At 43.7% G+C, this 144,179-nt stretch overlaps 2 protein-coding genes across 5 annotated transcripts; one reads left to right on the top strand and one right to left on the bottom strand.

Annotated features, from left to right (window-relative positions):
- Positions 1-17,279: 17,279 nt before the first annotated feature.
- Positions 17,280-22,739, top strand: MAL (mal, T cell differentiation protein). 4 transcript variants are annotated; one of them, XM_068410660.1, is made up of 4 exons: positions 17,280-17,366; positions 20,857-21,024; positions 22,302-22,439; positions 22,665-22,739. In XM_068410660.1, the coding sequence occupies exons 1-4, from the start codon at positions 17,280-17,282 to the stop codon at positions 22,737-22,739; spliced, it is 468 nt and encodes a 155-aa protein (XP_068266761.1). The 4 variants fall into 4 exon arrangements, with proteins under 4 accessions (XP_068266761.1, XP_068266768.1, XP_068266773.1 ...); XM_068410667.1 differs by lacking the exon at positions 20,857-21,024; XM_068410672.1 differs by lacking the exon at positions 22,302-22,439.
- A 6,483-nt stretch (positions 22,740-29,222) lies between these two features.
- On the bottom strand, positions 29,223-97,983 carry MRPS5 (mitochondrial ribosomal protein S5). The gene is made up of 11 exons (XM_068402432.1): positions 97,923-97,983; positions 89,371-89,508; positions 77,175-77,300; positions 76,637-76,870; positions 71,142-71,176; positions 51,143-51,233; positions 46,588-46,634; positions 45,864-45,921; positions 44,238-44,300; positions 31,161-31,297; positions 29,223-29,811 (listed from the first exon to the last, which is right to left on the bottom strand). Exons 1-11 carry the CDS (start codon positions 97,963-97,965, stop codon positions 29,587-29,589), a joined length of 1,197 nt encoding a protein of 398 aa, XP_068258533.1. The 5' UTR covers positions 97,966-97,983; the 3' UTR covers positions 29,223-29,586.
- Positions 97,984-144,179: the final 46,196 nt, after the last annotated feature.

Genomic DNA, 144,179 nt, shown 5'->3' with positions numbered 1-144,179 from the left:
AGCCAACAACTGTACAACATTCTGTCAATCTCCTACAGGCAGTCGTTCCTAGCAAGTCTGTCAAAGTCCTTGAATGCATCCCAATTCATCATCTCCTAGGGGTTCCTGTGTAATTCCTCAGTTCTCCCTTGTCTTCCTGTGCCAGAGAACCACACTGCACATTCCCACAACGGAAACGCTGCCTGCGCGTAGCTGCACAACACCTCATGAGGACACAAATGCTGCACCTCTTCCCAGACCCCTGCTATTGCACAGGGATTACTCAACTCTGCAGCCAGCTGCTCCTAAGGCTTCCTAGAGAGCTTTCATCCTTCATAGGTGGCACCTGTGCAGGGGCACAACCCACTCCTCTGCCTTTGAAGAAACCTGCAACTCACAGAAGGCCCTTTCTGGCCAAGGTACCAGGTGGCCCCCAAAACATTCCCCTCAGCCCCTTCAAACAACTACCTGGAGAGCTCCTGTTTCACCCGGGAGCCACTTCTCTGCTCCTCCGGTCACTCTCAGCTCACCCTCGCTATTCGCCTGCTACCCAAGAGATACACAAGGAGCACAAAGTCCACATCTGTGTCAATGCAGAAGACTCAGCCATGCTCCCCAGGCTGAAGCTAGAAGATATTCAGACAGAAAAGACTCAGCGGACGGACAAAAGCGTTTGCACTATGACCTTGCTTTCCATCTAGAGGTTCACTAGAACTCCATGGTATGTTTACTGCCTACACTCGGAAGAGTCTGGCTGAGCTTTCTGCATCTGTGAACAGGGCATAAACAAGAGACTGTGTATTCTACATGGAAACAAAAAAGCCTCACCTTGCTTAGCTGAAGCTTTCTCCGTTTCATTTACATGATCTGTGGGTTGTATATATTCTACATACAGAACAAGTCCTGCATTGCCCGAGTGAGGCAATTTCTGTCCAGACATAAAATATACACAGCTAGGACACCATCTAGATACCTTTATACGCATAGGATATATACAGAAGACATGCAGCAAGTACAAACAGAATATATACGGATAGACATACAAAGATACATGTCAATGTATGTCTTTTGCAAACACAGATACACACACCCCCATGCACGGTCTATACAGAACATCCACAGACACTATATACTCTATCGCCAGGAGAAGCCTTGGCCGATCTCATCTCGCTGAGGCTTGTTTCCACTCTCTAGTCAGAACATACATTACCCACACATAAAAAAGTTCACAGACACAGGAAGCACAACCATGTTTTTCTCTCCGTACATGCACTCTCTACACAGAACACATACAGAGAACATACAGAACAGACAGACCATTTGTCAGTTGCGTACATACTACACAAAACAGACAGACAGGTGAGAGGAAGCTATGCTTTATATCTTTATGTTGAATATGAACGTTGATGTCATGATGTTGACAACATACTATCTCTACTTGGAGCACAGACATTTTCAAGGCCAAGGGAGGAAGGGCATTTCTCTCTGTGTGTGGAGTGTATGCTGTCCTCGCTTGGAACACATGCACAGGTATACACATACCTTACACACAGAGGCAAGGCATGGTTTTCTGTCTGTAGAGAGCTCATGTATTGCCGGTACATAGAATATGTACTATCTGTATGTAGAGTAGATACAAGGAGATGAGGCAGGTCTTCTGCCTAGGGGGTCCTAGTGGACAGCAGGATGACCATGAGCCAGCAGTGTGCCCTGTGGCCAAGAAGGCCAATGGCATCCTGGGGTGTATTAGAAGGGGTGTGGTTAGCAGGTCAAGAGAGGTTCTCCTCCCCCTCTACTCTGCCCTGGTGAGGCCCCATCTGGAATATTGTGTCCAGTTCTGGGCCCCTCAGTTCAAGAAGGACAGGGAACTGCTAGAGAGAGTCCAGCGCAGAGCCACGAAGATGATTAAGGGAGTGGAACATCTCCCTTATGAGGAGAGGCTGAGGGAGCTGGGTCTCTCATAGAGGAGAGACTCTCCTCTCTTAGAGGAGACTGAGGGGTGACCTCATTAATGTTTATAAATATGTAAAGGGCAAGTGTCATGAGGATGGAGCCAGGCTCTTCTCAGTGACATCCCTTGACAGGACAAGGGGCAATGGGTGCAAGCTGGAACACAGGAGGTTCCACATAAATATGAGGAAAAACTTCTTTACGGTGAGGGTGACCGAACACTGGAACAGGCTGCCCAGAGAGGTTGTGGAGTCTCCTTCTCTGGATACATTCAAAACCCGCCTGGCCGCGTTCCTGTGTGATATGGCCTAGGTAATCCTGCTCCGGCAGGGGGATTGGACTAGATGATCTTTCGAGGTCCCTTCCAATCCCTAACATTCTGTGGTTCTGTGGTTCTCTGCTTACAGAAGACAGCCTCTTTCCACAGAAGACTATACAAGACCCATACAGTCATGTTTTTCTGTCTATACACACAAGAGATCCTGAAGAGAGGATTTGGTTTATCTCTATAGAATATATTCAATAGGAGAGGAAGGCTTTTCAGTCTTCTCTTTAGAATACAGCCTATGTATATGTGGAATACACACAGGCAAGGTGATGAGAGGCTTTTCTGTCTGCACAGAGAATACAGGGGCTAAATCTAAAACACGTACACAGAAAAGCAGTGCCTCACCTACCTCTACATCTAATAGCCACCATCTGTGTACACACGACACGCCAACAACAAGGGGAGGCTTTTCTGTTGCTAGACAGACGGCATCCTGTCTTCCTCAAGCCTACCCACGGAGAGGCAAAGCCGGGCTTGCTTTCTCAGTATGTAGCATATATCAGGATATACTCTGCTGATCAGAAAAGAGGCGGTGAGGCTTTCCTCTCCGGATAGAGACTACATTTTGTCTGTAGGTAGACTGTACGCATGCAAAGCACATCTCTTCTGTCTAGTCATAGACTAGGTACCACCAAGGCAGGGCTTTTAGGTCTGCTTATACAGTGTACACTGACAACAGAGGCTGAGGCAGGGCAATACCTTTCTGTCGCCATACAGACTATAAAATGGCTGTACAGAGATTATGTACGGAGAGCACCGCACACCACTCTCCTGTCGGGACACGGCACATATTCTGATTACAGAGCAGAGACGGGCCAGGTGAGGCAGGGCTTTTCCACCCACCCACACGTGAAATCTAGGGATGCTGGGGGGGAGGGGGGGTTGTGTCTCTCTGTACATCAGGCACACTCTGCCTATGGAAGCACAGAGAGAGGGGAGGGGAGGCTTTTCTCTTTGCAGAGCAAAGACTTGGTGCACACTGGCAGTAAGTATGGGGCTCTTCTGCCTCTATGTGGAATATAGGCTGTCTGTAGAGCAGAGATGTCTCTGTGCTTAGAACATACATGGTTCATCTGCACAACAGACCCAGAGAGGCAGGGGAAGGTGGGTGCTCCTGCCTGTACACAGGCGACACTGTCTCTGTAGAGCACAGGCGGAAGGGGGAGGCAAGGCAAGGCTGCCAGGAGGCTGGCAGGTATCAGAGCCCCACTCTTGCAGCTAGGTTGAGGCACCCTTCTGCCAGCCTGACCTGAAGTCTCAAGTGGCTTGTGGCTCACTGGGTGCTCAGGTCTATGACACTCCAGGGAGACATCAAGCACCCTCCGGGGGTAAGAGCCTGGGGCCCTGGCAGAATTCTCCTCCTCATGAAGGCTCAGATAGGAGCAAACACATCCTGCTGCTGAACACCATCGGGCTGGTGGCACAGTCAGGGCTTCGGCTTCTAGGACCCTTCCCTGAAGAACAAAAGGTACAAGGACCACTGGCCCAGGGACAGGGCCTCCTTGACTGATTGGGCAAGAGAGCCTCTGCTAGCAGGCTGGCTAACTGTCTCCATTTAGCCCACACCCAGGGCTAAACAATAACCAGTTGTTCTATCACCTATTCTCTCCTCCCCAACTGAGAAAGGGAAGGAAAAGTAGGGAGATTCACAGGTTGAAATTTAAACAGATGTAATAAAATAAGAAAACCAATATTGATATTAATACAAAAGACACAAAATCATACTTTGCCCATAGAGTGGTGGCAAGTCCCTCCAGGGATAGTAACTATGGGAGGGAGGAAAGGGCAGAGAGCCCCCAGCCCCACCCCAGCAAGCTTTCCAATTTATAGTGAACCTGATGTTAATGCTATAGAATACACCTGTGGGCCAGATGGGGTCAGCTGCCCTGGCTTACTGCTAATGGCCTTGATCACCACACCATGGCTGGCTACAAACTAAACCAAAATGTAACAGAAAATTGATTCTGTAATTCTATCCCCACAAAGCAGGACACTAACCCAGTGAGGAAATCCTGCAACCACATACACCAGCGCAGGCTTCTCAGGCTCTGCAGGCAGGGTGCGGGGGCAGTGAGGAGGTGTCCAGGGGACAGCAGACTTGGAGCAACACCATCTCACAGCCCATGGGTGAAAGCAGAACAACTGGGCACCCTCCTCTACCCTCTGCTGGACTCCCTGTCCACAGACAAGGAAAAACTGATCAAGGATGCAAAGGTCAAGGGCACGCTTGGCTGCAGCCACCATTTGGTTGTAGAATTTAAAAACCTGAGGGAAGTGAGCAAACCAGCAGAATCACTACACTGGGCTTCAGCAGAGCACACTGCTGCTTCCTCAAGAGCTTCCAGGCAGAAGCCAACAGGAGACTGGCCTGGAGGGAAAAGGGGCCCAGGGCAACTGGCTGAACTTCAAGGAGAACAGCCCCCTCTCCCCAGACACCACAAGGGTCCATGCCAAAACACAGAGCTGGTCACAAACAGCAGAAGGCCAGCACTGATGGACAGGAAAGTCCTGGCGCAGCCCAAATGCAAAAAAGGAAGAACACACAAGGCGCAGGCAGAAATGGGACACCCAGGAGGAACAGAGAGACATTGCACAAGCATGCAGGGATGGATTTTGGAAAGCCACGGCTTAGTTGGAGGCAAACTAGGAAGAGACAAAGGACAACAGGAAGGGCTTCTGGAAGGCGAGGCAGCAGAAGGAAGGCTAAGGGAAATGCAAGCCAGTGCTCAACAGGAAGGGAAACTACTAGCAAAGGACAGGAAAAAAGCTAAAGAAGATGCTACGTGGGGTGGGGTGTGTGGGTGGAGGGGCACATGAGTGTGTGTTTTGGGGGGGTGGGTAGTTGCCTCCCTTCTCACTCCTACTTCTCTCCCTCACTGGAGGAAACAAAGCCAGACTTTTCTTGAGGGGCACACTGGATGGACGAGGGGCAACAGACAAGTTGCAGATTCTGACTCAAGACAAAGAAAGTTGCTCACCATGAGGGTGCCCAAGCACTGGAACAGGTTGCTCAGAGATGATGCTGATTCTCCATCCTTGGAGATACCCCAAATGGGACTGGACACAGCCCACAGCAACATGATCTGACTGGACCTGCTCTCAGCAGGACACCAGACCACATGGCACTGGGAGGACCCGCCCGACCTGCCCCATTCTACCAATCCCCGGAGATTTCCCATTTCACTCCCCTATTCTCCCAATTCATCACTGCTCACGTTAAGAGCTCTACAAAAGCGTTTGAGGAGCACTACACGTGCACCTAGGACATGAGGGGAGTTGCTGGAGGCCACAACCCTTACCTTCCATCACTTCTACAGAGCTGAAGCATGGCAAGCCTAGGGCACACTAAAGCCATTTCAGACAGGTAACAGAAATGAAGGCAGAGTTTTAAGGCTAGGTCTTCCCATCTGAGGCCAGATGGGGGCAAGTAAAACAGTTCCAGAAAGCACAGGGCTGGCAGGCATGTAAGAATACACAGGACAGCTCCTCCTGGGGAAGGCTGGTCATGTGCAGCTCAAGTTCCTCCCCCTGCCTTTCTCTCCACCAGGTTGCTGAGGGCACCCAGGAACTCAACGAACAGGTCAGACTCTTGGGCAGTACCTGATACACAGACATCCCCCTTTTGGGCTCAATAGAAAAGTCTTTATGTATGTTTTATAGAATTCTACATACAGATATCAATATTTACAGACTTATAAAATATCAGTACTTTAATAGAAACATAATTCGTAAAAACATGCCCATTTAAACATGACTGTGGGCAGGACTAGGCTTCAAGCACAGAGCACCACATACAGCAAAGGGAAAGCATATTTACCCAGGACAGCTATCTGAGGATGACTCGGGCACGATATTGCTCTGCGAGGGTCCACAACAACTGCAAACCTTGCTACTGGCCTCCCCACAGGGAACGTGTTCCTCGCTTGCTTTTCCCGAAGGCAAGATGCTACCACAAGCACCACATATGACACTGTGTGTACCAAGCAGAAAAGGGAATCCCTCCGCCCTACCAAGTGAATTCACCTTGGGAAGGCAGAGAGAAAGGAACCAAGGAGACTGCCCTTCAGGAATGCAATAAGCCTCGGTCAGAATAGGCTGATCCAAGAACAGAAAGGAATTTGTATGAAATGCGTCAAGTGGATGGTATTTTGGCCTTGGCTGTTTCCCACTTTCTAGCAAGAAGAAATGCATTTCAAAGCAAAGACTATTCTAGAATAATCTCAGGTGCTGCTGCTAAATGTCCCCATTTCGTGTGGCTGGGTACAAACAGACCTGTCAGACAGGCGGACAGACAGACAGGTGTCAGGTACCGGTACTTGGAGGGTACGCATATAGGAAAAGCTGGGAGAAGGGAGAACAGGCTACACTCAGCTTTCAGTCGGGTCAAAGCATCCCGCACCATCACTGAGCGTGAGCATGAACACAAGCTACCACTACACTAGCTTGTGAAATCTGGACTAGGTGTCAGCTAAGCGAGGCATTTGTTTCTACCAACTTTTGCTTCGGTTCAACTTTTCACCTTCAGAATACACTTTCTTTGCAACTTGACTCTCTTACCATCAAGCCTGAAAGTCATCTAACAACGGGTCCCTGCTCTGTATCGCAGAGAAATCAGACTCGGTGATCAGTCTGCTCTAGTCTCCTCATATCTTACTTTCAAGCTTGTCAGAGGATGCTGCAAGAGACAAGCAGCATTACTACACTGCGATACAGAAGAAAAAATAAAGGAGAGGGACTCAATTCCGGGCTGCCAAACACCAGAATGCAGCAAATTCCGCAAACGAGCACTCAGCAGGGAAAGCAACATGCAAGCCAGCACACTTTAGACTAGACCCTACAAGAGTTTCACAAGCATGAGAGCAGGGGGGCTTCTCCGAAAGCGAGTCCTCTCCTCCCCCACCATGAGCAGCAGGGATGGAAGATCAACACCACGAGCAAAGGCACATTTGTGACACTGCTCTGACAAGATGACTCCACACCACCTTTTCAGTCAAGCACCGCAAAGCTGGACAGTGCCACAATTAAGCCTGCTCAGGCAGCTCCTGCTTGGCTCGGGGGTGATGCACATGGGCACGGGTATTTCCCAAGCCAGGACCGTTTCCCCCACGCCCAGCACAGGAGGACTGGAGCTCCCTCAGCACAAAGCCCTTGGCTGGGTTCTGCCCCCCCCACTACCCAGCTGTAGCTCTGTGCCTGGGTCAGGCTTCATTTATTTCACACCAATAATGCTGTCTGACAAACAGGGTTTGAACATGCTTGCCTTTATGAACCTTCCCACCTGCCCTTTGTGCCAATACTACAAACATAACCACCTCTTAGTTTCCCAGGGCCCGGGGCGGGGGGGAGGGCTGTAACGATCCCTGTTGAGGTGGAAACAGGCAACACCTAAGGTCCTCAGCCTCTCACTCCAGTGCTCAGCCTCTCAACTGCGGGACCTCAGCCTTCACACACCCACTGGGATACCTGTGTTACACAGCCCGGAGCACACTCGGTGCCCGGGACAGCGACGGGTCCTGACGGCAGGGCCGGGCACAGGCTCCACACCTCTAGGCAGGCTGCCCACCGCCTGCTCCCCGCAGCAAAGCAGCTTTCGCCCCTCGCCAATACCTCGGCACACGGTGTCCGATCCCCCGGCCGCCCTCCCCGAAAACGCCTTCCTCCTCCTCAGGACAGCGCTGCTCTGGCTGCTCCGACCTGCGGGCAGCTCTGCCCGCAGCGCCTAGTGGCGGCAGCCATTGCCCTCAACGCCCGCCTATGCCTCGCGCCGGCCGTTACCACCCGAACCTGATGAAGCCCGCCCGAAGTTTGCCGATGCCGCCTGAAGCCGCACGTGAACCCACTGCCGAGAGAGGGGAGTGGAGGGAGACCCGGGGGAAGCAGGGGGGCGCCAACAGCCCCGGCCAGAGGCGGGAGCCACCCAGCAGAGCTTCCCGCCAGGCAGCGCCCACCCGCAGCTCTGGCAGGAGCAGGGAGAGGGGAGAGAAAGCGGCACCCAAGGCAGAGCCCGCCCCAGGGACTGGCCCCAGGGGCAAAGCCTGACAGGGCAGGACAGGGAAGGCCAGGCCAGCGCAGGCAAGACTTGCCCAGCTTTGCCCAGCCCTGCCCGGCCCCGACGGCCCCTTGCCTCAGCCCCGACCCTGGCCAAACCCCCCCTGCAGCCAAGCCCCAGGCCCGTGCTACAGACCTGCTCCAGCCCCTCCTGGGGAGGGCTCGCTGAGGCGCCTCTGCCCTCTCACAGCCCAGCTCCAGCCAGGCCCTGGGAACGGCCTCCAGGCCGACTCTCCAGGGAGACAACGGACGGGGCCAAGGTTGGCCAAGCCCTGCCTCGCCACTACAAGGGCAGCTTCCCGTGAGGGGACTCCGCCACAGCAGCAGCCCCAGCTGCCCACAGGAAGGCCCTGGCCTCCCCCCAGCGGGGCAGGGCCCTTGGGCAGGGCAGGCAGAGGCACCCTGGTGGCCACCCCAGCCTCTCTCTCCTGCAGCACAGTGCCGCCCCATTGGCCGGCGGCCTCGACACCTCTGGGCACGGCCAATGGTGAGCATCCTGGCGCCCGTTGCTAGGCGACAGGGCCGGCAGCCCCAGCTGGGCCCTGGGCCTCCTGCCCAGCCCTGCCCATCCCAGCCCTTCAGCAGCCCCAGGCCAGGCCGGGCCAGGCCAGACCGGGCTGCCGGCGCTGCCTGTCCCGACACAACCCTGACATAGGGGGAGCGGGAGGGCTCAGTGCAGGAGTGGCAAGGCCTAGTCTGCGCTGGGTTTGGTTCTCCCTCGGCTTTTCCCCCACCAAGAAGAGCTCTTCTACGTCAGCATCAATAATGTTCATGTTGGCTCCCTGGAGCAAAGCCATCAAGGAATAAACTGGGAATAAACTCGGTAAAACTCCATAGCTGAGCATGCGCAAATCCCTTCTTCCCTTGTTGTCCACACACAACTTTGGTTCAGCACAGGCAAAATACATGTTGTGAGATCCACAAAGACAGTGTCTCATGGATGCCTTATTTAAGAGACACATTAAGAACCAGTTAATGTGTGAGAGGAAAACATACATGTCCAGAAGCCTTCTGTTAATCTCTGAAACACCCCACATATACACATAACGAACTTTGTCGAGCACTTTGAGATCTGCCCATTGCAAGCGCAATGCAACAGTTCAGCATTTCACCATTTCAGCAACTAATCTGAGTCATAGGATCATAGAATCATAGAATCGTTTTGGTTGGAAAGGACCTTTAAGATCATCAAGTCCAACCATTAACCTAGCACTGCCAAGTCCACCACTAAATCATGTCCCTAAGCGCCATGTGTATGTGTCTTTTAAATGCCCCCAGGGACGGTGACACTACCACTTCCCTGGGCAGCCTGTTCCAATGTTTGACAACCCTTTCGGTGAAGAAATTTTTCCTCATATCCGATCTATCACTGACACGGAGAAAATACTACTCAAAACTCCCACTGACGTGCAGGGTTCGCTTCAGCTTCTTGCAGAACTGGATCTTCAGTTCTTCCAGAAACAGCTCTGGAAAGCTCACGCATTCTGGTGTTTCCCAGTTTTTATCCTTCACACCACAGACAAGTGCTTTGGCAGTGCCCAGTGTAGAACAGCCCTGAGGAAAATCCAGGAGCAAACCCCGGCTGTCCAAGGGGTTGCCACAAAGAGCACACCCTTTGTCGGGGCTGAACTTAACAGGGTGACTTTATGGCAGTTTGGCCAGTAGTTACTACAGGCACGGGTTGGTAGGCAAGTGTGGCCAGAAGGGCTTCTGCCAGACTGGGAAAGGACATACAAGAGAGTGGAAATCATGGGTATTCTCTTCTTTTGAAGGCCCAACCACAACTTGTGCTGAATCTTGCTAAAATCGAGGCTATCGTACCTGGCAGAGCTGGGTGGGATGGGTTAAAACTTCTGGCCTCCTGAGAGAGAGACGTGGGTACAGACGTGGCGGAGGGGTTTAGAGCATCAGCATCCCAGTGGGAAGACACGAAACGCACCACCCACCTCTCTCCCCTCCCCGCGACTGCTGGAGGTGCCTCATGAGGACAGCAGTGAGGCCAGGCACTCAGCTGTGAGGTCACCTGATGTACAAATGTCTGTCTTTGATGTCAGGCATTGGTTTCTTGCCTGACCACCACAACGCAAGAAGGACCCCAGTTTGCTAACTCTGGCCCTCACTGAACACAGATGAGAACAGGCACAACAATAGCTGCAGGAATCATGAAAACAACTGCTCGTGCTGAACGCAGTCAGGCTGGTTTCCAAAAAAGGAAAGTGTGTCTGTGGTCCAAGAATATGCACCAGCCCCACCGGCCCCGCACGGTTCAACCGTGTCCCCAGAGCAACATGGTTTGTCACGGCAGGATGGTGAAGAATTGATAAGAAGAGGGAGGAGGAGCAAAGCAAAATTCCATCAAATTGAAAATTCATTAATTTAGTTTAGAAATTAAATCACGCTATTTTAAGTAATGAATTAAATTTCCATTCCCACCCACAACAATACTCACAGAAAGCAATTATCCAATAGTTCACCTGTATTCAGGCAACCACAACAAAAAAAAGACAACAAAGAGGGGACTGTGCGAAAGGAGCAAGAAAGCAGTTTCCTTCTCTGACAGCATAACAGCTTGTCAAGGGCACGTACCTGAATGTGGACTCCAGGAAGCCTCCATACCCTCTCACCTGATGTTCCCGTAAGCAGCCTAACCAAGGTTAGTCTCGATCAAATTACTGATGGCGGATGGAAAACCACTCCCAGACTCGTGCCTGGGCTGGGGTCTCCGGTTATCTGCCAGCTGACAGTGTCCATTTCTGAGGATCACCATTCATGACAGACACATGCCAATTAGAGGCGTCTGAAGAACACGACTAAGAAGGATCAGGGTTTTGGGGAACATGGTCTCTGAAGAAGGATTAATCATAGGGTGAATGGAGTTGTTTAAGGTCAGGAAGAGAAGGCAGAAGAGAGCTGTGTAAGGGCCTTTAAATATCTAAAAGGATGCTGCAAGGAAAAGGGCATTGACTTCTCCCCGTGCACCATGTTGAGGACAAGAAGGAATGGGCTGTAAATGAAGCAAAGGAAATGCAGTTGAGGTGTTATGGAAGGAGAATTCAGAGGCAGCTTGAAAGAGATCTGTGGTAGTGAAGAGAAGGAGAGAAGGCGGCATTACGGTTTGCACTTCATAATGCAAGGAACAGAGATCTTTAACTGAAATTCTCAGTTGGCAGATAGAAAGCAAACAAAGGGCTCGTGGTTCTTCACACCTCATGCAGTCTGGCTGTGGAACGGACTGCAGATGTTGTAGGTGCCAAGGGCAAGTAGACATTCTGTGCATTTAAAAGACTGGATTGAATCCCACCTATTATGCATTACAGAATCACTTAAGTCATGAGTTTCTGAGCTCTCGACTTTCCACAGTCATGAAATCTGGCCTGCCAGCCTGGCAGACATAAAAGCCTCTCTGAAAGTCTCCCAGAAATGGTCTCGTGACACAAGAGGTTCTTTGTGGGCAGCACCCTGAGGCTGGGCTTACCCTGAACTGGCCCCTGTTGCTTTCCTGGGGGACCCCACGTGATTCCCAACATTTTCAGACAAATTCAGAAGCACAAGCAACTCTAAAATAATGTCTCCAGAGCTGCCTGAACTGTTTCATATTAGATTTTCAGAAGAACCCTTCCCAAATGGGAGAGGATGCCATTTGGAGCAAATACACCAGTGTGCGCTGTGACTCTACTCTAATGGCAGCTGGCAGAAGACAGAAAGGAGGTGGTACTGAACTCAGTATTGCATGCAGGAGCGAGCACATATTGAATTATGACAAATTGCATACCAAGCCACCTCTGACACATGCTGACACACAACTGTGGCAGCAGCCCAACACATCTTAGCCCTATCTTATGAAAATCGATGGGGACCCTTTAAGGACACAGCTGAAGAAAAGCACTTCTTATTCACTGCTTTTGAAGTACAGTGTTTCAAAATACTTATGTGGAGGGGATAAAGAATGCACCGGTCTATTTTTCAGAGCTAATAAGCATAGATTAGGGGGTAATTTGATGCAGAGACTACATGGTGAAATGTTATTTTTATGTTACTTTCCACTGTTAGCAAGCAGGTTTACAAGCCACAGGTGAGGCTGACGGGTAAAACAGGGCTTTACTCTTGGGCTTTGTAAATGCCTAATTTGAAGGGATTTTAGCCAAGGACGTAGACTCGGGAGTGTGAACTACAGAGCAGTTAAAAGGGGTCTGTTATGATAAGTTGGGTGAAACAGATGGGCAAAGCACCCTGCCCTTTTTTTAACAGGAATGAAGTGAAGCCTTCTGCTGGAGAGAGGAAAGAGCAGAAGCCCTCGGCCAAGGCGCTGGGGGTCTCTCTGGGAACCAAAATGCAAGAGGCTGCTTTCAGGGGGCTGTGGGTAGCTGTCTGGGTAAATTAGCAACAGAGGAAAGAAAAGATGGAAACTGAAATACCAAGAAGACTGAGTACCTAAACCCCAAGGGATACTGACAGCACGGCTCACAGACCCATGCGAAGGAGAAAGAAAAGGAAAAATCAAAAGCTGGAGGAGCAGAAACCCTACAGACTTTTGGCTCTACCTGTTTGCTGACTGGTTTATATGTCTGCCACTTAGGTAAGTTTTTATACATATGTGTACCTATGTAATTTTCTGGCACATGTAATCTCACTGAAGAAGTCGGAAATTAGGTAGATACAGCAAAACTACTCTTCAACGTTTGAAGAAGTAGACATGAGCCACCTGCATGGTACTTGTGGCAGGAGGTGGTCAGCATGAACTCTGCATTGAAGTGAGCAAACAAAAACCATAGAATTATCCACTCCAATTGTCTTGCTTCCATGAACTACTTGGGGGGGGAGGGGGGCGGGGCAGGGGAGGACAGCTCAAGGTCTCAACAAGGGGTACCCATCACACCCCTTCACAGCCCAACGAACAAGGGACTCTCTGCTTGCTCTACCACCTAACCCTCACCCACTCCCTCACACTAGAGAGAGTCCAGGTCCAAAAACGGACATCTGCCACCTAGGGAGTCTCCCACAGAGAAGTAGCTGGGACTGAAAGCGCTGCCCTCACCTTCCCTCAGCAGCCCCATCACAGCCTCACCAACACTGGGGCTCTGTGCTTGCTCTATGACCTAACCCTCACCTTCACCTACCCCTTCACCCTAGTCAGAGCCCAGGTCCAAAACAGACATCACCTAGGGCTCCCACACAGAAGTGGTCAGGAATGAAAACTGTTGGTGGCCCTCACCTTGGCAGCCCCTTCACAGCCCCATTAATACTGGGGCTCTGCGCTTGCTCTACCACCTAAACCTCACCCTCATGTACATCTTTGAGCACCCCTGGAGCCTGTCCAGCATGTCCTGCCCAGACTGCCCAGGGACTTTGCAGCTGCTCATTGTCCCTGCAATGCTTATAGCAAGTCCTAGCGATGATTAGTTTTCAGACAGGTTTGGTACTCCAAACCACCTGAGCTCAGGCACATGCAAGAGGATCCTTCTCTTTCTGGTCATGTTCTTGCACACATTGTATAAAATAAAGTGGGGAGGTCCCCGAAGTGGGGACCATCTCCCTCACTCAATGTGCTTATTAAAAGCATTTGTCCCATTTTTCTGATTTTGCAGCCTCTTCCAGCCATCTGCCTCACTGCTTCCTCTGTCAGGAGGAGTTTCTTTCTTCCTTTCTTGCACTTGATGCCCCCAGTCTTTGTGTCCCTTGGATTCAGGGCAGGTGTTTATTCCTTTCCTCCCTGCAAAGCTCTCCCCATTTCCACCTGCCTGCCAGCCTGCTGCAAAATGAACCCATCATGTTCCCAGCCAGAAGGATCTTCACCAACAGTGCAGATATTATGAAAAACAGTAACCAAGAAAACTCTCCAAACCAAATGATAGTTTAGAAAGCTGATATTGGTTTATTGCAGCACTGGGTGCATGGAGAATCTCTCCTCCTAGCATGCACACCAAGGGACAAAAGCACACTCATTATATACATTATAAAAAAATGAATATTCATACAATTTCCAAGAAAAGCCTGCCTATTCTAAGAAACCTTATTCATATGCTAATATATTGCAAAACTGTCTTTGCACATGTGTACTACATTGAGGAAGGGGTCTCTGGTGGTCTCTAGTGGTCGTGATACCCTATAATTGTGCTCTCCGCTGTATGACCCCGCTTCTGCGCAAGCATGGTTGATGCCTTTATGTTGCAAAGATGTTGCACATGCAGGTGGCCCCAAGGAAAATATACTGTTCTGTCTCTACAGGATTTATCTCTTCCTCCAGCACCAGAGTTGTAGGCCAGAGTTGTGAATCAAGTGGTTTAAGACACAACAAGGGTGTTGTTCGCAGGCTTGCTTATCTTTAGACCTTCTACAGCTCTTCACTTGTAATTAGTGAGGAATTTAGCAGAGACATTGGATTCTCTAGGAATAAGCACAAGCAAGAGCCTTTCTGCATACCATTCCCAGCAGCACCTCAGTGATAACTGTAACTTTGAGTGTTATCAGTCCTAGAAGCAGACACTGTCTGCAAAACATGCAGTTAGCTTCAGAAAGTGCAGTTACTTAGCTGAAAGTAAAAATCACTGAAAGGAAAATTGGTTCTGTTTAAAGGTTTGTCTCTGTTTAGCCCACAACCAGAGCTAAACAATAACCAGTTGGTCTATCACCAAATCTCCCCTCCCTGACTGAGAAAGGGAATTAGGAAAAGGAGGGAGAGTCATGGGTTGAAATTTAAACAGATTTAATAAAATAAGAAGACCAATATCAATACTAATACAAAAGACACAAAATTATATTGAGCCCATAGATTGGTGGCAAGTCCCTCCAGGGATAGTAACCATTGAGAAGAAAGGGAAAGAGAGCAAAGGGGCCCCTCCCCACCGATCTTTCCAATTTATAGTGAATCTGATGTTAATGCTATAGAATACACCTGTGGGCCAGCCTGGGCCAGCTGCCCTGGCTTTCTGCTAATGGCCTTGATCACCATACTATGGCTGGCCACAAACTAAACCAAAATGTAACAGAAAATTGATTCTGTCATTTTATCCCCAGGAAACCAGGAGAAGGTTACACAAATGGGGCCTGCTTTTACTAAATCGTCTTTGGTATCACAGATGCCACCATTATTCCAATGTACCTGGCTCACGTAGCCTTGCTACCACACTCAGTGCTGCCCAGGGCACTCTATTCCTGTCCTAGGGGTGGGAGACCAGCTGCTGCAGACACGGAAAGCAAAGCAACAATGACTGAATGTGCCTTCCACCGCAGCCATGAGGAGGCTGGCTGGAAGCTCTGGGCTAGAGCTGACGGTGGCAGTTATCGGAGCCGCATGTGCCAGGCATGTGGGGCTGGGAACAAGGCAGTCATGCCTCCTGCTCCAGACCCTGCACCAAAGCCTTGTACATGGGAGCAGCTGCGGAAGGGCAAGCACCATATTCTGGGGGCGTTGATTGACAGCCAGCTGAATACGAGCCATCAGTGTGCCCAGGTGGCCAAGAAGGCCAACAGCATCCTGGCTTGTATCAGAAATAATGTGGCCAACAGGACTAGGGAAGTGATCGTCCCCCTGTACTCGGCACTGGTGAGGCTGACTTTTCTACTGTGTCCAGTTTTGGGCCCCCCACTACAAGAAAGACATTGAGGTGCTGGAGTCAGTCCAAAGAAGGGCAACGAAGCTGGTGAAGGGTCTAGAGAACAAGTCTTTTGAGGAGCAGCTGAGGGAACTGGCGTTGTTTAGCCTGGAGAAAAGGAAGCTCAGGGGAGACATTATCCCTGTCTACAACTACCTGAAAGGAGGTTGTAGTGAGGCGGGTGTTGGTCTCCCAGGTAACAAGTGATAGGACGAGAGGCAACAGCCTCAAGTTGTGCCAGGAGAGGGTTAGATTGGATATCAGGAAAAATTTCTTCACCGAAAGGGTTGTCAAACATTGGAACAGGCTGCCCAGGGAAGTGGTTGAGTCACCATCCCTGGAGGCATTTAAAAGACGTGTAGATGTGGTGCTTAGGGACATGGTTTAGTGGTGGACTTGGTAGTGTTAGGTTAACTGTTGGACTCAATGATCCTAAAGGTCCTTTCCAACCAAAATGATTCTATGATTCTATATATAGGGCCTGACAGAAATGGGCACTTCTTCCATGGGTCACTGGTCCACAGCAATGTGCATTGCCACATTGCTCCTTTTATTTTCCTGATGTTTCATATCTTAGCTTCCAGAATTGTGTGGTTTTACTGGTTATCCAAGTGAGCGCGTTAAAAAAGAAGGAAACACTCCATATTATGGAGAGGGGAATGACTCACTCCAACGGACTCCAGACTAAAAAAAAAAAAGCCAAAAAAAAGGAAGCCAAATAGCTTGGCAAATTGCATTCTTTTAGCTAATTTTTGTTACCTTGGCATATGCCATCTCCTTCTGAGATGATGGAAGTGGTTCACCCTGCAATGTGGCTGCCCTTGTCTTGGGATGCATCTCCATCTGAGACATTTCCCAGCCCTGCTGTTTGCCAGTAGCTGGCATGTCCTGGGATGTCCTGGCTGCCAGCTGCCCTTGTGCCCACTGCTGTGGCCAGCTCATGTGGGTGGGGGACAAGCTGATTTACTGTGCAAATAAAGGGGATGAGAGGTTGCCCAGCTGGATGGGTGTAGGTCTTCTCTACTGCCTTCAGGTGTAAGCCAGTGCCACCCACCACCACCCAAGGCCTTGCCCTGTGTGTTCAGCTTGTGTGGAGACAGGTCTGCTCAAAATGCCTCAGGGCTGCCCACATCTCCTGAAAAGCTCCCATGTGGTTCCCATCAGACACCAAGTAACCCCTGGTCACAGGGTTTGGCCACACCTGTGCTGTTCACGGGTGTCTTCACCTGCCAGCAGGAAGGAGGGAGGGAAGACGGAAGAGCAGGAAGAAAGGGAGGGAAGGAGGAAGAGAGAGAGGGAGGGAGGGAAGGAGACTGCATTTAGCAGCTACGCCCAGCAGCTAGAGCCAGAGCAGCTAACAGTCACCGTGGGAGAGGCTTGCAATGTCCTCGGCAACTTCCACCGCTTCTTTGCCCAGCGGCCTGGCTGTTCTGACGACTTTCCCGGATGTGCTCTTCATTCCTGAATTCGTGAGTGGGGGCCTTTCCCTGGGGAGGGCAGATGCTGCTTGTGGGGGCGCCCAGCACACTTCATGCTGCAGGTGTCTGAGGGATGAGACCTGACACAAAAACGTGTGGTTCAGGAGCCACGCCAGGTCCCTGAGCCACAAGAGTCTGGGGGCAGCCCCTGATGCCTAGCTCACTAGCTCTGAGCTGGGGCCTCTGGAGCTCTCCTTTAGTCTGCAGGGGATTTCTGTGGAGCCTCTGAAAACCATTCATAATTTCCTGCCTAACAAAGTTGAAGGGGTTGCTGGCGAGTTCAAACTAGGTTGCTAAATTGAGCCGATTAATTAATTGGAAGATGATTTTAGCAGCTGATACAGGCAAGGATAAACTCCTTGCTTAAAGCAGGAGGTAAAGGCTTAGCTGAGGTAATTGTTTGCAGCAGCAAGGAGCCTAGGCTTCTGAAGCTGCTCAAGCTTCTCAGCTGCAATGTTCCTGAGCTGGAGGTGCAGAGTGCTGGACCTGGGTGTGTGGGCAACAGTGGGTGAGTTAAGGGTGAACAAAGACCTTGTAACTTCTTCCTATATTGTAATTTCATTGAGCAGAAGATCATAACCTTAATGGATTTGGCACAGGTGATTAAAAGCAGTTGCTGTGGGCACTGACTAAAAGATGGAAAGTTTCAACTAGAACCATTTTCCTGTGTCCTCTGCCCCCACCCATGAAACCTGCTCTTCTCACAACAGTTTGAGCGGCTTTTTGCAAAGCCTGACCACTTTCATCTGGCATTGAGGGTTTTGGCTGAGTGTTGTAGGATGGCACTCAGATTATTTCATGATAAAAACTTCAACTTTGCCATTTGGGACCAAATCCTTCCCTGTCACCCAACTCAGTCCACACTCCTGGGGTTTATAGCATTTACTTCATTCTCCTAGTGACAGCAGTCAAGCAAAGAGGAAGTGGGTTAAAGCAGCCGTTACCAGTGTGTGGAGAAAGGCTTTGCTTCAGCTCCTCTAAATATGCTCTGGGGACTTGGTCTCTGTGCCCAGGCCCTGAGAGCAAGGTCCAGGTTTCCTGCAGCTGCATGAAGGAGGGTGCTAAGTCCCTGTGGAGGTTCTGGCTGGGCAGACACTTGGCCAGCCACCCCTGCCACTGGGTTGTGTTAGTCCTGGTGCTGAGCGTGCCGTTGGCCTCCACATGCTTACGGGTACCGGCTGTGCCGCAAACTGTTTGTTTGTAATTCCTGTCTCCAGGGGATTTGGCAAGGCAGCTTGCTTAATAAGACAAAAATAAGCACCTTATCCTTGGTTTGGGTAAGATCTGGAAATGTGCATCCTAAAGGCTCAGGAACCACCCCGGTAGGAGGAATGCTGCATAACCGGATTTCTCCCTCTCTGGAGGTGTATGACTCTAGGTTGTGCAGCTGTATTGTCTCTGCTGTGTACAAAGGAGGCGGCTGCCTTGAATCACAGCATTCAGAAGGATAAAGAGTTTCTCAGTCCTTAGTGGAACCTGAGGTTGCCTGCAGTGGGTTAATATGATAACTACAAAATAAATTCGGCATTTCAAATGCTAAGAGGGTTGCAAAAATACCAGAAGGTCCTGCCTGCAGTTCAGGTGATTGCCACATCTGGATGTGCTAATTAAGAACTACCATTTTTATTCTGTGAAGCTGAGTTTGATTCTTATAATCTATTTTATTTTAAGACCTTTCTGCATATATGGATAGCCAGGCCTATGTGGAAAAGCTGAAGCAAGCTGAAAACAGATATGTTTGCTTTGTAAAAGGCTATTTAAAAGATAAGTTTTTCTTAGACTGCTGTCCCCAACCTGCTGTGGGTTGTTATTGGAAGCTTCTTGACCCTTCCCTCATTTTTATGAGTCTGCTGAATGGCAGCACCATAAAACCAAAGTTAGTAATCCAACTGTGTCAAACATACTTGCCTGAGTGAGAAATCACATCCTGCAGAAAGGAGAGATGGGGAATGGTAAGAAATGAGGAAGTTATACTTCTTCCTCCAACCTCATATCTCACCCAGTTGTGTTGGATTTTAATGGAGCAACTGTAAGGTTTTTTCCAGGATCGTCAGCTGCAACGCACTCATGGTGTCACCACATGAGTTATTACAGGAACTGGATTAGTGTTCAAGTGTCAGTCTTTGGTTGTTACAAGAGGCACCAGAACAGCAGCACTTTGGATGACCTATTTTCATTCAGATATTTGCAAGGCCTCAATGACATAATTGATTCAATATATTAATTTGCATAATGTAACCAATGAAATTTCCTACAAATATGGGGTGACACAAATGATGTGACATTTTCTGCGTATCATAAATGAGAAAATTTTTTTTCCACTTGCAAAATGCCTCCAAGGAAATGGAAATGCCATGATTTGTATGAGATGGCACTTGGATGCTGGCAAAGACCGGCCTGGGATACACTGATGATCAGAATGATCTTAGAGTCAGAGGCTCTTTTAGCTCTGGAGATTTGCCTACAAATCCAAGACCAGCTGGTGATGAGGGACAGGTCCCCACAGCAGCACCAGTCTCCACACAGTGTGGGTTCAGCTGAGGAGCTCCTCATCGTAGGATGCTGCATCGACTAAACTTTGCACAGGTTCAGGAAACAACTGAGCTGATTTGTAGCAGAGAAAAGCTGCTGAGTGCATTTTAGTGCAAACACACCACTTGCAGCCCAGACACTCCGCTACATTGGACATCATGCTCTAATCCTCTTGTGTAGGAATCTGCTGGTGGAGAAAGGATGGAGCCTAGGTATAGCTGTCCTTGTGTTCCTCACCCCACCAGAAAACCCATAGCAGATTCCCAAGGCTGCCTGAGAAGAATGTGGTCCCACTGCTATCTATCCAGCAGCTGGTACCTTGCACAGCTCTGATGTAGCCAATGAAGGATGACCCAAATAGCTAGAGCAACAATACAAGCCCCTCTTCCCAGGAGGAGCTGGAAGCCTCAACCTTATTTTCCCTACCTCAGAGAGTAAAACTGCCCACATTACCTCTCTTCAACCTGTTCTCTCTCCTTTCAGGGTGACATTTGCATGTGGCCTTCATTAAGGCCACGTCTGTGGCCTTCATGAGGCCACATGTCTATGCTGTTTGTGCAGGTGAGCTGGGTCTGACACCACTCCTTTCAGGGATCTGCCACACCGGGTGTGAAGCAAACATGCCCTTCCAAAATAAGCCGCCCTGTTTATCGAAAACAGCCTTCAAAAATGTCTGAACCAGCCTCCTGAGCACACTGACATGGGGAGGGCGTGAAGAGCAGTGACACCAGGAGGCAGGGCTACAGTGAGTCTTTTTTTTGGGTCAAGATCAGAGGCAGATGCTCCCAGCTAAATACTAAGTTTCAAGTGGAGGCTGGGAAGAACTCAAAGGCATCCCTGGGCTATCACCATGTGCAGTGCTAATGCCAGAGGCATGCATGGCTTTTGGCTCTGCTCTGGATAAGCCAATTTATCCCATGCTCACCTTCTCTCCCACTTTCACTCGCAGATCTTCGGGGGCCTTGTCTGGATCCTGGTGGCATCCTCGAAGGTCCCGTCACCCATCCTGCAAGGCTGGGTGATGTTTGTCTCTGTGTTCTGCTTCGTCATGTCCACCACCCTCATGTGCCTCTACATCTGCGGGGCGCATGGGGGCAGCAGCTCCTGGGTCACCTTGGTAAGTGGATGTGACAAACCTCAAGGCCTCTTCTCTCTCTGGTATCACTGGTAGACAATTGTCTCCTTTGCTGCTACTGCACTCCAAATCGCAGGCTGGGGCTGGCTTGTGTGGGTTCCTTTTTTTTCCTCTTCACAGTGTACTCACTCCTTGGAAATGAGCCACAGCACCCTCCTAGACAAACTGGCTGCCCAGGGCTTGGATGGGTGGACTCTTCGATGGATTAAAAACTGGATGGCCGAGCCCAGAGGGTGGTGCTGAATGGGGCAAAGTGCAACTGGCGGCCAGTCACTAGCGGTGTTCCCCAGGGCTCAGTTCTGGGGACGGTGCTGTTCAATATCTTTATAGATGACCTAGACGTAGGGATTGAATGCACCCTCAGCAAATTTGCAGATGACACCAAGCTGGAGGGTAGGAAGGCCCTACAGAGGGATCTGGACAGGTTAGATAGATGGGCTGAGACCAACAGCATGAGGTTCAACAAGAACAAGTGCCGGGTCTTACACTTTGGCCACAACAACCCCATGCAGCGCTACAGGCTGGGGGAAGAGTGGTTAGCAAGCGGCCCGGTGGAAAGAGACCTGGGGTTGCTGATCGACAGCCAGCTAAACATGAGCCAGCAGTGTGCCCAGGTGGCCAAGGCGGCCAATGGCATCCTGGCCTCTATTAGGAATAGTAGCCAGCCGGTCTAGGGAAGTGATCGTCCCTCTCTACTCAGCACTGGTGAGGCCGCACCTTGAATACTGTGTCCAGTTCTGGGCCCTGCACTTCAAGAAAGATGTTGAGGTGTTGGAGCAAGTCCAGAGGAGGGCGACCAAGCTGGTGAAGGGTCTGGAGGGTCTGACCTATGAGGAACGGCTGAGGGAGCTGGGGCTGTTTAGCCTGGAGAAGAGGAGGCTCAGAGGTGACCTTATTGCAGTCTACAACTACCTGAAGGGAGTTTGTAGTGGAGTGGGAGTCAGCCTCTTCTCCCAGGCAACTAGCGATAGGACAAGAGGACATAGCCTCAAGCTTCGCCAGGGGAGGTTGAGGTTGGACATTAGGAAGCATTTCTTCTCAGAAAGGGTCATTAGACATTGGAATGGGCTGCCCAGGGAGGTGGTGGAGTCACCATCTCTGGATGTGTTTAAGAAAAGACTGGACATGGCACTTAGTGCCATGGTCTAGTTGACATGGTGGTGTCAGGGCAATGGTTGGACTCGATGATCCCAGAGGTCTCTTCCAACCTGATTGATTCTGTGATTCTGTGAAATGACTGTGTGATCCTTGTTTCTTAGGATGTGTTCTGCCAGGAGACAGCAGCTCTGTTCTACCTCAGTGCTGCTGTATTAGAAGCCTACTTCACCTACAGCGTCAGCTTTTTGTCTAGCAGCTCTCTGATAATGACCATCTACCAGGAGAACATTGCTGCTGTGGTAAGTGCCTGGCAAGCAGGGGAAGGAAGGTGAGGAAGTGACTGTGGAGTGGCCTCAAGGGCAGTGGGAGTGGGGGGAGAAACTAGTCCCAGTCCTATTACGCATGAATGTCTCCAAACATGCAAGAGTCAATAGAAATATAATGCATCACGACATGTTTGCTCAGTGCAGGAACTCATAACCTACAATAAAAAGTTAACTGGCTGATGTGTTTTTCCATTGTAGGTATTTGCATTCTTAGCTACCCTGGTGTACGTCATCCATAAGGTGGGCTCGCTCCTGCGATGGAAATCATCCTAAGAGCCTCCCCTCGCAAGTGTGTGTTGGGATGACCCCATGAACATGAAAATTGTTCAACAACTGCAGTTTCCAGGCTGGGTTTGGGTTTTGTTTTTTAATGTATATACTATAAACAAGCAGCTTTATACATGGGACCATGGCAATGAAGACAAAAGAGCCTGACAGAGAAAGTTATATCCTGGCACAATCTGTTTCCCTTCGTTCTCTTCTGGGTTGGGTACAGTTTGATGCCGGTAATTAGGGCCCAAATAGGAAAAAAAATCCAGCTTTAAAAAGAATAATGTAGTTGCGTCCGAAGTGCTAAAATCTCCATGAACCACACCTTTATGACTCCAGGGTTGTTAATGCTATCAGGGGAAGCCTGAACAACCAGCACTAAGGAGCATGAGTATGAAACCAAGTCATTTTAATTGCCGCTCATCCACGTAAGGCTGTTTCCCCCTCTAAACCTGCTCTGCTGAAAGAACATTTTCATGCAGTTTCTGGAAATGCCATCTCTGACTTGTGATGAAAAATGGGGACAATATTTAACTTGCCTCAGGGGCAATATGAGTTATTGCAGCCCCTGAAGGGTTCATCTTGAATGCTTAAATTACTCCGGAGTGTTAACTTGAGTGAATGTGCTGGTTGTGGCTGGGGTAGAGTTATTTTTTTTTATAGTAGCTAATATGGGGCTATGTTTTGGATTTGCACTGGAAGCAGTGTTGCTAACACAGGGATGTTTTCATTATCACTGAGCAGTGCTTGCACAGCTCCAAGGCCTTTTCTGCTCCTCACACCACCCCACTAGCGAGCAGGCTGGGGGGTGCACAAGAAGTTGGGAGGGGACACAGCTGGGACAGCTGACTCCAACTGACCAAAGGGATATTCCGTACCATATGATGTCATGTCAATAAAAGCTGGGGGAAAAAGGAAGAGGGGACATTCGGAGTTGTGGCATTTGTCTTCCCGAGTCACCTTACACGTGATGGAGCCCTGCTTTCCAGGAGATGGCTGAACACCTGCCTGCTGATGGGCAGTAGTGAATGAATTCCTTATTTTGCTTTGCTTGCATGCATGGCTTTTGCTTTACATATTAAAGTGTCTTTGTCTCAACCCATGAGTTTTCTCACTTTTACACTTCTGATTCTCTCTCTCATCCCACAGGGAGCGGGGAGTGAGCAGCTGTGTGGTGCTTAGATGCTGTCTGGGGTTAAACCATGACAGTGACTTAATTTAAATGGGGTTTAGACCCAAGAAGGGGTGTTTGCACATGTTAGCGGTGCCTAATAAACCATGGTAACAAATGAGCCCTTCCAGTGTGTTGGGCAAAAAATGCTTCCATGTTGAGTCTGAAATTCCTAGGTAGTAACAAGGACTGGAGAATGGAAGGGAAATGAAAGTTGACTTGAAGGCACCTCTGTTACTTCAGATCCAGGAGGCACTTTTGAGCTGTGACCACGGGTTTGCATTGAAGCTTTTTAATTGCAATGTGAGGAAAACATTTGTTGTTTTTCTTGGTTTTTTTCCTTGCTGAAAACCAGCCTGACCTGTTTCACTGTGTTAGTGTGACAAAAGCAAGCTGATTGCAACAGAGGTGGAAAAAGAAACCCCTTTTCAAAGCAGGGAGGGAACTCACGGCCACTTTGGACAATGTCACTTGGTTCTGAAGGTTTAACACGCACCTGTTGAAACTGGTTTCAACATCATGTCATCGTGGGGGGGGTGTTGGTGCCCAGATTTGCCCTGTTTCTATTAACGCCTCTGAATTTAGCATTAAAACACAGATGCCTTTCTGTTTGGGTCTGCTTACAAAGGCAGACATTTGCAGTCATACCCTGCACCTTGGAATACGATATCTCTGTCCACCTTCTACACTCAGGTGTGGCCAGCAGCTCTGCACCAAGCAGTTTTGCCTGTCCCCTCACATCCATGTCCCTATGCCTTGTAGCCATCACATTTGCAGCCTATGTCTTGGCAGGTCTCCCATCTCTCCTCACTAATTCTTTCTGCCTTGCTTTGCCCTTTGCCTCTCCCTTCTCTGCCACACACCAGTTTACACCACTCTGCACTAGTTCACCTTTCCTTCTGGCCACACCTGGTTTGCTGAGATACCTCCCTCCCAGCATTAGCGTAACCTTGCTGTAAACCAGCACTGGAAAAAAACCAGCTGGGTGCTGCTGGCATGGGAGTGCTCATCAGCCCCAGTGCAGCTGGGGAGCGGCCTGACACAAGGTTGTGGGCATGGTATTGGGAGGGAGGCCCTGTGGCCCCAGTGTAACCTGGGCCAAGTCTTTGCCTGGGGAGGGCTGCGCAGAGAGAAAGGCCACCACAGGGTAAAAAGCATCCAAATGAACTGATACAATGCAGTGCTACAACTTTGAAACTCTCCCAGTGTGACTCCAACTTCAATACCATGCAGCTGCAGGTATTGTGTCCCTGTTTGGTACAGGGCTGCTGGGCCCCAGGAGAGGACAGGGACACAGTGAGGTGTTGCATTGTTGCTCCAGGCTGCTGAATTGCACATCAGGTGCCAAGTGAGTTGCAGCAATATGCATGTTCCCTGCGTGGTGGAAAGAAGAGAAAAAAAGAGAAAAAGAAAATGAAAAAAGCACCCTGAGGTCTCCATTGTCCATCATGCCCAGCCCTCTTATCATCTGAATACAGCCATGAAGATCCACATGCCCTGGAAGCTGGGCAGCCCAAAACGACACACCTCAATGCTTCTGAAGGGCAAGATGCTGTCCGGAGCTCAGAGAATCTCCCAGGACCTACAAACCATCTGCTATATGTACACCAGGTCTCTTCCCCACAGAGAGCCTTGAGGATAGAATTGACCTGAGAATTTGCTGTCACCCCACTGGAAATGTTGGGCATGATGAACACTGCAGGCTTGATCCTTCTCCCATGGAGATACTTGTCTGGGGTTAATTGCATATTAGAATGGCTCCCCAGAATGTGAGACGGCTGGCTCTGCTGAGCGCTGCTTGCACACAGTTGGCCCTTGCAGTTTGTTGACCATAAGGCACCTGCAGTCCTTGCCTGCAGGGCTGCTCCCAGCCTTGCCCAATATATGGGGCTGCTCCATCCCAGGCTCTGCATTCACTCTGACATTTCCAGATCCCCCCAGACTGGAACATCATCTCCAACAGCATCCTCCTCATGCCATTTCATTCATCCTTCCCATCCCTGGGATTCCCTTGCAGATGTAGCAGCCCATTTAAAAATCCACAAATCAGCCCTTTTTTCAGAGCACTTACAAGTCCCATCACACTGTTAAAAACAGTGGGCCTATTGCATCCCCGCAGCCACCACCAGATTTCAACTCATAGCATAACTGGAGTTTCCATCTCTGCTCTTCTCCTCCAGCTTCCTCAGCAAAACAAGGTCTGCAGGCATCTACTCTAGAGAGCAGGCAATTAGACTTTAGTTAAAACAAACTACCCATTTGAAGGCAGGCAAAAACCTCAGGTCCTGTGATAAAACCAAGATTACCGACATATCATTCATTAACTATGTCCAGATTGTAATCTTGGTTGCTCATACTTAATTAGCTTCTTAAATGCAATGTTAGCTGTTCCCCAAATATTTGTATATTCAATACCTTGCCTCCAGCAATGCAATGAGTTAGAAGCACTTCCATCTTCTCCTGGATTGCAGAAGAATTTGCTTTGAAAGCAAAGAAACTTCATAGAAAATTATGGCCATCTCCATGAAAAACACAGGAGTTTCTGATGTTTCTCATTTTACAGTCAGCTTCATCTGTGAGTGATGGGCAAACTGTATGCTGGGTAAAACATCTCTACAAGCATCTATATTAATATGAACAAACTTGAGAAAACAGGAAACCCACAAAAGATTACTTCTATGGAGGGATCAAAGCTCCATGTGGGTCTGTGGCAGAGCCTGATTCATGGCTGGCTTGGTCTGCCTCCCCCCTCTCCTGACCCAGCTATGGTCCATTCCCCACCTCTGATCTCCACACTGAGACCACAGTCCCCCCCTGCTCCTTGGTCTCCCTTATGCTAACAGATTCAAGCATTGAAATCCAATTTGCTTTGAGGACAGGGATGGAAATGCCTGATTCCTGATTCATGGAAGTGCTCAAACATGAGTTACTGTCCTATGGGTCTGAGAAGAGCCCTAAACCTCAGAGAGCACAAGCAAGGCAGAGGATTCCTGAAGACCCTCATGGGAGCAGATACAAGTGTAGGCAGCGTGCAGACCTTGGGGAAAGAGGAAGATTGGTGGTTACTACATCACTTTAAGTTCTGAAAAGGTAAGTGACATTCACCCTACCTCTTCCTTACCTTGCAGCTCATTTCTACTAGCACACAAGGTGCACCTGCAAGGCTTGCATGGATTCTCTTGGAGGCACCAGCCAGAAATCAGTCAAGACACTTCCCAGTGCTTTGGCTGGTGGAGGAAAGATCCACTGAAAACAATGTGTTGTTTCACTAGCAGTGAGAACAGAAATTACTGAGTGACCAGGAAGGGTTCAAGGGAGATGTCTGTTTGCAGACCTCTATTCACAAATAGAGGCTGGGACCCTTGTGCTGAGTGATGGCCTACGCACCTCACGAGCTGGGAAAAGTGGTGTGAGATCTGTTTGGGTTGCACAAAGAACAGTGTTCAGGTCCAGGTCAGCTGGGGAGAACTGGACTTGACAACTTGCTCTGCATTAGGCGCTGATAGCTAAGGACCCATCCCTACAGCTTGTCTTTCTTCAGCCCTTCCCAAGATCACAGAGAGCCTGCCCAGTTCTGCCATATCATCCCACTATGCAGATGGGGCATTGCTGGAGACCTTGACATCACCCTCATCCCCAGTTTTTGTGCAGCAGTGGCCTTGTATGATCTCCTGTGGCACCATTACCATTCTTAGGCCAGAATATGGGGGGCTTTTCTATATGTGTTGGGTGAGGAAATGCAAGAACAGAGTGGAAGCAGCAGGACATCTCCAAGTGTGGATGCAATCACCTGCTACCGACACACACCTTATTCATGATTGCGGGAAGAGAGAAAGTGCTGGCATGAGCCATCTGCTCACTGCAACACAGGGAAACAAATGACAAACAGCTGATCCAAATAATCACTTCTGATCCAGATAGGGTCTCTCTACTACCCATGTTGAGGCTGTTTTGGGTCAGTGGCAGAGTCAACTCACTTCATCTAACTGTTTCTGCAAGGACAGAGACAAACTGCAGGTCATCTAAATGCAGCAAGATTTGATTCCTTTAGCCCAGGTTTATTCATTCTTGATTTTCCTCAACAGTAAGATGCAAGCTAAACATGAGCACACATTCTTGAACAGTAGTTTGATACGCTGTTTACAAGGAAGTTTGCAAACTGAACACTGCATCCTATGGAAGGTGGATTTAGATCTAGCTGGCAAACAGGAATAAAGCCTTCAGCCAACTGCTCAGCAGGCATGGCCTTTACATTAGAATTTTCATTACCAGAGTGAGATAAAACTCAATTAAATTCATCGTGCCTGTTTGTATATACGCAACTGCTGTCTTTAGAAACCCACACTGAAGTCAGTGCAAGATATTGCTCCTAAATGTCTTTAACATCAGAACTTAAAATGTAAATTCCCAGGATGGTCTTGAAGTAAAGCAGGTGGTACAAGCATCTTGTGGCATACAGAAAAATGCCATGACAAGCACTCACAGACTGGAAAGCACAGAAGTTAACTCCTGAATTGTTTTATAGCCTGCATTGCTCTAACACTTTGTGATAAAACATTGTCTGGGTTCGGTTCCACTGTCTCTTTTGCCGTGCCCAAGATGAAAACATGGAGTTGTCAGGTAGAGCATTGTGTCCTAGCATGTGGATGCAGAGTCTGTTTATTTTCTGGTGGGACCTGGTTGATAGATCCTCTAACCAGTGAGCTAATCTAGCATCTGGCACGTACCTGGGTGTGCTTCAGTTGGAGATCCACTACATAAAGAGGTTTATTCCATCTCTGGTCAGAGGCTGGTGTATATTATGGACTTTCTCTCTTTCCTTTAACCCTCTCACAGCTGTAGCACTTTGAGTTCTAGGTAGGGTCCAAGACTCTATTGTGCTCAGTACCAAATTGGCAGAAAATGAAGTTAGGTCTTATCCCAGCACATGTGCAGAGGAGAGTACCGTAAGAAAGGCTGTACTGCAGGTTTTGGACTGGACTTCCAATGCCAGTCAAAACACTGCAATATCCCGCAGGAGGCTGTGGGGTGGCTGTCCTCAGATATTTGGGCTCTGCCTCATTTGGGGAACTCCCCCACTTGCATGAATAGCATTTGCACAACACCAGCTGTTGCTCACCATCACCTTGCCCTCCTTCCCCCTCACCAGCAGACACACAACAACGACTTTCTGATTTCACAGTTCCCCCACCATGAGTGAGCCTAGGGAGGGAGATGGGAGAGTGCACACGTCAACTCCCACTACTGCTGCTTGCTTCAAGATCTCCCAGACATTGGCATTTTGCAAAAAAGACCCCAACAAACCCACACTGAACTCATTCTGAGGATTCTTTATTGCTTTCACAATCTCATCTTTTCAGTAGTTTCCCAAGAGCTTGTGAAAGAAACATGGGATCTGTTGATTAAACACCATCTTCAGGAATCAAATACATGCATGCTTGAAGTCAAAGTCATGTTCACTGACTGTTTCCATCTGAACATCCCTAGTCGAACAGCGGTCAGAAGAATTGTGGGGAAGCAAACAGTGTTACTGAATGGTAGCAATGGGAGCAGCAATACGAATGGCATGAGAGAGCTACTGGTGCCCTGCACTGAAATGTAAGCTTAGACAACCTGTCCATTTGGGCTGGGCTTTCCCAGTTGCATATCTGAGCAGAAGAGACAGAGGGACTGAAGCTTTCACCATGCCGCCCGTCTGACATTCGCCCAGGGAGATTTGTTCATCCCCTGAGCTTCTTTCACCTCACTCCACTCCAGCTTTGTGTCTGGAACCTCATCTTCAGGCTCAGGATCCTCACGGACAGTCCCCTCAGGCAGTGCCACGACGATGGGCAGAGGGCCCTGCTCCTCCCGGAACTCCACTACATAGAGACTCTTCTGGTTCGCTAACTGTTGGTGAGTCTCCTGGGAGTAGGAAAGAGAAAAGACAATCAAAGCAATGATGCACATTGTTGGTTTACTTCAGGTCAAGTTACATGGTATATGGGCTAGGGAAAAAAAAAGTAATTTACTAACGAACAGTTTAAATACTGCGTAAATTAAATGACTCATCAGACTCATCCTCATGGGTTTCAAATGAGCTAATTGTATAAGCAGCAGGAATTCAGGTAACTAGACTGCAAATATATGAGCATTACAATGTCATACCTAGAGGAACTTGCTTCTGGAAAGGATCTGGCCAGAAAAGACACATCCTGATAATAAGGATGCATTGGCATGTCAGTAATGTGCAGTAACGTTTTTATGTCTTTATATGGACACAAATTTTGCTTTGACAACAGTAAAGTGCTTATTACTGCCCTGACAGGTAATATTAGCTAATATAATCATATGAATTTAACATTATTTTCAACTATACCTCTTCCTTGCATAGAAGTTGCTTGTTAACACTCAATTTACAGAATAAATGTCTACTGGGAACAAGAAATTCTTCCCATTCAGGGCAGTCAAGAAAACATACAAAATGAACATCTCAAAGCAATAATCTATACATCGGGTCCTTCTATTCTTCTACTCATTCTTCTCAGAGACAATGCATCGAAAATATATGACAGACTTCCTCCAGTCTGATTAACCTGAGATACTGATAAGCATCTGTAACTATCTCATTAGGCAAAGAGGATCAGAACCCCCTCCCGAGGCTAAACTAAAAATGTTGGCTAGGACAGGGTGACAGATTTGACAACTATAGGTTTGCAGGGCTATATTGGGAATGTAAGCAGCGAAATCCTGGCAGCTACCAAGACTCTACGACCAAATGAGATAACCAGGAACTTCCAAGTGACTGGACTGACTCATTCTAAGGCTGATGTTCAAAGGATATGATGCCACCTCCCTGATTTATTTCAGAGATCTTAATTATACTAGCGATAGAAGCAGCTGTGATGTTCAGCCCTTAGGCAATGAAAACTTAGAATGCAGACAAACAAGGAGCAGCAACCAAAGATGGGTCACAACTTCCTCTGCCCATGATTTTTCAAATGTCACCAAAAATACTACAAATGAAAGCCCAGAAATTCATATGTCCCCTGGAGGCACTTGGTTGTGGAACAGGCAGAGTTACATACAGCTGTTTCTGACTGGACAACTTCATACAGCTGCTGAGGAATTATTCACACGCCGATTTTGTTACTCTTTGGAAAATTACTTAATTTTAAGCCTAGAATATAAACTGTTTGACCACAAACTATTATAATATCAATCCCATTCTGTCCCTTGACTCAATGTATAGAACCACTGAGAGTGCAACCTACCTGTTGCGTCAAGCCTTTAAATAGAGCTCTGGTAATGTTAATCAAGTTTTTGGATCCAGAAACCTTGGCATACATATCTTTAATGCCAATTAGTTTGCAGATGGTGATGATAGCTCGGTGGCAACGAAGACCATACCCTGGTGAGAAAAAATATAAATTAGCATTATGTGGTTATTTGTAAGCATAAAACTTAGATAAGGAAAAAAAGAGAACTAAGACCCCCTCTTAGTTTTTTTTGTAACCTAGCATGTTAGAACACATTACATCTTAAAAATTGCGAAACCATTCTGGGAAGACCATTCTTCCCAGTCTTTGCAGCCATGCTAACATAAAGATCATGGGGTTTTTATACTAAACATACCTTACTTAACATATTGCAAAGCCAAATAAAAATGTCACCACCTATAAACTCAAAACATAAAACAATAAAAAAATGCAACCCGAAGAATTGTTTAGTACCACAGATTTGGGTAGTATTCCTTAGAAGTGCCATTGGCAGCTTTAGAAGAGTCTTCCACAAACATATTCCACCACCCCTGGGAACATTCACCAAACGGAAGGCAATTTCTTCCTCCTACTCAGCAGAAAAATGAAACTCTAGTACTTCCCAAAACAACTACTACAAATTAGCAGAGAAGCAAGGCAATAAGCTTACTTAAGAGTATTAAAAAGAAGCCATTACAAGGGGAGATGATCTAAATGTAACTGGATCCTGATCAAGACTGCGTCTTCTATAAAGCAATACCTACATAGCTTCAAAACTGCTTCCTTTGTAATTTCAGGTGACGAACTGCTGAATGACAGCTTCAGTAACTCCTAATGATGGTAAATCTGACTTTAAAGTCCTGGTTCACATACCATGATGGAGAGACTTAAACTGGTCTCCTATGGTGAAGCTGCTGCTCAAAACAACTGGTGTGCTCAAGCACTGCTGTCCTTTGGGCTTTCTTCCAGAAGGACCCTGAAGTAGAAGTCAATGTCAGCGCGTCTCATCGCCAGGGAGATTGCTGCTGGATGAGAGGCCTAGAGTGCCTTCCTAAAGCCTGAGACTGTGCTCAAGACCTCTACCAGACACAGAGCAGGCAGAGAAATTGGAGAGGGAAGGAAAAGGGAAGTTCATCTGTGGGCAATAATGCTCCAACAGAAAAGTCTGGTCTAAACACAGAGCTGCTGGGAAACAGAGTGAAGGCGCACTGGTGTCTCTTGCTGCTCACAGGCATTTGGGTAGTCAAATAAAACCTACCACATTTTTATTTTATTCAGCTCTTGGTAAGCAAAGCTTTGAGCAGTGTAAGTGGGGCTGAAGCTGTTTGCAAATTGAGGAAGGCATCATTGCATCAACTTACACCAAATTCACACATTGCAGTTGATCTCCAAAATGTAAACCTGTTACTTGTCTCCTGACAGCAACAGCAATTCCCCAGCTTCACAGTCTATGCAAAATATAATAGCCACTAGCTACCAGCCATGAAAAAGTCATGCTTGTCCTCTTCAGGTTACAAAAGCTAGCAGAATGCTATGCACTATCAAGAGAGTAAGACAGCAGAGAATATCAAGGTACTGTGCAGAGACATCATTTCCTTTCTCCTGGCCCAGCAACTGGCATGAGTTACACTTTCTTATTACATTAGTGGCACAACATGAAGGGCAGGGAATGGAAATAAAGCAGGTAACAGACTCCTCTGAGCTAAAACTACATGGGAAAGACAGCAACATACTCTCTATATTTCTAGAAAAAATTGAATCAAGCTTAAAGAACAAATAAGTGTTGCGACACTCATTTACTTTCAACTTACTGTTCAAAGCATTAAGATCCTCAAAAAAAGTTTGTGTCTGTGGAAACCACAGGCCAAATTACAAAAGCTCCTAACTGTAACAACTTGAAATTTGTAGGTGAGTGGGGAGGAGACACAAACATATTTCAAAACCCACAAACACAACAGCGTTTTGCATGTCATTTGCATCCATCTCCATCACAGAGTGTTATATTAGCTCCGATGCGTAATTATAGTACATTAGCATTAATTGCAAATGGTTTCTTAGAGTTGCCAGATTTTAACGAAGGAGTTATTTTTTGAGGAGTCTAGTTTTGCTCTCTTGCTCCCCAGAGAGACTTGTTTCATGTGGCTTAGCTCTATTACTCTTTAAAAATTCATTTCTGATAGCTCTAATGTATCTTACCTAAAAGCTGAAAAGCCAGGTTATTGATTAGTCCACTCTGTGGGACAGTCTTGCTGCTGAGTAAATGAGGGAAAAAAAATATCTATTCCAGTGCTGCATGTTTTATTGTGCCAATATGTCCCTTTTTCTTTTAGCCTATAATTGGAAAAGAAACTATAACCATCCGAAGACATTTGTTCTGCCATTTGAGAAAATACAAGACAAAGCCAAGTTTTAGACACGATTACATGTGAATGACCTCTGAAAGGCTGTTTGCCAAAGTTTCATTTTCAGTGACTCAAAGCATGTATATTCTGGTGGTTTTATTGTTGCTTTTCTCCCATCTCATCTCAATCAGGCTTCTACAGACTGTTAATACACGAAACTCAGAAGCCAGCAAACTAATCCATTAGTCACTGAACAAAATTTATTCCAAACACAAAAGGGAAGGATTCCAACTGCAAACTCCAGCCGTGGAGACAAACTCATGCTCAGACATTTTTAACTTGTCTCTGGCACTCACGCTGCCTTACTGCGGTTTAATTCAAAGAGGCTTATACAAAAGAACAGCATGATTTAAATGTAACATCTCACACTGCAAAAGATACAAAAACAACAAAAAGTAGTATTTAAAAAATATCCACCCGATAAACTAACACAACCCGTTATGGGCAATCTACATTAGATTTTCTGGATAGCCACTAACAAGAGATTGGAAATAGAACATCCACTTTAAATCCACACTGAGGGACTACTCTGAGTTAAGTTCATATTCCTATGTTCATGTTACATTACTTTTTTTAACTTGGATTTTCACTTGTCTAATATGTTATCCTGACTATATGATGGGGGTTTTCTCCACTTTGCAGGGATTACGAATAAATTCAAGAAAGGAGCATTTAAGTCTAACAGTGTCTTTACCTCTTCTACTAAAACATTAGGCTTTGTCGCGATCGTTTGTTTAGATAGCTGCCTGAGTCCTATATACAGGAACTGGAAATAAACTGCCAGCTGTCATCATGCAAAGCGAGAGGCTTCAGCATATGTAACTACAGAGCTGTAATGCCATCAGCAAACAGAAGGAATCTTTTATACTTTAAGTGAAGAGAGCCTACATATGCCATGGTCTAATGTGAAAACTATGAATAACTGTAATTTCTTACACCTATTAATTATAGCCACGGGGTATCAGTGCTGGGCTTCACAGCCACGTTAAGTGTATTTGACAAACTGCTTTGCATTTCCCCTTATTAATTCACACAGGAACAAATTTACACTACTTAGAGATGTATCAATGGGGCTAGCACAGTAGTCTCACAACTAATTGTAAAATCAAGTCAGAGATGAAGATTAAAAGCTGCCCACACTCCAAAAGGTAACATATTCTGCAGCACAGGCAAACAATACCCCCAGTAGTTTCTATCCAGCTGGCACGTGCAAGAAACAGGAGCGATCTGGCATGGCAGCAGACACGAAGTCCAGAGCCTGCCTCAAGTTAACTCTTGTTCTATAGTATGTCCACAAGTCATCTAATTGTTCTAAAATTACAGCCAGCTCCCACTGCTGCTATGAATCCTTCCCTTAGCTAACACAAAAGCTTGTCAGGGACTAAGGTAAAATCAGCAAGAGCTTTATCTGTATCATGCCTAAAAATTCAATTTTGCATAGACATATGATGTTACAGCTTGTTTTCAGGTCACGTGCACATAATGAAGTCTCTCTCTCACACACACACACACACAATCTACAAAATTTTACACACTAATCTATCATTACACTTCTTAATAAGGCCAATGATGCCTGCTGTCCAGAGCACATTGGATATAAGTTCAATTTTTTCTCAAACGTCAAACCTGTTTCAGGAAACGCACAATGTAGTTCCATCAGTTATAAAACAGTGAAAATATTCATTAAGTGGAAGAGTGTTTCCTGGTTTTTGGAGGATACTTGCATATATGTGAACATGTTGCATAACTGAAAAGGCTAGCAAGATACTCAGACAAGGCAAAGCACCAGACAAAACTGGCAGCAACAAGCTACCAAGGCTAAGGTGCTAATGTGACAGAACTAGACTTGTATTCTGACACAGTTTGGCATGATACTCTCGCAAAAAAAAAAATAGGGAAATAAGAACCAGGCAAAATCATCACTGAAGTATGTGTCCTCATTACCAGCAGCATGCTGTCAGGTCAAGAGCATTTTCCAGACATGATCCTGCTGTGGATTTGTTATGGCTTTAATGCCTGCAAGTATCTTCATTAACAACTTGGGACAGGGGAACAGAGACTGAAAAAAATGGATTCATGGTATCATCTTGGAAAAGGCTGCAAGTGTACTGGAGGTCAGAAGAAGTCAATGCAGGTCAGACAAACTGGAGACCCAGTTTGAAACCGAAACACTGAAATTCAACAGAGACAGATGCACTCTGCTTTGCTAAGAAATCAAAAGCACAAGTACAACATAGAGGAGACTGACTAAACAGCGACAGAAAAAGGATCTGGGGATTATAATGGACCACAAAAATACCCCCAGAGATCAACAGAATTATCCTGCTGCAGCACATTTGAAGCCTAGAACAAAATGCACACTTCATATGTTTTTTCGTATGGTGTTCACATAGAATCATACAATGGTTTGGGTTGGAAGGGACCTTAAAGATCATCTAGCTCCAACCCCCCTGCCACAGGCAGGGATACCTTCCACTAGAGCAGGTTGCTCAAAGCTCCATCCAACCTGGCCTTAAACACTGCCAGGGAGGGGGCATCCACAACTTCTCTGGGCAACCTGTTCCATCGTCTCACTACCCTCACAGTAAAGAATTTCTTCCTAATATCCAATCTAAATCTACCCTCTTTCAGTTTAGAACTGTTACTCCCCGTCCTATCACTACATGCCCTTGTAAAAAGCCCCTCTCTAGCTTTCCTGTAGGCCCCCCTCAGGTACTGGAAGGCTGCTATAAGGTCTCTGCTCCAGCCTTCTCTTCCCCAGGCTGAACAGCCCCAACTCTCCCAGGCTGTCTTGTGTTAAATGTTGCCCAATGGTGTTAACAGCTTTAAGAGGCCTAGACCCCAAATGCAGTGTGGACACAGGCAGAGTCCAGTAGAATGGCAAGTGCAGCTTCTGGGGAAGGTGAACAATGGAAGCTAGTGACTTCTGGCACCAAGAGGAGGCCTCCAGCTCCACCTAAAGGCTTGCCACTATGAAATAGGTTCACCACCCTCCAGGCTGAGGAGCAGCCAAATGTGTTTTCCAGCAAAGCATCTGGGCCAACTGACCCTGAACAACGAACGACCACTGAGAGGAAGCAATGATTGATAGCAGTGGGCAACTCCCTGCTGTGGGGAAGGGACACCCATCTGCTGACCTGACCTGTCATCTGGAGAAGTTTGCTGCTTGCCAGGGACCTGGATCTCAGATGTTGTGGAGAGACTGCTAAAGCTTGCCTGACCCTCTATTATCCCTTTCTCTTGTTTCACGAGGGCACCAATGATACTGCCAGAAGCAAGCTGGAGAGTATCAAAAGCAACTACAGAGTTCTGGGGGTTATAGTCAGGGGCATGGGGGCCCAGGTAGTGTTCTCCTCAACCCTATCAAGAAAGGGAAAGGGTGTAAGGAGAAGGACACTGATAATGCGGGTCAACAATTGTTTGCAGACATGGTGTCAGCAACAGGGTTTTGGTTTCTATGACAATGGGACCTTGTTTGAGGATAAATGGGTGCTTGGGAAAGATGGGATCCACCTTGCTAAGCAGTGCAAAGGTATCTTTAGTAGGATGGCTGACCTGGTGAGGATGGCTTTAAACTAGGAACAACAGGGGAGGGAGAGAGTTATTAGCAGCCCTCTAAGGAGTGACAGACGGGGTCGACGAACAAAGGGTCTGGAGTGATGTGAACAAAAGGGAAAGCAAGAATCATCAAAACAGGGCTTGAGTGGGGTCCCCTCCAGCATTTGCATGTAAGCAAGGAAGTGTCTGCAAGGTACTGTTAATGAAAAAATTCTTTCTGGGAGATCAGCATGCTAAGGTGCCTCTCTGAAGTGCCTGTACACTAGTGCATGCAACATGGAGAACAAACACGAGGAATTAAGAGATGTGTGCAGTTGCAGGTCTGTGGTCTTACTGAAATCATGGAGATGAATGGAGTGCTACAGTGGAGGAATGCAGGCTTTTTAGAAAGGACAGGTTGGAAAGACAAGGAGGTGGAGTTGCCCTTTATGTGAGAAAATAGCTGGAATGTGTGGAGATCTGCTCTGCTCTGGGGGTGGATGATGAGCCAACTGACAGCTTATGGGTAAGGATTAAAAAGCAGATCACTAAGGGTGACACTGTAGGGCATGTCTGTCTGATAAAGGATACCTGATTAGGAAGAACAAGTGGATGAGGCCTTCTACAGACAGCTAGGAGGAGCTTCACGTTCACAGGCCCTGGTCTTCATGGGGGATTTCAACCGCCCCGATAGATGCTGGAGAAACAATACAGAAGCTCTTAACCAATCCAAGAGACACCTGGAGTGCACTGACGACAGCTTCCTGGCTCAAGTGACAGAAGCCAAAAAGGAAAGGTGCTCTGCTGGACCTCATACTCACAAACAAGGAAGGGCTTCTTAGGGATGTGAAGGTTGAAGGCATCCTTGGCTGCAGTGACTATGAGATGGTGGCATTCGGGATCCTGTGAGGAGGGAGCAGGGCAAAAACCAAGACCACAATGCTAAACTTCATCCTCTTCAAGGATCTGTTTGCAAGAGTTCTGTGGAATAAGGCCCTGGAAGGAAGACGAGCCCAAGAAAGCTGGTCATATTCAAGGATCACCTCTTCTAAGCTCAGGAGTGGTCCATTCCAACAAGCAGGAAGTCAGGCAAAAATGCCAGGAGGCCTGCATGGATGGACAAGATGCTCTTGGCAAAACTCAAACATAAAAATAGGATGGAAGCAATGACAGGTAATCTGAGAAGAATACAGCTGCCATCTGAGCACACAGAGATGCAGTTAGGAAAGCCAAAGCCCAGCTGAATCTGGCAAGGGATGTCAAAGGCAAAAAGAAGGGTTTCTATAAGTATCTAAGTGGCAAAATGAACACTAGGAAAAATGTAGGCTCACTGCTGCATGGGGCAGGGGACCTGGTGACACAAGCCATGGAAAACCCAGGGAACTACTGGCTAGTCAGCCTCACCTAGATCCCCGGGAAGTTGATGCAACAGCTAATCCTAGAAACCATTCCCAGGCACATGACGTACAAGATGATGATCAGGAGTAGTCAGCATGGATTCAACAGGGAATAGTCACACTTGGCCAACCTTATAACCTTCTACGATGAAATGGAGAGCTATGGATAATATCTGTCTTGACTTCAGTAAGGCTTTTGTCACTATCTCCCATAAGATCCTCACAGAGAAGCTGATGAAGTATGGGCTGAATGAGCAGACAGTGAGGTGGATAGAAAACTGGCTGAACAGCCAGGCCCATGGGGTGGTAATCAATGGCATGAACTGATTGTGGCCAGTAACTAGTGGTGTACCCCAGGGGTCAATACTGGGTTCAATCGTGTTCAGCATCTTCATTAATGATCTGGATGGTGGGGCAGAGTGTACCCTCAGCAAGTTTGCTCATGATACAAAACTGGCAGGAGTGGCTGATACACCAGAGGGTCATGCTGCCATCCAGAAGGACCTTGACAGGCTGGAGAAATAGGATGACAGGAACCTCATGAAGTTCAACAAGGGCAAGTGCAAAGTCCCGCACCCAGGGAGGAACCGCATACACCAATACATCCTGTGTGCTGAATGGCTGGACAGCAGCCTGGCAGAAAAGGGCCTGGAAGGTCCTGGTGGCCACCAAGTTGACCATGAGCCAGCAACATGGTCAACAGCACCCTGGGCTGCGTTAGGAAGCCTGTTGCTAGTGGGTTGAGGGAGGTGACCCTTCCCCTCTACTCAACACAAGTGAGACACACCTGGAGCACTGTGTCCAGTTCTGGGCTGCCCAGTACAAGAAAAATGTATACATACTGGAGAGGGCCAAGGGCCATGAAGACGATTAAGGGATTAGAGCATTTCTCATATCAGGAAAGGCTGAGAGAGCTGGGACTGTTTAGCCTGAAGAAGAGAAGGCTCAGGGACTCTCATCAATATATATGAATATCTGAAGGGAGGATGCAAAGAGGATGGAGCCAGGCTCTTTTCAGCAGTGCCCAGTGACAGGACAAGAGGCAATCAGCACAAACTGAAACACAGGAGGTACCACTTGAACATCAGGAAACACTTTTTCACAGTGAGGGTGACTGAGCACTGGTGTAGGTTGCCCTTAGAGGCAGCAGAGTCTCTATTCTTGCAGATATTCAAAAGCTGTCTGGATATGGTCCTGGGCAGCTTGCTCTGTGTGACCCTGCTTGAGCAGAAGGTTGAATAAGACAATCCCCAGAGGTCCCTTTTAACGTCAACCCATTCTGTGATAGCAATTTTTTACTACGCAAGTTGAATGGAAAAGCCTCACTGGGCAGGGCAACAGTAGTATGTCAGCTACAAAAGGATCCTTCCTGGGAAAACGAAAAGGTAGTGGAGAGGCAGTTTGTTTCTCCAATGTAATTAAAAAAAGGAAATAAATTAGAACAACAGTCTGGTGAGTTAATATTAATCATAAGGTGACCCTGATTGTTCCTGCTTCTGAGGTTCATGAATGTAACGTGTCAGATGAGGTGGGAAGGTATGTCTTATTCTATATTCCACTACAAGAAAATAACATCTAATGAGAACCTTCCTTTACCATTTAGGAGTAATAGCACTATTTGTACATGCACGGTCAAATGCGTAGTTCAGTTGTGCTGCTGCTGCTCTGTGCATGTTTTTGCTTCATTATATCGAAGACTAAACTGAAGTTTCTTTTAAATGGTTATCTTAACAATTATATCTCAAATTACCTGATCTACCAGCTTGAGAGCTACTTAAAAGCAGAAAAACTGCAGAAACCTAAATGATAAGACAGTCTGACTCCATACCTCTTAACTTGTTGAAGTACTGAGGCCTGAGCAATAGGCCCCAAACCAAAGTTGACCTCTAGATGAACCTCCAACCACACGTTATGTAATATTAGTGTCTGATCATTAGTGAAATATGGATGATTATTAACAAAGATGTGGCTCAAGTAAAATAGAATTATTAGTGAAAATGAAAAGTCATGAGAATGTATCCATGTCATGAGAACGTATCTGTCTTTCCTTGCTTAGAGGCAGGCTGTCAAGGCTGCGAAACTAGGTGTCCAGCCTTGTCTGGGAACATGTAGTCAGAGCCAAATAGATAAAGACACTCCTTGAGCCCTGGACAGGCTTTGGGTGGCATCTAATGGAGTGAAACCAGACATTTCCGCATTTGAAGTTATGTAAGCTTGTTTATTCAATAGTATAAAAGCTGGACCCTCTTACAGCGACTTTGGAGACCTCACCTACAAGTGGATGCACTGCATAGGATCTTTCAATTGCCAGGAAAGGCTCTCCAAATCCTTGCTGCAACCAGGGCACCCCAGCAACTGCGGATCTGGATGATGGTAAAGTATTAAGGCAATTGGTGATGTATCTTTCTTAATCACTATGCTTAATTCTATGTAGTAATGATTAGGTGCATTACCTCACTGTGTTTTGCTCTTGCCGTATTATTTCCCTTATTACTTTATTGCTTTCTTTCTTTCTCTTTTGATGCTTTAAACTAAAGTAAAAGTAAGCTTATCTTTTGAACCTGGTGTCTGTGTCCTTTGTGCTGACCCTTTCTATCGGCAAAACACTTGTAAAGATTTTTCTAAGCCTGTGCTATCACTTTATGTTACACTGATTTAAAAATACCCTCACCCCAGAATCAAAAGGTCATCCAATAAAAATGGTGTTGAAGGTTCATAGCAATTTTAGATGCTTTCAAAATACATTAGTAACTCTGAACATTAATAATTATATTCTCATACTACTAATGTGACAGTGCAGGACAAGAATACCAGATACACAAAATCAAACAGTACGTCCAAAGTGTCAATGCTTCAGCTTACTCAAAGGTTGTAGAAATTGATGAATTAAGTAGTTAAACATGACAGCATTCTGACTGGAAAATTATCCCACGTTTCTGACTTACTGTAAGCTAATCATTAAATGCTCTTGCAGTTTAGGTCTTACCATAATGAAACCGAAGTGATTCACAAAGAACTAGCCATGTAAATGAATTAGTTTCCTATTTGTATATTAAAATTAGAGGACCAATTAGGGTGCTCAGCAGCAAACTAAATCTGTTTTCTATAGAACAGTAGCTACCTTTATCTGTCCTGAAAACTAAGTTAGGCTAAACAAGTCAAATCAAACCTTTGTACATAGAGGTCGAACTCAAAAGATTCTTTCAAAGAAATAAACTCATATCATCATTGCAGGTCTTCAAATCAGAAAGACCCTAGAAGGTAAAATGGCTCACACTGAAAACTGCAATGTGTTAGAAATAACCTTTAGCCCCTCAAACTACCTGATGCGTTAAAACTTTATGTTGCAATCCTGAAGAACATGACAGCAGTCACAAGGTTGCTCTGGATGTATCCCTGTCATTGTAAATGACTGGCAAAGCACATATCGCAACAGCTCTGAAGGTGAGGAAAGAGGTTGTCTTTCTGAGGTGCAGAAAGACAGCAACGTGTCTTCAAAAGGTCAGCATTCATGTAGAAGCTATTAGAGACAGCACACTGAGCTGCCATACTTCACAGCTATTGGCAGTGATTTAGTACCACTGTGGACTGAAAGGATTTTTAATTGCAAGTACTTCCAATGGACTTGTAACTGTAAGGGTATACTGAAGGAGAGTGACAAGAACATCCAGGGACACAAACATGACCGACAAATGATAAGGGAGGCAGTGATAAGAACCAAACCTGGTCAGTCACACTAATTGATAAGACCATGTGAGAGTGTGAGAATGTTTATTCCAGTGAGGTTATGACTGGGGACCTTGTCAATTGGGAAACTGAGGGAAAAGCAGGAAACAGAAACAAAATATATGGAGACACACACCTGACAAAACAAACATACAGACAATGACAAGAAACAAACATTGACACTAATTGATGGGCTATCAAGAAACTACAGGTGCCACTTCCAGGAAGATCAACCTGGACTTTGCAACTGCTAAGACTGTAAACCAGGGGAGACACAGACTGGGAGGGGTGTGAGAATCAATACTGCTATACACACCCACCAGTGGCTGGAGCAGGACGATGAGTCACAGCCTGTCTGCCTGGTGGTGGCTCCTGGGGGCGCCGAGCATCTATACCTTCCCCAATCCTGGTGTGTGTGAGGTGTGCACGTGTTTTCACCAGCAAACTTTAAGCTGGACTAGCCAGTGAGTACAGGGGCCTCGCGTCTGGGCCAGGGCATCAGGTGGGCAGGGTGTCTGTGCTTATATACCCAAGGGGACTTGTGAATGTGGAGTGCATGAGGGACAAGTGTGTGAGTGCATGTGTGTTGGCTAGTGAGCATTAAGCTGGACCAGCTGGCAAGTCGGGGACCTGTGAAGTGGGTAAGAGGGCCCAGAATCCGGGTAGGGGTGCTGGGTGGACAGAGGGCCACGCTGGTACTCAAGGGATCCGTGAATGTGTGTGTGCTTGTGAACCTGGAGAGTGCTGTGTGTGCCTGCACCAGTGATCTTCAGTCTCTGACAGCTGAAAAGGAGGAGGGGACTTGGCTGTGTTTGTTTATGAGTCCCGTATGTAGGTGCTGTTGAAGGCAGTGCCTTGTCTGTGGCCAGCTGTTGTCAGTGTCCTGTGTGCCTGTGTGTGTCTGTGTGTCTCTGGGATGCATACTCAGCTTTGCTACTGGTTGAACCTGCAAACAGGAAAGCAACAGTCGCATCCCTCAGAGTGGGCAGAGGCCCTGGGTTCCTGGGCACTGGGCTGGGCTCTAGTGGCTGGCCAGGAGGGTCCTGAGCTGGAGCAGCTGGAGGAGGCAGCTGCACATCAAACTTCACTTAACAGTAGCTTTGTGGAAGAATGAACCTGTGAGCTGAAAGCTACCAGGCATGGACTCACTACTACTCACATCTAACCTACAGGAATCTAAAGAAGCATTTGCCTGTACTACAACTGGGATCAAAGGGAAGAACAGCTTGCAAAGATGGAGAAATGAAAAACTGCTACTGTGTAACAATGAGATGGTTTTTGCGCTAGTATGGTGTAGGACAACAAGCCATGGTAGATAATCCCTCTATTTTCCACACTGGGAGCTCTTGATTTTAGGGAAAATAAAGCAGTAATGGTCTCAAGGAAGCAGCAGGCTGAAAGCTGCCCCGGCTCCAGCTCAGGACCACAGACAGTCAGAGGCAGTTGAGGGAGAAGGGAGGACATCTGCCCAGGCTTCCCAGTATGGGCTTAGGAGGGACAGGCACACAGCTGTGGCTTGCATTCCGATTCCCATTTGAAGCACTTCCACTATTGCACACTAAACTACCTCTGAATCTTGTCTTGAAAACAGCAATCAGAAAAAAATCACTGAAAAATAATGAAATGAGCCTATCAGTTCTCCAAAGCACACGTGAGGCATATGGTGGGAAAGAAAATCTGCTGGGTTCTTCTAAAGGCCTCCAACATCTATGCTATTAGATTAGACTTTTCCACATCCATGTAATTCAAAGCAGAAGGAACTACACTTAGGATGTGTGAAAGAAAACCAGGAATAGAGCTCCCACCAGTGTAAGAGGGACAAACCCCGATTTCCAGTAACAAAGCCACGTTATCAACAGTAGGTATTTCTAATGAAAAATAATTGATCATCTTCAACATTTAAGACATGGTAGACTAGCACCAAATGATCTGTCTCTGAAGTAAACAGACATTGCACAAATTTAACTTCTTCAAATAAATACCAGTCAGTAATTAATAAAACTTCAACATTTCCAGGCAGCTTTACTTACCTTTGTTTTGCTTCTTCATGCGGATACTGGTGCTTTTAAATTTCACTGTAATGTCATGGTAAACTGGAGGGGAGAAAAAAAGGCATTACAGCTAAATTCTCCTTTCTAGAAAAGCTTTAGCTCAGCACATTTAAGGAGTACCTTTCTTTTTCAGAACTGAATGGGAAGTTGGTTTTACTCTCCTCCGAGTTCTTTAAAGAGATGGGTTAATCTAGGTAAATTTCTAGAATAGATTAGGAATGTCTACACATCTGTGAATACTACGTTACTATTGTATACAAAACCAAGCTTCACTTGAAAAATATGAAGTGTCTGTATGCCTCCAATGGTCCTCATTTAGCTCTGAAGTGAGCTCATGTGGTACAATTTAACCTTCTTCCTCATACTCAGATTTTTCAAATAATTAAGCTTTTAACCTAAGATTTAACCTAAGCCTAACCATAGGCTTCAGTGTTCTTGGATCTTCCGTACAGAATATTTACCATTCCAGTCTTCCTGCTTCTTTCTGCTTCAAAAGGAACCCAAAACTGGTTCTATCCTCTGGTGGGTGGCTGTTATAGACATCTGATTTAGTGGCTCAGTCTCTGCATAGCAGATTCTAGCACTGAAGTCAAGATGGATCAGAGAGGATCTCTATGTTAAGTAGAATGGAAAGCATGGTGGAAATACCACCAGTTTTCAATCAAATCCCCAGTCTGTTTTTGTGAAATAATAATGCTCAAGGAATAGACTCGTGAGGATAACTGCAGTTTTGTATTTGTAAACTGAAGCTTTATTATACTGAATATTTATCTACACAATGACTTGGTTAAATATTCATATACTCTGTAAGGTACTATCTCTCAAAATTTTTCTGAAAGATAAGTGAATATTTGGTATACTGGTACCACGTCTGACATCTGAGAGGACTTTTATGGTATTAAATTGAATTAACAAAAAGCTACGATGAAACATCAGACTGACTTCTCCATCCCACATTCTCTCCAGATGCTGGGCTTTGTCAGCATACATGGATTGAGTCAACAGTCTCTGACATACAAAGGGGAAAAGCACAGAGGAGTTCACTGTAGAGAAAAGATGCCCAGATAGTACCTGATTTCTTAACTCAAATTGTGCCAGTAGACACCTAATCCTGCTAGTACTCACTCCCCCCGCCCCAATTTTTAAAGAGCCTGAAATACCATGCATTAAATATCCAAATTTTAAACATGGCAAAGGCAGGAGACTAGACGGGAGATAAATCTCTCAATATTTTAACAACATCTCGTATTATGTAATCTTAACTTTTCTTCATGGACCTTCCTACAAGTGTTGATACAAACCGGCATGAAAGTAAAGAGTAAACCACATATTCTTTCCAGGTAACGGTGATTTATTTCACAGAGGGATTGACAGACTATGTAGTCTGACATTACCACTGTCTAGCTAAAACAGTCTGGGGCTAACATTTAATACAGCATGCTGGAGAAACAAAATAATGCATGAAGAATAATACAATGCATTAGATCAGAAAAGTTTTAGTTAACATCTTTTTATGCTTTGTAACTAGTTGCAACCAGTTCTTATTGGTATATTAAGTACTTACTGAAAGTTAAAAAGAGTGTCTAAAAAAATCATAATACTTACTTGTGTGGTTCTGATACAGCTCTATAAAATGTAAGCAGCGTATTGCTTTATTCTTTGCCTAGGGAATAAAAGCAGAAAACACTTTTTCTTGAATTTTTCTGCAAAGTATTTGAAATTTACCATTGTTCAGTTAACTAGACGGAAAAAAAAAGCAAGAAAGAAAACTTAGGAAAACAGGTTTGCCACATGTAAACAATTTACTTTATGGAAATGAAAATGTTCTCTTTAAAGAACTGATTTCTCCTAACAGATTTAACATTTAAAAAGATTTCTCCATATAGTAACGACTTTATCAAACTTCATGTATTTTAGCATTGCTACTTTGACAGCTGAGTTGAGCATTACAACACAAATGAGACTAATGTAGATGGACAAGTAACACTTTGAAGTCTAAAGGAGGCTTAATAAGGTCTTTATGCATGTGTAAGAGTAAAATTCCTACACGCTAACTGTATAAGCAGATTGTATGCTATATAGATATTGGAAACAACTGAACAAGGCGGGATAGGTATAGGCCACAGAAAAGGGAGTAGAAAGAAAATGAAGTGTGCATTAACAGAATCTCATGGCAGGGCAACTTCATCATTTGTATGAAGATGGACAAATCATGTACATGGACTTGCTTCTTTGCATACATTACAGAATATACTGATTATTAAAAAAAAAAAGTGTAGGTATGAATTATTTGCTTGTCATCAAGCAACAAATAATTCAATCAACATACTTTCCGTAAAGCATTCATCCTGTCACCTGCTTTCCCCATTGCAAAACCTACAAGACAGAAGAAAGTCATTTTATTACTGAGAAATACATGAGGCAGGACCTTCAGAAAGCAAAGGGGAAAAAACAGAGAACTTCACAACCAAGTTTAGTACCTGTTATTTCAACTCCATTGCACAGATCATACTCTGAAAATGGTCCAGAGAAAACCACAGAAACCATAGAAAGTAACAGTTTAGGAGTTACGAATATCTAACAATTGGATGCCAATTGCTTGTTGTCAAATGAAAACAAATAAGGCTTAAGTTATTTCTTTTGTGTATTTGTCCAAACTTGTTCCAAACAATTGAATAGTGGTGACTGCTTCAGCCAAAAAAAAGTCCAGTCTTCTGCTTAAAATGAAAGAAGGGAATGAAGAAAAAAAAGGAAGCTGATGCAGATATATCAACTATGTCTGTACAAAGAGTAGCTCCAAGACCCCATAAGCAAAGACGACGACTGGGTTTCTATTAATGAAATAGAGAATATGAAAAACAGGTTTAACAGAATAGTGCACTTGCAAAAAATGCATGCCTGTAGGACAGAGAAAAAACAGACTGCCAGTTTACAAACTGCTACCCAATTCTCTCTGAACCCTCAGAGCTACTCCTATTTACTAGATGAACTGTGGTAGTGATGAAGAGATTTCATAGTCTCGAAGCATTTGCAGTCAGCTCAGAGTGGGGCATGAACTGACTGTATTGAATGAATATGAGGATGTGACAACCATTTTTATAAACTCTGTAGCCCAACAATGTCAAGGTAGATTGAATTAAAATCATTTAACTTCAAATCATCAGCTCTAGCTTTTTTGGTCTTTTGATGTCTCTGTTGTGTCAGCTGGGGCTGTGGGTTACCTGTATCCAAAAGCCTAATCCAAAAATCAATGGGATTGGACCCACTGGCCAACACTCACTCACTAATTTCATATAGACATTACAAGAGAAATGGGCTAGAAGAGATCTAGGAAAGAAATACAAGCAAAGAGGATATGACCACAAGCCTGGAGGCTGCTGTGGAAGAATCAGTCAGTGAAGCGTAGCATTTGCTATCAGCTGCCTCCTGAGACTGCTTTCCCTGTGTATGTATCATGCACCCAGAGGTCTCTGTCACCTTCTAACTTCTGCACAAGAAAATGCAAGGAAACTGTGTTATTCTTTTAAACACACACAGAGCACAATAGCAGTGTATTAATGCTGTGAAGTCACGCAATAGATTAGAAAATGCCAAAAATGAGGTCACCTGGGCAACCTCAATTTAATCATTCAGCACATACGGATCAAAGTGATAACATGTTTCATGAAAAAGCTTTTCCAAAAAGAGGTAGGAAGAGTTTTTTCAGAGTAGCATATCTTTCTGCTGGAGAACCACGCCTTCCTCTTTATATAAATTTTCCTCCCATCCAAACTGCAATTAAAATTGAGGAACACATCTGGACTTGAATCTTTCACATAATGAAGTTCTGCAAAACCATAGCTGACTGGAAATACAGTTGTCTTATTAAAGCTCCCACATACATCCCATCATCAGAGATATCTATTCAGCTCATAATAAAAGGAGACACTTTATACCCAAAAGGTGGATGCTCTGCATATATATTGAAAGAAGGATTTTCTTTACTAGAGTTATATAGCAATGCAAATGCAATTTCCTGTACTTTATCACCAATACAATACATGCTATATTCCTGCCTCCTGATAGAGAGAGGAATTCTCTATTATTTGGATTATTTACTTTACAGCTATCATCTTCTATTTTTTTAGCTGATTCTTCTTTTAATTCTGCACAGCTGTCTTATCTCCAAGTCCATTTGAGGTCTGATGGGAATTTTAATGTACATCAGTTTGTGAGAAAGGAGGAAAACTATCTCCTTATGCAGAAAAACTTAGCACATTCAAGGGTGTTTCTTAAATAAAACTTGTCCTGCAACAAAAAGAGTCTTTAACTCCTATTTGAAAACTGAGTGAAAGATAAACGCTATTTCATCAATAACAGAACTGGAAACATGCACGAAACTCATTGCTGTACAGGGTAACTGCATAGCTCCTTTATGCTGGGATCCAGGGCTAGTTAATCCAAGTTAAATGCTGCACTGAGATGGTTTGATTGCTTCTAGAGATAGCTTGGTCATCACTACCCCGCATACGTAATTGTGCTTAGAGTTCTGTTACAAGGAAATCACAACTAAACTGAACGCCTCTGACCAGTATTCTTTCTCCAGTCTTCGCTGAGAAAGAAAAGGAAAAAGGTCTCTTTTCACAGCTTGTATTATAAGATCCTTCATAATCTTACATTTCTTTTGATTTGTCCTATTTACTCCATGGTGTAGACAGCATTTCTATGGTTAGACTTCAAATTGCTTGCTGAAGAGACTGTTATAAAGAGTCATAATGGAGAAAGCCTACAAACGGGTCAAGCCACAGATCACTGAAATTACTACAAGACTGGACTCAAAGGGCCCCAAGTATTCTATTTTTCCCTAAAAGTGTAAATATAGTATTTGTAGGAAGCCTATAATCTTTTTTTTTATTATTAACTTCAATAAAATAAGAAAGCTTCCTAAGAGGCTGAATCAGAAGGAAATGTAGGGCCTTCTGATTTGACATATTCATTAAGAATTTCTGAATCAAGATGCTAGCTGAGACTACCAGTAAGCCAGCCCTATTTAACTAAAAGCAGTAATACTTCCAAGGAACTATCCTGAGACTTAGGGAGAAGAAAAAAAAAAATCAGCCAGATTTATACTAATTCTACCTAGAAATACTAATGCTAGCTAGAAAATAACCCAGGAAAACGCACAACCAGTCATGCTGCCCTTTGCTGCAAAGTGGTCACCGCTGTTAGAGCAAATGAAAATAAAGCCCCAAGAACCTCAACAACATGAAAATGATTTTCAAAACCAGAAAGACAAATCCACATCCACTGACTCCTACTTCCTTACGACTCTTATCTGCTCTACTAACCATGGAGGCCCAGATTCATTTTAGTCAATGTCCTGGTTTAGCCTAAACCAGGCCAATTTTCCTTTCAGTGATTTTTACTTTCAGCTAAGTCTCTTCTAAGTAACTGCACTTTCTGAAAGTAACTGCATGTTTTGCAGACAGTGTCTGCTTCTAGGACTGATAACACTCAAAGTTTGTAGTTATCACTGAGGCACCGGTAGGGATGTTATGCAGAAAGGCTCTTGCTATACTTAGTCTTAGAGAAACCAAGGTCACTGCTAAATTCCTCACCGCTTACGAGTGAAGAGCCGAAGGGGGGTCGCACCTGCAGGGAGGAGCGGACAGGGCAGGTGACCCAAAATTGACCAACGAAGGTATTCCATCCCATACACGTCATTCTCAGTATAAAACGGGGGGATCATGAGGGTCTCGCCCCTTCTTCTCGCCCTTCCTCTTGTCCCCTTCCTGCTGCGCCCTTCCCTTGCTTCTTCTGCTGTGTTTGGGTGTTTCTGCTGCTTCGGGCCGCTTCTGCGGCTTGAGCCTTTGGCCAGTGTCCAAGGAAGACTCCGTCCATTTTCCTGCTGCCCCCGATCCTGATCCGTGTATCCCTGAATTCAGTTCTCGACCGTCGCTGGGCCCAGCCTGGGCCTTCCCGGAGCCTGCCCTGCAGTGCCAGTGGTGACGTGGCCGACATCGGGGGAGCTTGATCTTGGTTTTGTATATATTTGTATATATTTGATTATTCCAATATTATTATTTTTTTTTTCATTATTATAGTTTATTAAAACTGTTTTAACTTTCCAAACCGTAAGTCTCTCTCCCTTTTCCCTTTCCCTTCGGGTGGGGGGGGCGGGGTTAACAGAGAGCATCTGCTACAGGTTTGATGGCTGGCCCAGCTTTAAACAGTGACAGTCAAGCACAGGCACCTCTGTGAAAAGCACACTCGGCTGAGTTTTCTTCCACCACCAGTGCAAGGGGATGAATACTTCCTGGGGCATGTCAGCCCACCTGCAACTCCAGGCACCTTTTGCAGGTGCCCGATTCTTTTCTTTGACTTGAGAGTAAACAACTACTCTCTGGAGCTAGGTGCCTAACGCTAGGTGAAACAAATGCAGATATGCATGGCTGAATACTTTCAGGCTTTAATTTTTTTTTTTTTTTTTAACATAAACAGCATCTACAGCAAAAAGAAACGGTGTGTACAGGAAAGTACAGATGATCCTTTCTGGTAGGATCTACCTACCAGTGGTTAGATCTACCACTCTAGAGTTAAACAAGAAATGTTTTTACTGCTGGATAATATACACTCCAAATCTAATCACATATTACTATTTTTCCCAATTTTTTTAATACAAAACAAAGTGTCCCAATGAATTCATACATAACTTGATTATAAAGCTTACTTTTATAGATGAAACTCATAACTCTTACAGGCATTTCAATATTGCCCAGTGGAAAAAAGGGTAATTTTTTTTTTTTTTTAAGTATGAAAAGTCCCTTTAAATCACCATGCCTCCCAAAGTCCAATTACAAACAACGATAAATTTGGCATCTTTCACATACAGTAAATGCACATACCTGCAGCCCCTTTACCATTTCCAATAGCCACTAAGGCACGTATTGATTTTTTTCTGCCTTCCTTTGCCTTCATACAAAACACATTTTTCACCTGAAGAAAAAAACACACAAGAGCATTTTGTTATGGCACAGTCCAACTGTATTTTTTTTTTTTTTTAAGAAAGTCAGTCTACCAAAAAGGAAATTAGAGGTCTGTGATTGAAAACTTACAAGATATACTGTCTTTGTCAATGGGTATCATCTGCAGAGTGGGACACTGGCTTCAAGGCATTAAATACATAAAGGCTGCAAAAATCTATACTCAGGCATGGAAGAAGTTACCTCAGAACAGTTTCATTAAAATATCCCCTCTGTTGTGTTTAGCTGCACAACAGATAATGCTCTAATGCCACTAGCTTCATGTGTGATTTCAGTCATGATGAAAGAAACATGGAAAAAATGGAAAGTGACATTAATAGATCACTGTCCCCCTCACATTTTAACATTTTTCAGAGGCACTCTCGGGAATTGCTCAAGGCTCGTTGTTGCTTTACATGGGTTAAAACTTAGGACTGAAATCTACTTGCAGACTGTAGAAGGCAGTCTCATTACTGAGATGACAGCTGCGAAAAGGAAGACTTCATTTAAGAGAGGGAAAGAAGCAAATAGTGTCTTATTCTCGGAACTAGAAATGTTTACAGAAGTTCTGCAAGAAATTCAAGCAGAGATACAAGAAAGCTGTTTAGTTTAGAGAGGTGGGACACAACAACAATTGGGGAGACAGGTGGCATTCTGGAAATCTAAATTTGCTTCTGCCTCTGCTACAGACTCCCCTATGTGACTATAGGCAAGTCATTGCTTTGTAGTCTCTCACCTTAAATGGTCTAATATATCTTCTGAGACCCTTTGTCCATCTAGCTCCTGTTCTAGTTTCCTTGGGTTTGTTTATATATTAAAACATGTATTTATTTAAACATATACATACATTTTTATATACATGTATATAGTTTATATACTGTATAAAATATATACTACATATAAAATATAACTATATAAATATATAATATATATACTATATATACAAATATATACATAAAAAAATAACATAGTGGATATTGCTTGACTGTGTTAATATTCGTGTCTCAATACCAGTCAAAAGATACAATTTACTTCGTGGTTTATTTCCCCCCTTTCTCTCAAATGCATGAGGGTCTACTTTCTTGAAGCCTCAATATGATTTCCATAAATCATAATAACAGCTAAATTAAACATGCATTGTTAATACACGAATTAAGCAGTGCTCTCCGCTTTTCCCTACAAGTAATTCTTCAGTAAGCTAGTCTGGTTGTAGCATTATACATCTGAAAGTAGATTATTATAAAATACTTGGTCATGGCTTAAACATTCTTACTGAAACTCACCAAAAAAAAAAAGCCCAACCTAAAAAACCCAAAAATTCCACTGACATCACTAGGTACAGATTAGGAGTGCGTGCTTCTGAAAAATTCCACCTTGCTTTCATTAAAATAAAGATGCTGTTAAATTCAAGGTGCACATATATCCTAGAGAGCACTTCAAAGAAATATCAGCTTTGCTGATTGCTTATTCCAAGCTATTTTTCTTTCTGCAATCTTATAGCTTACAATAACAAGTTAAAAAAACAAGCTCCCTAAAATGAAAGTGCCTGTGGAAATAGATTATTTACAGAAAAGAGAAAATAATCATGAAAGAAAGAAATGAGAGTGAAGTAGGGTGATCTCTCCAGGAGCATCAAGAGCATACTATTTTTGCTTCGCACATACTTTTGTCTTCCATTGCCAATCTCAATAAGTACTTGTAGGGAAAAAAAAGTTGGCATGTGCCTTGTCAAAAATAAAAGGTCGTGATGTTTGTAGAAATCTACTCAAAAATTATTCTTCTCCCTTTCCAGAAGGTGGCAATAAGGACACACGCAATGAGCTTCTCCAGAAGCCTTCCTAAAACTGCACTTGTCAGCTGTTTCTGAGCAGTTCTGAAGGAAAATGCGTTCATTCACCCATCGCAATCAGTGCTATTGCATCTCTTCTGAAATGCTGTGAAGGCCTTTCAAGCTTGATAATGTGCACAGGCAGCCATGACTGCTGGAACAACGGTGTCCTTAGATTCTCCCCGCCACAGCCCCGTGCCTCCTTACATCAAGGAAAGCAGTGCTCTTCTGGAGTGTGCTCAGCAGTGCTTCCCTTCCATCTTGGAAATAAAGCGTGCAGCTGAAAGCCTGTCATTAAACTGCACTGGAATTAATTAACACACAATGAATAATGGGCCACTTTTAAAACAGCATGACAGCTGAAAAGTGACTGAAACTAAGACACAATTACCCCTATTTACTAGATCACCACTCAAGCCAAAATTAAAGCCAGTTTTTAAAATTTGAAGACAGATGCATGCTCAACCTTAATCCCAGTGTACCTCACATTGACTGTCTCCCTGCATTCATTATCCATTGGTAATAATGCAAATTCAGCTTGCTTTCAAGAGCTGCAGGAAGAAAAGCGTGTCTCAAATACAAAATGAAACCACCTGAAACATTTATCAAGAGAAGTAATAGCAAGCAACAGTTTCAAATTTTTCAGGAATTGAAAGTGTGGAAATAGGCTACAGTCAGAGACAGGCTGCTAAAGATTATTATGATTTCAAGTACTTATCAGTTGTTACACTCTGTTAGAAAAAGGTAGAGGTTTTGTTCTCATAGAAGTAGAATGAATGACAGGTCAACTTTGGAAACCCTTGGAAAGTCCTTCTTTCTAGAAATCATATTCTAGTCATGATTTTTAGGAATCTGCCACCTCTGGGTCACACTCTTGACACTGCTATTGTTTTGCTGCTGTTATGCAGAGGGACAGTGTCTGCACAGGCTGATCCCCTCATGGCATAAGGTCCTCTGGTCCCAATGCTTTTCTCAGGTACAAGGTGAGACGAGATAAAATGAGAGCAGGGTGCAGTGCTGAAAGAAAACCAATTCCATGCAAGTGAGCTTAGAAAGGCTCAGGGACATAGCTAAAAGGCTTGGGAAGCCAGTTACCTAAAAGAATCGAGTAATAAACTTGTAAACAAAAATCAAGCCCTTATTAGCTAGATCATGTCCATATCAGCCTTCTCTTTGTGAAAAGCACCAAGGGCAGAGCAGATTTGTACCACAGTGACAGGACATCTCCCAGTTGTAACTTAAACCTATCATACCTAAAAATCAGAAATTGCACAAGCTAGCTGGAGGGCAGAACTAGTGTTGCTGACAAATGACAAGCGTGTCATATGATTTCCCTAAAACTGTGCAAATGGTGGGCAGTGGCACAGGCAGTGCTTCAGGAGAAGACAAATTAGTCTGTCTTCTGCTACAATTACTAAGACGTGACCTTCTCAAGGTACAGCTAGCTAGTGAATTTATCATTCCATACTGATGTTTAATGTAAGTGTTAGGGAGGGCCAAATTCAGTAGCCCAACAGAGGGAAGCGAGGCTGCCATAGCTCCATGCTCCCAGGTCCAACAAGTAGCAAGGTGTTAAGGGATGTCAGGAGTGGACACCACCTCCTGAAGCTCCTGGCCCAGGACTTTGTCCTGCCTGGCCACTAGAGTCCAGCCCAGCCAGGCTGAGGGATATGGCTGCAGGTTCAAAAAGTAGCAAAGCCAAGTATGTGTCCCATGGACACACATGCAGGACACAGACATGTTCAGTTACAGTCTGTCACAGACAAGGCATTGCCTTAAACAGCACCTACATATAGGACTTGCATAAAACCTAAGTATTGACAGCCATGTCCCCTTCCTTCTCTTCAGCTGATAGAGACTGAAGTTCACTAGATTCACGAGCACATGCACATTTGCAGATCCCCTGAGTACCAGCATGGCCCCTCTGTCCATCTGACACCACTGCCCAGGCCCTCTTACCTGCTTCATTGATATTCTACTTAACGGCTGGTCCAGCTTGGTCCTCACAAGCAAACATGCAGCACTCACTCACTCATCTTACAAGCACTCCACATTTGCAGGTCCCCCTGAATAGAAGCAGCTGGTCCTCTGCTTACCTGACCCCATGCCCAGACTTCAGGCTTCCTACTCGCTGGCTGGTCCAGCTTGAAGTTTGCTAGTAAACTATACCTAACCCCCTGCCCCCAAACAAATATCAGGTTTGGGGAAGATACAGACCCTCACCTCCCCGCTACCTCCACAGCAGCTGGCACCAGGTAGTGCCTGCAGTCCTGCCCCAGGCACCAGCGCTGAGCCCCTGACTTGCTTCACTCACCCTGGTCCCTCCCAGTAGCTGATTTTCAGGACACACACCATTCCTGCACCAGTGGCTGGTGGCAAAGACCCTCACCTGCTCCAGTAGCTTGCACTAACAGCCCATTCACTCCAGTTGCCAATACCGTGAGTAAGGGGTGCTCACACCCCCAACCTGACTGCAGTTGCTTGCACCAATTTCACTCCCACTTGGTCCCCTCATGTAGCTGGAACTTCAGGCTCAAATTCTGTAGGACCCTCCCTAGATCCAGAGAGCTATGGCCCCTCCAAATACTGATGCTAGGATCCTCACTTGTTCAGTAGCTGACACCACAGGGCACCCACACGCCCGGTCTGACTCCAGTTGCTGGCCCAGTGTCCACTCACGCCAGTCCTCCCAAGAAGCCCTTGCACTTAGTCCCTGCAGACCTCACACAAACATGCGAGAGAGCGAGACTGGACAGAGAGATAATTATGAAAGAATTTAATAGGAAGATAGACCATGGTGATCAGGCACAGGGCTCAGTCAGACAAGCATATTGACTGGCCCCATCTTAAATGCAGCCAGCCCCTTTTATACTCCCTCTTTCTGTCTATTCCTCCATTGTTCCTCCTCAGCCCCTTCCCCTGCACATTCCACCAGTTTGCACAGTTCTGATGACACCCCTCCAACATCCGGGACCCTCAGGTTTGCATCCTTATCAGTTGCAAAGTACTGGTTTGCCTGCAGCTTTTTGATAGCCCACCAATGAGTGTGACCGACAAGGTTTGCTTCTTTTCTTTGCCCGAATTATGCCTGTCAGATTTGTGTCTCTGTATATCTTGCTTACAGCTTCCCCCTTTCCCTTAGTATCCCACTGGACCTCTATCAGATAATCTTAATGAAATAAACATCTTCACATTCCACATCCCTTAGTAAGTAGCGTGGCTGACCAGATTTGGTTCTTATTACTGCCTTCCTTATACTTTGTTGGTCAGGATTGCATCTCTGTATGTTATCTTTTATGGCTTCTCCCTTATTATCCCCTTTTTACATGGAAAAGGTCCTTAATCATGCAACCTTAAAGGAGGAGACGCTCTCTCCACCCATATACCCTTACAGAAAGCTGGGAATGCAATCCCAGTGGGCACAGACATAAACACACCTATACAACACATACATGCAGATATACACAGCAAGCCCTGCAGATCAACACAAACCAGAAATGAACAGCATTCACACAAATAGCACTAATAGCCTCATCCTGATCCTCTCTCTGGCTGACGAGAATGAAGGTCCATTAGTGGGAAACATATATACCAGTTGCTGGCACTTCGACCCACCCATACACACACATGCACACAGTAAACAAGAGTCCCTAACTCAAGAAAATAGTTAGAAATTGAGTTTAGTAAGAAGTCAGGATAGACTGTAGTGATCAGACACAGGTCATGGTGAGACAAGCAGACTGACCAGCCCTGTTTACACACAAGCCACCCTTTCTATCCCCTTATCCCTCTATTTTCCCACACTTCTTCCTCCCCAAATCACCTAGATCCTTCCCTTGCTCCCCCTTTGGTTCCTGCCCTAGATATTCCATAAGTCTTGTGTAATACTGAAATATTCTTCCCCTGCATTCCATGTGTCCCCTACCCATTGACAGTAACCCCTTCCCCGAGTCTGTTGGGTGCTCTGGAGAGCCTCATCTTGATACATGTCACCCCTGGTCCATTGGGCTGAGGCTACCCCAGTACAGCTCCACGAGGTGCCAAACAGGGTGTCTGTTTCTCTGAGTCTGTAATTTTGGTTCCTCTGCCTGCCTCTGCACTCCTCTGGTCTATGCAGATGAGCCACCAATGCAATTATGGCTCTCCTGTGACGGTCCTGTGAGGAGTGCCAGCAGGGTGTTACTTGGGTTCCTCTACCTGCTATTGCCTCTGCACTCCTTTGTGTGTGGACAGACAGGCCTTTCATCACATAACCTAACAGTCAGTACTCTCTCCATCTTAGCCATCAGTAAAATAAAGTACTTCTCTCGAAGAAGAATTTGATTCAGTAGCTATAACCTCTGAGAAGCAGGAAAATTAGAACCAGCCATCCTCTTCACAGTGCATCCACCCTCAAAGGACACAGTAAATGTAAAAACCGCAATATAGAAAATAATCTGGACTCCTCTACCCCCCACTCAGCAAAACAGATGAAAGTTTTTGACCAGATATGTGTTTTTCATATAGGCTGACTCATCACAGCTCTGGGATAAACCCCAAGTGCAGTTCTTATCCAAATAAATAATGAGCCCAATTTGCAGAGAAACTATCAGCTAAACCATGTTTAGTGCTGATAGTTTTCTCATCACGTGTGTGAAACTCTCTCTTTTACAACTCACTAGGAAAAATAACATAGCTCAAATGCCCTACTGACACAGCATGTGTCTAAATGTGGCTTCATACTACAGCTCACATCTGAGTACAGATCCTTAGGATTAACCCCACAATAATGCATGATCAAAGCCACACTACATCTGAAATGGCTTTGTTTCCTTTTCAAAGGATGATCCATAATCATGCCGAATTATAATTCACTTAAAAGCTTCTGAATGTTCCGCATGCCAATTATTTCATCCATGCAGGCTAACAGGTAAAAGAGATAAAAAGATTTAATTATTTAATCAACAGAATCAGTTGAAGGTAGCATCACTAACCTCTACTTTAAAGGCAGGCCAAAACTCTTGAGAACTCCAAGAATACAAAAAATAAATTCTAGTGCACAGCTCTGACCTCTCATTCTTTCCTGTGACAGGTTGCTTCAGGTGCTATCTTAAAAACGATCTGAAATTTTCAGTCAGTCTAAAGACACTGTCAGTATCATCCAGGGAACAGAAAACTTCCCTGTAGTTCTAAAAGCAAAATCTAGAGCTCAAATAACCCAAAAGTAATTTTGAGTCAGCATTTCATTTGAAGTAAATTATCACTCAGAAAGCATCCTGTATACCATATAATTTTTCAGTCAAGGATGTCAAACAATGGATCTCAGACACTGTAATTTCATGCAGGATTTCCTTATCACAAGCCTTTCTTATTGCGCCATTTGCAAAAACAATAGCTAAAAAACAGTTTCCAATGACTTATAAAAAGAAACAAAGGTTTAAGACTATGTATTATGGAATATTCTTTTTCTCACAAATAGCAAGTCTACCAAGATTAATTCTTGTCTTAAAACAAACATGTACTCATGGTTTTTTTGCTACTTTGTAGAAAGTTGAAACTATGGCCTTATACTCTACTAAACAACCCCCTGCTGCATCTAAACAATTTATTTTTTAGTGGATGCAGAACAAATGACTGCAGAGTGATACAGTTATAACTCTCTTCTGTGTTCATATTCCCTACAGATAACTCCACAGTTGCATGCACTTTTGTGGCAATAAATTTAGAAATACTTAAGACAAGGTCCTTCATATAATTTTGACCCAACAAACCTTTGTTTTTCTGATTTTTACCCCTGCTTTCTACACGCATACATAAAGCTACTGTTCCTAAGGCAAGTCAATTCTCTGTGGCTTGGTAAAGAAAGCCTATTCATTCCTAGTGGCACCATCCCTGAACAGTCCCAGAACAGAATGAAGAGTCCCCACACAACCAACCTTCTCCACTGCCCCATTGACATTTGCCAAGGGCCGCATTCAGATGATGAATAAGTACAGGTGACATTCAACTTCAAGAACATAAACCTTGAAACATTCAGCTTCTGCTGATCTTTTCCAGCTAGGAACAGTGGCTGTTCACTCTATTCCTGCTCAGATTTTGGCTAACACACAGCTCGTGCTAAGGCCTGATGTATGCTGGGAGAAGCTCCATTAGGTCAAAGTGAGGGCAACATGCAGGCAAACACGGTGGCCAGGAAGGGCTAAAGGTCATTATGCAGCCACAGCCACCTGCAGTTTGCTGTCCCCTGCAGCCATCATCCTTGCATACTGATCGTCTGGCCATTTCTTCAGAATCCCCTAAGTCACAGCAATGGTACAGACCAAACTCCCAAGCTCAGCGGTATAAATATGTCAGCTCACCCCAAAAGATTCTGAAGTGGATCCGACAGCAGCTGGACTGCTGAGGCTTTTGTGCTTCCTGGTGTGATACAGGGGATGCCTGCACTGTGACAGAGCAGGAGGGATGAGCACTCTTACTGTTGGTTAGACAACTATTTTGCTCACAGATGCATGAGCTACAAGTTGCAAGTTATGAACTGGAGAACTTTTGCGTTAGAAACCTCATGAATTAAGCAATGAACTAGTGAACTCATGTGTTAGACTAGTCAGTACAAAGGAGATTGAGCACTTGTTTGATGTGTGTGTTTGTCTTCTTTCCTACTAAGCTCATAAAATAAAGTTTAATTTACAAAGTATGTTGCCTTGTAAATTTGAGCCATCCAAACGGACTGTGACAAGCACACCTAAACTACTTTGCACACAGGCAGCACAACCCACATCAGATGGAAGTTGTGCAGACCCTCATCAGAAAACTGCTTTTTTTCCAGTTGCTCTCTTCAGTCTTGCTTCTCCAAAGTGTCACACAACAGTTGAGGTAAATGATGCACCCAAACAGGTCTCAGACAATCAAAACAAGCACACTTGAATACAGCTGAATGTCTCAAGAAAACAGAGAAAGAACAAGCAAATGACCAAACTCACTTGACAGAAACCACCAGCTTTAAGAAATTACAGGTTTTGCATGAAGTCTTGGCACATCAGGACTCGGATATGAACTGCCAATACTATGATTTAGGTGAAAGCCTAGAATCTGGCTTCATTTACTGCACACTATCTTGATTATAAGAGAAAAGTATTTCTTAAAGGCTTGCTGGAGAGTTCATCACTAACTCGATTCCTGGGAAAATATCATCCATATGCTTTTCAGAATACCCACTCAATTATCCACTCAATGCAGTGCTCAATGAAATTGAGTGTATTGTCTGAGCTGAACTTCTTTAGCAAGTCTATACCTTTCTTTAATTTAACACTCAAACACAAGTCAACTTTTCTTTAATTTAAAAACAACAGTACCATATCCTAACCACCTGGCTGAAAAAGGGAACTATTGTGACACTGGAGAGGTTGCACTGACCCAGTTACTATGGGATCACGCTTGCACAAAATTCTTCAAGTAAAGTTATCTTTATTAGAAACAGGTAATAAAACGAAAAAAGCATGAACATAATAGCAAGTGATCAAAAGGCAGAGTTTTCACAACTGGCAGAGGGCAACTTCAGTGATGGACAAAAAAACAAGATCTGTCTTTTGCAAAGGACATTATTTATAACTTTATCTTCTCCCTTAGAAAGCTCCCCTTTGTGAAAGATTCAAAGGGCCACTTACCTCATGTTATGTGATTTCAGGCCTTACTGATTACTAGGTCTCACTTTCTAATTTTGATTGCACTACAAGGCAAATGTTATAATAACACAGAATATCATGTAGGCTACTTTTTTTACTATGTTACCATGTTAATTTTGGAGAAAAATAGAAGAAAAAAATCATCTGAGGATGGATGATACAAGATATGAAGTCTTCCATTTAAAATAAAAATGGAAATGTCAACTACAGCTGTAAATTTTAATTACCATTATTATTATTATGTTATGTTAAACAACAGTAAATACTACCACCACTTTTATTCACAGAAATTCTTCTTATGCGCAATATATGAGCAAAACAGGAAATGTGCCTTCAGGTTGGCAGGGAAAGAAAGAAACAGGTAGCCCAAGTCACCTATTCAAGTAACACAATAGTCTACAGGAAAGCCAGAAACAAAACCAATATGCAGTCCCTGCTAGTGTCCCTTAACACTCACTCAAGCTAGCTTTTTCTCTGTAACAACTTTAGCTCTAGTTTACATGAAAATCTGACCTTGTTTGTACTCTATTCTACAAGCAGGGGAAAAAAACAAGTTAGCTTTTCTGTTTCTACTTTATAAGAAAACACTTTTATATGCAGTTTCTCTCTTTTAGCAAGGGAGCACAGCCTTTTTAGTAGCATAGTCACAACAAAAAGGGCTTTTGTATCTTTGTTCATAAGACAGTCCTTTAAAAATGGCTTTCAGTTTCTTGCTGCAAAGTATAATTTCCCAGAAAACATTATTTTAACCTCCTGTACTGTTGTGAAGATAAAGATAATGGAAAAGACACACAGAAATAGCATCACATATGCCATCTATTCAAAATAAGAATGCTAAAAAAGATCTGTTTATTTCCAAACTCATACTTGTTATCAGAAAATTAGAGGACTCAATTATCTTGGGCTCAGTGCTGGCTTTGAATATAGAAGTTTTTGCTGCGGCTGCTATTTTTCTGCAAAAACTACTCCTCTCTCTCAGTTCACATCTGTGGCAATCTCATATAACAGTAGGGCCCCAGCCTGCTTCTAAAAGCTTTTTTATTATTCAGATATAATAAAGCGGTAAAACAGATTTCTATAGCACATGGAAGCACTGCATAGCAATGCATTTTGTTGCTTAATATAATGAATTTGACTGTAAAAAATTGTGCCAGCACAGAACAGCCAACTTTAATAAATACCTACTGCAGTATCCAAACCGACAGACAGTTGTGACATGTCACAGTAACAAAACAACAGCCACTTTTCTGCACTGTGCCCGTTCAATTAACTGAAAGCACTGCCAACTGCAGGGCTCATCAAGAAAAATCCCTTCTTTTATGAACGGTGCCCATGCAACTCAACTATTACAAGTTGCCTTCCAACACAGACACAGCTAAAGGCTAAGTGGTCCAAATGGCCTTTGCTACATCAGAGTCAAAGCCCAGTGTGCCCAGTCCACTCCAAAAACTCATTTACTTAAAGCAGCTTTAACAAATTGTGTGAGTTTTCCAAAACCCACCACAACAATCTACTGTGTGTATGGCTACTCCTGATCTAAGAGGAACTAAAAAAAAAAAATAGAGAAGGCTTTTCTGATTCTTCAGCATCTCAAATGAAACCATACACATGTGTGGTTTTAAACCTGAGAATAACAGATTAATTTTGCATGTTAAAATAAGAATGCACAAGAAGTGTATGGTGTAATTCAAGACATCTCATTAATGCTCATGTAAATGTTCATTTTTGTTGCATTTACCATTCTCAGCATAATCTCTAAAGCAGTATTAAATGGGAATTTGGTACATAAATGGATCAGGTTATCCACTTACATATGATCAGATGATCACCAGCTTTTTTTCCAATAATACCGTCCTTTAAAAGCTGTTTTGGGGAAGTCTAGACATATGCATACTGAAACAGTTGGGGGCCCCAAGAACAAGGAGGATGTTGTAAATACCTTAGACACTCGACTAACCTAGTTATATAAATAAACAAAGGGGAGCCTTTTTTTAATTTAGATAGGTATATCTCACTTCAGACGACTGGGCCTTGAAAAGATAGTTTCTAATTAGGATGGCTGTATTTCACTTCAGACAACTTGGCCTTGGGAAAACAGAGGCACAGAAACCTAAAGATAAGGGAGTTGCAACAGCTGCCTTGAAGGACATAGCTTACATGACCTACGTGATCCACGGACCGAGTTTGCGCAGAAGCAGGGGTCAGTCAGTGAACACAGTGAGGAAGACTACAAGCCTTCATCTGAAGACCCCTGACGACCACCAGAGAAAACGACTGCGCATGCAGAATGGACATTTACATATATTAATGAGTTCTGGGAAATCTTATGACTATGCAAATGAGCTCTTGGGAATCTTATGACTATGTATAACTTTATGGTATATAATCTCTGAAAATCTGCAAAACCAGTGGAGCACTCACGGTGGATAATCCCCAGTGCTGCCCAGCGCTGCAATAAAGAATGCCTACTTAATAACACACTCTGGTGTTATTGAGTTTTCTTTCGGACTCCTTACCCAGCCGCACCTAGCTTCCCACTTCGGTGAGGGAAGTTAGAAAGCAAGGGGGTTTGGAGATCTCCGATTTTTGTATCATTACCACCATATGCAATAAAGTATAGAAGCATGCATCCCATTTATTATTGCAACAAACCACCTGTGACATTAAGTGCAAGTTCACTACTCATTTTATTTTCTATCATCTCTAGGCACCAATGACAAATCTGACAAGAATATGTTAGAGACACTTGAGAACACAGAAAAAATCTTAATACTAAACTCATTTGTATAGGTTTATATTCATGTCTGTTTGGATATAGATGACATACAGAACATTAAATATGAACTGCCAGTGCAGGTCAGATCCTTTGATAAATGTTATCTTAAGATTTAGAGTGAATACACTCATTAATGGAAAATATACCCCTCATTAAACTAACTTCAATTTCATTTGTTCTTGCACATACCAGTACCACTTTGCACATTCTGCTGAAGACTCTGAAAAGTCAAAGTTGATCTTAAATGGCAATTTAGTTTTAAAATAAATAGTAACCATATGCAAAGAATAAAATAGCTTTCTCAAGGTAACAGAAAGGACCCTACAAATACTCATCTTATTCTAAGGTCTAAGTGCTAGAACACTAAAAAATTAAAAATGAAAAAAAATTATGAGAACTTAATTCAGGAAAATAATGCCTCACGCATCAAGGAAAGAAAGGTCTATTAAAAAAGTTTAAAAGATGACTGACAAAAAAACCTGAAAAATAAACTATTTTTCATTTGTACGGATGTTATCATCACTCTTCCCTAACCTTAATAATTATGCTACTTACAAAGTAAAATAAAGCGGAGTCCCCAAAGACATCTACAGATTAAACGAAATGCACTTGAGCAATCTTAAAGAATCACAGGAAAAAGGGTTAGAAGGTTACCGATTTTGTCTCCTCTCACCCTCTTGACAGATTTATCTAACTTGTTTTTAAAAACCTCCAGTGACAGACACACCATATACTCCCAGACAATCCATTTTAGTACTCAACTTTCCATTTGCAACTCAACCTTTATGTCTAAATTTCCTTTGCTCATTATTTAAATCCATTGCTTCTTATCCTTATCACAGCAGACATGTAAAACAGCTTATTCCTTTCTCCTTTGGAGGATTTTTTTAAATATATAAACCAACTCATGACTTTTAATTACCTAATCTGACATTACAATACAACATCACTGTTTTCCATGTCTCAGAAGATATTCAAAACCACTGCAACAAACTAGGTTTTTGATACATAGGATTAATCTAGAAATCATTCAAGCTGCTGGATGGATTCCCAACTAATGGTCGTCACAGCAAAATGCAGGAAAATAATCAAGGACAAAGAAACCCATATGCTCATTTATCAGGACAGGAGAGAACCCACAGAGGTTTTTCTGGAATAGAGCTGTCAGTCAACTCAGCTTCTGACTTGCCTGATTATTCTTTTACCTTTCAGACAAGGAGCTGCTGCGAATCTGGCTGTTCTGTTTAAGGAAATGTTTCTCACAATCCCTCTCTCCCAATTAAATAGACTTAAAGTAACTCCCCAATAGGTTATGCTTGTACACAGTTTAAAAGAAATGAATGCTGCTCTCAGTTATATTAACTTTCTTCTTATTCTTGCACCCTGTACACACTATTTATTAGCTCCTCAAGGCCATTTAAAAGGTATTTTATTTTAATTCTGGCAAAATCTTACCTACTCTGGCCACATATATTTCAATTAAGACAATAGATAGACTTGTATTATCACATCAAATACAACACTAAAATTCTCAAATGTTGGTGAAAATAATTTCTGAATAAAATGTTTCTTCATGGGAAGTACCTCAACAAGGAATGGCAACATAATTTCAAGCAAAAGGCAGTTGACCATCATTCCAAAGACAGGTGACAAAAACAATGACAGGGAGTTGAGAGCTAAAAACAAAAAGACAGAAAACTGTTTCCTGTCTCCACATGAGATGTGGTTCACAGTTGATAGTCAGTACTTCTGGTTCTACCCTTTATCCTAAGCCTCTACATAAGGCACCATGTAAGAGTATTATTATTGAAATACACTATTTATTTCCCTAACTTGAAGTATCTGCTTTTTTTCTCAGAAGAGACAGTGGCAGAAACTAGATACTGATGTAGCTTTAAGGTCTCTTGCACATCTTGCATCCTACTCCTAAATCTATACAGCCTTGTGTTGCAATGAACCCTGCAAAACTCCCAGACAAAGGGACTCTCTGGTCTATACATTTGGTCCTGTTCTGGACTGGGATGTGGCCATATCCATCCCTCTTCAACTACAATCCCATTTAAAGGGCAACCTTTTCCTTTCTCTCCAAAACAAGTAAACAATTGATTTCACAGTTCTTTAGGCGGCAGCTCTGTTTTTATTGTCAAGGGACTGGTTCACTTTTTCCTGTCTCAAGAAGGAAGATGTTTGGCCATGTTCCAAGAAAAATGCAGTCAGACATAGGTCTGGCAAGAAAATCAATGTTTGGCATTTATAGCTTGCTCAGAGATATACAGCGCAGAAGAAAGCTGCAGTCTTAAACAGATTAAAATCTGAATATGAGATTTTACTATGACCACAAGGCAAAATCTTGAGACAAATAACTGTTTTCAAGGGCATCCTACTAATTAAGAACACGTTATTTGTTGCCAGTTTTGTCAGATAAAGGATTGAAAAAGGGATTTACATGAAGGAAACAGCTGTTCCAACAGGAGATGACAGTGCCTGGTAGCAGACAGAGAGACTGTGATCCCTTCCAAAAAGGGCATCACTAGTGAACTTTGGTAGTGGAACACAAGATGATATGCTTTGAGTGAAACTAAATAGAAACTCAAACACAGATACTTCGGAACAAATACCTTGTCTGGACACAGGTTCAACATAATATTGGCTAAAAATACAAGCAATGTTTCACAGAGACCTGTTTGGTAAGCAAAGCTGTAGTAACGACAACAGTAAAGTGATGAACAGTCATCTCTACCCATTTAAAATTGCGTAACAACTCAATGGACAGTCACTTTATTTTATAGTGAGAAAAGGGTATCAACATTCATATTAAGCACAGAAACCTGATGTGCATCTATCACAGAATGTGTATTGACTCAGGTTATTACCTTGGCTCTCAGATCACAGAAATGAGAGTAGTCTCTTTCTGAAAGCAGCAGCTAGACTAGTTAGATTTTCAATAACAACATAGTTAAATATTAATTGCAAATTTCCTGAAAAGAACATAAATCTAATAAGCAATTCCATCTGTAGGTAAGTAAATAACACGAGACTGTTCTAAAGTAACAAGTTTATGCAACTAGTCATAGCCAACACAGGTTCACGAGGGGAAAGTCCTGTTTAACCAACTTAATTTCCTTTTTTGACAAGGTCACCCATCTAGTTGACCAAGGGAAGCCAGTAGACGTGGGTTTTTTGGATTTTAGCAAAGCTTTCGATACGGTCTCTCACAGTATCCTTCTGCACAGAATGTCCAACATATGGCTAGACATGTCCATAATACATCGGGTGAACAACTGGCTGACAGGTTGGGCTCAAAGAGTTATAGTAAATGGGGTACATCAGGCCAGTGGCCAGTCACTAGTGGGGTTCCCCAGGGCTCAATTTTAGGGCCAGCACTCTTCAATGTTTTTATAAACGATCTGGATGCAGAAGTCAAATGTGCATTAAGTAAGTTTGTTGATGATACTAAACTAGGAGGAGCTGTGGACTCCCTTAAGGGTAGAGAGGCCTTACAAGAGAGATCTGGATAGACTAGAGAGCTGGGCACTCACCAATCATATAAAATTTAACAAGAGCAAGTGACATTCTGCACCTGAGACATACACATTGGAGGACAAGAGGTTGGAGAGCAGTCTCGCGGAAAGAAATCTGGGGCTTTGGGTTGATGGCAAGCTGAATATGAGACAACAGTGTGCCCTGGCAGCTAAAAGGGCCGACCGTGCCCTGGGGTGCAGCTAGCTGGTCAAGGGAGGTGACTGTCCTACTGTAGACTGCACTGGTGCGGCCCCACCTCAAGTACTGTGTGCAGTTTTGGGTTCCTCAATATAAGGACATCAAACTATTAGAGTGCGTCCAGAGGAGGGCAATCAAGATGGTGAAAGGTCTCAAGGGTAAGACTTACAAGGAGCAGCTGAGGTCACTTCGTTTGTTCAGCTTAGAGAAGGCTGAGGGGTGCCCTCATTGCAGTCTACAACTTCCTGTTCAGATTGGACACTAGGAAAAGGTTCTTCACTGAGATGGTGGTCAGTCACCAGAACAGGATTCCCACAGAAGTGGTCATGGCACCAAGCCTGTCAGAGTTCAAGGAGCATCTGGACAACGCTCTTAGTCATATAGTTTAGTTTTAGGTAGTCCTGCAAGGAGCAGGGATTTGGACTCAATGATTGTTCTGGGTCCCTTCCAACTCAAGATATTCTATGATTCAATGTTCCTCATTACTTTATACACAAAGCTACTGGGTTGATTTATGCTCCATAGTATTTGTATCAAAGCACAATCCAAATTTTGAAAGAAAGTCCTTAGGAATTCATTTGGTCAGTGAGAGTTCAGTGGCAGTTACTGGAGGCTCAGTTTCTTCCACTCTGGATGCCCAATTATATGAAGGAAGTCACCTTACAGCAGCTGTTTACAGAATGGCAGCACTCTTTCACAACCACCTCTGTACAGTGATCCGCAAGGGTGACTTCCTCCACCCTGCAGCTGACCCGAAGAGTCACAGGCAGAGTTTCCTGCTTTGTGGGGCTTCACAGACTGGTGAGGTGGGCTTCAGGGCACAAGGAGCTGAACATGACTCTAAGATCTCATCCCACCTGTATTGGGTTTGCATGGCAAGGTTTTGGTAGGGGGGGGGGCTACAGGTGTGGCTTCTGTGAGAAGCTCCTAGAAGCCTCCCCTATGTCTGACAGAGCCAATGCCAGCTGGCTCCAAGATGGACCCACCACTGGCCAAGGCCAAGCCAACCAGCAACAGTGGTAGCGGCTCTGTGGTAACATTTAAGAAGGGGGAAAAAAACCTGTGCACCTGCAGCCAGAAAGAGGAGAGAGAAACAGCTCTGCAGACACTTAGGTCAGTGGAGAAGTAGGGGCGGGGGGAAGATGCTCCAGGTGCCGGAGCAGAGATTCCCCTGCAGCCCGTGGTGAAGACTGTTGTGAGGCAGGTGGTCCCCCTGCAGCCCATGGAGGTCCATGGTAGAGCAGATATCCACCTGCAGCCCATGGTGGACCCCACGCCAGAGCAGTCTGTTCCTGGAGGACTGCACCCCATGGGAAGGACCCACACTGGAGCAGTTCACGAAGAACTGCAGCCTGTGGGAAGGACTCGTGTTGGATAAGTTCATGGAGGACTGTCTCCCATGGGAGGACACACCGGAGCAGGGGAAGAGCGTGAGAAGGAAAGAGCGGCAGAGACAACATGTGATGAACTGACCGCAACCCCCATTCCTCATCCCCCTGCACTGCTTTGGGGAAAGAGGTAGAGGAAATCAGGAGCGAAGCTGAGCCCGGGAAGAAAGGAGGGGTGGGGGGAAGGTATTTTAAGATTTGGTTTTATTTCTCATTACCCTACTCTGATTTGATTGGTAATAAATTAATTTAATTTCCTCAAGTCAAGTCTGTTTTGCCTGTAATTGGCAAGTGATCCTCCTGTCCCTACCTTGACCCACAAGCCTTTCATTATCTTTTCTCTCCCTTGTCCAGCTGAGGAGGGAGAGTGACAGAGCAGCTTGGTGGGCACCTGGTGTCCAGCCAGGGTCAACCCGCCACACCACCAAAAAGTGCTGCAAGTAAAACTGAATTTCTCCCAGCCCCTTCTCTTTTACCAGTAAGATCAGTAGTTATGAACTAAAAAAAAAACTTGGCCAAATCTTATCTTCTCTGGGGGCTTTCTGATGCCCCAAGCTGGAAGTGGTCAATTTACCACACCATAGAGGGTTTTGCTTTCTAATGTATCAACCATTTTAGCAAATATCAAGTCCTTTTATCACATTAGGTATTTAAATAAATAATTAAATAATTTTGAGATTTCAGTTGTCTACAAAACAAACTTCTAGACACAGATAGACTTGCAAATGACTTGGCCACTGCTACCACAAGTCTCACTAAAATTACAATGCAAGTAGAAGAGAAGGGAACATGCAAAGACAGACAGCAAATAATTGTTGTCACTTCCAGAGCTGCTCCCTTTCTGGATGCTGTGCATCACCTGATTCTGGACTGGGAGCAAGAGAGTCACAAGAAATCAATTTACTTATGAAGTCACAATTCCCCCCAACAATGCTTATACTAGTTCTATGGTTTCCATAGCAACTAATGTATTCGAAATTAAAGAAAAACTAAAAAGATAAATGGGAAGCATAAAATATATTGCGGTAGTGTGGGTGTGCGTAGCACTAATTGTTAATGGTCTGCTTTGGAATTAATTGCAAGTTGCCTTCTTCAGTAATGGCTTCTCCATTGACAAGCAGCATGGGTCCACATATCTGCATTACTAACACTTTACGTTTCACCAATAAAAAATTATTACCAATGGATTACCTAGTTTTTGAAGAAAAATCCACCTTTATCATATTTGAAGTAAGTATCTTCTCTGACCACATTCTGAGTGGTGTTTCTGTTGAAATCATTAACATTTTGGGTCGCTAAAGAACTTTTTTTGATAGCATTAAGGACCTTACCCTTTAGCTTGAAGTTTTGCTGTCAAGTCAGCAAATATCTTGAGTGACATGGATTTAGCAGTCAGCTAATACCACTTCACACCAACCAAAGGATTGCATACAACCAGTTACACATTGGAAAGTTACTGTATGCTTGAAAAAGGTGACGTCATGAAATAGAAGAGATTCAATATTTTTAAATCTCCGTAGCTTAACTTACCACTACAACATTATTCTAAGGTGATTCACTGATTTCATTAAATACCTAGGGCATGCAGAATGCATTTCAGCACATATGCTATTCTTTAAAATATACCACATTTCCATTAAGAAGCCCTACTCAGCCAGTCAGAGTTCAAGAGTACAGAGAATAATTCTATGATGTCCAATCAGCAGTAAGTTCGCAAGATAAGCATTTGAGAGTCAACCTTATTACTTGCAAAGAAAGACAGCAGGATTTACAGCATATATTAGATCTTATTTACTAAAAGCCAGAGACAAAGAAAATACCAGAACACAAGACATCTTTTGTCAGTTACTAGTTTTGATTGACAGATATTTTTAAAGTGAGATGATGCTACATAATCTGTTTAGAAATGAGGGTGGAAACAAGACTTGCATTAGTCCAGTCATAACCATCATCCTTACTCTGTCAATAAGCACAGTAACAAAGTGGATATAAAATTATGTATGGGAAATTTTGTTGGAATATTTTTCCCAGAAGGTGCAAGTATCATAGGTTAGACATCTAGCACAAGTGAGTATTTTATTACTTGAGACACACACAAAATGGGATCTTCATCCCACTCACTCTCTGCCCTGTGCTGCCACTCCCCACCTTTAATGGATTATCTTACAAGCAGAATTATACGACTTCCTACCTGTAGTTTTGTTTGAGAAACAACCCTAACACTTTACTACATTCCCTATTACGGTTGTATGTGTACTATCAAAGCTTTATCTGCAGGCTTTTGCTATTTCAGAGTTACTCACAACCACCTTTGAATTAGATATTAGTTGCTTAACAGAGAAGGACCCAATGAAAAGAATGACAGATTATGTCATGCAGTTGAAACAGAATACCAAACTAATTCCTATTGCTATAAGACTGACTTAGCAAAGACTGGTTAAATAATTGCAAGCTCAATACAAAATAGTGATAAACATTTAAAGTCCTTGAAAAAATTTGTAATGCTTACCTCAATGACTCTTGTTTCAAAATCTTCATAAGTTTCTGTTGGGAGAAAAATAGAGTATTACATTTCCTTGTATTACTTAACCTATCAGCACATCTCCCTGTACGTGGTATAATTTAAAAAGGACACAATCTTTCCGTAACTGTAATTTATAAATTAATCTCAGCAGTAAGTAGAAAAGGTAAGAATAATTTGAACAAACGTATCTAAAGTGAGCTTTATTAGTTGCTTCCTTTCAGAAAGACCTCAAACGTCTTTTACTTGACTCCATTTATTCAATCTCTTTTTGAATAAGGTCAGTGAAAAAACAGCCTATAGCTCTTATTTATAAAGCATAGGGGTTTTTTTCATTTCTTCAGTAAAATCAACATATGTGAAGAAAACTAGCTTAAAAAAATCCAGTTAAAATGATAACTTCCTAGTACTCTTGTTATAATTACAACACAACTCCTGTTATAACTGAGAGATGACAACTGTTAAATAGATTCAATGTGCTCTATTAGGTATCCAACCTCCAACTGTAATCAATATCTCATCCTTTTAAGTACCATACATTCAGGGAAGTAAGATGGAAACAGCCTCCAAAGACTGTCCAACCTAAGTAACCAGAGTAGCACAAAAGAAGAACAATAAATTTTTTAAATCATAAAGCAAGACATACAAATTTAACTGCTTTGTTTCAACAACACACAGAAAGCAAAGCTGATTGATAGAAAATCCAAGACATCCTCAGAATTTGTTGAATATTTTGAACACAAGCTAAGTTATATATTCTCTCCAAATTAAATCTGAAACTTTCTTTTGGAAATTACTGCAACTCACCACTTACACTGAAGCATCTCTGTTAAATTATGTCTGATATTCTTCCTAATTCTTTCCAACTGCAGAAATGCTATGAAAACTAACTATCCACAGCATGTTATGAAAACAGAACGTTGCTGGTTTTCACTGGCTGGCAACGTAAACTGCCTTCTTCTCTAAATACTGCTCTAAAACTTAAAATGAACCCCAAATTTCATATACACTGAGCAAAGGCTGTAAATGGTTAAAAAATAAAAAGGTAAATCACCAAATGGGTCACTTCCATCATGGCCAAACTATTATCCAATCTCGTTCAGAATATTCTGAAACTCATATTAGACAATTAACAGGGATTCAAAGAAATTGCAAGTACTTCTTGATACATATTTCTGGGAAACTCCAGAAACAGGGGTGGGGGTGTGTATGTGTGTAAAACAAAACAATACATAGCCACTTCAAATAATAATCACATAGCGAGGCTACTTTTTTTTCTCTTTGAATTTAAAATTCTGCCTGAAAAAATGTCTTTGCAATCAAAGACAATTACAGCATCATTTATTCTGTCTAGTAACAGTTAAGGTATTTTGCATTGTAAAATAAAGATCACTTCTATGTCACATCTGCGTTCAAGTCTTTTCATCACAGTAGTAACGAAACACTGAACAGAGTTCTGTTCAGGTGAACATTACATATTCAGCTCTAAGTGGCGAACATATCCTTTTCACTGCGCAGAGAGTAAGTTTCTGCTCTGTCATTAGAAGGGACTTCAAAGAAGTAAGATGTTTTTGAAATGTCTTACAACATTGTGGAGGAGGAAAAGAGCAAGAATGCTGCAGAGCTCTGAGCATGACATAGGCATCTACACGTACTGCTTCCAAAGACAGCAAGTCAAATGAGAGCGCACAAAAACATGTGACCAGCAGCCCAGTCAGATCCTGTCCATAGGCCTTCACCTTGACACAAGCTGTAAGAAAAGTCAGCAAGCAAATCCCTTAGGCTTGGCTTTCAGCAGTCCCACCAGTGTTTCTCAAAATCCATTTTACAGAAGCAGGCAAAAATCCTGCAAATCACAGACACTGCCAGAAAGATCCCATTTTCTCTGAGTTTCTGTTTCAAAACCTGATGACAACACAAACACCTGAATACAAATTGCAAATATTTTTGGTTCCTTTTATGCAATTGAGAGCATACTTGTAATTGGAGCAAGTCCAGAGGAGGGCGACCAAGCTGGTGAAGGGTCTGGAGGGTCTGACCTATGAGGAACGGCTGAGGGAGCTGGGGTTGTTTAGCCTGGAGAAGAGGAGGCTCAGAGGTGACCTTATTGCAGTCTACAACTACCTGAAGGGAAGTTGTAGTGAAGTGGGAGTCGGCCTCTTCTCCTGGGCAACTAGCGATAGGACAAGAGGGCACATCCTCAAGCTTCGCCAGGGGAGGTTCAGGTTGGACATTAGGAAGAATTTCTTTTCAGAAAGGGTTATTAGACATTGGAATGGGCTGCCCAGGGAGGTGGTGGAGTCACCATCTCTGGATGTGTTTAAGAAAAGACTGGACATGGCACTTAGTGGTCTAGTTGACATGGTGGTGTCAGGGCAACGGTTGGACTCGATGATCCCTGAGGTCTCTTCCCGCCTGGTTGATTCTGTGATTCTGTAATTAATCTATATTTTAATACCGAGACAGTTGCTACAAGGAGTATCCTATCATCAGCTTGGTTGTGGGTGAAAACCTACTGACTTTGAAAACAGGACAATGGAGTAAAATGCAACATCTTGGTATAAAAAGTAGAATAGATAAGAAATCCTTCCAACCTCCTGCTTTTCCAACTTATCTCATGAACAAGAGCATTTCAGTATAACATAGAAGACTACTGTTAATTAAAGCATTTAATATTTTATTTGGTGTAGTCACAGTGAGATTCTGGAGAAAGGCTTGGGAGCTGAAAACAGTACAGTATTGAAGAACTGGGGACTCATTTCTTCACCAAACATTGCTTTATCATTTACACATAACCTCCAAGATGATTATAAACACGACCATCTCGGCACAATTTAGAGATCTGTTAGTCTACAAGAAGTAGACTTCTAGCTCACAGTAGAGGATATGAATGCCAGACACTCTGTTCCCTTTCTGAAGCCTCTTCAGTTGCAAAGAAACACTGTAAACTTGGAAGAAAAATAATTTTATTTCCAACTGAAAAATATTGTTCTTTCTCTACTCATGGCTAGCGCAATAAGTAAAGATGCAGTGGAAGAAGATCCCCCTGAAAGAACAAAGCATATACAATCACAGTATGTCCCAAATTTTTAACACACTTGTCAGTTTTCACTGAATTTGTCAGATGTTGAAGGCTAACAACATCAAGGTTTCTACAAGTTTCCTGTACCTGTTTTCATTAGAAAATATGAATGCTGCTGAAGGGAAGCTGCAGCATATGCTCAACCTCTGTTTGTTACTAGACAATCTAACAGCAGAATACTAGGAAGGGCTGAATTGCAGAATCTCAATCAGAACTCATGCTTGCTTAGACACCAGGGAATCCAGCCATGCCATAGTCTCAGGACAAAAAGATTCATTGGGTTTGGCAGTATTGGATCTATTCCTCCTACCACCTTGACAGTGCTTTGTGCACAGCCAATGTCCCAGTTCCCCTGCAAAATCATTAATTCTCTGAATAAAAAGATGCTGAAAGAACTATGGGGACCTGAAAATACCCACAATTTTTAACAGATTAAAAGGAAATTATTGTATACTAATCAGAAACCTTTTTTTTTTCAAGCACATTTATAATGCAACCTGACAGTTTCATCTTCCTATTTTGACTGTAGTACCCTTTCCTCTTTCTGGCAGAACTTGACCTGACTACTACAGCCCCCACAGAGCCAACTTTAATTCAAGTAATCAACATCAATAGTATCAGCCAAAAGCAAGATCAAGGAAAACACCAGAAGGTAAAATTCATACATGTATAAATGTTGTTTGCAACAGCTGCCACTTCTTTTAATGGAATAAATTTAAAATGTATTTTCAAGTAGTTTAAAAACAACATAGTCTTGTGTTCAAAGTACAGAACTAGAACCATGAAATTTTCTTGTCTTTCTCTGTATTCCATCACTGACTTATGGGGAATTTGCAACAATTAATTAATTTCTCAAATCTCTTATTTTTCCGTTGTAAGATTCAGGGACAGGCTGCCAAGTCCATTGTCAGGTCACCGCCTTCCATGGAATACTCGCTTTCAAGGAATAAAATGAAACACAGGGAACTAAATATAGGAAATCTTTCATTTGTATACTGCAGTATTATGCTGATATTAAAATAGAATGAATTGCCCTTTAAAATTGAAGACAGCCACAAAATACTCAAAGAGATTGGCAGGGAAGCTCTCCTTAAATTCACAAGTCTGAGGGAAACAATGTATCTCAGACACTACAGCAACAGAAGCCACAAAATCATCTATACCAGCCACAAGAAAGAAAATCCGGAGAGGGAACAGAGAAGTAGTAGATAGCAACAATGGGATGAATTTATAAAGCAGAAAGCTACAAAACTGCCAACATAACTTCAATCTACACAGACAAAGGCATTAGATCACACTGGAAAGACAATGCTCTCACTACCTTATGACTTGGTTCAAAGCATGTCTGAATTTTTAATTAATGTCCAATAGGATGTAACCAGAAAATATTCACAGACAGAAAGAAATCATTAAACAAAGCACTAAGCAGACTGGGGAGCAAAGGTGACTGCAAGAAGATCAGACAACAATGTAATTGTTATTCCTTTATGTAATTTCTCATTTATGTTGACTTGCTGCAACATATGTTTCAAGATCCAAGCTTACACTGGAAGAACATATCCCTGGACAAAGAAAGCTCCAAAAACATCAACAAGCTTAACTGTTAGAATGACTAGGGTCTGCAACAAGCCTGAAACAACAGTGCTAGAAAATATCAACTGTCTTTCTTAGCTCATCTTACTATAAAAGCCTACTGAAAGATGACAATAAACAGACAAGCATTATTAAATGCTTCACAAGAAAAAATCAGCTGCATATGAGTAACAACTCATTTTCATATTTAATTAGTTAAAAAGGATTAGGCTTCTAAATGTTAAACAAAGCTATTATAAAATTTCTAGTGGTCTGAATAACAGCACTGTAAAAAAAGTTAAGGTCACCTCTCCACTCTATATACAGGAACTCCAGTTTCACTATGATATTTAACTAGGCAGCAAATAAATAAACTTCTATTAGCTACATTGAAACTACATAATCTTTAACCATATTTCATTATTTGAACTAGACAAAAAAGCCTGATTTATCCCATAGGATTCTTTAAGAAAAAAACAACCCATATTTCATACTCAAGACAATTGATGTTGAACATAGAAAAAATATTTCCATACTTCAAGACTCCTATAACAGTCTACAACACAATACAGTACTCTAATACAGTATAACATCATACAGTCTATAACATAATATTCTAACAGCTATATTAAACTAAGCAGTGATTTAATAAATTTCACTTGTGTAACGCAACTTGTTCTTTGTTTTAACCACTTTGCTTCACATATGGGCATATAAGACAGAAGTAAAAAATCAATTTTCGACCATAGGAAAAGTCTGGATCTCACTTTCTCCGAGCCCCTTAAAAAAAAGGCTAAGTAACACTGAGATAGATATTCAATTTTCCTACCTCCATTAGGACCTGGGTCAGGAGGATCCAGAAGGACACCTCCCCAACACTTTCCACTCCATCCTCCCTCTCTCTTAACTTTTATTTTTCTTTTCTTCTCCCATGTATCTCTCTGCTGAAGAATTTCAGACTGAATTCTCTCTCGTTCTTCTTTTTTTCGTTGAGTAATTGCCTGGACTTTCCCACCTTGTATCAAAGGAGCATTAAGACCAGGCCAGAGGAAACCAGAACGTCCTTAAAAATAACAGAGAAAAATTACACTTTATGACAAATCAGGACTGAAACTTTGCACACTGGAAAAATGGATTAAAATGGAAGGTTCTCACATATTTCAAATGCATTTTAACATACAAAATTTATATTTAAAAACCAAGAATAACATTAAACCACCACATCAGGATTTTTTTTAAAAGGCAAAAATAACTCAAGCAGTTCTGACACCACAGAAATTAACAGCAATTTGTCAATTTATTAAATCAAGGAATGCTATACAGGAAAAGGTCAAGACACCTCTTCAGCCCCTCATTTGTGAATCTACCTTCACCAATCTCCTGGCCTTTATTGAGATTCTTCCTTAGCTTTTTCTTCCTTCTCTTTCCTCTTCCTTTCCTTACTCCCACACCAGTCTCTGCCAAAGCTCCTTTCCATAGCTCATCAGCCGTTGCTGAAATAAAAAAAGCTTTCATAAGTAAGGTACAAGTACAGCTTACATTGGAAACTGAAGCTGAACAAAACAAAAACTTGAAATGTTAACCCTTGCTTGATCTTTGCTGGAATTTAAACTGTAGGATTACTGCCTTGCTAAGAAAGTGTTTTCCTACTATGTGTATGTGTATCTGGTACACAGATGTGCCTCCACTCCTGATGATTGCAATCAGATAGGCACACAGCCAGGTGTATGGTTTTTAAAAGGCTTTTCAAAAGCGATTTAAAGGCAAACATTTCTAACCAGTAACTAGTAAGGTATTAGTTTTCAGAGTAATTCAGTGAATCAGTAATTCAGAGCATTAAAAGAAAATCATTCATTAGTAACTCAGAGCAGCAAAACTCTGTAAGCACTTATCCAAGGACAAATATCAATGACAGTCAACTTGAATTACTCAAAAATATCCAAGGGTTAGCCTGCTTTAAAAAGCCACAAAGCACAATAAGTTAATCAACAAAATAAATCTGCTGCTGTTCTCATGTTCTGACAAAATACAAGGTCCCCCTGATTGCCTGTATAAATGCAAAGGAATGTAAGAAGGAAGGAATGTAAGACACTGAGCAGCTTCATCATAGAGCTCAGGCTTTGGTCAGGCCTCCTCACTCAGTGGCTGTGTACAGGACATCCACTGTCTTAAGATGTTTCACCCAACGTATGAGAGCATGACTTAGGAAGTACATAACTAGTAGTTAACTTCAAACTACTATTTGCCCAACTGATGGAAATATAGGATAGCCTCATAACTTAGACAAAAAGAAACTACATCAAAATGAAACTGATGATATGAAGATATCATCACATGCAATATTTCACCCTGATAGTCCAGACAAGAAGGCTATCACCACAGAATACACAAGTGTCACCACTGTTATATTTGCAGATTAATGCTATTAGTATGTTTCACCCAGGGGCAATGTTACTATGGCAGTGTAAATCTCTTGTCTTCTCTGATTAGAAACTGATCTTGTTCATTTAACGTAGACCAAAAAAGTCAGTAAACACTTTTAACCAGGGAAATTAAAATAACTATGCTCAAATCGCTACAGTTTCCCAAGAGCAATTCATCCTTGCTAGATTAATGCATGTGAGAGATCCTGTTCCACAGACTGGCAAACGCAGTGGAACTGCTATGTTGACAACACTGTGAGGGACAGGAGCTACCCAGGATTTCTAGAGGTACCGCTAAGTGCCCAGGTTTATTATTGTATTAAGTAAGCTTGTATATAGTGTCAAGGTGGCTCTTGCAAAGCTATGATGCCCATCTTTTCAATCAAAAATCCTTTTCAAAGTGGGATGCATAAGGGCAATTCTTTTTTGAGAAGTACAATCCTGAATCAAGTAATCAAAGCTCAGTATCCTGGGAAGCAAGCATACAAGGAAGGACACACAACACTACAAGTCCAGGAAGCTACAAAGCAGTATTCCTTCAAGATGGCAAGAGCAGAATGGCCTAGAAAGTCACTACATACCCAAATAACATATTGTACAGATAGTACAATAAACCAAAGTATGTAACACAGACAAAATCTGTATTACAGATAAGTGGAAATTGTGTATTATAGACAAGTAGAAATGCCCATGGATTACACATAACAGTAACATTTACTACACCTCTGTGCTGTGAGGCAAGAATTGTATTTGCTCCTGGGTAGGCTAAAGTCCATGTAAAAAAAAAATTCTATCTGAAATTACACTCTCTTTTCTAGACATTCAAGTGAACCCTAATGTCCACAGGTTTATGGTTTAAAAAAAAAAAAGACAAACAGTAAATGTATCACATGGCTTGAAACCAGTGTCTGAACTGTCAGCCACTAAAAAAATTTCCAGCTGATTACAACAAACTGAGGCATGTAACTGTGTGCTAAATGAAAAAAAAAAAATCTTCAGCTGCACAGAACTCACTAAACAGAACTTCATTGATGACTCTGCAAGTTACTTTCAATAAAAGCCAAACTGTGATAGGTACTAGATTATTTAAGAGTAGTGAATATTACCCTAAGATAACACTGCATTAAAGTTCAGTATAGAAAAAGACTGGTGGTAGTAGGTAACGCATGACGCATCTTTTCATGTCTAAAGTGGACTATGGGACTGTTGCATGAGTTGGAAGGTTGACAATCAATCATGTTAAGCTTCTTGGCTTATTCAGAATACACTGTGTAACTAATTTATTTTTTTTTACGATAATCCTGCTAGCCTGGAAATATGGAATTATAATAAAGGTATTTACATTTTCCTTCGCAAGGTTATTTTTAAGCTGGAACAGTTCCCCAATCTACTGCAGTTTGTGTGGCCTCACAAAGGGTTGTAACAGCTACAAAGGAGGGTGGCAGAGGGGCAGCAACAAGCAGTTGAGAGACACGAACAGAGAGCTCTTGAGCTGGTAATATACTGGAAAAAAAACCCAGCGCTTTGAGATGTATTCTATACACCTGTATGACAAGATCACTTAATCCCAATAGAGAAAAGCAGCAAAAGTCACAGAGTAAGAAGATTGTTTTGTACCAAAGGAGATCAGTCAATGCCAACAAATCCAGCAAGATGAGGTCAGACAGAGTAAAGTTTTGGCCTCAAGCACCACACCAATTCTGACAAAATTAGAACCAGAAGAAAACGTCACATTTGGTACCAAAGTGCAGTTCATCTAATCAGTCTATAATAATATCATCATGTGTTTGGAAAGCAGCTGAATTTAATGAAACACATGAGAATCCTACAGGTTACAGAGCTGAGTTCTTTATAAGATGGCAGATATCACACCGATTTTAAGATAAAGTGACAAGAATGGAATATGGAAGGGATAGGCTGCAGTCAAGAAGATTACAATGGTGGGGACATTGCTTATGACAGACAACACAGCAACGAAGAAAATAAAAATCTGCCCATAAGAAAGGTCAATCTGACTTGGCAGCAAAGCACCAAGATGATTGGAGAGCATATACATAGGCAGGAGAAATGTCTTTTAGCGGAGGAAATAACCCCAAACAGAAATGAGGATCGCTGTACTGTTTTTCATATTTGCAGAAATGCTCTGAAATGAAGACAGTACAGTAGGTATGCAGTCTCTTAGTGATTTGTTGCCTTACCTTTATTTTGCCTTTGTAAAATGGGAGGCTGCATGCATTCCTCCAGAGCTAAAACAGACCCAGTCATAAAAAGCCACCACACATTTCTAGTCAGTTACCGAAAAGCACATAGCTACTAACTGAAAAAAATAAAAGAAAATGTGTCATATATAGCATTTTATTTTATGGCCTAGAAGAAGATCCACTATTGAATGTTGCTGAAAGCATGCTTTATGCAAGCTGATTGCTAGCAACTGCTAATAGTAAGTTTGTATGACATCACTCCATTTTGCTTAATCTACTTAAAAGATGTTTGTAATATTTTGAAAAGGATTTGGTTTTGTGTCTTTTTACACTATCCCTGAACTTCAGGAAACAGATAGCCCTAGTGCTTACTTCAGGGGAAGATAAATATTCGATCACACCTCAGTAACACACAAGTATTACCAAAAAGACTTGCTGTAAACCATATAAGAAAACGGTATCCTAGATCCTGATAAACTTGAGATTAAAAGCAGATTTCTTTGCCTTCTGCAAGATGAGTTCCTAGCTTAGAATATACACTACAAAGAAAGACAAATAGCAGTAAGTTGGAAAACTGAAGAGAGTAAAAGGAAAAGAGAGAATCAACTTTGTAGAACAGCTAAGTAGGCTCACTTCTTCCACTTACAAGCAATTTTTCCTTAAGTTTTTTGCTGACAAATAGTCTTGTGGCAGCACAGCAGCAGAGATCCAAAGACATTAATATAAATGACATAATGAAAAGACTAATGAACATGTTATAATAAACATGCTTCTTTCAATGTACTGTTGCCCACTAATGCCTTTATGCATCTGTATTACCTTAAGGAACTTAGTAAGGTCTTTTCAATCACTAACATTCTCTTCCAGGTTTCAGCTTGGAACACATACTTTCATTAGCAGATGAATTCTAAAAGGGTATGGTATTTCAACCCCTTTCCTTCTCCAGACACTGATGGTTTCGCCACCATCTCCAAAGAAAAACAGGATTTGGAAAAAATACTTCACACATAAAACATGAAAGAGCATCTGGCAAAGGGAATGGGCTGCTTACGTATTCTACTACAAACTGCATGATAAATTACACAGTCTAGACTCAGCTGCTTAATGACCACAAGACGACATTTTTTCTTGGAGGCAGGTCAGAGGCTTAAAAATCAACTCCTCTAGGAGCCAAGCCTCACAAACCTCACTACACTCAAGTGTAGAGGGCATTTCCTTGACCTTGTCTTCTCTGATGAACACACGCTTACCCATCTACAGAAAAGAGAATGCACTCTTCGCAGATCATTTATATGGGTTCGAAAGCAGCCAAGCAAATTCATAGAAGAAAAAGACACCTAGAGCTATAAATTCAAAAAATTCCATGTCACAAACCACTGAAGGTTGTGAGGTTTTTCTAAGGAAGCACCCCTACATGCTCATCCAATTCTTACTTTCTTCCCATAGTATCAGCTGCTGTTGGAGACAGGATGTTCAGTTAGACAAACGGTCTGATGAGGTAAGGTTTTTCTCGTGTTCTAGAAGTTCATTTTTAACGTACTCCTCTAAGACACTACTGTAAGGGTATAGTTTTCATATTCAGTATCTGTTGTTTTTGAAAGACATTTCTGAAAAACAGTATGGACTCCATAAGTTCTTGAAAAACACACACGTTTCTATCACCTCACCACAACTGGAAGCACTGAGGACTGATTAAGAATAGGCCAAGCATTAAACAGGTATGAAAAGCAAATCATGGGCCTGCCCTCAGAGCTGGTCTCTAGGTATAGCTGAAATAGGATGAGAATAGGGAAAACAGTATGTCACTTATTTGTATAACTTATCTTCTTAGAGGTTCCAGTTGTAGAACAAGACATCATTGTATAAGATGTTAAAAAGAAACCCAGACCCACTCTTCCGTTCTCTGACACGGCTGTACTTTCAAAAGTCTGTTGTTATGGCTAACATTTTAAGGATGTGCATCTCTGATAAGAACTATGCAACTGTATATTAGACAGTGAAAAGTCTGTTTATGTCCCAGACAGCTTATAAACAAATTCTTCACTACTGAGAATTGCATTTCAGTATTTATTCTGAACAGACAAAGCCTCGATAGAGAGGTTATTCTGTAGTGTTCATGAACAATTAGTATTAAGCCATCCTTCTAAAGTAGGATGTGCTGAGAGTCCAGAAAGATAACAAAGTTAATCTTTATAACACTTTGATTATATAGCTAGTATCTAATACTGGTATTAAGGTGAATACAGTAATCCACTCACTTTTACATTACACAAGTTCTCAGTGACAACTCCACTGCCAATAAATTGATGTCCTATCAAGTAAGGATTTTTACCATGGCACTGACATGATGAAACTAAATTATTAAGCAGTCTCATCACTGAGGTATACGCAGAGCTGGATTATTCCAATTAAATTGGGTTTTATGATCTCTCCAAAAAAAGAGAACTGCAACCCTGTCTCATCAGAGCTAACTAAAATACTCTACAGGAGTTCTAAACATCAGGCTTTCCTTGTGAAATGACAGCTTTCTTCAGAAGCCTGGAAAGCCCAATAGCAGTTAATTTCTTTTAAAATCCTTAATGAGTTTTAAAAAGCACTGGCTTTTAACCTATACTTCTGTTATTTTTGATAACAGATGAGAACAACATTTTGGCATTCTTTCATCAATTTAACCAAAAACAATTACCAAGGCTCCAAAGCCAAAGAGAACTATGGTCAGATGCTTCCTTCATTTGTAAAATGGAAGACAGCAATGACTAAAATGCTGTTCAGAAATCTTAGCAAAACTCTCAAACTTCTTGTAAAGCCACACATCCAGTAACAGACACCTTTCAGTAGAACTGATGCATAAACCTGCAAGTTCTGGTGAAGTACACAATTAAATGAATCCTCAGTCACATGCCAGGGTGCTTTATCACTGTAAAATTGAAAGTGCTGCACTTTGTTTAAGCTGCATGTTGCTGATGATCTCAGAAAATTAATCACTCTAACACTGTCCTTGTAAATTATGTACATTTCCATTATGAGAAGTAATTAAAATTTACAATTAAAAATTTTGTAGGAACCAGTGCTTAAATCACGTCAATCTACAAAATGCCCCAATAAGATGCCTCTGTGAATTAACTTTGGTACTTTGGGTTACATTCACAATTTCCATGCTAAACAAGAGTTTGTTTTTTTTTTATAATTTCATGGCTACTACACAATCATCAGATGCCCAGAATCAATTACTGAAGAGCAAGACAAATACGCCAATTCAGGAAAAAAAGTTATTTAGAGAAATTAGAGAATACAGGCAAACACTCTGCACATTGAGCTTGTTTCCAAGTGGCCATCAGAACTGTTCACCCTACAAGCAATGCTTCTTTTCTTCTGACAGGTTGTGGACAGCATTTCAACTGCGCATCTCTTGTAAAAATTCTGCAACTGTGCATGAAACATGTAGTTGTTCACAGTATTTCAGCAGTTAAAGGGGCACTGGACATTGAGTTGATTCTGCAAGTGCACCATTCAAGAGATGTACAGATCACTCACCATGGTGAAGATGTACTTAAGAGACAGCACAGGCCCCAGTGCTGCGGCACCTAAACAAGAACAATGTTCTCTACCTGTGCCCAGTACACTGTCATGGTGGGAAGTTCTCCATCTAGACTTCCGAAGCACTTTTTTTCCTGCTAAGTACAGTAATCTTGAGAATAGTAGGTATCTCTCTTTAATTTCTGAGACTCTGATCTTAAGCTTTAACTAGATAAAGACAGCCTGAAAAATTCACGATGATTTGCAGTCTTAAGCATGTATGTGGTTTATCTTCCATTAGTTTTCCTCTCTCCTTGTATAGCTATAGCTTCCTGAAGCTTCAATTTTGACTATATAATTAGCCAAAAAACTCAGACTATTTCTAATTATATATGGTTTATTAGGAAACAAAGCAGCACATGGACAGCATAAAACATGAAGAAGAAACTAAGACAAAGGCATTGAAACAATGTTTAAAATTATTCAAAGAATTACCCGAGAACAAAGAAAAAAAAATTAAAATATGACTCCCAAAACACTCAATCCACCCTCCTCACTGGATCTAAGTTATTAAGTCACTAAATTCAAAGTTATGAAAATGTATTGTTGCTTCTACTCTAGTGTCACCTTGTACATTTTAGTGAAATCCAACTCCCCATCTTCAATACCATACAAGGAGTGAAATACACTATAATAAAAGATTCACAGAAAAATTTACATTTTAAGGTGCTTCAGGGGTCCGTGATCCCACACTCAAAGCAGAGCCAACCTCAAAGAAATTAAAATTCAAGATTATGGGAGGATGGCCAAAAGCTTGCTCAGTCATATTTTGAATATCTCTATTAATAGAAATTCCACAACCTCTCTGGACCCTCACCCTGGTCCAGTGTTAGACCACCCTCACAATTAACAACTTTTTCCTACTATGTAACCAGAATTTTTGCTGATCTAACTTGTGTTCACTGCCCTTTGCTGTTTGCCTATACACCTCAGAGAAGTGTGTCTCTGCTTTCTTTAGAAACATAAAATAATTTAGGTTTGAAGGGACCATCGGATTTCACCGACTCCAACCTCTAGCTCAAGCATGCCTACCTCCAACTTGCGCAGAAGCACCTCATGATAGAAAAACTACTATATCAATTAGCTACATAAACCTGATTTATGCATGTGAAGAAGCAATTTACAATCAGGTTGCCAAGAGACCACTTGCACAAAAAACCTAGCCTAGAATTCCTGTAACAGAACTGGGAAGAGAACAAGATTTTCTGAGCCACCTCATGTAAGTAGAAGAAAAATCCTCCTGTTCCCTGTTAGGGAAGTAAAGAATAAAAACAGTGCCTTCACTCTCAAAATTTCAGAGCCAAGGTGAGAACAGTAGCCTAAACTTGGGTCTATAATAAAAACTTCAATACTCAGGCAACCACTGGTATGAATGCCACAGCAGGACTTCCAGTGGCAACATATGCTAGAATAGCATTTCAGTCTCAAATTCCAGGTTCCCCATGAAGGCATCTATTCCCTAATAATGTATATAAGCTGCATACACAGGTTGCAGCTTACCGAACAAAACTACGGTACAAAAAACATCTAACCTGAAAACTGACAGTAACATGTAAAAAGTCTGTCCTTAACAAATCCAGCTACAAACCCAGTCATCAACAGACTAAAAACTTGTTAGCTTAAACAAAGAATGAAACCTGCTGTAAATCATCCTGAAAAACACCTGAGAAATTGTATTTTTTTTCTACATAACATCTTATTAAAAAAATAGGACCTTAATTTAGCTAATAGATGCCGCTGTAAATGCTACTACCTTTTGAAGGTTGCTTTGATTATTAAAGCTTCCATTTGCAGCCTTTTTTCTTTAAAATAATAAGTTTTAAGAAGCTGACCTCAGTGTCACCAGCTGGATACAGAGAACAGATTTCAGTGAGGTTTACAAACTAAACACCATTGGCCTGGTTCATTTCCTCAAAACAAAATAAAAACCAGAGGTCAAGTGCCTTCACAAAGGTACACTGCACAGTAACAAATCAAAACCCAATAAAACAGCTGCCCCCATTAAGTACAATTAACTGTAAGGCATTTAATATTCACTCCCCTTTTGCTGACTAAAAACAATCAACTATTCTTCAACACACATGCGCACACAGGCATACCCCTTGTAAGGGGAGGGGGAAAAAAAAGGCAGTTGTATATTTGGAGCTCTTTACATCCTTAATGCTGAAACATCAAACTCTTCATATATTACTACTGACAATGACAAGTAACTGTTTATCTGGAGTGTTCACACTTAAAGAAAAATTCTTTAAAAATTAAATAAATTTTAAAAATATTTTTTTCACTCTGATCCTCAAATTAGGCCCAGCAGAAAAAGTGAACAATTTAATCCAAAGAAAACTCACACAGGACTACAAAACTTTAATATAAAATGTAATTAAGGAACAGGCTTTCAGGAACTGATGTTTCCAATAAAGAACACAAACACAGAGATTTCTACTGAGTACAATTGCTTCCAGTAAGCAAAGCCTCTAGAGACAAAATGTGTTACTCTGAGTATGACTTTATATTGTTGGTCTAAATGATTCTCCCTTGATTGTTACAATCTACTTCTATAACTTCTGAAAAATCATCTTATTCCTTATTCTGTATTTTAACCTAAGAGGAAACGTTACCTAGCAATAGAGAAATTAATTTCTTCTTTTCATTTGTTCCCAAGGGCAGGTAATAGAATTAATACTGTGAGTAGGAAAGCATAACCTTTATACAGTCCCAGTATCAAATAAAAGTTCTTTATTCTCACATACACTCAGACACACAATGGATGTTGAGCAAATTATGCTTGCTGGTTTGATGACTGGGGTCAAAGATAACTCCTATGGCTGGGCAACAGCCAAATCATTTCAGTACTCATGACACATCTGTGTGCCTCTGCTGCCTTCAGGAATGACAGCCATATATTTCAACACAGTTCTGTGGCTATCAAATTTAAATGGTCCACATCTCACATTTTCCTCGTCTACAGGTCAGACAGATACATACTTCTTCCATTAAACATATAGCACTTTTTATCAATGTTTCCCAACAACTGAAGCTTAAGCATCAGAAAGTCTGGATTGGTGGGATTTCCCAGTCTGTGTGCCTGCACATAAGAGCACGTAAATGCACCGAGTGTACGGAAAACAGATCTGCCCCATCCTCTCAGACAAAAGCTGCACTGAAACAGGCACAAGCAAGACATTATCTGCAAATACCAGGCCTATTGAGACACACCGAAAAAGGAGGCAAGACTTATCAGAGGAAGTTATGTATTTTTTAAACATGATCTGAAAAACCTCAGGCCCTTCCACATCGCTAAATATGCACATGAAATTGCTAAGTAAATGGAAACTGAACTGCTTCCCATAGTGGGGAGGATGGAAAGGGCAAAGGAGGGAGGAACAGAAGCTAAGCCTGGAATAACAAGATCGTTTAAAATTACTTCATTACAAACTCACTGATATATGTCATTGTACAAGAATAAACCCCTGTGTATATTTCTGTTAGAGTTGCAAGAGATGGTTATCTGAGTAAGGACCACAGACTGTCTAGGATAATTGCAATTCCTCATATTTAAATTAATTCCTTCTATTTAAATGAGTTAGTGTTTTTAATAGTTAAGCTGAAGGTACAGATGACGCTACTAACAAGAGCATTTCAGTATTTTTAAAAGTATGATGGAAAAGAAGTAAATCTTCCCTAATGAGATAGAAAAGTATAGTCACCTTTCTTAGTCACAAGGGATTGTCATTTGGCTGACATTTCACTTGAAAATTGTTTCACATAAAATGGTCATATCTGTATTTTTAATGTAACCACTTCTGAAGCAACTGCACTGCTAGAGGATAAGAGTGATTTATACTGTTAATATCTACTTCATTTGAATTGTGAAGATCTTATTTTTGACTTCTGTAAGAGAAACTGTTCTTAGAATAACTGTCCTTTGAAATATAAACCCTCAGTCTTCCAAATCTGATGGCTACTATCTCTGCTGAATACATAAAGGAGGTAAACTTAAATTCTTCCAAGTTGTTGTTACCTCTTATTAAGTCAACAGTTTTAGGCAGTGTGCCTAAATATAACTTGTTTAGAATTTTATTAAGTCAAACAACAGGGATGTCATCATAACAAACATTTTTAATTCAGTCATCTAACAAACATCTTTAATGAAGTCAGCAGGCAAAATTCCTGGTAAAGCAGACATCATCCAGATTTTGTGAATATGAACATAAGCATAATTAAGGAAACACCTAACCTACAAATTGTAATCACATTGCAATCACTTGCAGTACTATATTGTAAATTTAAGATAAACAAAACAACAACAGTGCTTAGCTGCTTGCATATTCTTATCTTGTGACTGTTGGGGCACCTAAGAAAAAGTTTTATTTTAATTTTTCCTGCAGTTGGCATCCTTAGAAAAGCTCTACCATGCAAAGCCTATGGTTCACACTGCAACCTTTTACAGGTCCTTTGAGACCTCTCTACCCTCAGTTGTTTGAAATCATTCAATGGTCACAATTTACAGGATAAGACGAACAGCCAGACAGTGTGACTGCTTAAACCCCATTTCCTTAGCAAATGTAAAGAAAACAAATACAGTATTCTGCCACTCACACATTGAGAAGAACAAGAAGAGATCATCAGTTCTGAAAGTCTAATTTTGCACAGCTCTTATATTCTATGGATTACAAATAGACAAAGAACCTTGACTCTCAAACTGCAGCAGTTTATCTCCTCCAGAGATTATGTTCTTACTATTCCTTCCCTTCCCCTATGGGATAGGATAAGGAACCATAAAACAGGTGGAATGGCCCCTCAGCTATCCCAGTTCACAGTCTCAAGTGTGAATTTAAACAGCCATCATTTCTCAATAATGTTAAGCATGTGTGTAATTCCTTTCAGGACTCGAGGAAAATCCTGCAGCTGACCAGACAATTAGCAGGACATTATCAACAGTTTTTGTTTAACACATTATTGTATTTTAGTTATTTCATTTTTGAGACAGCACAGTTTGAACAGTATGTCTTGTTTGTGGCTCAAAAACCATTTGGAAAATAAACACACAATTTATATTCTCAATAAAGGACTAGGAAACAGAGGGGAATGTGTTTCCCCATTCCATCCAATGATGTATATTAGATGGATTCACTGTGACATAAATCAAACCCTTGCTTCCTAGCAAAAGATAATAAACTGACCTTGTGCACGCACTTTTGTCAATAGCTGAAGTTGGAACTATAATCTTAGGAGGCATGTAACTACAGTAGACACAAAAAGTTACTATACATAGATTTTCCTGACTGTATCTCCCCAAAGCAAAATTTTCTTTTCTTCTTCTGTTTACTACAGATACATTTATTTTAATCCAACTCGAGACTTACACATATTGAAGAAACTGCTTTGTCTGCATTGCTCGACTGTCACATTCCAGGGGGCAGAGATGGAACACCGTGTCTGGAAAGTCCACACCAGGCTAGAATACAGACAGCAACGTCCTTTCACTGGTGCAGAAGCAAACCCTGAGAATGAAGACAGAGAGGTGTTTATATACAGCACATTTTCTTCTTTAAAACAGCATTTCCTGCAAATATACACACCAGAATAAAAACCAGTAACATTTACTCATACAGCTTAGTTTCCAAAGGGAATCAGACTTGAACCTTCTTCTCTTGAAGTGTAAAGCAAGTTGCAGAAAAGGGGGGAAATATTACAATAGAAAACATCATAAAGAAGGTTAGAAGGCTTCTAACATATCGCTGATAGAGTAAGAATGCACCCTCAAGAAGAAGAAATATTGTTCTAGCAGCAAAATGTGCAATAATGTTCCTGGACACATTCAAAAGTGATAAATAAATACATCATTAAATACTATGTGCTATGAAAACCAAACCTGAAATCAGCCCATTAATGCTGTTCAATATCTTCATTAATGATCTGGATGGTGGGGCAGAGTGTACCCTCAGCAAGTTTGCTCATGATACAAAACTGGCAGGAGTGGCTGAGGCACCAGCGGGTTGTGCTGCCGTCCAGAAGGACCTTGACAGGCTGGAGAAATAGGATGACAGGAACCACATAAAGTTCAACAAGGGCAAGTGCAAAGTCCTGCACATGGGAAGGAATAGCATGCACCAATACATCCTGTGTGCTGAACGGCTGGACAGCAACTTGGCAGAAAAGGGCCTGGTGGGACCTGGTGGCCACCAAGTTGACCACAAGCCTGCAAAGTGTCCTTGCAGCAGAAAAGGCCAACAGCACCCTGGGCTGCTCTACTCAGCACAAGTGAGACACACCTGGAGCACTGTGTCCGGTTGTGGGCTCCCCACTACAAGAGAGATGTGGACATACTGAAGAATTGGACATTAGGAAATGCTTCTTCACTGAGAGGGTGGTCGGTCACTGGAAATGGCTCCCCACAGAAGTGGTCATGGCAACAAGCCTGTCAGAGTTCAAGAGGCACCTGGACGATGCTCTTTGTCATACAGTTTAGTTTTAGGTAGTCCTGCGAGGAGAAGAGTTGGACTTGATGATCCTTATGGGTCCCTTCCAACTTCAGATATTCTATGATTCTATGAGAAAGTCCAGCAAAGGGTCACAAAGATGATTAAGGGACTGAAGCATTTCTCATAAGAAGAGAGTCTGAGAGAGCTGGGACTGTTTAGCCCGAAGAAAAGCAGACTCAGGAGGGATCTTATCTATGTATATAAATATCTGGAGGGTATACAGAAGACTGAGCCAGGCTCTTCTCATTGGTGCCCAATAACAGATCACGAGGCAATGGGTGTAAATTCAAAAACACAAAATTCCATCTGAACATAAGAAAATTTTTTTTCTTTTTAATCTCAACTGAACATGGTCCTGGGTAATCTACTAGTTGATCCTGCTCTGAGTACGGAAGGTGAACTAGACGATCTCCAGAGGCTTACAACCTCAACTATTCTATGATTCTGCAAATTCGTGAACCTGACTTACTCCAGCATGCTGAAACGAGAATGTATTTCCAGAAGTACCCTCCCCATGGCCCTCCAGATTTAATTATTACAAACCTAGCCAATTACATATGCTCATATAATCTCCAGAATAGATTACTTCAGTACAGCACAGTGGTGCGTTTTCTGCCAAGTGGCTCAGCTAATGCAGAAATTTTGCCAAAGGGAGCATGTTATAACTGCTAAAGCTCAGGTGCTTACCTATAACAATGAAAGCAAGATATACTTTCATTTATTGACCAGCACAGAGAGGTAGTTCATCAGAAGCAAAGAATCCATATTTTTCCTACTTGCATAATCAATCCAAACAGTATGCAACTAAAAAGGGCTATACTGTCTTGAAATCAATTATTCAACATGTTATTCAGAAAATGATAATAAAATAAAAAAAAATTAAATCTACTTCTTCCTAAACTACATTTAAATTCAATCTTTTCAGCTAGATTTTAAAACCAGAAAATAAGCATGACTTTTGTCATGTTCTGTTACCACCCAGTATCAATAAAACAACAATCCATTTTTTGAAGTCAGGACAATAGTTCCTTCTAGGAAATTAACTGGGGTAATGTAGCAGGAAGTTCTAAAAAATTCCTCTCAAAGTAGTCTTAAAATGTAAATTTGTTCACATTGGTCATCTGCACTTCTAGCAGCAGAGGTGATGGTTTCTTTCACAGCTCTGTAACACAAAAGCATGTTCTAAATTCTCTAAGAAAGAATACATTCATTTGGAAAACAAAACAAAAGAGTACTAGGCAGTTTACTTCATTATCAAAACTATTTGCAATGCAATTTGCTTTTGATTGTTTGTTTTACTCCTACTTTCATTAGGAAAAAAAAGTCCCATGTTCTAAATACCGTCTCCTTCTGACATTACGATGGAAATATGAAAAAAAGTCTATAAAGAGGCAATAAAGTCAGGACAAAATGACAACAGCTGGAAGAACAAAGAGACAGTGGAATCAGATTAATAACTGCTGCAGAAATAAAATTCTGACAGAATGGCTGGGGAACAGAAGAGGAGAAAAAGTCAAATGTCAGAAAAAGAAGTAGCCAAATAAACACTGGTGAGTGAGAAAAGCATCAGAAGACCTTCAACTGATCTCAAGAAGTCTGGTGATCCAAAGGTATTTTAAAAAGGTACTACAACATTTGACTGTTACAATTCATAACAGAAGCTGTTAAAGCCCAGAGTCTAAAACGTTGGGACCCCAAGGGCAAGGGGGATGTTGTAAATACTTTAATTACTCGACTATCCTGGGTGCTCAACTAAACAAAGGGAAGCCTTTACAATTTGGAGAGTGGTAATCTCACTTCAGATGGCTGGGCCTTGGGAGGGGCGGCGCGGGAACATGGAGGTAAGGGAATTGCAACAGCTACCTCAAAGGACATGGCCTACGTGATCCCCGGACTGAGTTTGCGCAGAAGCAGGGGTCAGTCAGCGAACACAGTGAGGAAGACTACTGGCCTTCATCTGAAGACCCCTGACGACCACCAGGAAAAATGACTGCGCATGCGAACGGATATTTGCATATCTCATGTTTATGTAAATGAGTTCTCGGATATCCTATGACTATGTATAACTTCATGGTATATATTCTCTGGAAATTTGCCAAACCGGGGCGCACGATTTTGGTGGGACTACCCCCCGTGCTGCCCAGCGCTGAATAAACATACCTACTTTACAACCTTGCCGGTTGTGGAATCTGTTTTCCGCACGTCAGGTGAGATCCTGGCTTCACTGAAACCAGTGACAAATCTCCTATTTTCTTTAAGGATTCAATCTTTTTTAAAGTGAGCACAATTTATACTTTTAAGACTGGCAGCGAGAGAATATCAGTTCTGAGCTGGCAATCAAAATTATATGTCTAGGAAAGCCCAGGAGCTGTGTTGACCATATTGTGGACACTGGAAGACGAAACTGTTTTGGTCTCTGAATTGCAGCAGGACAAAAGAGGGAGGAGGAAGACATGGCAAAAAAAAAAAAAACCAAACCCACAGGATTCCCAAAGTCTAAAACACTGAGTGCTGGTATTTAATAAAGTATACCCACACACTTCTGTACATATACTGCTACCAAGGGAATAGACACTTTGAAAGGAGAGTGAAGAATAAAAATATTAATGGAATGTGAACAGTTTGAAACGTCACCTGTCAATAAAAGAGTATTTTGACATGTAAGCATTTTGACAGTTAATGCATCATATCCTCCGTTCCCTATACATCCTTCAAATATCTGTGATGGGATTTTAATTTACAATCGAAAATGCTTCTTACAATAAGATATTCAAAACTGAAAGTTTGTAAAAGCAAGACAGGTCATGAATGCTGGACTGATGTCTTGCCAACAGCAAAAGACACATCAACAAAGCAGAAAAAAAAATGCATGCTTACTATATTTATGTAGTGCTCTGCACTAACATAAAATTAACTCTCGGTCATACTTACTTCCCTGCTATAAACATTACAATTAAAATCCTGCACTGACTTTGTCACTAACTAAATACAAAATTTTATACAAGTATAAATATATATATATTCAGCACTAAAAATTCACTTAAAAAAACACTATAAAACCATTTCCTTCTTCTCACAAGATGCAACAGAAGAAAGAATCTCAAGACAGGTGGAAAAGTTAACATAACAGGTTAACAGTGTTATTTCCACAAGCTTTAAATCCCTAACAGCTTTCCTTCTAACACTCATCCTAGTTCATATACAAGTCTACTACTTTCATTATGGTTTCATTTATAACTTTCCTAACCTTTATTTCACTTACATACTGGTTTAACGTGTCACCTTTAGATTTATGCACAGGGTGCAGCATCTGTCACCACACACAATGCCCAAAATTGGCATGCGTTGCCACTTGCTTTCTCTATCACCTAACAAACATGCTGAAAGACAGCAAGCATGCTGAACATCCACATACTTACTTTACTAGTGAACGCAGCATTCAGCAAACCTGAGCTCTAATCTTATTTTTTTTAAACAACTGTCAACAATTTAGTAATCCCCTCTACTCCTGTAATTATTTTTCACAGGAATTAAACACAGAAAACTGTTCTTACTCAGTTCTGTACCTGGGAGAAAGAAACACTGCATGAAACTGGTTTCAGCAGTGAGAACTGCATTGTAAAAAAAACTTCAAAAAAGAGCCATCAAGATGCTTATTGTGTGTTTATAATTAGAATTTTGGAAAAATTCCTGAGTATAGTTTCAGACATACACATAGGAGGCTCTAGGCTGAAATAATCATGACATTCTCAAGTTTTATGTACAAGAAAACAGAGATATTCTGATTAAATTCCAAATTGCAGTTCTGAAAATATCAAGTGCTATTAACTTAGCCTCTAATGGGCAATGAAGTTTGAGAGTTTCTTTCCTGGTTTTCCTGTTTAACATTTTGCTCGCTGCTTTTTAGTCAAATGAAACTGTTATGCACAGAAATAATGCATTCATACAATTAGAACAGGGAACACACTTCAGAATCGTTACTATTTTTTTCATACCTTCTCATAAGTGCTCAAGAAAGGCCCATGCAGTAACGAAATCTTCACACTGATACAAACTGCTTTTTCAAAAACCCTCCAGCTACTTTGGAAAAATCTAGATGTGAAGAACTTAATTCTCAAGCTAAAAACCATGCATTTAAAATCACAGCACACGGAAAGGGTCATTATCTACCTGGGCTAAGCATGGAACACAAAGGTAATCAAATCAGAAAGAGTTTGAGGGTCACACCCAAAAAGACACAGATTACTTTAATAAACTATTTAGGAGCAGTTGCAGCCTTCTAATTTTCCTGGTATACTTGCAGGAATCTTTTTTTTTTTTTTAAGGATATACTCTGTAACTAGACAGTGAAAATGTCTCCCTCCACCAAGGAAACACCACTGGCCTGCTTTCAAATCTCCCTGATTGCTCAGGCTTTAAATGCAGTTTGGCTACAGAATGGGCATCACTTCATTATAGATTGCCTTGAGACTAGAAATTCATTAACTGCTTAGAATTTTTTTGCTTTTTAGGAGTGGAGGCAAGGAATTTTTTAGAGGACTGTAGATGCTAAAAAAAGCTAGAGAACTTTATTTTGCCTTTGAAGATGGGGGAGAAAGAAGGGACATCCTCTGCTGAAACAAAAAAACGTGCCCAGCTTCCATTAGGTGTTCTAATACCAAGCTTAAATATACTTTTACCAATGTAATCTGGCCTTTCTTCCCACCTCAGTCACCAGCTTTCCCTGGAAAACACACAAGCATTAATGTAGTTCATTATGACTTTTGCCTAGAACTTAAGTGCATACAAGCTACCTAGGCTTAGGAAGAATTCTGAGACAGGTTCACCAACATGTATTAGCAGGGTGCATAGCTGATAGCATACAGTGACTCTAACGATGGAAGTCACTTTGGAGGAAAACTGAAAATAAAAGGAGTCAGAAAGACAAAATGCATCCCAAGGCAGTCTCCAGTGCTGCAGATGATTTCCCCACATAAGAATTTCCCATAGTATGTATATACTTTTCATCAGGACCCTTGTAGACTCCTCACTGCATACATGCAGGCTGGTTGGCTGTTAAGCACTATGAAAGCATGTCATGGCATCTCCTAATGAATCCAAACCCTACAATCCAGAGGAAAGTAAACGGAAGAAGACAAGTTTTTCCTGCTTGTGCCAGTTGCTACCCAGGAGAACCCACCAAATACTATTGGAATTCACAGCTGCAAGGCCATAAGGACAACACCATGAGAACAAGGGGAAAATTGTGCCCTAAAGGCTCTGCAACAATGCCAGGGCAGCTTGGGTGAAAGGTGACAGACCTGCTGAAAGGCAGGCAGCAAAGCTGCAAATGGAGGGCACTTAGCAATACAAAACGCTTAAGTACCCATGGCACTGCAATAACTACACCTATACCACCTTAAGTTTGTGTCAAAACCTCAGCAGTATTCACTGCTTAAAAACACTGTATAATGAAAAGACTTAAATTTTCTCTTATGAGAAGCATGCAGGTAAAAAAAGAAAAAAAAATCTATCTCAAAATTAACTACATAATTCAGAAAATACTACCCAGCAGAAGTTTCCAGTTATACAGTATTATTTCTCATATATCAAAAGACAATTTTCCCAATTTTCTAACCACAATTTTTGAAGGACAGATCCAAAGTCAACTCTGATCCTTAGTGGAAAAAATACAGAATCATAGAATGGTTTGGGTTGGAAGGGACCTTAAAGATCATCTAGTTCCAACTCCCTGCCATAGGCAGGGACACCTTTCCACTAGACCAGGTTGCTCAAAGTCCCATCCAACCTGGCCTTAAACACTGCCAGAGAGGGGGCAGCCACAGCTTCTCTGGGCAACCTGTTCCAGTGTCTCACCACCCTCACAGTAAAGAATTTCTTCCTAATATCTAATCTAAATCTACCCTCTTTCAGTTTAAAACCGTTCCCCCTTGTCCTGTCACTACTTGCCCTTGTAAAAAGCCCCTCTCCCGCATTCCTGTAGGCCCCCTTCAGGTACTGGAAGGCTGCTATAAGGTCTCCCTAGAGCCTTCTCTTCTCCAGGCTGAAGAGCCCCAACTCTCTCAGCCTGTCTTCATAGGAGAGGTGCTCCAGCCCTTTGATCATCTTCGTGGCCCTCTGTATATATGTGTTTTTGTTTCCTCCTAAGTATACTTTAACGTCTACTGGGAAAAATAATACATTTGAGTTTTGAAAAGTGCCCGCAGAGGATGAAAAAACAGAAAGAAATGGCTACAGGAGAATTAGAGACATCTAGAAAATAAACTTAGATTCCTATCAACTAAAAATGTCCAGGAAGACATGAAAGGAGAAAGGTAGAAAGAATGGGAAGAAAACAATATTTGAATTAAAAAGCATACCACCTCACTCCATTATCTTAAGGCATAATTATGGACCAAGTTACTCTGGTGGGATAACAGATGACTGATACAGGTTTCCAAAGGCACAGCTGGCCTACCCCAAACCCTGTAACAATGAGTGAGATTTGCATGCCTAAAGCGCATTTATGATTTGAAGTATGTTTACTGCATGTGAAGAAAGAAATATGAAAACTGCTACATAGTGACAACAGCAACCTTGTCCACTCATGACAATACAGGTGTAAAGCTAGTTATTTCACAAAATATATATCACACTTCCTGTCATGGAGAAGACTAACACATGCAAGAACAACTAGATTGACAATACCTAGCAAAACAGAGGCTTTAAAAAAATACCATTTGTTTAGAAAGTCCCATTAGCATTGTTTAGATATAGAACAGAATTCATATCTAGGTCTTGTAGGACCCAGAGACAAGGGGATGTACGCAACTGTGGTGTGTTCTGACCCATGCACATACAGAGCAGCTCCCACTTCTCCATGTGTTGTCTTTGAGTTAATCACTAGCCATTTAATACTGTGCCACAGTAAACATTGGTAAGTCCCATAGATGGAGCTGAGTCCAACAAACAGCAAAGCACTTTTTTCCACACTGGAATTAATACAATGGAAAGAAAATCAGTGCAAGGGCTCTCAAAATACAAACATACATATGTATAGACACCCACATACGGCAACGCCCAGCCGCCTCTGAAGCACAGAACCACCCTCGATCCCCCTCTGTCGCCCAGCGGCCCTGCCGGTGTAACCCCGGAGCAGGGGGGCAGCAGGCCGCAAGGGGAACCGGCTGCTCCTACCACCAAGAGCTCTCACCAGGTCATGCCCCAGGCCAACGGGAAAGCGGCAGGCACACAGCAAACCCGCCTTCCGCGCTCACGCGCACACACATGTACGCATACACGTGCACCCCTCCCGGACCGCGGGAAACCACTTGGGCCCTGCCTCCCGTAGCGACTGCCTGGACCGGGCCATTACCACGGGAGACGGGCCCACCAGCGATAACGGCCTCCCCTTTGCGAGGAGGCGCCCCCGGGCCCGTGCGAGCCCCCATCACCTCGCCACGCCGCTCGGCCAACCGCCACCACCAGCGCCGCCATACTGGCCCTTTCCCCACTCCCGGCCACCGTATTTAGCTGCCCCGCGCACTGCCTGATGAGAAAGAGAAGGCAGCGACAGACCGCCTACGGTAAAAACCAGGGCGTAGCGGCGAAACCAGCGGCTGGCGCTCAGCTGAAGCCTTACTGAAACATCTCACCGCCCCGCGCCCTCCCGCCAACAGCTGCAAAGATAACCGTCCATCAGGCAAGCGCTCGGACAGCCCCGAAGCAGGACCCCAGCGGTCGCCGAGGCGCTGCCCGACGGTGGCGTGGGAGTGCCCCCCCCGAGGGGCGGGGCAGGCGGCGGCCATTGGTGTGCGGCCCGGCCCGGCGAGGCTCCCGGCGTGAGGGAGATGACGGGAATGGCCGCCCGTGGGTCCCGCTGCGCTTCCTGCTCTCGCAGCCGCCGGGGTGTGCTGTAGATGCAGCTGAGGGCTCACCGGTGCGGTGCTGCGCTGGGGCTGCGGCCAGTGCCGGGCACTGCCCGAAACCGAAGCTGACATGAACACCAGGGCGGCAGCTCTGCCGGGAACTTGTACGGCTTTCCTAGGCTTTGTGGCCTCTTTCCCGGTGGCTCCGTTCTGCTTTCACGCACCTGGGTTGCGGTGGGCTGTGCAGTGCTCCCTGTGGGTGGGGGCTGGGTGAGACGAGGTGTCTCCTCACAGCCAGCTTTTTCCCCGTGGTTCTGCATTGCTGGTCAGCGTGGCAGCCAAGGCCCCCTCGCTGTTCTGTCAGTGCTGGTGGCCATTCGATCCAAAGGGACAGGTGAGCTCCAGCAGAAGCTGTTTCCTGCGCAGATGAACTTTGCCTGTAGCTTAGAATGCTTCCCTGTGCCTGACAATGCTATCAAACACAGCCTGCAGTCCCCACAGCTCTCATTTCCTGAACTGCAGGAGCTTTAGGAACCAAAATGTGCTTTAGGAACCAAATGTGCTTTAGGAACCGCTCAAGACCCTGAACTCATTCACGCAGCAAGTGTAACAACAAGACCTGGCAGTTCAGCATGTTGCACACACCTTGTACTTTTTAGTGTACCCTTGGGATGGGAACCGTCTACCCTCCTGCACGGTGCCTACCACTGTGGCTATGAGGCATTATTATACCAAGAAGGAAAAGGCAGAACACTAGGGGATGAATTCTTGCTTTATCAGAACAGTTTTTGGGGCAGGGAAAACTTAGCTGAAAATGATTCACAGCAGCTTTTCCCACTCTTATTTTTCTCCGTTCTGTGCAGTAAAGCCAGTAGAGTTATTGGTCTGACTGCCCTCTTCTGCAATACAAGCATTTTCATATACCGCATTACCATTCTTGATGTACTACTTCCAGTATTAAAGACTACAGTGATAACAAATAGCTTAATTTGCATTAGTGAGCAGAAGCACACAACCTGCAATGTGTTCAGTATTTGTCATACATTCAATACGTAACACAATGATTGCTTTGTACCTCATGGAACAAAAATACACTAAGAAGCTGTAAAGAACAATTTTCTGTAGCGTGCTGACAGACCAGCTGCTGGCAGAAAATTGATGCAAGACATAATCTTTTAAACTGGATTTTTATCTTATCTTCAGGCACTTTAAATATGCCCATTCTCATAGCATTAAGATACCACATATTTCAGGACATAACCTTGACAGTGTCACTAAGGATAAAACCAATTAGTCTCATAAATTCCTGCAAATATGTTCACTGCAGTATTTATTTCCAGTTCTTCCTTTTGGAAGTAATTGTGTCAGGCAGAGAATTAAACTCTCTTTTTTATTTATGAACGGGGTAATCTAATGGAAATGCCACTTTCTGCGCATCATTTACTGGAGAGAATGAATTTGCCTTGTACAAATTTGTTATGCAGAAAAAAAAATGCAGCCAGTGAAATTGCTGCTTAGCAACAGTACCTTGTCACACTGCTACAGCCCGTCAATGCCAGCAGTGTAGGGGTGTGTTTTGCCTTGTGTCAATGAGAATTGGTTTGTGCACTAGCCAGTCTCTCAGTATGCTGCACAGACTACAAAAGGTGGAGAAAAAGTAATACGCCAGTTCCTGGAGTTCACTACTGGCCATTCAGCTTCAAGATCCAACTCAAAGAGGACAAATTTCCTCCTTCGTGAGAGCTGTTTATTACAATTATTCCCCCCACGCCCTCCCAAAAAAAGGACCTACATTATAAGAAAAGACTTCCCAAAAGGCTAAATCATCTTGGAGCAAAACTTTCCATGTCTGAAAAGTTAATGAAGTTCTGAATTGACTCAGAACGGTTTTGGGGTTTGGGGGCTTGGGGGTTTCACTTAGACCGTCTTAAAAAAATCTGTTTCCATCAGCTCTGAACTATTATTATCTTACCTGGTTGAACCCAGCGTTCTCTGTCTAGAACTGGAAATAGCATGCTAAGTCTCCCCATGTGCCCCAAGCTCCACAGAGACCCAAGTAGCCTGCAAAAGTCTTTGTGTTAGGGCTGGGGCCCCAGAAAAGCACCTAGTGCTAGGGCTTGGTTGCTGTGCAAGAAGCTGGAGTGGGTGATGGCATGAGAAGCGAGAGAGAAAGCAGATGGCTTGAGCCATTGGTAACACCTAGTTAGCGCCAGCACAGCACTGTTGTGGCAGGCCGGAAGGGATGTACGTGTGGTAGGGGAACGGAACAAGAGGGATGATCAGCCCAGAAAGAGGAACAACTGATTGTTAAAACACCATGGTGCAGCCACCATTGCCCCTTTGGTGAGAAGCTAAAGTGGAAAAAGCCCCACTCCACAGGTATCCGTCAGGCAGCCTGGCGCTTTTCATATCCCACTGCACTCCGGTAAGACACATACCTGATATACTGGAATACTTTCAGCAAAGTGGTGTTATCAGCTATTTCTTTGCTGTCTCAGGGTAAAGAAAAATCCCATCATATCTGATAACGTACCAGAACTGTCTGGGCATGCTGTCATTTACATTTTGGAGCAAACCTTATTTGCTCCATTTTTTTTCACCAGTGATAACTGTTTTACTTGACAATAAAATAGATTTGAACCAGTATTAGTCACTGATGCGTGAACACTGCTGCCACTGGGAGGTACAGCAATGCAGGCTGATAATGGACCATTCGAAGGCAGGCTGCCTGCTCCAATGAAGGATGAGTAATGTTAACGCCAGCAGACAAAAATTTCAGAGGAGATGTGATTTTGATTAGGGTTTTCCTATCTTTGAATAATAGCAAAGTCTCAGTCTAGCTCATTTGTTTCAGCAAGACTGATAAATTTTAACAACTGATAACATAAACACTGTTTTTTTTCCTGGCTCATTGCCTGTAAATCTCTGTTGTTTAAAGTTACTCCCCAATGCATGCTTTCCCATTGTAAAAGCAATGTCAACTAAATGCATTACACTGCTTTGGCTCCTCCTTGGTAGGAACTTCAGGTGTGCATGAAGAAACAACTCTAAAGAAGAGGAGCTCTGAGACCTAGTGGAGCCAGAGAGACTTCACTCACTTTGGGTCAGCTTCAGCAGGAAAGAGACTGGTGTCTTGAAGAGTTTCTGATAAGCAAGTTTCCAAAATAGCAGAACTGGCTGTTTGACATAGGCATTCCACTGCCCCAGGTAAAATCATCCAGACCTTGCTGCCAGAGCTCAAGGTGAGATGAGACAGCACAGGCAGTTGTGGGTGGCCTTATAATGTGGAAGCCTTAGGAGTATTTAGCTGTTTAGCAATGCTAAGAAATGCATTTTTAAAAAGGAATAGGAAGATCCTCCAGGTGTGGTGGAAACAGCTGTGTGCCAGGGAACAATAACGCCCCCCCACCCCCTAGATAGAGGAGACACAAGCTTTTGTACCCTTCTTACATGCCTGGGCCACTGGATAGTGAAGAACCAGGGAGCTTTCAGCCCAGATGCCCACCTTGATCCCAGGCCTTGGTGGCACATGGAAGGGGCCCCATTCCCAGCTTCCTTGCTAAGGGCCAAATCAGCCCTGCTCTGCAAACACAATAGGCAGTTGCCAGTGTTGCCTAGGGGAGGGTTGCGAGGAAAAAGCATAATATATTCTCCATGGAAACCTGCACTTTAACAGTTTGCTTTTGTACATGTTGGGGACCGACGAGCACCATCAAGGATCCTGTTTCAGGAAGGTGTCATTAAAGGTGCCAGAGCAAGGCCACCAGCAGTATCCACAAGGGCATGAGGGCGTACCTGCCAGATCACTGCTGCCTTTTACTACCAGAGTTTTTTTAGGGTTTCTGCCAAAATCTCATGTTTCTCCTCAGCCAGTCAGGAGTAACTGTGGCACACCGTCTCCCAGGTGGTCACTCCTTTGCTCTGTGCCAGCAAAATCAGCTATTCCCTTTGCAAATGCTACCCTTCTGCTCCTGCCTGCAGTTTGCTTGGTGTTTCATTTCCTCCTCTGCTGTGCCAGTCTGTGGAGGCTCCCATGCTGTAAAACCGCAGTATCGCTACAGAAGCATATCTCTGGGACCAAAGATCAGCTGCCAAGGAGAGTGACAAAGACAATACAGCTCTTTGCTAATCTAGGGATGCTGCATAGCTGCTGAAACCAGACAGCTTTCAGTAATTTGAAATCTTCAATTGGTGTTTAATACACCCGCTCACTGAATTGTAGTCAGAAACATTCCTGGCCTGGTCAGTATTCTCTCTCTGCCTTTCTGCCTTTCCCTCTCCTTTTTTTTAGTCCACAGCTCTCACACTTGGATGATGACTTGTTTTCTTCAACAGCTCTGGGTGCTTGACTTTTCTTGTTATTTAGGCATACGCATCAGTTTTATGGAGGAGGCATCACATGAACCTCAGGTGTCCACATGATCAGGGATATGCATGACAGAGTTATAGCAGCAGTAGTGATGCTGCATCTAACAACAACATTGTGTGATGTGGCAGCAGGTGAAACCCTTGCTTCTTCACAATACAAAATTATACAAACATATGTATCTCGAGCAATTGCCGCTTGCTCTGCCTGGTTACTCTTCCACTTTTGATACGTAGGTAGTCAGCATGGGCCTTGCAACTGCTGGTGGTGCTCAGAGTCAAGCAGGGAAATGAGCAGGTGCGCTGGCCATTCATAACAGTTAACATGCAATTGCACAGCGGTATTGCTAATGATGCCAGAAGAAAGGTCATAAACAGACTTGCAGTTCTGAAGGTGCCTGGGTATTTCTGCCATTGCTGTTATGAGTCTTTCAGCAATGACGTTCCTTGGTATTTAATTGCTTTGAGATGGCATCTATGAGCCCCAAGAGCCACTGCCAGGCTCTTAGCAGAGCAACGTGAAACCAGCAGGTAGCTGATTGGAAAGGTTAATATGACTACTGCCATAATTTCTCTAGTGTTGCTGAGGTAGAGTGTTACAAGCTACACATCAATAATCTGCCAAAGTGAAAGCTGGGAACAGATTGAGGCTTTCCTGTGGCCAGCTCCATTAAAGTACACTGAATTCAAGGCAAGACAGAAGATAATTTACATGCCTCTTGAAATAGATGGTTACTGCCAGGCACCTGGTTTGAAGGCTGTGCAATCGTAAAAGTAGTCAAACAGTTACACAGAGCAATAAACATAAATGTAAAGCAGGGTCTGGCAGGCCCAGAAGGCTGCTCAAAGATAGGTCTCAGCCAGGGTAACGTTCATCTGACAGTACTGCTCCATCTTTTAAAGAAATACACATTTCCACTGAGATCTAAGTATTATTGGCACCAAATGCATCATAGTTGTTTTCTGTATGGCAGCAACCAGAGATATAGGAGTAGTAAACAAAGCAATGGTTCAACTCTTCACATTACTTATGTGTTCTCCTTCCCATTGCTGGCAGCAACAAACCATGTTCCACCTGTCTCACATGGATCATTTGCCAAACAGAAGGCTGCTATCTCCAAAAACCAGCTGCTAGCACTCAGATGCACAGTGGACTCTGGCTCTGAAGAGCTGCTGCTGGACTCCATAGTAGCAGCATGGTTGGGGGACAGGGACACTTGCTCTGGCAGGGTTAGTGCAGTGACAGCACACTTGACCAAGTCTTAGCATAAATCCATCGTCACTATTGTACTGGCATAAGCAGACTCCAAGAGCAGGAACTCACAAGGGGGTCTGTCATACCAGGCTTCACTATAGGTGTTCAGCACTTGACTTCCCCGAGAGCTGATGTGAAATAGAGGGTGCAGTGAGAAATCATAGAGGAGTAGTAGCTCCAGTTAAGCTGGACACTCACATCTGCAGACCTTCTCGTGCAAAGACTGTCTTGCTGGGGCCACTGTCACATGGCGGCAGGGAATGAAATAAAGCTGCAAGCTCTTGTTTGCAAGCTCAGATCCCCACCTCTATCTGGCACATGAGTACAAACAACAAAGAACAGAACAGGCAACTTTGATACTGATCATCCTGAAAGATACCAGTTACCTCAAAGGCAGGCAGAAATTCTGTACAGGACAAAGGCATTTGCTATTAGCAGTAATTCTACAGGGTCCAAATTGGAATTGCTCCTTTGACTATCTGGGGTCTTTGTTGTTTTCTTTCTTTAGAAACACTGTACTTGAAGAAGTAAGAGCAAGTAATGCAGTGTTTGTCATTGAGTCACCCCATACACATCTTTTATTGATATGGTTTAATGATGCATGCCAGACTAACAAACTATTTATTTACCTGCAATATCTCAGTTTTTGCAGTGACTCCAGGACCCTCAAGATGGCTTTCTGTTGCATATGCTTAGGTTGTTAAATAAGCTCTAGCACTCGGTGCTGGGAATACAGGTGACACAGTGCTAGCAGGTAAAGAAAGCTTAGAGTTCTCACCCAGCCTGTGCTTAGTTACTTGGTTTTGCCTCTTGTGCTGGTGGCAAGGATGCATTATGTGCTGGGGAACTTACTGACACAAAGATCATCATCCTTTGGGCTGCTGTCCAGGGCTGTCCTGCCATCTGTCAGCCAAGCACCTTACGTTCAGTTGCTTCCTATCTGCGTGACTTGTCTGAGCAACACCCAGCTCAAGCTATGTGCCAAAGGCTCATTCATGAGATAGATAGCAAATGTAGTGAAGAACCAAGCAAAAAGTCAACTCTTGTGTCAGCTGCCTCCATTAGAAGCACAAAATGAAGAGGCTGGAGCGCTAAGAGCTGGTACTCGGGGAATACTTCTCTCACAGCAACGAGAGCCAGGCTTCCTCAGGAGGAGCCCGGTGTCCTCCCAGAAGCCGCTCAGGGTCTGTAGAAATCAATCCTAATATGTGACATGTTGCCATGGACTGGGACATCTCTAGGGAATGTCAAGAAGCCAAAGGACACATTATGAATAACAGAGACTAGAAGTTATGAGTCAGAAACTGGATGCTTTCAGGCACAAAATAAATATTCATTTTGCTTGAGAGAATTTTTAAAAGATTAAAACATACTGTCATCTCCTCTTTAAACTACATTTCTAGAGAAAAGAGGTGATGAGATTTTATTTCTTCCCTCCTTGACATTTCAGAGTATGAGGAAATTTAAAATTAATGCAACACTCAAAAAAATTAAAAAAAAAAAAAATCTTCTATCTGCAGGTCCTATGAACTGATGGAGACAATCTGAGCCAGGGCAGCTGAGCTGTTTTATGCCAGGGTCTAAAATACAGAGCAAACATAGGCAGAATAGATGTGAGTCTGGTCTGTACTCTCTGCCTCAGACATCCCAGCATCTGGAGGGGAATCTCAGACCCTTCTCTCTTGGGCATGGTAAGTAAGTACGATCACACTGTAAAAGAGGACGTGAAAAGCTACCCTGCCAGTGCTGACTTCAGCATCTCCAACTCCCTGCAGAGCAGGCAAAAAGTCTTTCTGTCTCCTGCTCCTGGGAGTGCCCACGGAAAGTGATAACAGGAACAGCAGCTGTCTGGGTGCCTCTGGGACTCGGCCACCCCCACCACTGCTCACTCTCAGGGACTTAATAGGTCCTGTATTGGGTTTATGTGGCAAGGTTTCAGTAGGGGAGGGGCTGCAGGGGTGGCTTCCATGAGAAGACACCAGAAGCTGCCCCCATGTCAGACAGAGCCAGTTCCAGCTGCTGGCCAAAAATGAGCCCATCAGTGACGTTGTAGCGCCTCTGTGATAACATATTTAAGAAAGGATATAAAATGCTGTGCAACAGCAGCTGGTAGAGAGGAATGAGAAAATGTGAGAGAAACAACTCTGCAGACACTGCCATCAGTGAAGAAGGAGGGGGAGGAGGTGCTCCAGGTGCCAGAGCAGATTCCCCTGCAGCCCGTGGTGAAGACCATGGTGATGTAGGTTGTCTCTCTGCAGCCCACGGAGGTCCACGGTTGTCCTGATTTGGCCTAAACCAGGCCAATTTTCCTTCCAGTGATTTTTACTTTCAGCTAAGTCTCTTCTAAGTAACTGCATTTTCTGAAACTAACTCCATGTTTTGCAGACAGTGTCTGCTTCTAGGACTGATAATGCTCGAAGTTTGTAGTTATCACTGGGGCACCAGTAGGAATGTTATGCAGAAAGGCTCTTGCTATACTTATTCTTAGAGATTGCCCCTTGATTGCCCTTTCAATTTTACTTCGGGAAATAGTACCTTCCCCTTTTCTGCCAAGCTGATTCCACTAGATTTTGCGAAATTTGGATGGTGCTGTCTAGGTGGCATGTTTTTATTTTCGGTTGTCCTGAATGTGTTTCTGATGTGGGATAAGATTAAATATCGGTGCAGGGACAGGTGTAGGTGTTATGCTGCCACTACAGCCACTAAATCCACTCAAACCCCAGCAGCCTACACCGCAGCTGCTACACCCCCCAAGATGGCCACTGCAGCTACTCAGACTCTAGCGAGTCTCAGCACTCCCACGACAGCCACTGCATCTACTCAAACCCCAGCATCTACCCGATCTGTACGAATCGCCCCTGTAACCAGGAAGAAATACTGAAATCATCTCGTGAAGAGACGGATGATGACTCAGAGCCTTCTAAGGCAGAGCCATCACATGACCCAGGTGAGGGCCCTTCTCAGTCAGAGTCAGGGCCTGACACAGATGGGGGTTTCCTTGATCGTCTTTTTAAAACAGACCCATCACAGAAGAAAGGTCCTTCTAAAGCAGAACTATCACAGGAGGAGGACTCGGACGTAGAGGTAACCTACCACTCCTTATCCCTGAAGGACCTGAGAAATATAAGGAAAGACTTCAGCCGTTATGACGGGACGGTGAGCCAATTATTACCTGGTTGCTCCGATGCTGGGATAATGGGGCGGATAGCATGGAATTGGATGGTAGAGAAGCCAGACAGTTGGGATCCCTGTCCAGAGACGGTGGTATTGATAAGGCGCTTGCAAGAAAGTCAAACACTATCAGTCTCTGGAGGCGACTCTTGTCAGCTGTAAAGAGCAGGTATCCCTATAAAGATGATGTTATGAGCCACCTAAGCAAATGGACCACTATAGAAAAAGGTATTAACTACCTTAGACAACTAGCTGTGCAAGAGATCATTTATAGACACCCTCAGGACATTGTAGATCCTGTAAATCCTGATGAAGTGGAATGCAACCGACCCATGTTCTGGAAGGTTGTGAAGAGTGCTCCACTGACATATACGCATACATTGTCAATATTAGTATGGGGAGAAGATGCTATGGCATGACCTAGTGTGGGTAAAATGGCTAACTGTATGCGACAGTATGAAGATAATATTTCTTCCCCACTGCAGACCCGCATCTCGGCTGTGGAAAAACTGACTAAGGAAAACAAGGACTCATTTAAACAACTGTTGGACAAATTGTCCAGGATAGAGAATCAACTTGACTCTCTACCTACACAGGCCTGCGTTGCAGCCGTTAGGAGAAAACACTCTCCTACATGACCGGCTCAAAGGAAACGGAACACATCACGAGGTATCCTGTGGTTTGCCCCGCGTGGTTATGGAGAGGACATGAGCAGATGGCACGGACAACCTACCAGTACCCTACAGGCACGAGTACGTGAGTTGCAAGCTAAAAGAAATACCAGAGAGAATTTTCCTAGGAGGATGGCTGCTCCAGTTTCCAGTGAGCAGGACTCCAATCGCGGTAGATGGGCCTCAGATCCCTATTTCCCAAATGTGAATAGGGGAAATGAAGGTCCAATCCCCGTGAGCAGCACGAATCCATTTCTTAATTAGGGGGGCCCTGCCTCCAGCCAGGTGGAGGAGAGGGACAACTGAGTTTATTGGACTGTGTGGATTCGATGGCCTGGCATATTAAAACCACAAAGGTATTGAGCCCTGGTAGACACTGGTGCACAGTGCACCCTCATGCCATCGAATCATAAAGGGACAGAATCTAGCAGTATTTCGGGAGTAACAGGTGGATCTCAAGTGTTATCTGTATTGGAGGCCGAAGTGAGCCTAACTAAAAATGAATGGAAAAAGCACCCCATTGCGACTGGTCCAGATGCTCCGTGCATCCTTGGCATAGACTACCTTAAGAGAGGGTATTTTAAGGACCCAAAAGGGTATAGATGGGCCTTTGGTATAGCAGCTGTAGAGACTGAGGACATTAAACAGCTGTCTACCTTGCCTGGCCTCTCAGAGGATCCTTCTGTTGGGTTGCTGAAGGTTGAAGAACAACAGGTGCCAATTGCTACTACCGCGATGCACCGACAACAATATCGCACCAATCGAGACTCCCTGATCCCCATTCACAAACTGATTAGACAATTAGAAAATCAAGGAGTGATTAGCAAGACTCGCTCACCCTTTAATAGCCCTATATGGCCAGTGCGAAAGTCTAATGGAGAATGGAGATTAACTGTGGACTATTGTGGCCTAAATGAAGTTACGCCACCACTGAATGCTGCCGTGCCAGACCAATACGAACTGGAGTCAAAGGCAGCCAAGTGGTACGCCACCACAGACATTGCTAATGCATTTTTCTCTATTCCCTTGGCACCAAAGTGCAGGCCACAGTTTGCTTTTACCTGGAGAGGTATCCAGTACACCTGGAATCGACTGCCCCAGGGGTGGAAACATAGTCCTACTATTTGCTATGAACTGATCCAGACTGCACTAGAAAAGGGTGGAGCTCCAGAACATTTGCAATACATTGATGACATCATTGTGTGGGGTGATACAGCAGCAGAAGTTTTTGACAAAGGGGAGAAAATAATCCAAATTCTTCTGAAAGCTGGTTTTGCCATAAAAAGAGGCAAGGTCAAGGGACCTGCCCGGGAGATCCAGTTTTTAGGGATTAAATGGCAAGATGGGCGTCTCCAGATCCCGATAAAGGTGATCAACAAAATAACAGCTATGTCCCCACCAACTAACAAAAAGGAAACACAAGTCTTCTTAGGCATTGTGGGTTTCTGGAGAATGCATATTCCAGATTACAGCCAGATTGTACGCCCTCTTTATCAAGTGACCAGAAAGAAAAATGATTTTCAGTGGGGTCCTGAACAACGACAGGCTTTTGAACAGATTAAACAAGAGATTGTGCATGCAGTAGCCCTTGGACCAGTCCGTATGGGACAAGATGTTAAAAATGTGCTCTACACCTCAGCTGGGGACAATGGTCCTACCTGGAGCCTCTGGCAGAAAGTACCAGGGGAGACTCGAGGTCGACCCCTAGGATTTTGGAGTCGAGGATACAAGGGCTCCGAGGCCAATTACACTCCAAATGAAAAAGAGATACTGGCAGCATATGAAGGAATTAGAGCTGCTTCAGAGGTAATCGGTACTGAAGCACAGCTTCTCCTGGCACCTCGATTACCAGTACTAGGCTGGATGTTCAAGGGTAAGGTTCCTACTACTCATCATGCAACTGATGCTACATGGAGTAAATGGATTGCATTAATTACACAGAGGGCTTGAATAGGAAACCCTAATCACCCAGGAATCTTAGAAGTGATCATGGACTGGTCAGAAGGCAAAGACTCGGAATGCCACCAGAAAAGGAGGTGACACGTGCTGAAGAAGCCCCACCATATAATGAACTACCAGAGGATGAGAAGCAGTATGCCCTGTTCACCGATGGATCCTGCCGTCTTGTAGGAAAGCATCGGAAGTGGAAAGCTGCTGTATGGAGTCCTATACGACGAGTCACAGAAGCCACAGAAGGACAAGGTGAATCGAGTCAATTCGCAGAGGTAAAAGCCATCCAGCTGGCTTTAGACATTGCTGAACAAGAAAAGTGGCCAAGGCTGTATCTCTATACTGACTCAGGGATGGTAGTAAAGGCCTTGTGGGGATGGTTAAAGCAGTGGAAGCGAAGCAACTGGCAGCGCAAAGGTAAGCCTATTTGGGCTGCTGAATTGTGGCAAGATATTGCTGCTCAGCTAGAGAAACTAGTCGTGAAGGTACGTCATGTAGATGCTCACATACCTAAAAGTTGGGCAACCGAGGAACAGCGAAACAACCAAAAAGCAGATCAGGCTGCTAAAGTGTTCCAAATAGATCTGGACTGGGAACATAAAGGTGAACTATTTTTAGCTCGGTGGGCTCATGACACTTCAGGTCATCAAGGGAGAGATGCAACATATAGATGGGCTCGTGACCGAGGGGTGGACTTAACCATGGACTCTATTGCACAGGTTATCCACGACTGTGAAACGTGCGCCGCAATCAAGCAAGCCAAACGGTTAAAACCTTTATAGTATGGGGGCGGTGGTTGAAATATAAATATGGGGAGGCCTGGCAAATTGACTACATCACACTCTCTCAAACCTGCCAGGGTAAATGTTATGTGCTTACCATGGTGGAGGCGACCACCGGATGGCTGGAAACATACTCTGTGCCCCATGCCACTGCCCAGAACACTATTCTGGGCCTTGAAAAGCAAATCTTGTGGTGACACGGCACGCCAGAGAGAACTGAGTCGGACAATGGGACTCATTTCAAAAACAGCCTCATAGACAACTGGACCAGAGCATGGCATTGAATGGGTATATCATATCCCCTATCATGCACCAGCCTCTGGGAAAATTGAACGGTATAATGGGCTGTTAAAAACTACCCTAAAAGCAATGGGGGGTGGAACCTTTAAAAACTGAGATAAGCATTTGGCACAAGCTACCTGGTTAGTTAACACCAGGGGATCTATCAACCGAGCTAGCCCTGCTCAGTCGGACCTTTTACATACAGTAGAAGGGGATAAAGTCCCTGTGGTGCATGAAAGGAATCTTTTGGGAAAAACTGTCTGGGTTCTTCCTGCTACGGGCAAAGGTAAACCCATTCGTGGGATTGCTTTCGCTCAAGGACCTGGATGTACTTGGAGGGTGATGCTGCAGGATGGTGAAGTCCGATGTGTCCCTGAAGGTGATCTAATCTTGGGTGAGAATACTTAATTCTGAACTGTATGATGTTAATTGCTGCATAATACTAACAGTGTTCGTAAGTGTCTTTCAGGTTGAGGCAGTGGTGATGAGACTGGAGCTAGCTGCAAGTGGTGTCCAGTAACCTCCTTAAGACTGACATCTTTAACCTGTAACCCGTGGGCACGAACTGTGACAATGGTGGAGCAGATATTCACTTGCAGCCCGTGGCAGACCCCATGCCAGAGCTGGTGCACGTGCCCTGAAGGAAGCTGTGACCCTGTGGAGAGCCCACACTGGAGCAGGCTTCTGGCAGCAACTGCGGCCTGTGGAGAGGAGCCCACACAGTAGTAGGTTTTGTGGCAGGAACTGTGACCCCATGGGGGACCCACATTGGAGCTGTCTGTTCCTGAAGGACTGCACACCATGGAAAGGGCCCATGCTGGAGCAACCCATGCTGGAGCAGTTGATGAAGAACTGCAGCCTGTGGGAAGGACCCAAGCTGAAGAAGGTCGTGAAGGACTGTATCCCATGGGTTACACATTGGAGCAGGGGAAAAGCATGAGGAGGAAGGAGCAGCAGAGACAAAATGTTATTTGTCTTGCTCCGCTTGGGGGAAAGAAGTGAGAAAAGAAGTTGAGCCCAGTAAGAATGTGGTTTTAGATTTTTTCTTATTTCTCATTATCTTACTCTGTTATTAATTGGCAATAAATTAAATTAATTTTCTCAAGTCGAGTCTGTTTTGCCTGTGATGGTAATTCGTAAGTGATCCCTCTGTCCTTATCTCGACCCATAAGCTTTTAATTTTATTTTTCTTCCCCTGTCCTGTTGTGGAGGGGGAGTGATAGAGCAGCTTGGTGGGCACCTGGCAACCAGCCAAGGTCAACCATGGGGCCATTCAGCAGGCCTGGATGCAGCCTGGGACATGTGGCTAGGAAATACTTCCAAGTTATAGCCCAGGCGTGCACAAGGCATGCTTACATCCCCACAATCAAACACAGCCATGGATGAGAGCTGGCAAAAAGCCTGGCAGCTGGCTCTGGGAGAGAAGGCTGGTGAGATGGGCTCCCATGAGGCACCTGTCTCTGCAATGAAATGGGCTGGGGAAGATTCACAGCAGGGTGAGAAAGCTGCAACATTTCTAACACAGTCTGCTGATGTGTTCCTCCTTCTTTTTATTGCTCCCTACTTATCTGTGTTTTCCACTTGTTATCCCTAATGCTGGTTTACCCAAACCATGAGGTAGTAATCCTGGAGGGATCCTGGCTGATATTGTGATACGTTTTCATGGGCTGGGACCTCTAGGCAATTAGAAACTCATGGGAAATCTGTAAAACAACTTCACAGCCACATCCTGTCAAGATTTGATCTAAGCAAGTATACAAAAATTGAGAACTAGTATCTTCACATACATAATGCGTGCTTTGATTTTCTGCGTGCTTGGCATCCTTCTAATGAAGCTGTTGAAATATTCCATCAACAAATGAAGATTTCAGCAGCAGCCTGAGATGATAGCACACACACTTAAAGAGAAGAAAGCAAACCATGTGAGACATTAGATTTTCCTGACATCAAGTCCTTTTCTGCTCCTCAACATTCACATGACAGATCCTGATTTATGAAGAGGCTAACTCACTGATGAGGGCCTGAAGGCCAAGGTGATGTCTGGCCTAGTTGTGGACAATGCTGTCCAAGCAGCTGTAACAGCAGCACCTCCAGAAAGCACAACTGGAAGCATGCCCACAACAAGACATCACTGCTAAGGCCAATGTTCTCTGTCCAAAAAAGAGCCAAATTACAAGGCAGAAGCTTTATGTTTGTACTGGGCATAGGGAAGAAAAGAAGAGTTTTTCGAAGTCCAAAGAACAGGAGCTACAGTTTCCTAGGAAAGAGGTTTAATTTCCATGTTGAGAAATTTCATTGGAACTCCAACTTCAGTTAAAGTAGTACTTTTTTTTGCAGTGTGTATAGCCAGTAATAAAATAACTACTTACAGTAGCTTTTCCCTCCCCCTCCACCCCACCCCAACTAAAGCAATGCGATTTAAATTAGCTACAGTGAATCGTTTAAAAAATATTGCATAGAAAGTTGCTTGAGCATTAGTAAATAATTGAAAGATATGTTTTTTAACAGCGTGTCTGAGATGCCCTGCTCCAGAACACTATCCATGGATTGCTATTAGCACAGAGGGCCAAATCTGTCACTGATGGGAAATGGCATACCCCCATTAACCTCACAGATTACATTGACCACACTGCTTCACCTTCCTCCTCCTGCCTTAGGGAAACCCTGTCTAGTTTGCCCAGCAAAGCATACTTCAGCCTCAGAGGGAAAAACTCAAAGTTAATAATCAACAAATCAAGGTTATTCAAGGCCACAGCTCGAGTACTGTGTCCAGTTTTGGGCCCCTCCCTACAAGAAAGACATTGAGGTGCCGGAGTGAGTCCAGAGAAGGGCAACAAAGCTGGTGAAGGGTCTGGAGAACAAGTCTTATATGAGGAGCGACTGAGGGAACTGGGGTTATTTAGTCTGGAGAAAAGGGGGTTCAGGGGAGACCTTATCGCCCTCTACAACTACCTGAAAGGAAGTTGTAACGAGGTGGGTGTTGGTCTCTTCTCCCAAGTAACAAGCGACAGGACAAAAGGAAACAGCCTCAAGTTGCGTCAGGGAGGGTTTAGATAGGATATGAGGAAAAATTTCTTCACCGAAAGGGTTATCAAACATCGGAACAGGCTGCCCAGGGAAGTGGTTGAGTCACCATCCCTGGAGGTATTTAAAAGACATATAGATGTGGCGCTCAGGGACATGGTTTAGTGGTGGACTTGGCAGTGCTAGGTTAATGGTTGAATGTGATGATCTTAAAGGTCTTTTCCAACCAAAATAATTCTATGATTCTATGATTCTAAGTACAATATATCAAGTCTATGGTCTGCAGTCGATGCAGGTCTTTGCAACCACTCAGGGTGCACAAATGCCTCCATTTTACAAGGGAAGAAACAGTAGAGAGATATAAGTTCCCATGGAGAGATATAAGTTCCCATAGTTCCTGCCGACTTGAAAAGGGGAAACATAACCCCCATCTTCAAGAAGGAAAAAAAAAAGATCGATGGAACTACAGGCCAGTCAGTCTCACCTCTGTGCCTGGCAAGATTATGGAGCAGATCCTTTTGGAAACTATATTGAGGCACACAGAAATCAAGGAGATGATTGGTGACAGCCAACATGGCTTCACCAAGGGCAAATCATGTCTGACAAATCTGGTGGCCTTCTACAACGGGGTTACAGTGCTGGTGGATAGGGGAAGAGCAACTGATGTCATCTACTTGGACTTGTGCAAAGCATTTGACGCTGTCCCGCATGACATCCTTGTCTCTAAATTGGAGAGACATGGACTTGACGGATAGACCACTCAGTGGATAAAGAATTGGCTGGATGGTCGCACTCAAAGAGTTACGGTCAACAGCTCAATGTCCAAGTGGATACCAGTGATGAGTGGTGCTCCTTAGGGGTCGATATTGGGACCGGTCCTGTTTAACATCTTTGTCAGCGACATGGACAGTGGGATTGAGTGCGCCCTCAGCAAGTTTCCGACAATGCCAAGCTGTGCGGTGTGGTCGACACACTGGAGGGAAGGGATGCCATCCAGAGGGACCTTGAGAGGCTTGAGAGCTGGGCCTGTGCAAACCGCATGAAGTTCAACAAGGCCAAGTGCAAGGTCCTGCATGTGGGTCGGGGCAATCCCAAGCACAAATATAAGGCTGGGCGGAGAATGGATTGAGAGCAGCCCTGAGGAGAAGGACATGGGGGTGATGGTTGATGAGAAGCTCAACATGAGCCGGCAATATGCACTTGCAGCCCAGAAGGCCAGCTGTATCCTGGGCTGCATCAAAAGCAGCATGGCCAGCAGGTCAAGGGAGGTGATTCTGCCCCTCTGCTCCACTCTCGTGAGACCCCACCTGGAGTACTGCGTCCAGCTCTGGGGCCCCCAACATAAGAAGGACATGGAGCTGTTGGAGCGAGTTCAGAGGAGGGCCACGAAGATGATCAGAGGGCTGGAGCACCTCTCCTATGAAGAGAGGCTGAGCGAGCTGGGGCTGTTCAGCCTGAAGAAGAGAAGGCTCCAGGGAGAACTTATAGCAGCCTTCCAGTACCTGAAGGGGGCCTACAGGAAAGCGGGAGAGGGGCTTTTTACAAGGGCATGTAGTGATAGGACAAGGGGGAACGGTTTTAAACTGAAAGAGGGTAGATTTAGATTAGATGTTAGAAGAAATTCTTTACTGTGAGGGTGGCGAGACACTGGAACAGGTTGCCCAGAGAAGCTGTGGCTGCCCCCTCCCTGGCAGTGTTTAAGGCCAGGTTGGATGAGGCTTTGAGCAACCTGGTCTAGAGGAAGGGTGTCCCTGCCTGTGTCAGGGGTGTTGGAACTAGATGATCTTTAAGGTCCCTTCCAACCCAAACCATTCTATGATTCTATGAGTCTAATGGCATAAGTGCCATGGAGTAGTTCAAGACCATTAACTAGAGCTAACATTTTGAGAGCTTCAGGGCTTGAAATGCTGGATAAACCCTGGCAAGAAAGCATGGTCTTTAGGCCAGATGGCCTATGGTGTGACTATTTGTCATTTAGCAAAGAATGGAGGTCTTCCCTGATGAAGGCACATCATGCCTTCAAGCACCATATTTCCAAGCAATAGCAAATCTGTGCAGAGATCTTTGTTCAGTCTCTATCTTCAGGCCATTTGAAAGGATTCCCAGAAGAAACAACCCCCATGGAAAAAAGTCCTAGACATTGTGTGGTCATGCTCCAGAGGCAAACAGGGAGTTTTGTTCTCTTTTTTTTTGGACGGCCATTGAGAAAACATTGTTATCCTATACATCCTTGCAAGGGTAGGCAGATGAACACTTGACTTCAGAAACTAGCAATTTCTTGCCAAGGGAAATGAACTGAGGGCCTTTTGCTTTTGGGAAGCCAAGAGCAAAAGGTGAGGTTTTATTTTCTTTTTTTATTTGCCCGATATATTGTCTTCAGTGTGTGAATGAAAAGCACGTGGAGGAATATCTGTTCCATATCAGGGTAGGAGAGGATAAACCCTTAGACTGAGTCATTCCCTAACAAATATTATCAGGAGATGGAGATCAGGATTGATTACAGAGGTCTCCAAGGCCTTATAAGGAATCAGGTGTCCCAACCCTGTTGACCATCAGTAAAAAATGTGTATCAAAAATTGTTTTGAGAATCTTCCTCTGCTTCCTATGAATGAAACAGTCCCAGACATCCATTGCAGCACAGAAAATTACAAATACAAAAATATATTCATGCTGGAGAATTAAAACCTTAAAGACTCAAAGGGTTACTTAAATGTATCGCTAGCTTCAAACCCAGTGGACCTTCTGCTATATCATCAGGAGTGAAATAAAAAAAAAAGAACACTGCTGAGAAGCTAAACCATTGCTCTGTTTAAATCTATCCTGAAGAGAATGCATTTTTTAAGGCTGGTTTAATCATCAGACCAGCCAGGATCAACAAAGAAGTAGAAAGATGAGTTATTCAAGGTGCTAGCAAAAACCTGCTTCAGACATTATGAGAATGGCAGGTGTTGACCTATAACAGGTTCACCAGAAGTTCTTGAACTATAGGCCTCTCACGCAGAACTGGCAAAATGTTTGTAGTGCTGGTGAAAGCCCAGAAGGCTGGGCAGGGACGAGAACCTGGCAGGGACGAGCAGTGCAAAGATCATAAGGAAAACAGACCATCCCTCTCACTTCCTAAAATCATTTGACCTAGCTGATGAAATGGAGACTGTTGCCACAGGAAGCAACTGGAGCCAGAGCCACCAAATCGTAAGGACATCTCTGTGGACTCATGAGGATCTCAGATATCGTATCTTGTGATGCTGTTTTGAAATCAACATCAGACCTTTTGCTTGAGTTTAAGCACTCCTTACTAGATGATCTCTAAGGCAGAGATGGGGCATATATCCACCTAGTGCTGGCCTCATATGGCTCTGGAAGCACTTGGGGTGATCACTACCATATTCAGATGGGAACAGGTTCCTGCCTGAAAGCAGCAAATACTCAGTACAAGATCCCTGGCAACCTCCAGAGGTTCCCTATTTTACCTCAGGGGGTTATTTAAGCTGTGGATCTCTCAGCAGCTCTATGAGATCAACTTGAATCAGATGTTCAGGGATGTAAACACTTCAGGGTAAGCAAGGAGTAACACTCATTCAGCCTGCACCGAGGCCCCTCCTCGCTCTGTCACTTCGCCCACTCAAGGGGTGTGCAGCGCAAGCTGGCTCACATGCACCGTCTCGCAGAAATGCTGCAGAGACTTCACTGCACTCCCAAAGCCAAAGTATGGCTGGTCTGTGCAAATGCCTGCAGTTGCCAAGCAAACTCGTCACCTCTCATAAAAATAAAATCCAGGTCATACCTGTTTCCCAGAAGACCCTTTTGACAACCACTAATTATTAGTCTCATCCACATTACCCCAATATCCTCTTTGTCTCTCCGTTATTTTTGCTATATCTGATAGCACTTGCCTGGTCATCCTGCTCACCGTCTGCATACATGCAAAATGACAGTGTGTCCCAGACTCTGGAAATTCCTCCAGTGGTTCCAGACTTGCTCCTGCAGGAACCAGGTCTAGCTGGAACAGCTCTGAAAGTGTTTGCTTGTGTTGGGAGGAGTTGGACTAGATGATCTCCTAGGCTCCTGGGCAAAATTGCTTTCCTTCCAATTGAAATTAATCTGCCATTAGTTAAGAATGAACCTCAGTGAGCTGGATTGTCTCCTCAGCCATTGTTTTTGGACCTCTGGATACAAATGATTGGGGCCTACTGATCAAAATGTGTTTGTCTGTAATAAACACGAAATATTTCCTCCTGCTCTGATACATGAACAATCTCCTGCTCCATTCCAAAGAGAGGCAAGGCAAAAATGCAGTTTGAGTGAATGTGCCTTTTCTCCACCATAGTTAGTAAGTTCCATTGCCTGGCATTCAGTCTACTCCATCACTACAGTCTCTCTTTTACTCACTGTTCTCATAGACCTCCTTTCTTGTTTTCTTAAACCCTGCCAATCTTAGCCATGCACACATTGTAATGTCTCATTTTTATTGACTGCTTTCTCTGTACAGATTCTTCAAGGTTTTATGCAGTTTTTAAATTTTAAAAATTCTTTAATTATCATTACTTTTCTTTGATGTCTTCATATTCCACCTAAGCAGGAGGGTTTGGGCTACTGACACCCTCACAGGGAAGGGCAAGACCAAAAGCTCTATCCTTGGGATGAAAGCAAGAATGCACAAATGGATGTATTGGCTGAGAGGGTAATGAGCAGGGAACTGATTCCTGTTTCTGCTCCTGCTATGAGTCCACCAGCAAGCCTGTAGAAGCCTCTACAACTCCCCACGCTTCTGGTTCTCTTCCCATTGTTTTCTTCCTGCATGGATGGTGAGTTGTGCAGCATCCAGGCACTGAAACCCCAGGCTCAGCCAGATGGGTGGAAGGATCCAGGAGATAAACACCAAGATGAAGAATTTGACTGTGTTCAAATTATTATTAAATTTCACAGAACAAGAGAAATGCCTTCCCCTAAGAGAACCCATGTCTTTTTTTTGTGGGATGTAGGAATTGTGAAAAATCTGCCAAAGAATAAAGCATCTCTTCTCCATTTTTTCTGCCCCTGCCTCCCATCCTCCAAACTTGGGTGAAGTGAGTTTGAAGGTTTCCATAGATACACAGCACCTTCCTTACATTAAACAAGAGGGAAAAATAATACCTTGGGGACCATGCAAAAAAAATTATGTTTATTAATATCCATATTATCCAGTTTGCCCACTCCCAGTTGACAATATTGAAATTCAATAAGCTGTTTAGCTTGAACACCCTGTTCACAGAATCACAGAATCACAGAATGTTAGGGATTGGAAGGAACCTCGAAAGATCATCTAGTCCAATCCCCCTGCCGGAGCAGGATTGCCTAGACCATATCACACAGGAACGCGGCCAGGCGGGTTTTGAATGTATCCAGAGAAGGAGACTCCACAACCTCTCTGGGCAGCCTGTTCCAATGTTTGGTCACCCTCACCGTAAAGAAGTTTTTCCTCATATTTATGTGGAACCTCCTGTGTTCCAGCTTGCACCCATTGCCCCTTGTCCTGTCAAGGGATGTCACTGAGAAGAGCCTGGCTCCATCCTCATGACACTTGCCCTTTACATATTTAAAAACATTAATGAGGTCACCCCTCAGTCTCCTCTTCTCTAAGCTAAAGAGACCCAGCTCCCTCAGCCTCTCCTCATAAGGGAGATGTTCCACTCCCCTTGTTCCACTCCCTGTTCATTTGTTGGTGCCAGACTCTGACTCTAGAGATATTTCAAATAAGTCCCTACCAACAGTGCTTCACTGCTAGTCTGGTGCTGCAAGTGCCTAAAAAGATAATGGTCAGTATTTTCCCAGATTCCTGCTCAGCAGTGCATTAAGCAGTGACATGGGAGTCTCTTGTGGGATCCCATTACAGCCCATCACCAACACACAAAACACCATTTCACAATCTAGTCTAGCAGCGAAGTTATATTAAATGCTTAGCAGATGAGGCAAGCTCCTCATCTTGCTCCATTTTCTATTTAACACAGTACATTGCACTAACAAGGCAAAGAGATGACAGTCTATGTCAAACTATTTGTAAGGAAAAGCAGGTTGATCCAGGAGTTTTCCATCTCCCTTACAAACATCACACATGCTCTGTATTGGTGGAAGTGAACAAAAGAAAACTTTTTGAATGACTCTAGGATGAGGCCAAAATATTCCAAAATAAGATTTACACCACTTAATTTTCATTCTTGGGTTACAAAGCAACATACAGGGAAGCTGCTAAGAACTATATTCATATTATTATACTCAGTTCTGTCCTGAGGTTGGGGAAGGTCCATTTCAAATTTAGGGAGTATCCCAGGTGCCTTTAGGAATGTTGGCCATTGTGGTGTAATGAAGTACTCCACTTTTTCAGTGGATGCCCCATGTCATATTACTTGTTAGGAAAAACAGTGCTCCCCATTGCCATAGGAGCTGTAACACTGCATTGCTGCCCACCACCAGGACCTGCCCTGAGCAAGCTGAGAGCCCTGAGGTGTCCCTGGGGTCACCCTGCCTCAGGGTGCAAAATGAATGCCATAGCCACCCCAGAAGAGCCACTACAATGCTGATCTGGCCAGATGCTGGCTCAGGGAGAACTCCCTTGGCATGCAGGAGCTCCTTCCTGGCGCTGGATGACAGGATCCAGGCTGCACAAAAACTTGACATGCACTAAAACCTGCAACGATTCCAGCGATGGACCCAGATGGGGACTCTCTGACCCTATCCCAGCCTTGGAAAGCTTCAGAACAGACCTGCTCACTCATAAGGGCAGAAAACACATGGCTATATAACATAAGACTTTTTGACTATTACTTTTCTCAATGGAGGTCTTGGTGATCACCTGCAGCAAGCACTGTGAGCTGGAAATTGAAGATGCATTTCCCTGTCCTGTGCCATGCATATGCATGTGATGGCTAGGCCATTGCAATTGCATTTGCAATGCTGGGGATTCAAGGAGCTGAGCACAGCAGCCAGGCAGGGCAAGGAATGACAAACACATCCCTTGAAGCTCAGGGGACCAACAGGTCCCAGGGTGCCCAGTACGCAGGGGCCCTGGGCCTGAGGCCGTTGCACAGCAGAGAGCAGCTCTGGTTCTGCCATCCAGCAGCCCCAGGGAGCAAAGGCACCTGGAAGAGCCAATGTGGGACATGGGTCAATACACAGGGCTGCAAAACTAATCAAACAGCCCTTGACAGAGAAGCACCAGCAGCATGAAGGGAAAAACTATATGGCACCTATGGACACAGGAGGAGGAACACAGCAGTCCAAAAGAGGAGGGCAAAATGTGGAGAAATATCAAGATTGCTATTTGGAAGGAGTAGGATGAAGACAAGAGGGAGAAGGCTGGCAAATCCAGTGCAGAGGTGGATGGCTGCTTTGGAGGAGGACCTGACATGCTCAGATGAAAAGCCTGTCAGGGCCATACAGTGGCTTCACAGACTGCCCCCACTCTGGATGGCAGCTGATCCTCCCTTGCCATGCTGTCAGCGAGGAGGACACTAGACTGAGATGAATGAAAAGCACTCGCATGAGGAAAAGCAATATTAGTTAAAACATCTTATCATACATTTAGTTAATTACTAAGTGGATTGCTTTAATACTACACAAAATATGCAGCTGTGTTTAATGAGCTGCTAAAATGCTCTCTGGGCAAACTTTAATAATATCACTGTTCTCACAGAGGAAAATTGCTGCAGGGGAAAATGCATCTGTTTTCACCTAAAATGTTCTGAGTGACAGCTCGATGGCTATTATCTGGCACATGGTAGTCAATTTCATTAATATGAAATGTTAAAATATTTATGCTTATCACTAGTGTGCAGCCTCCAGGGCAGACTGCAAGCCCAGTCGAGCTGGTGACAGAGAAGACAATTCCAGGATGGGTTAAATAAAGTCAAGCCCTGCTTATTTTTGCTTTCTGTCAATAGTGCACATTACCTAGGCTTCAGACCTGGAAACCACCTCGTTCTTTCCCTGGGAGTCTCTCCAGCAGGCCTACAGCCCTTCCATGATGAATGCCCCAGCTCAGACACAGCTCTCCAGCCCACAGCTGACCCACAGCAAATGGCAGAAACCCATTGACTATACACATGTAAGGAGGACAACTGCCTGTGATATACATCCCAGTATGAAGCATGCCTTCTCCATGACAGCACAGTTGCCTCCTGTTTGGCTTGTGATTGATTGTGGCTCAGGTCACTTCAGTAGCTCGCCAAGCCAAGGTCAGGCTTGCACATAACTCCTACCCAAGCACAGCCCTTCACTTACCTGTATTGAGCTGCATCTCCAGTTTGTCAAAGGTAAGCTCCTGGAGCTGCTGCCTTGTACTTCTGCTCTTACAGTTTGAGGAAAAAGAATTAGGCACAAATTAAAGTTATGAACCAGAAAAGTCTATATACTTCAGAATAAAAGACAGACTGGTTTCTCAGAAGTCCTACCATAAGCCAGCATCCATCAGGCTGGATGTTAAACCAGTCTAGTAGACCAAACAAATCTTTACACTGTAGAAGGTCATACCAGCTTTGTGGGTTGTATGAACTGGTTATATGCTGATTATCTCATCCTAACTTCAGTGTCATTTCCTAACCAAGCTGCACCTTTTATATGGTTTCAGGAAATGGGAAAATGAGCAATGCAAAGGCAGGCAATTGGCCTCAAAGTGCTCACAAGAGAGATTATTGCTGCATCCTTCAAAGCAGCAGCTGCTGACCACAGGCACCCCAGTGTCTGGAATGCCCTGGTCCTTCTAGGACATGCTCCTCTGCTATGGCAAGAACGCCTTCACTCTTATTAGATGCACTATTGCTTCCCAAGTGCTTCCCATGTTATGTGCATTCACATTCAGGCACTTGAGACAGATTGCCAGTGCTGATTTAACAGGGAAATTACAAGAGCCTCCCTCATCACGGTGCCCATCATCGCTTCACCCCTTTCCAGATTAGGAGTGCCCCAAATGTTGCACTGGCACACCTATGATGTACCTACACAGATGGCCAGACAATCCTGCAGCCACCAGGGCATGGGTGTGGTGACTTAAGTTTTAAAGATGCTCTCCCGTCTCCACCCTGTACCTCCTGTAGTTGAGACAGTCTTGATTTATGGGCCCAGCTTTCTGGTGGAGGGGGGCAATATACTGACAGTATTTTTCTGAAAACTTGTCCCAGGAGTCTTCTGCTGCCTCAAAGTGACTCTCTCTGTCGTGATGGATTGAGAAAACCTGAAACACTTAGAGATCTGAGAAAACCTTGAGAAGCATTTGTTTATCTTTTCTTAGAAGAAACAGTCACTTGGGAAGATAAGTTTCAGAGATGTTTTCAACATCGATAAACAAAGCCAAGTTTTTTGACTATGGAGATGTAGTGACTGCCATGCATTACAAATACAGTCAGAAGCACTTCTGCTGAGCACATGATCAGGCTGATGGATACTTGGTCTGCCTGCTATTTGTTGCCTCATTCAGAATAAAGAACCAATGCTCTGCATATGAATTGTGAATACATTATTCTATTTTGTGCTCAGGAAATGTTTTAGTCTTTTCTGATGTTCAGTATACTTGAGAAGGACCAAGCGCAAACATTCTTGCCTGTATCACTTATTGAGGAAAGAAATCATTAGCTGCAGCAAAAGCTATATCTTAGCTATGCAATTACACTTATGGCCTGTCATCTGCCACTAATGCCATGGGGAAAAAGAGCTTTTATTGCAGAATTATGCTGAAAAAGAAATAAAAGCACTGGTGTGTCAGGGAAATCCTGACTTGGCTTGTTCAGCAATAGTGGCCAGGCCTATTAGCTCCATCTTTTGATAAACATTCTTGTTATGAGGTAATTCTGGTTTATGACTCTCTTGCTCAGGTTTCTGTAGCTCATCTGTGAGTAAACGCTATGAATGTTGATCCTTGCAATCTAACACATTGCTTCACTGGATGCCTCTTCCCCTGCCCTGCAAGATCCCTGGCCCCAGAATTACAACCTGCTCAGCACAAGCTCTCTCTTCTGAAAAGCAGAGTATAGAGGGAGTTCAGCAGTTTCCACCCAGGCCAGAAGGGTCCCCCCCTTGCCTTTTATATCATCCACTCTCTGCATTAAAATTCCACACTGACTCCCCATAAAGAGTATAAACATATTTTGGAAATATACACAGGGCCATAAAATCACACTTCATACTCCACCCTTTTTAGTTCACTGCTTTAAAGGAGGCTCACAAGATATTTTACTGGCTAAGTTACTGGATGGGAAATGGCTTGTGGATGGAGCGAAGAGCTTTCTGGAGATTTTTTCCAAAGCAGGCAAGTCTCCTTTGAGCCTCTTTGATCTTCAGTAACAAGACCTCCCAAGAGACTTACAGCTCTTCCTGGCTACTGCTGGGCTAAAGAGAACAGTATTTTTCTCTCCCTTTTTTCTCGTATTGAAGCATTTCACCTTCTGGGCACATCTTCCCTCCACCACAACTCGATTTTACTTGTCTTTTGAAATAAAAAAAAAAAGGAGAGAGAAACTGGAGAACAAAAAACAGAACAGCAAAAACTGAGGTCAGCCAAATCTTTGTCAGAGCAGAACTAACATGGAAGGAGATTAAGGATGAGAATGTGTCCCTAATTAGCCACATGGAGGAAAGAAGAGCCACAGGCATAGTGACTGTGCACCCCACAGCGCAATGTGAGCCAGCAGCTACATGCACATGCCCGTAAGTCCACAACGGACACCCTGACTGGGAGAACAACATGTACAGTACCAAACAACCAGACATGCCCCAGCATATTTAACTTCAATACGTATATTAAACTAAGTTGTGTGTTAGCAGGCTCACAAACAAAGGTGGCCTTTTCTGCAAAGGTGATTTTGCTCTTACACATATGACAAACTGTTCATGGCATTCTCTGCACAAGCAGGGGCAGCACTGAGCTTATGCATGTGGAGCCAGCACTGTTCACATCTTTTGTGTATCCACAGCCTGCTCCCTTGCTGCTTCTGCCTGCCCAGCAATACAGACTACAGTGGCTGTAAAGAAGAGGCTTTCTTTACATAGGCAATGAGCCAGGCAATGCTGAGGTCCTCTACTCCAAGATCATTCAGGCTAGTGTTTAACTTTGTCAAATCAGACATTGGACATTGTCTCTGTTCTCAAAGTGTTTTGCACATATGGAAGTGGGTATCTGAGGCATTGCAAAAAGCACTGGGATACCAGTTCGGTTCCTGCAAGCTACTTCTTTCTTTGGCCTGTGCAACCAGTGCACAGCAAATCCAGTGCAACCCTGAGAGCTGGGAAAAACTGTTTGAAGCTGAACTAGAGGAAAAAGAAGCAGCAACATAAAGGCAAGAAAACTCCCAAGCAAAGGGATAAAGTACCTGGCTGCCTTGGAAAGGAACACCTTCAAATATTGCACAGTACACCTTATAAAAGGATAAGATTTTGCCAGTAGGTGAGGGAATTGTTGTTATGGGATCATCAAAACTTTGAGCACAACAAAGTACCTTTCTATTGACAAACCATTTCATCAACAGAGTGATATAACTCAACTCAACCATCAGCCGTCTTCCACAAGAGAAAGCAGAAAGGCTGCAATGACTCTGCTCTGAATGCAGTGCAGTTGCACAGGCAGCTCTGGCATCCCTTGGAATGATGCTGGGGCAGATGGGAGTTCTTCATCTCACTTGTCTGCTTTCTTCCAGTGCTGTTACTACAGCAGGCAACAGCCCCTTGCAATAAGCACAGAGAAAAACCAAGAGAAGCATGGACTACCACCCACCCCACCGACCTTGATCCCTCCAGTCCATACAAGCCCAGGGCTTGGATTTCCATGGCATTCATGAACTGACAGAAGAGCACATAGCTCCACAAAGCAAGAACAAGTTGTTCTCATCCCTCATGCTCAATGCAGAGGTCTTGTTTCCTTTGCTCTGCCCATGGCTCATAGAAGTTTTCCTCCAGGCATGCAACACCACCAACAAGTGCTAGACAGACCAGAGAGGAGCTAGTGACCCTCTTTAGGGTCATCATTTTATACAGGTTTCTGCAGGTCAGCAGGATTCATACACTGATTTTACTGTCTCTGACTCTCTTGTTTTTATTGAAGAGATGACCTACGTTTTTCAGTGACAGTAAGTAAAATGTTCCAGCTCTGTAGAGATCTGCAAAGGAAACTTGACAGTTGTTTGTAAGAGAATGCATATGTGGAAGCACCGGAAGAAACAGCAGAGGAGGAAGTCAATGAATGGTGGATATGCAGCAAGCCAAGGGACTGAGAGCAGCTGTGAAATCCAGGGTGGAATATAAAAAAATGCCTGGGAACTGGCAGAAGGTGGCACTGGGAGGAGTGCTGGGTGCACATTGGTGCTGGAGCACCAGCAGTATGACTTCTCCCTCTCTTGCTGAAGCAGGCTCAGGGCTGGGTTGAGTTGTAAAAGTAACAGTCACACAGTATCATGGGAGGTATCAGGAGACAAGATGAGGACTGAGGATTTGTTGTTCCTAATCCTCTGTCACCACAAGGAATCCTGGACAGACATGTCTAGGTGTTTGCGAGTGTTGAAGAATGGGTGAGCAACTGAAATGTGTCTTGTTTAAAATGAGCTTTGTCTTCCCCTTCTACACAGTCTCACTCTGAGTTTTGCCACAGCTCTGTGCTCTCTCCACCATCTTTGCCTGTTAGCCCCTGGGGAGAAGTTCCTCTTCTGACCCTTCCAAGTCAGAGCAACAGCACACCGGGCGGCAGAGCTGAGCAGCAGAAAAATGCCCTGGAGGGGAACTTGTGAAAAGTAGGTTTATTCTCAGCACCAGGACAAAACTTGTAGTCGAGCCAGCTCCTTCATCTGTAAAGCAGGCATCTGTGCTCAGAAAGTCAGGTGCTGGAAATGTACAGTGGATGCCCTGTGAAAACAGAACATTTAAACAGGACAGCTGTTCTTGGAGACAAGTCCAACATATATATATGTACGTATATACCTACCTATATATATGTATAAATATGTATATGTCTGTATTTGTGTATATATATGTATGTATACATACAAGCATATACACATACTCACACACAGAAATACATTGATTCTCTGGAGGACCAGAATCTTAGCTTGTGCTATTGTTCTTCTCCTCCTCCTGCTCCTTCTTCTTTAAGGAAATGGAGTGTAAAGTCTTGGAACTGTGACATGAATGCTCATTTCTGGCTCAGGACCAGGAGGCATAGCAGAAGGAATCTCTATCCATGTAAGTATTTAAATATTCCAGCTTTCAGGGGCAAGGCACAGAAGTTTTGAATGCAGAGGGCTGGTAGATTGCTCTGCCTCTAAAAGCAATTCCCAGGCTGCCCTTTCAGTGGGTTTCTCCACCATTGTCTCAACCTGACACCTTACTGTATTAAAGCTTGCCTGTTAGAGGGAAGATAAATGGTGAGATGTACTTCAGCCTCCATAACCTCTGAAATGCACTTTCTGCCTAGCATAAGAGAAGTTTTTGGTAGGCAGTTAAAAGAAAATGTAGGCTCACATTAGCGGCAAAAGAAAGGTCAGAATCCTTGACATCTACTGATTTGCTCTTCCTGTGCTAAAAACATTTACATGTGGGGAGAATCTGCAAAATGCCTTGGTGAGGTATCCTCCTTCCCCTCAACCTTTGAAAAGTTCTCTGCACAACTGGACCCAGATCTGCCACAACTGTTTCACGACATAACTCTACTAGTGCTGATGGGAGCTGAGTGCTTAAAATCTGGGCTTAGGTCTTTAAGAAGCCTTTGAGTAATTTACCCATCTTTTAATCAAGACTAAAACCCTTTGAAAGGCCTAGAAACAATGAAAGCAAAATGCAAAACTTCATCCAGTCACTAAAATCAAAGTTAGTAACAGTGTTTGAAGGAAGAGGGCAATGCCAGATGAATATACCCAGCTGTAAACAGCACCATTGCACATAAAAGAGTATCTGGAAAAAAAAAAAAAAAACCAACAAAAAAAACCCACAAAAAAACCAATAACAAAACCCAAACAAAACCACACAGTGGGTAGAGCAATCCCCAGTCCTGTCATTCACACATCAGTGTGTTTTGGTTAGAGACATTTCAATGGCAACAGAGAAGTCAGTACAGAGGTTAAAGAACCAAGCATATCATCACAAGCTCTTATTCCGGAGCCCAAGTTAGGAGTATATTACTGCTTCAACCAAGCAAAATGCACCTGGGTCCATTTCTCCTGCCCACGGGTGAGGCTGGGACCATGGCTGCTGTGAAACCCACCCATCAGACAGTAACACTGACCAAAGTCCTAGTTAGAGATAACTGGAAAGGTTTAGACCAGGCAATAACCTCTAAGAACACACCTTTCTGTCAAATCAGAAAAACCTTATGAGAACTGCAGGATTCTGACAAAAAATAAAGTGAAAAAGATTTTCACTTAATTTTGGAATATTTTGTCTCATTTGTTATTATTTCCTGATTTTGTTTTCAATATTCTGACATTGTGGGAAAAAATATGGATTAAATATTGTTATGGGAAAATGCCATGGTTGGAAATCTGTATTTCTGGGACTCTCCATTTTATAGGGAAATGGATTTTTCGCAATGCACACTGGAACAAGGATGAGAGTGACTGGGGGATCACCGTCCTCGCAGGTATTCAAACTTCAGCTGAACGTGGCCCTGAGCAACCCCATGTAATTGGACCTGCTCAGAGCAGAGAGTTGGACTTAAGCTTTTCAGAGCCAACCTACATTATTCTATATTCTGCAACATAAGGGATGGGAAGAGGCTTGCTATGGCACAGGGGAATGAAAGCCTAGGAAAGATTTTTTTCTCCATTTCACTCTTTTCTCCACAGAAGAGCATGAAGTGTAAAACTAAAAATATTCCATGGCACTGTCTCATATGGCAAAAGGGTGGTGGGGTCATTTGGTCTTCCTTGTAATACAAACTTTTTTCTTTGCAATTTAACATCAAATAGCTCCAGTTTGAAGCAAGACCTGAAGGATTTATCCTCCCTGCACCTGGCCTACTCTTGCAGCAGTGTGACAATGCAATCCAGGCTGAAACTTCACAGCGCTTGGTAGAAGGCATGCAGCAGGGACTGACAGAGGCATCAGCTTCCCTGCCTCTCCTTTTCCCCATTGCTTTCTCCACAGATCCAAGCAGAATTCTTTGCCTTTGCAGCAGGATCACCACGTTACAATTCCTACATGTTAGAGGCAACCTCCTTTTAAGTGAATATTTATAGGGCACCCCATATGGCACCAGCTGGGAGACATTACTCTGGATCTAAGTGCTTTCGCCCAGTCCAAAGAACTGTTCGTGACTTTGGGTGCCCCTAATGCCATTCATTAACTTCAGATTTAGTAACCCTCAAGTAGTTTCTAGTTCCTCTTTACTCATGTTTTACTGGAAAAGCAGCTGCTTCTCAGATTCCACTAACTCTCATCAAAGTAGCTAACACGATATACATAAACACATGGATAACAAATATATTATTGTATTATTGCAATTGTGCATTTGTGCAATTTACTATGTATAATACACGCACACATGGATACTAGATAACGCAATGTATCCAACACAAATGCACAAACCACCTGGCTTCCAACCAGCAAATCTTGTGATGAACAGCAACTACTCAGTGAGCTGGCAAGGGCTGTGTATCACTGCCTCCACCAAGCAAAATGCACCTGGGTCCATTCTTCCTGCCCACAGGTGAGGCAGGGTCCATGGTTGCTGAGAAACCCACCCAATTTCACCAGTAGGAACAGAGGCATACCAAGCAAAACCCAGCTGGGAATCCACCCAACATGTTTGCACCAGATGTGAGCACAGGACTGGAGACAGGAGCTAAGCACCCTGCAAGCAACACCCGGTATGGCATTTTCCCATAATAATATTTAATCCATATTTTTTCCCACTGAGATCTATTTTCTATTTTTCTGAGTGCTTCAATATATTGACCTTGACATCCCCTTCTCTGCTGGGCCTCAGTGCTGGTCATATGGGAGCCCACATGCTCCCAGGGCTTGGTGCAGAAGATAGAAGCATCTGCCTGCACTGCATTGCCCCTCTGTCAGCTGCCACCAAGCTGCCAGACCCTCCTCTCTCATGGGCACCGTCTCCCTTTGTCCCACACCCGGGGCTAAACAATAACCAGTTGTTCTATCACCCAGTCTCTCCTCCCCAACTAAGAAAGGGAATTGGGAAAAGGAGGGAGACTCATGGGTTGAAATTTAAACAGATTTAATAAAATAAGAAAAACAATATCAATACAGAAGACACAAAATTATACTGAGCCCATACAGTGGTGGCAAGTGCCTCCGGTAATAGTAACAGTTGAGAAAAGAAGAGAGGACAAAGAGGAAGAAAACACCAGAGCTTTCCAATTTATAGTGAACCTAATGTTAACGCTATAGAATACACCTGTGGGCCAGCCTGGCTCAGCTGCCCTGGCTTACTGCTAATGGCCTTGATCACCATACCATGGCTGGCCACAAACTAAAACAAAATGTAACAGAGAATTGATTCTGTAAATTTTATTCTCACAAAACCAGGACAGGCATCCATCCTGTGGCGGGCCCTGCATGAAGGGTGCATGAAATATCATGATACAGTGCTATGTTTGGGTCCTTTGCAGACTCCCTTCTTGAAGGCACTAATCTCAACAGGCTCTAGTCTAGAATTAGTCCTCTCTTTCTCTTAATAATGCTAGGTACCGTGTACTGTAAATTGCAAATACTGCCTACTGTTTTCTGCTACATCCAAAGAAGATTAAACACCACACAAACCTTTGCAGTTTGAGTGTCACAAATAATGTTACACAGCCACTTTCAAGTTCTCAGCATTCGTCATCCAGGCTGATTGGCAATAATTCACATTAACAATATATTATAGTTTAATGTTATGCAATTAAAAAAATCAGATTTCCTCCATGGGAGAGACATTAGCACTGGAGAAAAAAGAAGTTCATGACATTGCAATCAACCATTGTTATGGGGGGGGAGGGGTAGAATAAAATTCGCACAGGCAACTTTAAATCTGTTACCTGCTAAATCCTGAGTACTTGATTTTTGTAGTGGCAAATGTTTTCCTTTAATGTTGTTTCCTGTTATGTATTTTATTGAACCGGAGTTTATCCCCGGCCGAAATCCTGACGGATCCCATCTCCTGTGGTTGTTTCCCCTATGACAGATTGGAAATGGCTGGAAAGCATGTCCGTTTGAACTATAATTTAAAACTTCCATTTTAATTGTACCAGTGTAAAGACCTGATGGGCAGGTTTATACATCCGGTGTGGATGTGGGCACCTGGCTCCATCCAGAGAGTTACAAATGCTGAGGAGCCAAATGCTGGACCTCAAATCCTGCAAGGGCACCAGCGAGGTTCTTGGGATACCCACTAACTCATCAGCCACTGTCTCACCTGCATAGAAGTCCTCACTGTACCTCTCACTTGTTAAGGCCAAGCAACAGCTTTCTCCTGCAGATCTCTGCACTAATCTGCTTAGTTCAATTAAACAAATCTCCAGATTCAATTAGCAGTGATAGTTAAGAATTCTGCAGATGTTAAAGCGAATGTCCTGCTGATTTTAATGCATGCCTGACACCAGGCCCTTCTGTAAGGATGGTTGTGTCTGTTCCCTTGGTTTGCTCATTTGCCTGACCCTGGTAGGCTTGTACCCAATTAAAACATAGCAGAGCCATCAGAGAGCAGGCAGCCCAGGAAATAGCTGCCATCACAGGGCATCTCACTGAAAGTCACCCAATTTCCATGCCCTTGCCCTCCTTACCCCTGTTTAAAAGAATCACAGTGACTTACCACAGGGAAAAGGTCGTCTCCATGAGATTAAGGAAAAAAGCCTAATTCTTGACATTTGCTACTCTCAACCTCTCCAGCAATCATGGAGCCTTTCTTTTCTTCCTTTCCATTGACTTGGACCCTGCTCCAAAACTACTTCTGCCTCTTAATGTGCATTTCAGGGCTTCCGTTTCTGCTTTCTTTTCAATATCTGCCCAAACACAGCACACATACACCAACCCACGTGCACAGCCATAGGAGCTGCTTAGGAGAGCTTTCGTCCCCAAGAAAAGTGACAGCTCCAGTTCCACATTCAGCCTGTCCAATGCAGGGAGACTGTTAGATTCCTCACTTTTACACGGTGCCTGTAATTTAGGTTTGACAATTGCATAATCTTTTTGCTGCCACGATCACCTTGTTCTTGGTTGCAAAACCTAGTTTGCATTTGCAAAAGCTGCATGAACCAGACCCTTCTTAAAAGCTGATTTTATTCCTAAATCCCATTAGAGCTTGGGGATGCACCAGTAGGTCCCAACCACCCTGACCTCCTCCTTATTTTAGCTTGCTCCTCCACTTCTTATTTCCACATGGGTTGCCTATGTTGGGTACTTCTGATACTTGAGAAAACAAAGAAATACCTTTTGGAACTTTCCTTTTTCTAAGGCTGTTGGGTGCAGTTACATCACAGCCATGGTCTCAGCTATTTCTTGAACAAGCCCTGCACTGAAAGCTCAAAATGATGGGTGTTTATTAACAGTAGTTGTAAGTGGTGTTTTACAGAGCATTTGTCCCACATTGCAATGTATAGAGAGGTGAAGTAAATCTGATCCCTGCTGTTTACAGGCTGTGCAACTGAATCATCACTGTAGGTTATTCTGAGGGTCACCATCACAGTTGCTGTTTTAGAAAAAAGAAAATAATTCTAGAGGAATTATGCTTAAGGCCCCTATCTCAGCAGGTTCCCCCTTGGTTTTTTCCTTTAATGCTTTTTTCTTTTCTAGCTGAGGACGTGACAGATGTTATTAAGTTTCCTTTGTGTGAGATTTCAGGGAATAATCACAGTGATTTGAGTCTCTCTTTTCTAGTTGCTAATGCAAACATTGTTTTAGGTTTGATTAATGAAATGGAATTATTCTAAGATCAGCATTCACCTTAAATGCACTAAAAACTTCTTTCTGAATAAATTATAGCTATAAATACTGGAAATGCCCAACATATATTTTCCTTAGGAATACACGATATTTGCCTCTGAGCACTTACGATGAACTTTACCTTCCAAAATGCTTCAAAAAATGCTTTCTACTCAGCTGCAGGGCTCATCCTCCCTTTATTCTCCCATTGCTTCTATCCAGAGCTGTGCAACTAATTGATTTTTCATTTTCCTGGCAGTTAAGAAAAAGAAACAATTTCCATTACTATTTTTAACTGAGGTCCCTAAAAGTCACATTGGCCAATGAAGTTTAGCTGGAACAGGAAAAAAAATAGAAATTGACAAGAATATAATTTGCATTAAAAGTCCAACGCAGTGCATTAAAAAAGGCAAGATCAACATTTTCTGAGGTGCTACGAGCAATCTGGTGAAATGGCATAGACTCTGTAGGACATTTTCATGTCAACTGAATCCGATTTGTTGCTTTCCCATGCTTATGAACCAATTGCACTTTCTTCACCCTACAGATTGTGGACCGCTGCTCTGGCCATAGACCCCATGTTGTGCTAAGTAGAATGCATGTTCTCACAGTGTCTTGTCCTGAAGAGATTTATTAACTGCATTGAGCAAAGACCTTGTAATTGAGGATCCGATTAAGAAAGAAGACTGGTGTTGGTCTAGCTTTGCCCTCAGCAAAATCCTGCTAGCTGCAACACATTTTGAAAATCCTTTTCAGTGCTAATGCTTATGAGCTTGATATTTCACTACGTTGTGGAATGCTTAGTGCTATTCAAAATTCAGACTTGAATTCTGCTTGCATTGGCCCGGGGTGTTGCTTTGTTCCTCAGTCATATCCTGGACAATATCTCATAGGATTTTCATGGATTTTGCTACATGCAGACATACATAGGCTGAATAGACATAGGTTCCTATTAAAATCATCAGTAACCAGGCCCTTATGGTACAGTAGGGCTGGCAGGGTCTAGTCGTTACATCCCAAAAGGGTTTTATAATGTGAAGTCAATTGTATCTGGTGTTTCAACTCTTCTGTTCTGTAGAGTTCATAATGAGAGTCTGGCAAACAATTTCTTCTGAATAATTTCTTGCACGAATTCAACCTGTTTCCCAGCTGACAAAAGCCATGAATAGACTGCAATTCCTTCAATATAATCAGTGCTGCCTGAACTAATGGAAGTATGTTTTTCCTCAGCTTGCTCTTCTTGGTTGGGAGGTCAGTTATAAAAACAACACTGCCAGTTCCCGGCTACTTCAGCAACTTCTATATTTGTTTGGTAGGGAGGGTCAGCCAGTCCTAGCTGGCCACACTTAAGTCATCTCTTAAATTTAGGCCATGATTCTATCTGAACCAATAACTTCTTTAGCTCAGAGAGAAACCAGGGCTGCCTATAGCCTCTTCCTTCTCTTCTGTGTTGCAAACTGCGTGAAGAAACTCACTCCATGTGGCTCCTACACTTCTCTGCTCTTCTCACTTAAGATCTGACCATGCTGCAACCATTTCTCATCTCAATTATTTAATGCTCCCTTTTTTGTCATAAAACATCATATTAACACAGTTTCTTCACAAAAGAAAAATGATCTTCCTTGCAGATCTATGAGGTGTTAATTAGCAGCCATGGCTGCGTGTTTGCAGCAGACATGCTTCTCCTGTCTGCAATGCAAAGCCTTATCACTGTAGAGAGAAGGGAAGGGAAGGGAAGGGAAGGGAAGGGAAGGGAAGGGAAGGGAAGGGAAGGGAAGGGAAGGGAAGGGAAGGGAAGGGAAGGGAAGGGAAGGGAAGGGAAGGGAAGGGGAGGGGAGGGGAGGGGAGGGGAGGGGAGGGGAGGGGAGGGGAGGGGAGGGGAGGGGAGGGGAGGGGGGAGGAGAGGGGAGGAGAGGAGAGGAGAGGAGAGGAGAGGAGAGGAGAGGAGAGGAGAGGAGAGGAGAGGAGAAGGGAAAAAAGAGAAGAGGAGAGAAGAGGAGAGAAGAGGAGAGAAGAGGAGAGAAGAGAAGAGAAGAGAAGAGAAGAGAAGAGAAGAGAAGAGAAGAGAAGAGAAGAGAAGAGAAGAGAAGAGAAGAGAAGAGAAGAGAAGAGAAGACATTTCAGTTGGAAGGGACCTACAACGATCATCTAGTCCAGCTGCCTGACTAATTCAGGGCTGATCAAAACTTAAAGCATACTGTTAAGGTCATTGTCCAAATGCCTCTTAAACACTGACAGGCTTGGGGCACTGACCACCTCTCTAGGAAGCCTGTTCCAGTGTTTGACCACCCTCTAAGTAAAGAAATTTCCCCACATCAAGTCTGAACCTCCCCTGATGGACACAGCTTTAAGCCATTCCCACGTGTCCTATCACTGGATATCAGCGAGAAGAGATCAGCACTTCCCTCCCCACATCCGCTCCTCAGGAAGCTGTAGAGAGCAATGAGGTCACCCCGCAGCCTCCTCTTCCCCAAACTAGACAAGCCCAGAGTCCTTAGCCACTCCTTCCAGCACATGCCTTCCAGCCCAGACGAGAACACAGCACTGCATTAGGAAACTGGAAGATTGCCCAGCTGGACTCCCTTGTCTGCTCTCTGTCTAGACAACTGAAAACAAGTGTTTCCAATCAAACCAGAAAAATGAGTTCCAATGAGCCATCCCATTTTAGTGCTGTCCCACAACCTTTTGTTGGTGCAGTTTCATTAATGTACAGGACAGGTACTGGGATTGTTCTGGCTAAAGGAGAGGGAAACCTGCACTTAACATCATAGCTTGGATTAGCTGTGCTATTGCAAAGCCCTGTACTCTGTGTGTGTGTGCATGCGCGTGTGTGATAACATCAGGCAACACTACAAGCCAGCAGTGTGCCCTTGTGGTGATAAAGGCCAAGTACATACTGGGCTATATTAGCCAAAACATTAAGGAAATTGATTATTCCTCTCTATTTGATACTGTTGAGGCTGAACCTGCAGTATCGTGCACAGCTTTGGGTTCTCCAGGACAAGAGTTATCTAGCAAGGACCCACTAAGGCAATCAAGGAGCTGGAGCACATCATGGGTTTCTTTGGCCTAGGGAAGAGAAGTCTTATTGCTGTCAGAAGTCAGATAGATATCTCAGGAATACACAGAAGGACAGGGACAAGGGAAGTTACAACTGGAAGTGAGAAAAAATTCTTCCCCATAAAAGCAATGCAGTACTGAGAGGTCCTTTCAAAAAGAGAAGGTCTGTAGAGAAATCCCTGTGTCCATGTGTCATTTCCAAGAGGTTTAGCTGGCTGCTAAAAAGACAGGTTCTTTCCCATCACAGAGCTTTCCTGGGCAATTACTACCTATGGTAAAGAAGGTGGCAAACACCATTTCATTGCAATAAAGACTCATCTGCGTCTTTCATCTTGGCGGAAAAGAGCTGCCCGCTGCACAAATTGCAGGGCCTCCTCCCCAGCACTGACCCTGGAAGCAGCCCTGGTGTATGTATAGGGATACAGCAGTCCTTACCAGCAGGAGCAGTGGAGGAGAAGGAGCAAAACACTGGCTTTCTATTTATGGACTCCTTGCCTGGGTCCTTCAGCCCCCAGAATATAATGAGTGCCCTCCAAAAAACCCTGAATATTTTGTTTTGTCATGAGAGCTACAACCTTTCTGAACGTGTTATACTTGGGCAACTTCCTACTACAAAAGTATCATCTAAAATGACCCCAGTCCCTTTGAGGCAAGGCCCATCTCTCTGCTGTGTCCAGATAGCACCAAGCATAAAGTGGATTTTACCCCCCCAACTATGCATCTTTGGCACAATTGTAATAATATTCAAGGAAGATATATTCAGGGGTAGAAGTAAGATCTGTGTTGGGATCCAGGGACTTTCCTCTAGGCTTTCTAAATCATCAGGGACTGCTGAAAGCCCATTAGCTACATCCATGTACGTGCCTGATCCAGGAATGAATGTAAAAAAGTCCAGTTTATTTAGGCTTGCAATCTAAAGTTCATCTCTGCCTCCTCACTCTTGGCTGGGCAGAAGGGGAACAGCTTTCCTGTACAAGACTTTATTAAGATTGAAGTTGCTGTATAAAGAGATATTTTCTGTAGCAGCGCTTTGCTATGACTGATGCTTTGTATTAAAACTGGTCAGTATTCACAGCAGAACAGGCATGGAGGTTTAGAGCAAAACTCTGATATGAACAATAAAATGGAAAAAATGCTTAATTTTGAAATGCTGCTGGTTGATTTATACACCCCTTCCCCCCTCGTGTTACTTCTACACTTTTGATTGCGATCTCAAATGCCACCTAGGAGGAGCGCAAACAAAGAATCTTTGAGTTAAATTGCTTCTGCCAGGCAGCACAGCCAAAAGCGATGGGCACAGTCCTGTGCTTTGCTGCGGTGCCAGCCAGGATTCTGCGGGACTGGGCGTAAGCTGGGTGGAGGACAGAGGCAGGAGCGACTGAGGGATGGAGAAGGTATGGCATGCCTCACGCTGCTGGGTTATGAAGGGGCAGTGGCATTTTCTTCTGTAAGCTCAAGGCTTTGGCTCTTTGAGGGCACTCCACACCCTTCCTCCTGCCTGAGGGAGGCCAAAAAGCCAGGCTGAGGTGAGATCTCACTTAAACGGACAGTTTTTCTCCTCTGGAGAGAAGGACCATGGAACTGCCTACCCCAGCAGCATAAGGCCCCTTAGGCACCGTGCTATGGTGGTGGGAGAGGGGTGGCAAGCATGGGGCAAGCTCTGTCCTGAGGATGCCTTGGGCTTGCTCAGGCCCCATAGCACATGCCTAGACGTGACACTGCACTGCTGAAGGGCCCTGCCATCAGCAATGCTGGACCGCGGGATGGCAAGCAGGAGAGAAAGAATAGGGCTGAAATGTGGTGCTGACTTTTAAAAGAGGCTCTCAAGGAAGAGCTGAAATTTAAGCCCAGTATGAGCCTATTTCCAAAGACCGCTCCACCTCCTGAGGCTCACCATATTAAATGCAACTATTTCCCTTGGGGCTCGACAAATTAATTTCTGCAAAGAATGAAGTGAAAGAAAAATATTTCCCTATGTGACACCAAACACGGTGATGTTGCAGGGCAAAGCTGGAGCCCTCCCTGCAGTAAGCTCATGGGGATACTCCTGCCAGAGCCCTCACTGCAACATCCCCAGGGTCACAAATACCATTCTGCTAGGAAGGCCAAGGAGGCTGAACAGGAGGCAGGAAGCAGACCAAGCTCCATCTCTGCCTTTGAACAGAAGAGATTCCTCCAGAAAAGTTCATTAGCACTTGTGAATCATAGAATGGTAGAATGGTTTGGGTTGGAACAGACCTTAAAGATCATCTAGTTCCAACCCCCCTGCCACAGGCAGGGACACCTTTCCACTAGACCAGGTTGCTCAAAGCCCCATCCAACCTGGCCTTAAACACTGCCAGGGAGGGGGCAGCCACAGCTTCTCTGGGCAACCTGTTCCAGTGTCTCACTACCCCACAGAAACCTCTGCTCTCTTCAAAAGGTTTTATTAATACCACTGAATTATTTTATTACTATTGCAAAAGCTGTAGCCAGCACTTGGAGGCTTTGTAGTCGGCTGCGTCAGCTAGGAGAGGCACCCATACTTGGCAATGAAAGTACGTGACTTTTTTTTGTTTTTCAGGCAGGTTTTTCAACTCTATACTTCATAATATTTTTCTCCTCAAGCTTCTGGAAGCCACTGGGCCACTGCTCAGCAGGAGGGTGGTGCGACAATACCCCCGCTATCCCCAGCCACCACCCAGCAGGCACAAATAACTTGCACCCCAAAATTCAAAAGGGCTGGGTGTCTGCCAGTGAGCTATGGGCAATGCTGTAGCCCACGAGGCTTTGGTGTAGGAGTGGGTTTAGGACAAAGCACAAAGACTGTGCTAAAAGGATTACAACCTGGCTGCATGATGAATATAACTCACTGCTACTTAGTGGTGTTATCAATGCTGATAACAATTTCAGATGAACAGGAGGCTACCCGGAACAACATATAATTAGATACATGTATGTATAATAAATGTATAATAGAGTACATAATAAAAACAATGGGCCATTTAGTTAACTTACATAGTAAGTATATCCCATTCAAAGAAGTGCGTTTTAATTAGGGCTGGACAGACAATTTCCACCATGCAGGAAATGCTAATGCTTCAAAACTTAATTTAATTATGACATGGAAAGAAAAGGCAACATTTCACCATCGCTTCTGGAAGAGAAATTCTCCCATCCACCCAGCTTCTTTCAACTGCTTTGAAGGCGTGGACATGCAAAAGTCATGCTGTGGTTTTACCGACTAAACAATGTAATGGAGTGTGGATTATGGAATACATTAGTCCCAATGAAGAATATAATGTATTGCGGTTGTCATATCAAACTCAGATTAATCAAAGGATCACATACAACTTCATTTACGTGAAAGGAGAAAGGCAGAGGAATTGGGGGAGGGGGAGCTGCTTCTTGCTTAAAAACTCTGTTGCATAGAAATGTTTTGTTTTCTCTAGTGCCAGTCTTTTTCTCTGGAGTTTTGACCCACAAGCATTTTCAGAAGCGGGGGGGAGTTTGGCCTAGTTTCCAGGTCAGGAGACACAGGACTGGGAAGGGTGAGGGGACATTATTGGGATGCTGTGGTCAAGAGGGACATTGCCACCTTTGGCTGTGCCAGGGAGCAGTAGCAGAGCACCAGCTGTGCTGAGGAGCCTGGCCCTGAGCAACTTATGTGCCAGGCACAGATTTGTGCATCTTTGAAGGCTGTTGAACAGCTGGAGAAAATCCAGAAAAGGACAATAAAACTTGGCCAGCGGCTGGCGATGATACTTCACGAGGAAAGAGAGCTTGTTCTGCTCCAGTTACCGAGAAGAGGAGCGTGAGGTGACTGGATTTAGTGCATGCAGCCTTCAGGGGATACAAACGTTGAAAGGTTTTTTTGAACTGAATAGGGGAAGAAAAGGCTAATGTTTCTGGCAGCATCTTGGGATTGGGCCTGGGGGTTTGCTTTACCCAATAGCAGATTCTTGAGACCAGTGCAAAGGAAATGAGTGATGCAGATGCTTTTGGCTGGCCAACTGCTGTGGGGAAGACAGGTCCCACCGTGTGGTGCCCCATGCCTTCCCCCTGCCCCAGCCATGGAGGAGGAGCAGAACTGAAGAGCTAGGAAGTGGGAGAGACCCAGCAAGGGGCAAGCCTGGGGGTTAGGAGGAAGACAGGTGAAAGGACCTAATGACACTGTGCCTCACCATGGTAGTGTCTGCCCCTCTCCCCCCAAACACAGGACAGCCAGAGGCAGTGGTGAGCAATGCCAAGACCAAGAGACCCATGCCATGACTCTTTGCACAGAAGCACAAGCCATTTTTGCAGCCCTCCAAGAGGCAGCCTCAATGTGAGCCCCAGAAAAGCAGGACATCAACATCTGGGGCTGCCAGCTCATGCTCCTAGTTCTAAATTCACCCAGAAAAAATCCCTTCTTCAGGCACAGCTGATGCACTGGGCTCTTGTACCTGCTCTGGCTGGGGTGCTGGAGGTGCCTGGCTGGGAGCCAGCCTCTTACATGCAAGCATATCTTCACCTGGAACAGCAGCACCATAAACCATCATGGATAGGCTTTCACTTTTCTTTTCCCACTCTTTTAACAGAGTAGAAAGAGGCCTAGATTGGTCTGCTTGTGTTGACGAATCCTGAACTGCCATGGGGTATTTGGAGTGAGAATGGGGTTTAAGGAAGTTCCCACCTGTATCCCCATGAGAATACATCCCAATTCATGTCTGTCTCTTCCTGGCACTGCTCAATGAGGGCCAGACCTACTCTACTGAGTTAGAGATTTGAGGGGGCACCACTTCATACTGCCTGCGGCAAGCAAACCTGGCTTTGGCAAAAGAGGGGCAGCATCTGTCTGTGAATGACTTAAGATTGTCTCCTTGATTTTTTAATGCCATTTCTAAATCTCTGTGCACTGCTCCGTCTCCTCCATCCCACCTCAGCCTTCAAAACCTAAGCAGGTTTAAATGACAGCCCCAGGCCGCTGCTCTCGTTTTAAACCCATTATGTAATGCTTAGATACTATGACAACAAGCGCATTATAAATTTGGATAAATACACAAAAACCACGTTCCTCTGCTATGCAAGGTGTCCTTGAAAAGCTTATGTTCTTTAGCCTTTCTCTCTGAACAAGACTGCCACCTCTTCCCCTTCTCCACCAGTGCAATGTTTTGCTGCCTGTAAACACCAGGGAGCTCTGAAAGACCTGCAAAAAAGAGCAAGTCCATTCCCAGGAAGCTTAAATGCACTTACACTAGAAAATGTCTAAGGGTCCACAAATTGAGAAAACTAGATGTCAGCTTAGTTTGAAGTTGTGAATATACAAGGAAGGAGAATCTATTGTAGTCTTTGCAATGGTGTTTAATATCTTAAGTTAAACATCCATAAATTAACTGGACGAAGAAAGGTCTAAGAACAGTTCCCTGAAGTGACTATAAATATAATTTGCTGTAATTATGAAGCCCTTTCCATTGCCATAGTGGCTTAAAATGGCTTTAGTCTACCTGAGAATCAGGTTAATAGATTTTGACTTTAGCTCACATATCTGTTTTCAAAGAGCTGGTAGAATATCATAGTTATTTTTTCGGGTTATCCAGAGGTGGATGAAGACTGTGTTTGGTGATGTGTGAGCACAGAAGCATCGCAGGGCAAAAGACCACTCCAAACGCAAAGAGCCCAGCATCTCAATGCACTGTTTGTCCTCCTGTTAAACTAATCCCGCTTCCCTTGAAATGTGGCTGGGGTGGGCAAGGAAGGTGGCAAGGCATTAATGTTTTTATTAAGAATGCAGGGACAATAACCATAGCCAATGGACACACTGTTGTGTAATGATGATCCTGATGACATCTTGTGAGCTAAGCTTTTGTCAATGCACTGTTTTGATTTAATAGGCCACAATCTGTTTAGCTGGAGCATTTGGCTTCTAGGTATACGAGCTTGGGAAATATCTGAATGTTAACTTCCACATTCCTGTCTGCTTTCTAAACTTGACTGAATGCTCAAATACATGCTTGATGTTGCCTGTTCTTACTCCAGATGGCATATCACTGGAAATAGTCGTGACCACTGTGTGCAAATACATTGTGATGTGCAGGAATGTTTATTAGGCAACCATAGGTCATTTGGCTCCTCCAGCTGCTGCCAAGGGTCTAGCACTGCTTCTCCTAACCAAAGGGAGAAGTTCAGCTTCTTAGCTTCTCAGCTCCAGGGAGGCTCTGGACAGCCACAGACACATTCAGCGAAGCACATTGCTAGTGGTGGCCTGATGCATAGCCACATCTAGATCACTACATACCACGTGGGACTACATGTCGTAGTGATGGGCAGGTATTTGCTCCATGGGCAACACGTCTGAAATTTATCTCAGTAGACTTTCCGCTGCCAGGGTGCATTTTATATATGATAGGTACAAGTCATATTGAGGCAGGTGAGCACACATAAGCCCACCTTGTGCTGGAGGCACAAGGACTCTGCCCTATGCATGTGACCACAAGACTGACAGACTGAAACCAGGATATGACATAGACTGTGAAGTTTCATGTTACTAAAGTTTAGGGCTGCTCCTGTGTGACCAAAAGATGTAGGAAACAAATTTAATTGACTTTATATAGAGTATGCATTCCCAGTGGCTCCAGGAACATTTGAACAACTTCTTCTCTGAAAGCCTCTGAGCTCTGGGCATAGCCTACCCTACGCATGGATGAGCATACACAGGCCACCTGTGTATTGTATTTACTCCTTTGTCAAGGGTAATGTATCAGGCCATTTAAGAAGGCAACTAGAGATTCCCCTGGATTTCAGCATGCTTTGAAATTAAGTGTCAGGTAACACAGGTTCACACATTTTTTCCATTCTTAGGGGGAACTACAGGAAAGGCGTAACAAGAGTGATTTGCCCCAGGTATTTGAACTCTATTATTTTTAGAATACCTGATATTTCCATGTCTTATCTAGGGTCAGATTTGATCAGGTCATTATGGCCTGACCTTAGCACATTCCAAGACTGTTTTTCCCCTATTATTATTATTTCCTTGTCTACTCTTCAAAGAAATTCTCTATCCACTTTAACAAGCCACTCCACTAGTTAGAAAAGTTGGACGTATTTTAAGAGCTATGTGGCCAGAAGGGTTTTTCCAAAGTGCTGAGGTATCTGCTATAAGTGTTCCAGCAGTACAGCTGTCAACATGGAAAAATGCTAACAGCAAAATGCTAAGATGAAAATTTAAGATATACAGAGGGGAAGATATTAATTTGCTGATTCACTGACAGGTCCTTGCTCAGTCTTTCTCTCTTGGAAATGCTACTGAGTGTGAAACATTACCAGCTGAGACAAAAGCACATGGGATTTACTCACTTTCTTTCTGTGCTGTGGAAAACAGTGGGAAAATAATATAATGGGCCCAGACTGCTGCAGATCCCAGCAGCAGGATCCGACCATCTCCTGTATGAGGCTCCCACTGTGGAGACCAACAGCCTGTGGCTGTACAGGAGCGTGGGACAGGGAGAGTTCCTCCAGGCCCCCAGCTCAGCTCACCCAAAAAAACACACAGGTTTCTGGGCAGCGGGGACCTGCATGCCTTCACTAGCAGGGGATAAATCTGCTGCAACAACTAGGCTTGTCCTGTAACTAGCCAGTGCAGCAGCAGACTGCCCTCCCAGCTCATCTCACCTTGGGTCTTGCTTACTCCCCTCCCTCCCCTGGTTCCCCCATATTTTTACTCTCTGTCTGCAGGCTCACCATCTGTTGGATATCTTCTTCTGTGCATGGGGATGAAGATGCTGAATTTTTTTAGTTCTCCCAGTGGACTACCTCCAGGAAGGGCAAGGGGTTGAAACTGTAATTTAGCTGAATTGCATCTCTGAGTTGGAAACTCAGCCAGCCTTTATTGCTACATCCATTCTCCTTTAAGTTTTAAGCCTGCATCTTACAACGGTAAATACAGGTCTCAGTTCCTTTCCTTTTGGCCTAGGAAGTATTCTACCAGTAACAAGTTAATGTTATCACCTAGATCTTGATATTATTATTGTTGTTTTTATATATATATCAAAATTATAATAATAGTTATTAATTTGGGCTCTTGCAGCATTGAAGACCAAGCAAAACCTAACAGTATAAAACAACCAGTTGCTCTTCTGAGACCCCAGAGGTACGATTGAACTCTGATTTACTGTCAGCATCCAGCCTGCAATTTTGCTCCTGGTAAGTGCTTGGCTGAGCACCCAGGAGTTAGATGGAAGCCTACTCAGTGCATCTTTGCTGAGCTGCAAATGCTGACTCTGTAGTGTACACAGCTGCAGCAAACTGGGTGTGCTGTTTTGAAATCATGGTGTCGGTGCAGGAGAGGCTTGCCAACCCATCAGAGCTAGAAGAATCTGGTATACTGCTTTTGTAGGCAAGGGTTGTAACTCATCTCTTGCTCTAAGCCACTGGCTTCAGTCTTGCTTTCCTTGGA

Source organism: Nyctibius grandis, chromosome 1 (genome assembly GCF_013368605.1).
Source record: "Nyctibius grandis isolate bNycGra1 chromosome 1, bNycGra1.pri, whole genome shotgun sequence".
Lineage (NCBI taxonomy): Eukaryota > Metazoa > Chordata > Aves > Nyctibiiformes > Nyctibiidae > Nyctibius > Nyctibius grandis.
Note: the sequence above shows the minus strand (reverse complement) of the source record. Positions and strands in the feature narration are given on the sequence as shown.

What these genes read in the sequence shown, in the direction of transcription:
- MAL (XM_068410660.1), top strand. Translation starts at nt 17,280, where the DNA reads ATGTCCTCGGCAACTTCCACCGCTTCTTTGCCCAGCGGCCTGGCTGTT. An exon ending in TGCTCTTCATTCCTGAATTC is followed by an intron (nt 17,367 to 20,856) that starts GTGAGTGGGGGC and finishes TTTCACTCGCAG; the next exon opens with ATCTTCGGGGGCCTTGTCTG. An exon ending in AGGAGAACATTGCTGCTGTG is followed by an intron (nt 22,440 to 22,664) that starts GTAAGTGCCTGG and finishes TTTCCATTGTAG; the next exon opens with GTATTTGCATTCTTAGCTAC.
- MRPS5 (XM_068402432.1), bottom strand. Translation starts at nt 97,965, where the DNA reads ATGGCGGCGCTGGTGGTGGCGGTTGGCCGAGCGGCGTGGCGAG. An exon ending in AAGCAGTTTCTTCAATATGT is followed by an intron (nt 77,301 to 89,370) that starts GTAAGTCTCGAG and finishes TTTTTATTTCAG; the next exon opens with CAACGGCTGATGAGCTATGG. An exon ending in TGACCCAGGTCCTAATGGAG is followed by an intron (nt 71,177 to 76,636) that starts GTAGGAAAATTG and finishes TTCTCCCAACAG; the next exon opens with AAACTTATGAAGATTTTGAA.